Genomic DNA, 131,141 nt, shown 5'->3' on the forward strand with positions numbered 1-131,141 from the left:
TCTTAAGGATTTATGGACACCCTTGTAGGATTCGTGGTATCCATTCCCTCCAGCACTACTTCAGGAATTAGTCGAAAAAATTCCACGTCGCATTGCGGCACTTCTGTATGCTCAGTGGTCCCCTACACGACATTAGACAGTTGTACCAGTTTCTTTGGCTGCTCAGTGCATAAGGAGGGGCATTAAGCATCCATTCAACAGTTAATGTTTAGATGCAATGTCGAACACTGTTGCTGTCGTTGTGGTGGTCTTCAGTCAAAATACTGATTTTTATGCAGCTATCCATGCTACTTTATCCTGTGCAAGCCTCTTCATCTCCGAGCAAATATTGCTGTCTACATCCTTCTAAATCTGCATAGTGTATTCATCTTGTGGTCCACCTCTACGATTTTTACCCTCCACGCTTCCTTCCAGTGCTAAATTGGTACTCCCTTGGTGTCTCAGAACGTGTCCTACCAAACGAACCCTCCTTGTAGTTGTGCCACAAATCCCTCTTCTCCCCAGTTCTATTCAGACTTCCTCACTAATTACGTGATCTACCCATCTAATCTTCAGCATTCTTCTGTAGCAACACATTCTAAAACTTTTCTTCGTGTCTACAACGTTTATCGTCCAAGTTTCAGATCCATACTTTAGTAAACGGCTTCCTGATATTTGAATCTATACGCAATGTTAACAGATTTCTTTAGAAACTCTTTTCGTGCCATCGCCAGTCTATATTTTATATCCTCTCAACTTCGACAATCCTCAGTTATTTTGCTGCCCAAAAAGCAAAACTCATCTACTACTGAAAGTGTCCCATTTCTTAATCAAATTCCCTCAGCATCACCTGAACATTTCATTACCCTCGTTCTGCTTTTGTTGACGTTCACCTTATATCCTCCTTTCAAGACACGGTTCATTGCGTTCAACTGCGTCTCCAAATCTTTGCTGTCTCTGACAGATTTACAATGTCGTCGGCAAACCTCAAGGTTTTTATTTCTTCTCTCTGGATGTTAATTCCTACTACAAATTTTTCTTTGGTATCCTTTACTGCTTGTTAAATGTATAGATTGAATAACATCTAGGATAGGCTACAATCCTATCTCTCTCCCTTCTCAACCATTGCTTCCCTTTCGTGCCCCTCGACTCTTCTGATTTCTGTAAAAATACAAAAGACACTTCCGCTCCTTGCATTTTACCCCTGTCACCCTCAGAATTTAAAATCTGTTTTTGGAATATCTGTCTTACCATAATATTAGTCTGAAACCTTCCATTGTCTGCCAATCTCTTCCACGTATACAATTTTCTTTCACGAATCTTAGACCAAGTATTAGCGATGATTAAGTTACGCTCAGTGCAAAATTCTACCAGGCGGCTTCCTCTTTAATTTCTTACCCCCAGTCCATATTCACCTATTAATTTTTCTTGTCTTCCTTTTCCTACTATCGAATTCCAGTCCCCCATGAGTATTAAATTCGCCTCTCCGTTTGAATAATTTCTTTTAACTCATCACACATTTCTTCAATCTCTTCATCATCTGCGGAACTAGTTGTTATATAAATATGTACTATGTGGTAAGAGTGGGTTTTCTTGTCTATTTTGGCCCCAATAGTGTGTTCACTATGCTGTTCGTAGTAGCTTATCCGCGTTTCTACTTTTCATTATTAAACCTACTCCTGCATTACCAAAATTTGATTTTGTATTTATAACCCTGCATTCACCGGGCCAGAGCTCATGTTCCTCTTGCCACTGAACTTCACTAATTCCCACTACATCTAGCTTTAACCTATCCATTTCCCTTTTTAAGTTTTCTAACCTACTTGCCCCAAAAGGATCTGACATTCCACACTCCGATCAGTAGAACGCCAGTTTTGTTCCTCCTTAGGACGACATATTCCTGAGTAGTCCCTACAAGGAGATCCGAATGGGGGACTATTTTACCTCCTGAGTATTTTACCCAATAGGACGCCATCATCATTTAACCATACAGTAAAGCTCCATGTCCTTGGGAAAAATTACAGCTGTAGTATCACCTTGGTTTCGGCCTACGCAGTACCAGCACAGCAATGTAGATTTGGTTTATGTTACAAGGCCAGTTCAACCAATCATCCAGTCAGTTGCTGCTGCAACTACGGAAAAATTGCTGCTCCTTTACGGGAACCACACGTTTGTCTGGCCTCTGAACAGATACCCCTCTGTTGTGGGTGTCTGCATCAGTGGGACACGAAAGCCTTCCCACCAACATCAAGGTCCATGGTTTATGGTTCACGTGGTCCCATGGTTCACGTTATTTACGTACATTCTAACTTTAAAACACGATCGTCTTATTAGGTGCGAATTACTTTTCACCAATTGATTTAAGAGTTGGAGATATCACACTGATTGGACTGGAACGAGCAACACCATACCAAACACCACAGAGGCTAACCATAAACAACATTTGGAAATTTATCGTAAAAGCAAAATTGTGTAAAGTGAATCTGTTGCATACGATAGTGACGATTTAAACGAAGTGTTAAAACAGTCTGGAAATGGGATTAAGCTCTGAGGAAACATCAATACACATAAATGTCAAATGAGGACCGTCAATGCATCCATTGACTTTTAGCTTATAGGTTGTAGGCTCACTGCTGGATTTCCCAAAGAGACAGATTTTGAACACAGATCCTGTCAGTACAATCGTGGTTGAATTTAACTGTGCAACGAACTCATATCTCAATGATAAAATGACTCATTCAAACCACGCATACTTCCCATTAGCTGGAACAGGGTATAAGATTTTTGTGACTTCTACCAACGCTACGTAAGTTCCAGTGACAGCGCAGACATTCGACTAACTGCAGCTGCGTGTTGTGCACCAGAATAACCAACTGGTTGACTTTCGTGGTGAGGAAATCATTGGACGACTACATCTTAGACACAACGGGCGTAAGGTATAAAACCAGCGCACACTGCGCGCAGCACTGTACGTCACAGCAGAACCGCACGGTGATAACACGCGTGAACTACTAATTTCTTAAATCAGTAGACTTGAAACCTCCCAATGACGTCGTCGCCCAGTATAACTCACCCAGTGGAATATGATGAGCGAATGATACGAGAGGAATACTTCTCTCGTAAACCTTGTGCTACAATGAAATTTAACAAGAATGATGAAATTAAGATTTTCATCCAGCTCCGTGATGCTTTATATGTTACGTGTAAGAGTCTAAAGATTGGATGAATCGTAGAAGGAAAAGGATGGTAGCCATACTGTGGGATCAAAGCTTACCGGTAATGCCTTCGCCTTTCTGTTCGAGGAAATATGATGTGAACTGAATGTGGATCGTATTGATTGTACACGTAATGTGGGCATAGCATCAACCCTTAAAAATATGTCCCATCAACACCCTCGGACTTGAATTGTTCTGAAAATGCAGGTTGGTGTATAGCTGATCCTCTGGAAAGAGAGGCACAAGATTACCGCCGATTTACTGACACATACCTCTAAGAGTCGAGGGGCATGAAAGGGAACGAACGGTTGGGAAGGGAGTGAGACAGGGTTGTAGCCTATCCCCGATGTTACTCATTCTGTATATTGCACAAGCAGTATAGGAAACAAAAGAAAAATTTGGTGTAGGAATTAAAATCCATAGAGAAGAAATAAAAACTTTGAGGTTCGCCGATGACATTGTAATTCTGTCAGAGACAGCAAACGACCTGGAAGAGCAGTTAAACGGATTAGACAATGTCTTGAAAGGAGGATATAAGATGAACATCAACAAAAGCTAAACGAGGATAATGAAATGTAATCGAAGTAGGGTGATGCTGAGGGAATTAGATTAGAAAATGAGACACTCAGAGTAGTAAATCAGTTTTGCTATTTGAGGAGCAAAATAACTGATGATGGTAGAAGTAGAGAGGATATAAAATGTAGACTGGCAATGGCAAGGAAAGCGTTTCTGAAGAAGAGAAATTTGTTAACATCGGGTATAGATTTAAGGGTCAGGAAGTAGTTTCTGAAAGTATTTGTATGGAGTGTAGCCATGTAGAGAAGTGAAACGTGGACGATAAACAGTTTAGACAAGAAGAGAATAGAAGCTTTCGAAATGTGGTGCTACGGAAGAATGCTGAAGATTAGATGGGTAGATCACATATCTAATGAGAAGGTACTGAATAAAACTGGGGAGGAGGGAAATTTGTGGTACAACTTGACTAGAAGAAGGGATCGGTTGTTAGAACATGTTCTGAGGCCTCCATGAGTCACCAATTTAGTACGGTGTAGCCAGAAGATGTAGAGTTTGGAGACGCTCAGTATGAGCTTCCAAAAACAGATAGATTTTGTAACAACTACTGAAACCTTCGACATCGCCACACCAATGAAGTTCTCATTGAAAATAGTGACCCACCCAAAATATTGTCTGGCGATCCTCTCTCATACTCCCCAACAACCATCCCTTTCGGCCCTAATCCAAATATCGCGTTTACTTCTTACATTATACATGGTTTTACCGAAAATGTTATTATTCTTTCATTTATAAAAATCTTTATCGAATTCACTATTCATGTCCATCTTCTTTTCGGTATTTAATTCATCATACTCCTTCAACCAGGGAGACTGAAGGAGATAACCTGCTTAGTTCTATTTGTTCCAGGTGTCTAATTATGAGCCCTATCCAGCTGGCCTTCCTCTGAAGAATTGCATTCAGAGTAATTTTCTTCTCTTCTAGTCTCCTCAGTAGATGGTCGTCTGTCTACATGATCTTCTCTATTCTTCACCATCAGCACAATGCAAAACTTTCCAGGTATTTTTCTCCATTTTTCTTGCGGCCCACGTCTATGCTGTGTAGTGTGCAATGTCCAGATGTTACACCTAGCTAGTTTTTTCCTTAGTTACAAACTCACCTTGCTAGTCAGCAGAGATCTCTTGCTGCTTTGATCATGGCGATTCTTCCTCTAATTTCATTGTCTCGTTTTGATGTTCGCATCAGTAGTAGGGTAATGTCAGTGTGAGGACGACTTTGATTTGAAATTGATATCAAAATGATATATAAATTAATTAAATTGATAAATTAGTTACCCCCACCAACAACCCAGATTGCATCATGTGTTTTCCTCACGTTGTTGCCTGCACCACTTCCACTGTCTCCGCCTCCCTCTCATCCCAACCCTCACCGTCACCTGTCTACCCTATTGACGAAAATTTAAAATTCTGGCGGGAATTTCGAATTTCGGCAGGAATATTTTTATCCCATAGCTATGATGAAGTCTCATCCTGCCCCCCATCCTGGAATTAGAGGGAAACTGGAGATTGTGGTGCCCTTTTTGGGACACAAACCCTGGTCCATCTGGTCAGAAATCCCAAGTGCAGTCACCAACACATGGAAACTGTCCAGATGCAGTAGAGAAATGTAATGTTAGTGTATTTCTCTTTGTGGGAAACTGAAGTAAACAGCAGTCGTAATTACGTAATTAATCATAAAGATCTGTCCTAATAACGCAACTATATGAATAGTGCTACACAAGGAGTGCCTAAAATCACAGTACATCTCAAAAACTGACGATGCCATACAACTGGTGTTAACTTGATGGGAAAAACTTCATCACACAACTCGAAACTAGTGGCAGATGTACTCAAATTCAACCCTTAACTGGCAAGCTGGCTGGGAGTAAAGGGTAGAGTGTGAGGCACTGTATTAAATTTTTTGGTGGGACTTGAGTTCAATTGATGAGATGCTGGTGAGGAATTTAACAATTGTATTGTCTGTAAGCATACAGATCAGGACTGTATCTATTGCTGTTTGATGTCAAATACCTGCTCGACAATCACCCTGCAGCCCACGTAAGTGAAACCAATACACTCTACAGCAACTGATGGAAGATGCATCACTGCTGTACTTACACATCGTAATTCTCGTGAAAAATACAGCATTCACAATCTACAAGCAAAACAAGGATAATGGAATGTAGTCGAATTAAATCGGGTGATGCTGAGGAAATTAGATTAGGGAATGAAAGACTTAAAGTAGTAAAGGAGTTTTGCTATTTGGGAAGCAAAATAACTGATGATGGTCGAAGTAGAGAGGATATAAAATGTAGACTGGCAATGGCAAGCAAAGCATTTCTGAATAAGAGAAATTTGTTAACATCGAGAATAGGTTTAAGTGTCAGGAAGTCGTTTCTGAAAGTATTTGTATGGAGTATGGAAGTGAAACAAGGACGATAAATAGTTTGGACAAGAAGAGAATAGAAACTTTCGAAATGCGGTGCTACAGAAGAATGCTGAAGATTAGATGGGTAGATCACATAACTAATGAGGAAGTATTGAATATGATTGGGGAGAAGTGAAGTTTGTGGCACAACTTGACTAGAAGAAGGGATCGGTTGGTAGGGCATGTTCTGAGGCATCAAGGGATCACCAGTTTAGTGTTGGAGGGCAGCGTGGAGGGTAAAAATCGTAGAGGGAGACCAAGAGATGAATACACTAAGGAGATTCAGAAGGATGTAGGTTGCAGTAGGTACTGGGAGATGAAGAAGCTCGCACAGGATAGAGTAGTATGGAGAGCTGCATCAAACCAGTCTCAGGACTGAAGACCGCAACAACAACAACAATCTACGGGTCATAATGCAACATATGTTGTGGGGATAATTGTAATCCCAAAAGATTGCAGAGGGGCAGCAGTTGACCATGCATTCTTCTTGAAGTACAATCACAGACTGCAGAAATTAGTTGCCCTCTTGCCTCCCCTCATCCCTTCCCCACCACTTCCCCTCCACTTATGGTGGGGACACAGACCTTTACAAATGGTCAATTGCTCCAAGCGCCTTGAGGCGGCATTCTGCATCACAAAAGAATTTAATCCCAACTAAACAACATGAGATAAATTAGGCCAGGCCACCAAACATCCTGCACCCTGGTCGGTGCACAGATGCCTAGTGGAACCACACAGAAGCCCACACACTGGACCATCACCACATACCCCCCAGAAGTACCCATCTGGGAACAGAATTGTAACAATTATATTTAATGCCATCACACCTCCTACAATCGAGCAGCTATTGAAATAGAAAACACAATCGTGACGATAATAAATGTCCTCTTTCCACTAAAATAGGCACAGACCATTTTCTTTCAGTTTTATAAGCAAAATCGGTGTAGTATTCATGTTCGACTGCAGAATACAATTCGCATCTCATTATTTTGTGACATTTAACGAAGTGCACCACCACCGATTACAGATGACCAAAATTCAGATGTTGGAGTATAGAACCCTTATACATTTCCACCCTGTGTAAGATTGGAAAAAAACTTTCACTATTTTGCTGCAAAAGTTACCAATCACTGCAGAATGTTTTCACTCCACTGAAGCCATCATCGGAGTAAATAAAAAGATAGCTCCAAAGAAAAAAAATATGTTAAGCAATTTCTTTCAGCTTGCTGGGCAAATTACACGACCTGAGAGTGTCTCTCGTATTCAAATCAGTGTCTGTAAATCATCTGTCATGCACGTATGTGTTACAAGCATTTCAGATACTTGAAATAGCATTAGAGAATACAATCTTTCACGCCATTTACTCACATGTTGGCAAAATCATATTAAATTCGACAAAAACACGTTATAATTCCAGAGGATAATGCTCTTCTACATATTATGGCAAATACTGTTTTACCAAAGCAAAGGTGGGTCACACTGGCGTTCATGAAACAAATCGTGAGATCCTGTCTTGTAATAGAATATCCCATAAAAATTTTCGTGTCTTTCTCTTCTGATACATCGAAAGCAGCAGATTTTTGTGCTCAAGTGTTGTAAGCAATTGCTTCATCACAGCCTGATCACACACAATTTACTTACATGTCGGGAGAAACACTATCATTTTCAGGTTCCACAACAACCTATAATTCAAGCGATGTCTACTTTATAATTAGAGATTATGAACTATGAAATAACATAGGACTTTCAGTAATATTTTTAAACACACAATCGTGATGATAATAATAAAAACAGTAATGATTCCATGAGAATAGATACAGCTGATTTCTGTTAGTTTTAGGAGCAAAATCTGTTTAGTTTTGACAGAACTGGATGAATCCAAACTTTAACCAGTTATACCACTCCTTCTAATAGAACCTCCTATAAGATTTTCTTCTGCTGTATCAAAAAAAAAAAAAAAAATTACCGTCTGCAAGTTGACATCGAGCATATTACGTATATACCTATCACTCCAGTGGAGCTGTAGGCCAGTGGTCGAAGTTGTTTGCAAAGTCTGCACAAAATTTTGTCGACTGCACTGGAGGAAGACCATATCCAACAGATTAAGAATTACAAGACAGGGTTCCTGTATTGGTCCTTCATAAACAGGTTGATACATTGCGTTTTTGCCTTTAACATATCCAAGCAGTGTATGACTACAGTTTTGTATACCGCCATACACTTTGCTTCTCTATTATCACTGAATGTCACATGATGTAAACTAAGCACCTCCCACAACTCACAGGTTGCTAGAAATGAAACATAGAGATGATGTTTCTCACTGATAAAAGTGTATAAGACTTTACTACAAATAGAAACTAAGAGTTTGCGGCATTGGACAGCGTTTCAAATAACTACCTCCAGATGACAACCTATATACACTCCTGGAAATTGAAATAAGAACACCGTGAATTCATTGTCCCAGGAAGGGGAAACTTTATTGACACATTCCTGGGGTCAGATACATCACATGATCACACTGACAGAACCACAGGCACATAGACACAGGCAACAGAGCATGCACAATGTCGGCACTAGTACAGTGTATATCCACCTTTCGCAGCAATGCAGGCTGCTATTCTCCCATGGAGACGATCGTAGAGATGCTGGATGTAGTCCTGTGGAATGGCTTGCCATGCCATTTCCACCTGGCGCCTCAGTTGGACCAGCGTTCGTGCTGGACGTGCAGACCGCGTGAGACGACGCTTCATCCAGTCCCAAACATGCTCAATGGGGGACAGATCCGGAGATCTTGCTGGCCAGGGTAGTTGACTTACACCTTCTAGAGCACGTTGGGTGGCACGGGATACATGCGGACGTGCATTGTCCTGTTGTAACAGCAAGTTCCCTTGCCGGTCTAGGAATGGTAGAACGATGGGTTCGATGACGGTTTGGATGTACCGTGCACTATTCAGTGTCCCCTCGACGATCACCAGTGGTGTACGGCCAGTGTAGGAGATCGCTCCCCACACCATGATGCCGGGTGTTGGCCGTGTGTGCCTCGGTCGTATGCAGTCCTGATTGTGGCGCTCACCTGCACGGCGCCAAACACGCATACGACCATCATTGGCACCAAGGCAGAAGCGACTCTCATCGCTGAAGACGACACGTCTCCATTCGTCCCTCCATTAACGCCTGTCGCGACACCACTGGAGGCGGGCTGCACGATGTTGGGGCGTGAGCGGAAGACGGCCTAACGGTGTGCGGGACCGTAGCCCAGCTTCATGGACACGGTTGCGAATGGTCCTCGCCGATACCCCAGGAGCAACAGTGTCCCTAATTTGCTGGGAAGTGGCGGTGCGGTCCCCTACGGCACTGCGTAGGATCCTACGGTCTTGGCGTGCATCCGTGGGTCGCTGCGGTCCGGTCCCAGGTCGACGGGCACGTGCACCTTCCGCCGACCACTGGCGACAACATCGATGTACTGTGGAGACCTCACGCCCCACGTGTTGAGCAATTCGGCGGTACGTCCACCCGGCTTCCCGCATGCTCATTATACGCCCACGCTCAAAGTTCGTCAACTGCACATATGGTTCACGTCCACGCTGTCGCGGCATGCTACCAGTGTTAAAGACTGCGATGGAGCTCCGTATGCCACGGCAAACTGGCTGACACTGACGGCGGCGGTGCACAAATGCTGCGCAGCTAGCGCCATTCGACGGCCAACACCGCGGTTCCTGGTGTGTCCGCTGTGCCGTGCGTATGATCATTGCTTGTACAGCCCTCTCGCAGTGTCCGGAGCAAGTATGGTGGGTCTGACACACCGGTGTCAATGTGTTCTTTTTTCCATTTCCAGGAGTGTAGTTAATCGTATCTTCCACAGTGATAGGGTGGCAGATGTCTCAGTGTTCCGTTTCGTCATTTTGCAACCATGTAAATGATTATTGTTCCAGTGCTGACCATTGACAGAAGGATACTGAGGTAGTAGAAATAAAAAGTGATACTGGGTGAAGAAACACAGACATGTGAAGGGGGTTGCAGCATATGGCAATAGGACAAGTCGGCAGCATTGAGGAACACTTCTGAACAACTGTCTGAAGGCAGTGATCTCTACTTTTAACCCCATGTTCCACAGTGAGAAGCAGCAGATATCCATATTTCCACCTAGTATCTCTCCATCTCAACCAAGTGAAGTCAGTTAGTCATCATGTGGTTATCAACAGCTTACCATCGGATGGATGGGATGTGAAAGACACAATTGATATGGGACTGTATACTGCAATATACACTTCAGTTGTTAGGATGATCGTTTCATCAAATTTACCAGTTGTTTCGTAATTTCTGCACCAGCCATAACACAGCAGAATGCTTCCCAATTTCTGTGTCATCGCTAAATCACCCCTGCACTACTACTTTTCGAGTACCATATCCTAGATCGCAAATGTAGATAGATGACTGTGCAGTATGTCCATTCAGTTGTATACATCGAAGTATACCAGCGGTTTCGTAATTTCAACACCAGCCAATAACAAGTCAGAATACTTTCCAGATTCTAAATCATTCCTAAATCACCTATCCACTACCTTTCAAATACAACATACTAGATTGGGAACACACACAAAAGTGTACCAGAAAGCGTCCTATACCGATGCAATTATCTACATACTTCCAGAGCATCCGTCATAGTGAAGAATTAAGAAGTACGACTGGCCATCTTTCCCTGTGTGGATGGCCGTCACAGAGTACTCTCGCATTCCTATGATGAAGTCGGAGATTGACAGATCCCTCCCACATTGTCTTTGACCAGTCTCTCTTGCGACACCAATCTTACCTGCAGCATCCACTAAAATGCACAAGATTTATCCAGATGTGTGCAAGTCGAGTAGGATAGCACCACATGTTGGTGTATAGCAGACACGAGAGTATGTAACACCTATTTTGTATCTGTATCGATATTTCTGTGTCAGTTTGTAGTATTGCTTGTGTATGATGTTGTATCTATCATGGAAATTCTTTGACTATGTATACATGTTTCAGTTATGTGAAATTTTGAACGATTTTTTAAAATTATGCTTGTGAATTTAAATACCTATTGAAATGATTGCTGTTTAATGTACTACAAATGACTTGGTGCACAATTAGGAAATGTAGGATTAAATGTAAAAGATTTGGGAAGCCCCACAGCTAGGGAGGTAGCCTGGCGGAGTGGAAAAGTTGTGGTTGGCGCGCAAGTGACAACTCGTCCTTTGTGACGGGTAAGGAGTCTGGGCTGAGCAGTGCTGTGGTTAACGCCTAGCTAGCATCAGCGGATCATAGTGGCTCATATTCCTGGAGTTTTGAGACCAGAAGAGATTAAGGGAAATATTTATGGGCCTCGGATGCTGCATGTAGTGATATAATTATCATAGTATGGTTTTCGGCGCTATAATTATAATACCAACGCCAAGAGGATATGTAACAGGGCGAGGCCAACGGTATTGCTGTGATTGCATCGCCGCCAGGTTGATAGCCACTGCAAATTGCGCCACCAGTGCCACCAGCCTTCCACAAAATTTTTTTAATTTGGCACTCTGTAAACGGACCAGGTATTTGTGAAACTTGGTTGATTTTGTAACAATTATTGTGGTGTTGCTAAAGACTGTATCTTACACCTGTGATTATCCGAAATCAGAAACCTGGACAGGAATCCTATCCTAGTGAATTTAATCCCGAGTGTCCTAATTCATTATGAGAAAGTGGTTGAAATTGAATATAATATTGTGTTGTTATTCGCAAGACCAATTATAAGTTTGAGTAGTCAAAAGACTGCTTATGAAAGCACATTTGTTAATTGAAGAGTTATGGTTTGTTACGCTTTACTTAACTAATAATTAATGATACGAATACTTACCATTTCTCATACGTAGTGGCGTACTTCTGGCTAATGAGCACGGTTCTTCAAACCATGAAAGTTGAGGTGCCTCATCAACTAGGCTAATTAGTTAATGAAGCAATGCAAATACTCCTTCAGAGTCACAGTTGTTAGATTTACATTCTGCTTAGTTGCTTCAAAACAAGTTTAAGAAAGAACTATTTACTGTGTTATCTATTCTAATGCTAGTTGGTTAATGCACAGGCATAGAGTCCCTGTACGAAGCAATGAAGTAGCAGAGTATGATCAGTAGCAGACCCCTTGATTTAAATTCAGAATCATTTCAAGCTTTTTCCTGTTCAGTATTGCTACTAGTTTCATGTTTGTCGGTAATTGGTTTTATAAACTGTTGCAACTAGTTCACTTAAGATACGTGTTGTTGAGAGGCATATGTTACTGTTTCCCATATCACTGGCCATTTGTTCATCTGACTTACTAGTTCGTAGCATATTTATCTGCAAGGTTAGGTTACAGTGTTGTAGTGTGAACAGATACAAGGAAAGAGCCTAGTGTGTGTGTGTGTGTGTGTGTGTGTGTGTGTGTTTGTGTGTGTGTGTGTGTGTGTATCAAGAAAGGTTAGGTTAGCCTTAGCACTGCCTTCTGCTTTATCATGTTGCCTAATTAGGCTGGCGACCGATTCTAATATGTAATGTTAAAACTTGTTTTTGTGCTGGGAGTACGTCTGTTCCTGACCCACCTGGTTACTGTTAGTGATACTCTGCTGGAGTGTTTTGGAAACGAATCTCAATCTGATTGTTCTCTTTCCATTAGGTTATTTCACGGTCACAACTAACAAAAATTCTTCGCAGAAGTATAACGTTAGCCTGATTGCTGTTTATGGTGGTCGGTGGTACCGTTACAAGTGTTGCAGCGACATAACAAACGGTTAAGAAGAAATGTGTGGTTTATACCTGATGGTGCTCCAAACAGATGTAGTTTGAAACATTTTACGTAAATCCATAGTTCTATCAATTATGAAGCCCTATTCCATTGTCTGGATTAAGTGCCGGGAAGGTACCGGAATCACGGAAATTATCGTAGAGCATAAATACACACTCCTATGGTTACATGGTTCTGCACCTAAAAATGCTATGCTGTTAAAGCCATGTGGTTTCCGACGTACTGCATCGGTATAGGACACTGTCTGGTACGCTTTTGTGTGTATTCGCAATCTTGTATATTGTACTTGCAAAGTAGTGGACGGATGATTTTGCAATGATTCAGAAATTGGAAAGTATTCTGCTTTGTTACTGGCTGGCGTTAAAATTACGGAAACGCCAGTATACTTCGAGGTGTATGACTGAATGGACTGTATGGTACGTGAAAAGTAATAGTGGAGGGGTGACTTAGCGATGATACAGAAATTGGGGAGCATTCAGCTGTGTTACTGGCTGGGGTTGAAATTATGGAACAACTGGTAAAATTGCTGAAATTGATCATCGTAACAACTGAGACTGGTTCCTGCACGAACTGCCCAAAAATTGCAAAGATGGATTTTAATGTTGCCTCAATACCAGTACGAGATTGTGTATCGTCCGACAGCTCAATATGGTAATACGGACGCACTTTCACGTCTTCCGATTGGCCCTGATACAGACTTTGACGCTTCTGCTGCATCTTATTATCAAATGGTTCAAATAGCTCTGAGCACTATGGAACTTAACTTCTGAGGTCATCAGTCCCCTAGAACTTAGAACTACTTAAACCTAACTAACCTAAGGACAGCACACACATCCATGCCCGAGGCAGGATTCGAACCTAGAACCGCTCGACCACCCTGGCCGGCGCATCTTATTATCACATCGATTTTCAGGATTCTGAGTTTCTTTTGTCTTTTCCGATGAACTATAGGAAAATTACCACGGAAGCTGATTCAGATTTGAACATTTTGCTAAAATGCATTCGCACATCTTGGCCTGACTCATTGAATAGCGTAAAGAACTCTTTAGTGCACTAATACTTTGCCCTTCGGCATAACCTCGTTGTATAGAAAGGTGTAATTCTCATTCAAAATGACTGTGGACAGTCACTTGTGTTGATCCCTAAAGGTTTGCAAAAAGAAATGTTGCAGTTACTTCACCAAGGACACTGGGGGACTGTTCGTACGAAGCAGCGCGTCAACACTGTACTTGACAGGGTATGGACACCCGAATAGAGCAAATGCCTTCACAGTGTCACGCACGTGCGGAAAACTTGTTAGTTGATTGTGGTTGACTCGTATAGCAAATTTCCTTTCGCTGTGCGAATTAACTCGACAACGCCACGTAGCACAGTTCAGGTGTTGTCCTCCATTTTTTGCCTAGAAGGTATAAATGAGGTAATAGTGTCAGACAACTGCCCTCAGTTCACGTCAAATGAATCTGAAAAATTCTGTGAACGCAATGGCATACATATCTAACTAGCGCACCGTTCCATCCACAGTCAAATGGCGAAGTGGAACGTTTTGTCAGAACATTCAAGCAACAGATGGCCAAACTTCGCTCCACACACACCAGGGATCAAGCATTGCAACTGTAGCTCGCTTCCTGTCGTTCGCACCACCAAGGTGGAACATCGTCGGCGGAATTGTTTCACGGCCGCCGCCATCGGACACTGCTGCACCTTCTCCAACGTCCTCAGCATCCGGCGCCGAAGGAAGGCCGCAACTATCGCTTCTCGCCGCATGACATTCTCTTCCAGAAGGTTTTCAGCGGCAGCAGGCGGTGGGCGCGAGGCGAGATCGTCCGTTGACTTGGCGCTTACATGCATCTTATTTGAGGTCCAGATGGCCTGCAGTGCCGCCATCAAGACCAGCTTCGCCTCTGTCTAGTGCATGATGATCTTTCAGTGTCTCTTCCACTAGACTCACAGGTCCAGAGGGCAGCGCCGCGGCCACAGTAGCCGCCTGAGGGTCCTCACGACACCGCGGAAGGACCACATGGAGACGGAGCCTTCGCCTCCTCCTCCTCCTCCTCCCGTCTTATCGACGGAGCTGGACCCGCCCACACCGCAGCAGTCACCGCTTTCATCTGGTTCATGGCATCAGGAAGGGGTCGCGTACCCTTCTCGTTGTTTTCCGGAGGACGTTTCCGCCAGAGTGAAGTTCAGATGGCGGGGTACGACTGGAAACATGACGTCCCTTGTACCCACAGCTTCCGGTCCAGCGATGCGCCCAAAGTCCTGCCTCCCCCGCCGTGGTCGAACTCCCTACACGACGAATATAGAGAAATGCCGTTGATTATTTGGATGTTTCCCAACGCTTGCTACGCCATTGTATACCCAAGTTAAGTATTGTCAGTCTACTTTATTGTAATAAAAGCTATTAATGAGATCTGCTTGAACTGTTGTAAAGTCGATCGCTGTTGGCAAGCGGGGTGCACTCAGCCCTTCTGAGGCAAATTGAGGAGCTACTTGATTGAAAAGTAGCGTCTCCAGTCTCGTAAACTGACATAAGGCCGGGAGAGCGGTGTGATGACCACATGCCCCTCCATTTCCACATCCAGTGACGCCTGAGGGCTAAGGATGACATGGCGGCAGGTCGGTCCCTTTGGGCACTCATGGCCTGTTAGGGCGGAGTGTAGTTTTAGTTGAAAGTGGTGCAACTATGTACAACACCTGGAACGAACACTTACAAAGAATGAACTGTAGACTACCTCCTAAACTAGTTTTAACTTACGAACTAACATCAAGAAGATATGTTAGATGATCTAAGAAGAGAAGGACAGGCGATATGTGTAGACGGAATAGTCTCATGGTCCAATCCATGAGATGTATAAGAAGAAGAAAAATAAAACTACAGCAAAGATTAGATTACTATTTTGAGTATAGCCACCAGTAGACTTTCCTAAAAGTAATGACATTCATTTCCATAAGAGCTGTTACTACTTTTGGTGAGGGTGACAGCAAGTTATATACGGGGGGAAAGGAGGAGCAGCGTCACAACACAAGTCAAAATCTGTAGCCTCTCTCCCTACTCAGTACCGAACGCAGGAATCGACCCTGAGGCGGACTGCAGGTGGTAGAGCGACGTACAAAGCTGCATTAAACCAGTCTTATGACTGAAGATCACGGCAACATTGCCGTTGGGTCAACGAATGTGTGTGCAGACGATTCGACGTAATAAATGGTTGATCGTTTAAAAGAAAATGATATTGAATGTAACTTAACAACTTATCTGATAGAACGTCCAAAATGAGCAAACAGTGCGCTATTGTTTGTTGGCATCGACAAAGTCAACTGCTGAGTAAAATATTAGTAGTGCAGAAGCAGTAGAACAGAAGTAGTCCTCTGCTGTTACTACTGCTACAACCACTAGTACTGCTACTACTCCATTGTAGTAGGAGTTGTACTACCAGTAGTACAAGGAGGCTACTACTACTACTACACGTAAGTCTGAAGCGATTTTAGCAAAAGCACAACTGTTGACGACGTAACTCCTAATTAGTAGCATTTGTGATAATCTGGGGTACTGCTGGTCGTTCGTTGTCTTACTTGTATTTGCTTGCACTCAGTGGGCAGTGGGAAAGTCCTCGACTGTTCAAATTCCAAGAAATATGCTCGCTCTAATTTTCCAGATTTTTCTGTATGAAACTATTTCCTGAATAGCAATTAAACTGCTATCGTGACTTTGTCTGACAAAGTAAAAGGAAAATTAATTGTGACATTTATGGAAATGAATGTTATTGTAAGTCTATTATCACGGTTACGATGAGTTTAGAAAGAGATAGAACACTGGAATAGGATCTTTCTCGATGTATACTGTCTTTTCTTGCCTTCACTCAACACAGTAAAAATACTATACTCTAACGTGTCTCGCCATAAATAAATAGTTATCAATACCAGGGACAATAAAATAATATGATCAATGCACACCAGAATAATTGTCTTCAATCTTTGTACGCAAAATGCTGACCTGATTGCACAATATAATAATTCGTGTCTTGCTAGGAGAATGTCTGATGATAGAACGTCCATTCAATTAGTCTTCCTCTAAGAGACTGAAATCAGAGAGCAAAACTATATGTGATGGCAAAGATTTAAATTACCCACTGTGGGTCTCTGGTGAAGCACATACCTCATAATATATTTTATGTTAATTTAACGTATTTTCAGAAACATTTAATTTCGATGCAAAATCCGCGAATCAGCAGACATTTTGGAAAACGATTGCTGGCCGTAATAGATGGAGCAATTTACTTTCTGTTGCCTCCTTACCACGTAGCTTATGGGTAAGATATAAATACGGTAGTAGAAACAATGATACGTTATTTTCAGTTCTAAGCAAAAAGTCTGAATGGAAACATAAAAACTCGTAAACGTACTTCTTGACCAAATTCGTCAATGGCTGAGAGATGTTATACTGATGGACAAAAGTCTGTACAAGGAGCGAATGCTGTCAATGAAAGGAGTCGCTGTGAATTTTTGTAAATACAGGTATTCGTGTTACAGAAAAGAAAAGACTGGATTTAAAAATGTCCTGTACATGATAACAATTATTTTTTTTAACATTTCACGCCGAGTCCATTTCTACATTGGTCGTACAGCACCGGGACTTTCAATTGTCTTTCAAAACGCAAGGCCTCTCATGAAAACAACTCATGACGACCGAAAATTATGAATATAAAACTCCACTCAAATGCATCGCAACAGTGCACATAGCCGACGAAATTCTTAAAGAAAATGTATATGACTGCACCTGTAAACGAAACATATACGCAACAGCGCTTCATTAATCCCAGTGGCTACACTTCATCCGTACACTGCTATCTGCAAGGGAACATCTACACGATAACGCGATAACGGCATTTGCTATTAGCAATATCAGTTAGCTCGAAAAAGCTACACGATCCAAGTTAGCAAGAGAACGAATATTCATCTTCTGAGCACGTCCTAACTAATGTAGAAATGAAAGCGCGGCGGCAATATTGAACAGGCTTCTGCCAAAGACGAAAGATGTTATGAGAGCTGGAAAGTAAAGAGCATTTGAAAAATAGAGTTCATGAACATAAATTTTTTACTATTTCTCTTTTGTAGCTGTTGTGGAAGAACGTAAGTCAGGTACCAACCTTAGCTAAGAAGTAATTTTATTTGTATGGCACTTGGAAGCGATGCTGATGTGTTTGATTAGTCGGAAACCGCTTTTTTAGTGGTTTAGCGCCAACGCAAATTCATGTGAAACTGGTGAAAGTTTACGATAGATATGGTCCATCATCTTAACAATTAATGGATGACTGAATTTTAATTTAGCAGTTCGACCACTTACTTTTAAGGTGTTCATAGCAAGGACGTTTAAAACTGCAGCCGCAGGCGAAAACGTAAAGGAAGTTCGAATTGTGCTTCCACGTGATGGACGATCAAAGTTTGTGATATAGGTGATGGCACAGGATACCAAAACACAGATAACGGGATATTTTACTCGAATAATTAGTAGTGAGGAAGCTTCGAGAGCTACAGTTTGTTTAATGCAGAGAATGAGTAAATGTGGAAACTAATTTCTTCGAAACATTTGGAGCTGTTTAAAAACAATGCATCTTTTTTATTCACAGGTTTGCTGCCGTGGATGATAGAAACCAAACGGTAAAACAGTAGTCAGGCAGTGACGTCGCAGCTAACAAATTGGATTCCTTTCCATTATTTCCTTGGAAAGGGAAACCACAAGCAGCAAAAACTATGCATGTTTTTTATACTAAGTTCGAAAAAAATTAAATGATTAATCTCATTAGAAAAGTACAATACCAAATGAAAACCGAGGTATTTGAAGATAGTAGTTACTTATTTCTTTTCCCATCCAAGGAAACTGTGACTGAGAAATGTTTTCTATCTTGTGACGTAGTTACGACAGCCGTCGATGAGTATGTCGTCTTCCATACGCATATTTGAGGGATGGAATCTCCTCACAAGAATAACGCTGGACAAGTACATTCGCCTGAGAGTAGATCATGCTGAAAAATAATTTGTTCTTCTACACGAAATAATTATTATCGCTCTTCCACCTCGCCTAATTTTTTCTTTTCTTCGTACTGAAGACTGCAGGTTTCCAGAATTATCTGAATGTCTCATTTCTCTTGGAAATTGTAGCATCTGGACGTGGGAAGTGAAACTTATGCTGTAACATGATTCTGTGTTCCTATTGCTGCAAACGCTTGTTAGAGAACGATGCCACTCGAACTTGTTGCTGGATGTATTAGACATTAATCATATTCTGGGAATAACGATGTACTAAAAACGCTATACGTTCAGTGACTTTGATTGGTAATCATGAAAATTATAAACGACAAATTTGTCTCTGTTTCGCATACAACTTTCCTCATCATAAGTTTACTTTGTTGTGAAATTTAAAGCCGCTACGAAGCTGAACGTAAACGTAGTGTTAATCAAACTTCTAGAGTTGCTCTTGTGCCATGACGATACTCAGTTCTTCAGAACAGCCAGGTACTAGAGCAGTTTCGGTTATGGGTTTCTCAGGAGGTGTAAGTCTGTGCTTGCAACGAAGTAATCAGTAATCATGCTTTCTCATCATCACGGACAGTGCGTACTGCCGTGTACTCATACATATTGTCACATACCAGCAATTCCTTCGCATAGTGTTCTGTATTCCCTTTTGAACAAAATTGTTAAGTATTTTATTTTTTTACTTTTCGTTTTTGTGGAGATGTACATTAATTCAGCAGCTTTTTGTCTTCCACCTCGTAACATAAAACAGACGGAGATAAGTCTAACGGAATGAGGGACATGCAGTTTTTAAATATGTCGATTTATAGCTTTATAAATGCAGTAACTGATACCTGGGAACTCCTATTACTTATTGATACTGTCGTACTACGTCGGTTTGCATTATGCAACTGAGAAGAGGGTAAAAGTCGAAGAAATTAAATAATTCAGGTATAGATGCTATTGTGCTGCTGGATAATTTAAATCTCATCTCAAACTCAGTAATTTCTGGGACCCACCTGCCATGAATATCTATACACAGGCTACTTTCAATTCGACTGGTTTACGACAATGAGTGATCTGAAGTTTTCAACAGTATTTCACACTCCCCACTCCTCCGTCTAGCGTTGGGAAGGAAGCAGTTCAGTCGCTGGTCATTCACTACAAGGCTGGTACCGACCCCAAGCAAATACAAGAGGTAGTGGTAGCAGATCATACGGTTAATTCAATGGGCAGTGGACGACCAGCGGGTGAGCCACTCTCCTGGCCCTCCAGCGGACGATCGGTCCTCAAGCTCAACATACGTCACCTATGGCTCTTCGGAGTGTGGCCGTTAAGTAATTCCCGTCTTTTCGATCTGTACGTCGTCTTCGTTTTCGCTCTGGGCGTCTGGAACTTCGTGGAAGCTTCGCTGGCTGTCTTCTTCAGCTGGGGAGATTTCGAGGCCACAACGTTGGTGCTAACCAATACCTTTACCATGTGCAGCGGCACTTTCAAGTTGGTCTTCTTCACACGAGACCGACAGCGGTACAACAGTATGGCTCGTTCCGTCGATTCGCTGATGTTGGCCCAGAGGGAGCAGTACTCCAGCGATCCTGCGCTGGAGAATATCGTTCAGAGGTCCCGCAGGAGAGCGACTCGCCTCACGTTGGGCCTGCTGCTCTTCTTAGCTTCACAATGCCTCCTGTGGTTCCCAATGCCTCTAATCGCTCACCCCGGTGAGCGGCGCCTGCCCTTTGCGCAGCATCCCTGGGACAACACCACCAGCTACTACCAGCTGTCCTACGTCATCCAGTGCGTGACGGGCACGTGGATGGCCGATGTCAGCATCGGCGTGGACTGCCTGTTCGCGACCATCATGATACTGGTAGCTTCACAGCTAGAGGTGCTCGCGCTGAGGATCAAGAAGCTGAGGGTGGACGAGAGTGGAGCAGGCGAACTTCACCGAATGCAGAGCGCATCTGCCGTCGTTCACGACAAAATGTACAGCGACCTGTGCCTTTGCATCGAAAGTCATCAGGAAATACTCAGGTACGTTACACTCAAATGTATTCGACCTACGCGTGATGTGAACGCTTTCGTAGTTTCAATACTGTATGCTATGTCGGACTGTGCTAGGAACCATCTAAAGTGGAAACAGCCACTCTGTTTAGAATCAACAACAACAGAAAGCTGACTGGAATGGCAGGAAAAAGAGAGACATATAGTAGGTAATCTTAAAGTTCAGCTTCGATTATAAACCAGTCGATTTTTAAAAAGATGGAGAGATCACGTTAAACTTTCACGACCTGCTTCATATGAGCGCTTCCAAACCAAGAGCAATGTAAGTAGTAATTATGTTCGTGTCTGTGTACAAAAAGATTTTTGAAACTCACGGAGTATGTGTCTGCCACAGCTTCGTTGAACCTCCATTCTACATATTGTGCAAGGATTCGAATAATCTTCGAATCGGAATTTATATGCAGACTCTCATACGTACATACTACGCAAGTCTCGAGATAATAACAGAAAAAACTGAGCAGAAACAGATCTGTACGCCATAAACAGTCTATAAAATGGCGTGTAGAAGTTGTGTATTTGTAGTTACTAACACAAAACATCATTGATCACTAATTGTTCGGAGTAAACAACTTGATTATCTGAGTGATTTACTAGTTTCCTTTGTTGTGGTCGTAGAGGAAATGGAACAAACCCGAAGCATCTGGATATATGACACTGGACATGTAGTCGTAAAGTGGAAAGCTCAGATCCCAGTCATGCCGTTGTTATTTACGCATTCACATTTTCCACATCACTTAGAGCAGATGAAGCAATGTTTCCTTCGATCTCAGTGGCCTGTTCCTTCCCACATACCCATCCAACAGCGGTGGCGCTCTGTCTGTATAGAACTCAATGTCTAACCATACTGTTATGTCTAACTTTTTATTTTTAGCAAAAGAGCTGGCCATACATGCCTTCCCCTCGGCCCACCTCATCTTCCAGAGAAGCCAGATCGTGCAAAAGAGGAGGAGGGACTAGATATTGAACTATGGGGTGTAATTCGTATTACTCAGAAACTTAGAGTTTTTCACGTGCAAAAACCATTGAAACAAGTGACTGTAATTAGAAGACCCAGAAATATGTTCGCGAACAAAAAAGTAATAAAATTAGAAGCTTATGGATTTCTAATCTCCCAAGCAACCACCGCAGTTTTGCAGTCAATGTAACAGCTTTTTGTATGGCACACAGCGTCTCGTAATTAACCTACATCGAAACTGCAGACAAGAAAGCCTATATAATAATATTTCGCCAACATTTGTCTTATGCGTTTGTGACCTCTTCATCGTACAACAAACTTCATTGCGTATGCGGAGCCTGAGGGAAGAGTTTTCTCGCATCACCGTGAATTTGTTTTTCGCACCATATTAGTACGCAACTGCAGTCTGAATTTGAACTGTTTCAATGTGCTCGATCAACGCAGCGGCAGTGGGTATGAGGTTCACTGCATATGCGTTCTCATCGAAAGAGAAAGTCGGCGGAGCTACGGTGCAGCCTCACGGGAAACTGAGTACTAAAACATTTTCAGAAACGAGTGAAAAATTTTGTGAATTCAAATGTGCCCTACGTAATAGGCCACACCCACTAACTGAGCAAGTACATACATTTGCAGCATAAGTCTCAAATATTTTGTTTCAGGTCAAGTAGTCGATAATTTGAAACAAAGGTTATGAGCATTTACGTGGTAAACCACTGAGTTGATTGACTAGACCACTGTGTTACCACACGCTACAAGGACTTAAGACAAGTGGACAATAATTCTGTACGACAAATGATTCGTCTTGTAGGTAATCATTCACCTGAGGGCCGTACTACCTGAGGATTATTCATCTATTTATCTATTTATGTGGGTTTTCTCAGTTACCAATTAATGTGACGCAGTGATGTCACTGGACTCGCATTAGAGAGGACGTCCATTCTTATTGCTGTTCGGACATTCAGATTTAAGTTGTTCTGGTTTCCCTAAACCGCTTAAGCCGAATACTGGGAGGAAATCTTTGGGAAATACATGCCTCAGTCCCTTCTCTTCTTTTCCCGAACCAGTCTTGTGCTGTGACTCTAGTGGCTTCGTCATTAACAGGCCTTTACACGAAATGTTCCTTCTCTCAGTGTCCTGTACATTTTTTGTTCCAACCCTGGGTACTTACTGTTGCACACGAAGTCTTTGCTTATCAATTGACATTTTTGTGCCTTAGAAACACAAGCGCAATCTCCGGTGAAGCTGACGGGGAAGGAGATTAGGCGTGTTATTTTTTAAACTGAACAACCGCAGTATTTACTTTATGTAATGGGATGGGTGGGAAGGAAGTGATAAGGTGCTGGGCCAAAATTACCTTACACATTTTGCTGTGAATAATGTAATACACAGAAATTCAAATTCCGATATTAAAACCGAAGAACCTTGTTGTAAATGTCACAGAGTGAACAAAACTTTTATGATATCGTGCTACAAAAAGTAACAGTCTAACACAATGTGATGGTGATCCACAAGAAACTAGAAATTTTACAAATGACCTACAGATCAGGAAAAGAGGGTTTCAAAACAAGCATCAGTTTCGTAGAGTTTAGGTTCCATCTATATAAGTTAAAGCCTGAGTTAAAACATTTAGCTGCGCTTTCGTGACTAGACGTAACTCAATTGCCAAAGAATGAACTTGCAATTATCATACAAATTATTAAAATTTGTGAAGGTGTTACACCCAAGTTAATTGCAGTGAACAGACATTGAAAGGAACAACAATAATTACGTGACTTCAGCTAGTGAACCCTTTCAGTTATAAAAATTAAATGCACAAATGCCAAATGACGTAAATCGTAGGTTCAAGACGGTTCAGATGGCTCTGAGCACTATGGGCCTTGGCCATCTAAATCGTAGGCACACAGTCTTTTCAAGTAGTATCTACCTATAGGAACTAATGTATCTCATTAGAAACAGTGATAGTTCCAAAAAAACGGTAGTGAAAAGCTTATAAGGACATAACGATTCTTTGTAACTAACTGAAAGAAAAAATTATCATTTGCAGCATGACAAATTACAACACTGTCTAGATTACAATACGACAAAATAAAGCCCAGATTACTTAAGAGCCTGGTTTCCAATAACAACACTCAGGTACAAGCCTCACCGTCAATTGGTTGCTCCGTGTGCTTTTAAGAAAATATCAGTCATCAAGGTGGCCTTTGCAATGCATTAACAAAGAACAACATTTGGGTTCAAATGGCTCTGAGCACTATGGGACTCAACTGCTGAGGTCATTAGTCCCCTAGAACTTAGAACTAGTTAAACCTAACTAACCTAAGGACATCACAAACATCCATGCCTGAGGCAGGATTCGAACCTGCGATCGTAGCGGTCTTGTGGTTCCAGACTACAGCGCCTTTCACCGCACGGCCACTTCGGCCGGCAACAACATTTGGGTAGAACATAGATTTGTTACAACAAACAAACAACATAACTATACCACAAGGGGTAGCACTTATACACTTGTTACGGGCAGTAACAATTGATTTGAACGATAACAAAACACGACTGTCTTGAGGCCACGACACTGCTCAAACTTTGACGTCAGACTAAACATAGCTCGGCTCTAAGATGCAACCAGGACCCGGAAACGCAGTACAAAACTTCTCACCACATTCTGTAGGACTCTGTACAAGGAAATCACCGGCACAGAGCTTAGCACTGTAGATCATCTAGAATTATTATGGTGGCGACAGGATACCAGAGTAAGAACGACTGACAACGATCTCTGCAATAGTCTGCCAGAATCTCAGCAATTCATGCAGACTCCGTAAGAGACCACTAAACAGAATTCCAAAATAACACAGAGCCTCCTGATCTGCTCTTCAGGATAATAATGAGCCCTTCGAGACACACGTGGCTGTAGGAGTGGCAACGCAGACCGCCGTACTACACAAGTAGCAGCCGCCTTTGACGCACTATAGCCTGCTGTCCCTGCATCTGTGGTCGCACACCGCACACCGCGTCACTCGCGACACCTCGCTGAAGACAACCACACAACCCACGGCGTTCTTCTCGAAGAGAACCCATGGCAACTTGCTCGAACCCAGACTGCCTCGCACTCGCTGCACAAGACATCTGCCGAGAAAATTTGGAGAGAACAATCGAGTTATCCAAGAAATAGAAGACGCAGCCAAACCATCGCAAAAGAGTACGATAAAAGCAAGCCGGATGGCTCACTCTAAATGATTTACGATAACTATGGGAAACCTAAATCTGGATGATTGAATACGGATCTATGGTTTACTCCACTCCAGTCCTCTGTATAGTTCCTTAACCACTATCACTGCATCACTCGATTCCTGTCTCGAAGGCATGATGCAGAGTATGGAGGATTAAGCTCCATCTCAGCCTGCTTGTGGTACGAGATCCGATACAGAGTGGAGGACAAACTCGAGGTGTATCACAAAGTGATGTCTGCCGAAGCACTAGGGTTGTAAAAGTCTTTCGAAATAATACTAAAATCTTCTATGTCTTTACTTCATGTAAGTTCTTCTTCTGCTTCCTACACAAGTCAGTGTTTCAGTTCTTACGCTGGGATTATTTTCAGAAATACTTCACGAGGCTAACCCTTAAATTAGCAAAAATTAGGGGTAATTTATATGGTTTCTGTGAACCACCTCTCAAGACTGAGGATTAGCTTTGTTGTTGCTCTAGCATTCACCAAATTACTAACGCCGAAATATCCAAACACTTTCCGACATCAAAATTCAAGAGGGCGGAATCCTAGGAATTGGGAAAGTTAATAATGCGGGATGGCACTTATGGGAGATTTACAAATGAAAGAAGTTACTGGAAAGAAATTCTAAAAGTGTGCAACATTGTGAGCATTAAAAAAAAATCTTCAAAGTCAATGATGGCACAGGTTTGCTTTGGGCCCCTCCTCTGCCCTCTCTACTCTCCAGTCAGAACCTGGTATCCTACTTGTTATTGGTACATTGAAGAGCCAAAGAAATTGGTACACTTGCCTAATATCGCGTAGTGCCCTCGCGAGCATTCAGAACTGCAGAAACACGATGTGGAATGGACTCGACTAATGTCTGAAGTAGTGCTGGAGGGAACTGACACCATGAATCCTGCCAGGCGGTCCATAAATTCGTAAGATTAATAGGGTGTGGATTTTCCTTCTGAACAGCACGTTCCAAGGCTTTCCAGATATGCTCAATAATGTTCATGTCTGGGGAGTTTGGTCGACAGCGGAAGTGTTTAAACTCAGAAGAGTGTTCCTGGAGCCATTGTGCAGCAATGAAGGACGCGTGGGTTATCGCATGGCCCTCCTGGAATTGCCCAAGTCCGACGGAATGCACAATGGACATGAATGGATGCAGGTGATCAGACAGGATGCTTACGTACGTGTCACGATGGGTCCCGCATCATTACAACTGCACATGCCCCACACCATTACAGACCCTCCACCAACTTGAACATTCCCCTTCTGACATTCAGGGTCCACGTATTCATGATGTTGTCTCCATACCCATACATGTCCATCCACTCGATACAATTTGAAACGAGACTCGCCCGGTCAAGCAACATGTTTCCAGCTATGAACAGTCCAGTGTCGGTGTTGATGGGCCCAGGCGAGGCGTAAAGCTTTGCGTCCAGCAGTTATCAAGGGTACACGAGTGAGCTTTCGGCTCCGAAAGCCCATGTCGATGAAGTTTCTTTGAATTTTTCGTACGCTGACACTTGTTGATGGCGCAGCATTGAAATCAGCAGTTGTTTTCGGAAGGGTTGCACTACTGTCCCGTTGAACGATTCTTTTCAGTCGTCATTGGTCTCGTTCTTGCAGGATCTTTCTCCAGCCGCAGCAGTGTCGGAGATTTGATGTTTTACCTGATTCCTGATATTCATGGTACACTCGTGAAATGATCGTACCAGGAAATCCCCACTTCTTCGCAACCTTGGAGATACTGTGTCCCATCAGTCGTGTGCACCACGTTCAAACTCACTTAAATCATGGTGACTTGCCATTGTAACAATAATAAGCGATCTAACAACTCCGTCAGACAGTTGTCGTCTTATATAGACGTTGCCGGCAGGAGCGCCGTATTCTGCATGTTTACATATCTCTGTATTTTAATACACATGCCTATAGCAGTTCCTTTGGCGCTTCATTGTAGGAAAAAGCCACTTACAGTCAGGTAATTAGTACACATTAAAATGAAAACCATCTCTGTTGCTAATATGCTAGTACACAAGCTACCACTGTGGTATTAGATATATGCATGTTTTCTCATTTCATTTTGTCCCATTTAACTGGAATGATGCACAGCAACACATTGCTGACTTTTGCTAATTTTGTATAAAGTAATTGAGTGAATATTTTTTTTTAATTTTCGGTCATCCACAAGTAATGTAGCGAATCAATATACGAAATACAATATTCATTGCGCCTCTCACCATGACTTAGTGGAGATATACGAGTATTATTCTCAATTTCAAACTTTAATCCAGTTGTGCCTAGTGTTGCTTACAACTAATCCTGTCAGGAATTGTCAGAAGACGAGAAGATGCACTTCAGCTCCCCATCAAAATCAATGAATAAAAGTGTAAAACAATAATATATAGTTTCCTATCATTGCTTTATGCAGGTATTAATGAGACATTGTTCTCAGTTTCAGATGAAATTCAAGCTGTCGCTAATGTTTTGTACAAAAAAGACTCATCAGGCTTTGTCAGAGGAGAGATACATATGGTTCAAGAGGAATGTACTGTACATTAACTTGCAACAGACCCACTTCCCAGAGATTGTGACTACTTCTCCAAAAGAATACAAATGAATACATTAGAAACAACTTATTCATGAAAATAGGAGCTGGAGAAGAAGATGGTAATTATGATGAGGAATATGAAGAGTAGATAGAAGAAGGAGAAGATGGTGATGATGATGATGACAACGATGATGATATTGCTTTCAATGAAGAAGAAGAAGAAGAAGAAGAAGAAGAAGAAGAGGATTGCGTTCACGACTGGAAAATGGTCTCCAACAAACTGGTGACATAAATCAGCAGATGATTTCATTTCGAGTTTTCAGGTTTTGCAAGATAGTATTTAAAGTAAACTCATGCTTGGCAATAATGCAGTATTGATTACATATTACTAATTCCTTTATTAAATATTACAAGCGAATATTTGTTTTCAGTTGTTTCCTAATGAAAATTACCTGTGTGACAGGTGTGTCAGTCCATAAAAGTTTCTTTACAGACAGTAAAGCAAACATTGTTTATCATTTATTACGTAACTCAGATACTTTTATGTAGTGTTGATAAGTGTTTCAGGTATTTTTGAAGATGGAGCTACCCATAATTAACTTTTTCATTGTAATGGTTTTTAAAATAGTAGGCTCTGATTGGGCGATGTGAAAGGGAGATCTTTGAAAAAATAATCTATGTCGTTCAGATACTTATGAGCACAGCGTCGACGGAACCCAATTTCTATTTGCTCTTTTATTTTCTTTGTTTAAAATACTGGACTCTGAAGGGGAGGAGAGTGAGGTGTGACGGGGAGAGAAGAAAGAGATGGTACACTGTAAAGTTCGTGTGTGTGTAGCTTTATGTAACTTATCTTCTACGTTGGAAACATTTAAATATTACGCCAGTCATCTTTCATTTTCACAAACAATATCGTGTCTTCCACCATTATCATACACTAAAATAACAATATTTCAGTGATTAGATACAGAAATAGGAAAACACCTTTTAGAAGCAATGAATGTTATAAGTTATTGCATTCTCAGTTTAGTGTCAGGATCACAAAAAATATTTATAATCATTGATAACAAGTTGTGGCAAACCAACTAGCCTTCTTCAGATTGAATGAGACGAATGTTACTGTGTCTAGGTTGCTATGAGAACATTGTGATCGTTTTTATATTTTACGTGAAGATGACTCACTGTTTTGGCCAAAACTAGTTATCAATTATTGTAAGCAATTTTTGTGATTTTAACTAATATAGGAGTTTATAAGAGTCCAGTAACTTTTAATATTCATAGATAGATTAACTCTAGTATGACTATTTCAGGAAACAACAATAGGGAATATCTTTCAAGGTAAAAATGCAAGTCTTTGTCTTTCTAATTGAGGTTACGAACTATTTACTGCGTAGCCGAGGCATCATTTAAATACTGCATTATAAGTGAAGGGGAGAGGAAAGGGTGTGTGGCATAAAGCATCTATCATCTTGGATATTGTTTCACTGGTTGGTTCATTTTCATACTCCACTCTGATTTGTAGGAGACAGGTGAGAGGAGAGGGGAGGGTTTTTAATTTCCCAATGACACATGTGGAGTAGTGGCATCATCTTGAATTTTTCACTGATTGTTGCATTTTAATGTTGTGTTATGATTGGCTGAAGGCAGTGGATAGGGAGAGGTTTTCAATTTACCATTAGTACAATTCTCCTATTTACAGCATCTTCGGATTTTCATTGGTTATTTTATTTTGAATAGTCAAGTGCGATTAGTTGGCTATAGGGAGAGAAGAGAGGTAGCATGACTTCCTACTAACAAAGATGATATCATTAATTATTTCACTGGTGATATTACAGATTTGCTCACTGATAATATTGTGTCCTTATTGATCTTAGCTTATTCAAGGTCTGTCCTGATTCAGAAATTTCGTCACCTTTATATTCACTTCCTTTAAAGAATTCCTCTTTGGTCTATTTAGAGACCTCCTGCACCAAGCATCACACCTGAAGTGGTGTTGATACACTATGAGATCTTTCTCTGCCTCGTGATGACTGGGTGTTGTGTGATGTCCTTAGGTTAGTTAGGTTTAAGTAGTTCTAAGTTCAGTTGAGTCCCATAGCGCTCAGAGCCAATTTAGAGCTCAGCGACTTCGAACATGCAGGAGTCATTGGATATCATCTGATTAACCAGTACATTACAATCATTTCAGTCCCTGTAAGGTTTCCCAAACGATTGCTGGTGATGTGACTGTGAAGAGGAAATGCAGATTAACGACCACAGTTAAATCAAGATTCAGCAGATTTAATTCTTTGTTTTAAAATTGCACTTACCAACGATGGATGATCACCTTCATTAGTCAGGACCAATCTAGCATTACTGTGTGCTTTTAAAAATCGCAGTAAAGTAATAGAATAAATCACTCATGAGTTCCAAGTGCTACGAGCAATCCATCTAGCACAATGACTGTACATAGGAGCGGTTCCCCAGAATACACACACGTCTTTAGTCAATGCTAAACAACACTTTAGCTGGTTAAAGAGCAATGCCACTGGGCAGTGAATGACTCGACACGGATGGTTGGGAGTAATGAATCCCATGGAATAGTTTGGATTTATCGAAAGCCAGGAGAACGCTACTTGCCACGATGTGCAACGCTAATAGCGAAGCGTGAAAGAGATGGTGTAATGGAATGAAGTATTTTTCAAGGTTAGTGTGACGTCCCCTTATTGCACATAAGAAAACGCTAAATGAGAGGGTATGAACAGGTTTTACAGCATAGTGTACTGCGTACAGTCGAGAAACAGTTCAGAGATGATGACTGTTTCTATCAGAATGACCATGTAACCGTCACAAAGAAGTATCAGTGAGGTGATGGTCTGAGGACCACAGCAATCCTGAAGTGAAATGGCTGACCTGAACCCAATGTAACACCTTAGGAATGAGATTGAAAGTAGCCTTCACTCCAGTCTCAAACATCAGTATCTTTTCTGGTTTGGCCTTTTCAAGATGAAACGTCTGTCATTCCTCCAAAGACATTCAAACAACACATTGAAAATGTCGTGAGCTGTGACCAAGACGACATAGACGAACGGAGACACACACCTCATATCAATGTCCACTAATAGGCGTCTACATACTTTTGATCACGTAATGTATGCGTCAGGTAATCCACATTTTGTCCAACACGGAGCACTACAGTGAACTGCATTTAGCCTTTTACACAACCTCAAAAGCCTAGAGCTAGTAGGTATACACTCATGTCAAGTCTTATAAAGTTGCTGTCGCTAATGTCCAGAGTCCATCGTGAAATTTTAGTTCTTTATTTGCTGTGTACTTTTTGATGAGGCAATGACATTTCACTTCAAAACCATGACAGTTAAACTCCTCAATATACAAATACCTTTTCTGGGTTTTTTTTTTGTTCCGTCGTTACAACTACAAGAAAATGCGTTTGCTTTTCCCACCAGACGTGTTTCGCTTTACTGAAGTATAGTATCATCAGTCGTCGGTTATTAGAGGTATTTGCAATTTGATTTATTTTCTAGCTCTAAATCAGTTCATTAATAAATATTTGGTCTTTACGTGCGGTAATTTCTACTTCGTTTTTCGCCTACATTAGGTAGTGCCGTCTGCTAGCAAATTTTTGCTTCCTTTCTTCGTTGGGTACTGACAATTGAGGTCTAATTTTACGTTTCTTAGCGAAACTATGCATTTTTTAATTTTAATAGAGCACAATTTCGTACACCATTGTTCACTGTTTATTCGTATACTTCTAAGTGTATACCACGTTTTCTAATGTTGCCGACATTTCCACTAATTACTCTTTGATCTATTTTATTCTCTCTCTCTGTTTTTCATTATAAATGTGTTATCCAATTTAATTATTTTACAGTGTGTTTTTATACAGTGTAAGATGAATGAAGAAGTAGTGACGAAATTTAAATGTTGTATACTGAATTGCTGGGGCAAAGGGGACGAGCAAAGATGAGTTGGTAGTGAGTGTACCGTAGTGTGATGGACAAGGGGTTTTATGAGTCAGTTTTCAGCTTCCTGCTTTTCTTGAATCAAACCTACATGCGGCATGATTCTTTGTGTAGCACGTGAGGATATCTGCCATAAACAGTCAACGACAAAGAATTGCGGCAATGGTTCTCAACAATGCATCACAGTGGGTACTGCGCTTCATAAGAGGTGTTCCGTAAAACGACCTAAACATGTACATCTAGCACGGAATTTTTATTCTTTTTATTTGTGCCACCTCAGCCACCGCCGGTACATACTGAATCACTCTCTCTCTCTCTCTCTCTCTCTCTCTCTCTCTCTCTCTCTCACACACACACACGCACGCACACGCACACGCATACACGCATACACATACGCGCACAATAACACACACACACACACACTCGTTTCGCAAATATTGTTTATATTGGTCGTAAATCTATTTCTTACACCACGATGTGGTTCCATCATTGCCATTAGATGTTACTCCAAATGCCAGTTCTACACTGAAGCGCCAAAGAAACTCGTATGAGCATGCGTATTCAAATACAGAGATATGTATACTGGTAGAACACGGTACTGCGGCCGGCAGCGCCTATGGAAGACAATAAGTGTCTAGTGCAGTTGCCAGATCGTTTACAGCTGCTACAGTGACACGTTATAATTTTTAAGTGAGTTTGAACGTGTTGTTATTGTCGGCGCACAAGCGATGGGACACGGCATCTCCGAGGTAGCGATGAAGTGGGGATTTTCCCGTACGATCATTTCACGAGTGTACCAAACAAAAAAAATACAAAAAAAAATGTTCGAATGTGTGTGAAATCTTATGGGACTTAACTGCTAAGGTCATCAGTCCCTAAGCTTACACACTACTTAACCTAAATTATCCTAAGGACAAACACACACACCCATGCCCTAGGGAGGACTCGAACCTCTGCCGGGACCAGCCACACGGTCTCTGACTGCAGCGCCTGAGACCGCTAGGCTAATCCCGCGCGGCACGAGTGTACCGTGATATCAGGAATTAGGTAAAACATCAAATCTCCGACATCGCTGAGGCAGGAAAAAGAATATAATTGAAGATTGAAGTGTCAACGATCGAACCATTCAACAGAACATCATCGACATGGGCTTTTGGAGCCGAAGGCCCACTCGTTTACCCTTGATGACTGCACGAAACAATGCCTTACGCCTCGCCTGGACCCTTCAGCACTGACATTGGCCTGTTGATGACTGGAGACATGTTGGCTGGTCGGACGAGTCTCGTTTCATATTGCATCAAGCGAATGTACGTGGAGACAACATCATGAGTCCATGGACCCTGCATGTCATCAGGGGACTGTTCAAGCTAGTGGAGGACCTGTAACGGTCTTTGTGTGCAGTTGAAGTGATATGGGACCTCTGATGCATCTAGATACGACTCTGATAGGTAACACGTTTGTAAGCATCCTGTCTGACCATCTGCATCCATTTTTGTCCATTGTGCATTCCGAGGGACTTGGGCAATTCCAGCAGGACAGTGTGACACCCACATATGAAGAATTGCCACAGAATGGCACCAGGAACACTCTTCTGAGTGTAAACACTTCCGTTGGTCACCAAATTCTCCAAACATGAACATTACTGAACATATCTGCGATGCCTTGCAACGTGCTGTATAGAAGAGACCTTCGTCCCCTCGTAGTCCTACTGATTTATGGAGATCCCTGCGGGACTCATGGTGTCAGTTCCGTCCAGCACTACGACAGACATTACTAGAGACCATGCCACGTCGTGTTGCGGCCTTCTACGTGCTCGCAGGGGTCCTACACTGCATTAAGCTGGTGTGCTAGTTTCTTTGGCTTTCTAAGTGTATGTAGAACACATAACATTCATGCCTCTGCAACTTATTTGTCGTGCAATGTTTACATCGATTAAGCTGTATAAAAGTGTTGATATTCGCTTACTTATTTCGAATTTCATTTTTGGCCACAGTACGGTTGCCATCCATTCCGATATATCAGGACCATCCCCGTTATGCGCTTTCTTGTCCCAACATCCATACAAGATTCCGATTTTGCAAATACCGTTTCGACCTTCGCTCAAGTAGTGGGATCCATCTAAGTGCAGTCTCATTTAGTTTTAGTCATGGCAACCAGTTTATGTTGATATGATGGAGTCACAAGTGGCACTGCATATTGCATATCCTTTATCGATGGTGCAAGCACCTTCTTGATCTAGAGCCATCATTCGAGAAAATACCAGACTTCTCCAGTATTACGCGGCTGGGACTATTTAAGCAGCGCCATGCGGAAGAGTCGGGCGGTTCTCATTTGACGAGCGAGCTGATAAGACGATTCTTTCTAAACGTAATACAAACAACGAGAGCAAGTTAATAATGACGAAAGTCTTTACTGCCGGTATATAGGGCATGAAGTGCATAGAGACACGTACTTCGATGCCTAAGGTGTTATTGTTGACTATTTACGTTCCAATAAACTTATTATAAGTTACTAAACTGCCGAAGAACGGAAAATGTGACGTTTCGGATGATTACACAAGAGAGTCGTCATTTGTAAAGAAAGGACGTAAGGATCAGGAAGTGTTATGTAAGATTTGTACTGTTTCTTCTCAGTATGCTAGGGACGGTGTAATCAGTCTTACAGTGCCATTTTAAATAGGAGATGACTTTTAAAAAGGAGAAAAGACTTGCTGAAAAAGGCAAATTCTTCCGAAAGATGTGGGTATCAACTACTTCTGCCGTAATAAGTTCCACGTAGTTGTGTTCTAAATAAAATGTAATTACATCAAATAAAGTTTTTACTTCATTTCTACACCCCCACCTCAAAGTGTCCCGATGATGTCCCAGCTAGGGATGGCAACCCAACGCGCAATCAAAGTACGCTACGCCAGTCAAGTAGTCTGGCCGTACATACTGCTACCCGTCCGAAGTTGGGCCGGTTCGCTAATATGGACACAAATATAAAATTTCCATCATGTTTAGACTTATCTTATTTCTTATAACTATTGCAAAAGCGAGAAATACTAATGCAATGCTCCAGATTTGCACTTTTTTAGCACCGTAAACATAAATACGACAACTGACCATCCTGTAAGTAGCCGACAGCCTTCGAAGATTTTACAGAAAACTGGGTTACAGCTAGGCGTGAGGTCTTCCTAATATTGGTATGTTTTGAAGAGACCTCCGCTTATTTAATCAGATTTTCAATGCGAGAGGAGGATCAACACAGTGTACTCGTGATTGACACTTAAGAATACTGTCACGGTGGCAGACCTAAATCTGCAATAATCTTTCCATAATAAAGTTTCTTTATTCATGTTCCGTAAAACGCTTTCGACTCACGGAAAATATTTTCGCCCTACGGAATGGATTACAATCTTAAGTATTTGTACATATCAATCGATGTGTAATCGAAATACAGCTGATAACGATTCAGAATTTTTGTAACTGATCCCAGAAAGTGGAAAGAGAAGACATTTGCTATTACTAAGTGGAAGAAAAGCTTAGAGGGTACAATTTTTTCAGAATCTGGTGTACCTACGCAGGAGCTTCTGTACAGAACATGGTCCTTTTCACACGTTCTGCCAAAGTTTCCAGTCGATTCTTGAAGAAACAGAAATAAAATAGGCAGCAATGAACTACCGTCACCGACCATGGGCTTTATTTTCTATGGATGTGTGGGTGGAGACGTGGTCCCCGAAGTCCTGTTTGTATGCTTTAAACATTTGAGTGAAAGTGTTGTTTTACGCTTTCATTCATTTTTAACATTACACTGCTCTGCAATGTACAATTCACTAAAACCAGCGATCTTATTCTTTGTATCTGTAACAACCACCTTAATTCATCTGCCGGCCGTAGTGGCCGTGCGGTTCTAGGCGCTACAGTCTGGAACCGCGTAACCGCTACGGTCTCAGATTCGAATCCAGCCTCGGGCATGGATGTGTGCGATGTCCTTAGGTTAGTTAGGTTTAAGTAGTTCTAAGTTCTAGGGGACTGATGACCACAGCAGTTAAGTCCCAGAGTGCTCAGAGCCATTTGAACCATTTGAACCTTAATTCATCTAACACCCAACCACTTTATCTTTCGTCTAATATAGTAATTTTACTTTCCGACTTAAGTTGGGAGATAACCGTTAATCAAATGTGGCAATACCACTCACAAGTTCTTCAGAAATGTAACTATAGATTCTTCACACCCAGTAAATTTTTAGTCTATAACAGTGAGTGCTTCACAGTTCTTAACGATATTTCTACATTATTTAAACGTTCGTCTACAGTTGTAAGCACCATTTCACAAATCACCTTATAAAACGGCTCTGCGCTAATAATAAGATGGCAGAATTTATTTGATCATGCGCAGAAAACGCTGTAACAACAGCTAGCGACATCCAGGGGTACCCATATCTTAATTGTAAGTGCCAGAAAATATCGGTTTTCGCGGATGTTTGTAAATAACCTGCCCTGTATCGGCGGTTGATGCTTGGGTTGTGCTCTTCAAGTGGCTTTAAGTGATAGTGGTTCAAATGGCTCTGAGCACTATGCGACTTAACATCTGTGGTCATCAGTCCCCTAGAACTTAGAACTACTTAAACCTAACTAACCTAAGGACATCACACACATCCATGCCCGAGGCAGGCTGCGAACCTGCGACCGTAGCATAACTGATAGTGGCAAAAAAGTTGTTTGTTAGGTAAAGTGCTAATGAAAGTTAATTTGAGGCTTGTACGTCTATTCTGAATGAACTGACGTAGCTTTTTAAACTTATCAAAACTGTGAAACTCATTATTTCGGACAGGTTAAGAGTGTCCCCGTGCTTAAAAGTTCAAGTGTTTCACATGAAGGTCTGTATCTGATGACGATGCTACTATTGCAGCTCACTGTTTCACTGTTCTCATGTTGCAGGTTCGTCAGGCACTTAAATGTTACCATGAGCCCAATGGTAATGACGCAGTTTGTCTCCAGCGTCCTCGTCGCCTGTCTGTCGTTGTTCCAGGCAACATACGTAAGGCTTTTCATGAACTTGGTTTATGTATATTATATATAAAGCTACATTCATGAGCAACTGACCCAGGGTTATTTATAGCAAGTAGCGCCCCCTTTCTCCCTGATGACGGCTGTGGCACGTTGTGCGACGTGCTCCAAGGGACGCCGTAATCCTTGGAGAGTCACTCTGACCTACGACAGCCCAACCCATCACACCACACACGCGTACAATTTACAGAGTATATTGCCAGCCGGAGTGGTCGAGCGGTTCTAGGCGCTATAGTCTGAAACCGAGCGACCGCTGCGTGGTGTAGCAATTTTAATGGCCAGTACTGTACATCTTAGGCGATGGCATTGTAAGTGTGTAGTAGGAGCGTTAATAGGAGACCTGAGGTAATGCTCATGCCTACTACATATTGCTGCAGCCATCGCCTATGAGGTAGGGCAAAGCTTCATAAATTGTCCCACTTTCAAATGTTTTCTGATTTTAATGAAATTTAATGAACGTTATCTAAATGTAATACTATTAACGTGCAGCTCATTATGCCAAACACGTAAGTCCAAAGTTTCGTACATAAATTTTCTACGATTTGAAAGATGCAACACAGTATACTGAGGTGACAAAAGTCATCGGATGCCTCCCGTATCGCGTTTATTTCACGCAGTGTTGCTTGCCCGTTAGCACTGTCAACTCTACGCAAACGCCGCAAATCACGGTCGTTAAGTGAAGGTGTCGGCCCCTGCGTTGTCCGTGGTGAGAGGGAATGCCAGAAATTTGGTATTCTCAGCACACTCTTGACACTGTGGACCACGGCATACAGAAGTCCCAAACGATTTCCGAAATGGAATACCCCATGCGTCTAGCTCCATCTACCATATGCGTTCAAAGCCTGTTAATTTCCTTCGTGCGATCATAATTACGTCGGAAACCTTTTCATATGAATCATCGGAGTGCAGATGGCAGCTCCATCAGTGCACCCCCCTTTCATACATTCTGCACGCAATAACACCCTCATTGTTATAAGTGCTTATCGTTATCCCATGACATGTGCCACCGCAGTCTAAGAGGAGAGGGACGAAGTGGTACAATTTACAAGCAGGTCTTCAAAAACAGTGTCACTGGTATTATAAGGTGTACGACTATTTTTTTTAAATATAGCAAGAAGGAAAGAAATTGGGTGAGTATGACCAATATGTATTTTAATTTCGAAGACATTAGCAAACTAATCTGAGCCGTTACTTAAAATATTAGACTACTTTTGTACTTACACCAAACAGTTTTAGATACTCGTTCCGGTGTCCAACTGCACAATAAATTAATTTGTTCTTTACAAGAAAAATGGTTCAAATGGCTCTGAGCACTATGGGACTAACATCTGAGGTCATCAGTCCCCTAGAACTTAGAACTACTTAAACCTAACTAATCTAAGGACATCGCACACATCCATGCCCGAGGCAGGATTCGAACCTGAGACCGTAGCGCTCGCGCGGGTCCAGACTGAAGCGCCTAGAACCGCTCGGCCACATCGGCCGGCTATTCTTTACATTTATTATCGCACAACTGGTATGGATCGACACTCAGCGTTTGAGAACTTAATCATTTTTTGGTCCTGGTAAACTTCACAGATCTTGCAGTATCAGTTTGAAGACGTATTAGCACGTTTGGTATAGCCACTCTACTTTTGCTTTTATCAGATTCTTTTTCAGTGAGGTTCCTCTTGTAAGTACTACCTGCTACCTCAACAGCAAAAGACGTTGCTGTGCTTCTTATTCTTCTTCGTAGAGTTGGGATAGTGGATATATATTCTGGACCTACTCAAACTCTCCCATTAGAGTTCTTTTTGTTTGTTTTTTTTCTCTTTTTGTGGGAGTTGAAGGATTCCGGGATCCACTGTTTCAATTAGTTTGTCCTGATTTGCCTGAGAGTTCCTGACTTGTGTTACCGTGTTATCACTCATTTCTATTTTCTGAGAACCCGCCTTTCCTTCCATGCCAGGGCTCCTGTCCTCGCCATCAACGACATCCTAAGGTTTGGTTCGGAATCTGTCCCACATCAGACGCCCAGTTCCTCCCACATAAAAGGCCCAAGAACCTACAAATCCTGTAATACCGCAGCTGGATAAACACATCAGTTGTTATTTTCCTCCATATAAATACATCCTACAGTAAAAAAATAACCCTTTTATCCTTTACCAATTCAGCGTCATTCGTCTTTCATCTTCGTTAAAACACTCACTTTTTAATGCCACTTGCAATATTTTAATAAGTTTGGAATTTTTCAATTGGTTTGTCAGAAGAGCGATGATATTGTATCCACTAAAAGCCCAACACCACCCATGTGGGGACATATAGACAAATAGTCGGAGCTAGGTCTAAAACAAACACATCTCTCTCAGTACAGTTTCTGATAAGCTTTCTATGATTGAGGTGAAGTGGCATGGACGATCAAAAAATCACTTGTAAGTTTATGGAGTTTTCTACAAACTCTTCTGGCATAATTCCAGAGCACATGGAGTGGTGTATACTCTTATTGAAGGTACTGGTTGACAGTGTATTGTTGTAGGTGAACAAATAGACCAACACATTTCTGCGGTATGTTAAAGCACAATGCGCCGGGATGAAACGACGGTACACGTATCCGGGACCCAGTTTCTATTACATGTGACCATCCTTCACACGAGCACACATCCATCACCTTCTTGAACGGTCCACATCCAGCATGTGAGATGAAACACACTGCGTGATTTTTGATGGAGTAGTACTACGCCGAAAGTGTGTATCAACATCTATTCTGACTCACCAATCGAAACTAAAGTTTTTCCGTGCATCGTTCTTTCAATATCTCTGTTCCTGCGCTCATATAAACCTCTGGGCCACGTTAGGTGTGGCGCACAGAAGTACACATGCCGATCATGAAGAAGGGAAGACTATTGTTCGACATCCCGTGCATGACAAGATGCTTACAGACAGAGCACAAGCTCTGTTTTGGGAAGGATGGGGAAGAATATCGACCGACCCTTTGCCAAGAAACCATCCCAGCATTCGCCTTTAGTGATTTAGTAAAAAAAGTGCGAAACCTGAATCTCTGGGCAGGGTTTGATCCGCTCTCCTCTCGAACACGAGTCCAGTGTATTACCCCTGTAACTCGTTGCTCATTGACATGTAGAGCAGTGAGTTCTGTCACCCACAGCGAAGATGTATCACTGAATTGTTATGTCCTCCTTGGTGTTGTCCATCATTGGACTCGTGATTAATTTGAATACATAAAATATAAAATAATAAGAACCAATATGTGAGCTGTGGTTCGTCTATCCACTGACACACTTGTTAGCTGTTGACGGTGCCTTCTCGTCACCAATACGTTACTTCACAAGGAAGTTAACTCATGCAGCGTCAGTTTTCCCCAATTCGAGGTACTTGTGGCACATCACACCATAGATACGGTGGCAGGTTAAATCCCAGTCCGCAGCTTGTGGTCGTGCGGTAGCGTTCTCGCTTCCCGCGCCAGGGTTCCCAAGTTCGATTCCCGGCGGGGTCATGGGTTTTCTCTGCCTCGTGCTGACTGGGTGTTGTGTGATGTCCATAGGTTAGTTAGGTTTAAGTAGTTCTAAGTTCTAGGGGACTGATGACCATAGATGTTAAGTCTCATAGTGCTCAGAGCCATTTGAACCATTTTGTTAAATCCCGGCTCTTACGTAACCTGGGAAGTGGAGTGTTTCATGATTCAGGTGCCAACAATCAGCTTCTAGAATCTTAAAGCTAGAATGTATACCCCTCGGCCTCAAACAACTTAGGTGAATGCAGCCAGGTGAAGTCTTCAACAATCGCCAGTAATTCGACATGTGAACATCTCCTCATTTTCAGTGCGTAAGTACAATGAGAGAGCTTCATGCAAGAAAATTTAAACCCTCAGTAGGTGGCTACTAAGAACCATAATACAGCGTATGCACACAGGCAATACATACGGTGGAAGCATCTAACGCCACTGCACATCCAAAGATGACTATCACTGCGCAACCAAAGATGACCGACGTCATACGTTATAGTTAGCCAATATTGTTTACCAGTGGGTGAGCAAACGAAAGGGATTTCTTTATAAAACTCTTGCTCATTTTTCTTACAGTGTTTCTGCCTCTTGGTGACATGTGCTGCAAATCATTGCCTTTTTCCTTTTTTGTGGCGGACGTTGAAATCGAAAGAAACTTTATTCTACATGTACACTTAGCAGTTTCTTTTCCTTTTTCTTTTTGTTTTTTGCCTTTTTGCTTTTTCTGTTATGCTGCACTGGCGTTGTTTCCACTTAATATCACTTTTGCAAGTAGAACTGCAGTTATATGTGCAGTCTTACGGTGTTTATATTTGTTAGTTTTTCTTGTAGGTTGTGAGCGTTTCCAACTTGTCATATACATTTTTTAATAACACATAATTCATATATGAGTGTGTGTAAGGGAAGAGAAAGAAAGAAAGCGACAGAAAGATTAGACTGCGGGGAGACTAGAGGGAGAATGTGAGTGTGTCTGTGTGTGCGTGTGTGTGTTTGTGAGTATGGATGGAGGTGTGTGACCTGATGCAAATTAGTGAAGATGTCTTAAGATGACTTATATGTTCAGCACAGTTTAAGTGGCGGAGGGGAGGTTGGGAGTTATTTTTCTAATTTTGGGGGGAAAGTGCTTAAGCCCGCATCTCGTGGTCGTGCGGTAGCGTTCTCACTTCCCACACCCGGGTTCCCGGGTTCGATTCCCGGCGGGGTCAGGGATTTTCTCTGCCTCGTGATGGCTGGGTGTTGTGTGATGTCCTTAGGTTAGTTAGGTTTAAGTAGTTCTAAGTTCTAGGGGACTGATGACCATAGATGTTAAGTCCCATAGTGCTCAGAGCCATTTGAACCATTTTTTTGGAAAGTGCTTATAGGAAGGAAACAGGGAGGATGTAGTTGTCGTGATTGGGATCTGTGCTCATATTTATAAATTTAATATTTTTTCTTAAGTGGACTATGGAGTCTGTACTGTTTTTGTTTCCCATGTTTTCTTTCACTAGTGTTATTACGTTTTTGAGTTCACTGCTTACTAATCCTCTCGTCAGACCAACGTTTACCTCAATTATTTCGTTTGTATTTTCCTGTAAGAGAATGCTTTCTCACACAATTATGAATTTTTTAATGTATTTTCGTCTATTTACTTACTGACTTTATGTTTCAGACGTTTTTATTGCAGTTTGATTTCTTTTGTATCCAACATAGTGTCAGTGAGATTTACCATCCCCGAATAAAAGTAATGTTTTTCGTTAGCCTTTACGCTGTTTGCGCCGATGTTAGCTGTTTCTTTAACTCTTAAATTTGAAATCTTTCTTCTATGCGTTTTTTCATTTCTTGTATCATTGTACATGTACGATTTTCAATCTTGCTTGCAAACTCGGAGAAAACAATGTTTTTTTTTCAGAACTTTCGAAATATTTAGATGTGCTTTAAATATTTCGCCGTTTAGGGATAGCCTTCTGGCGTAAACAGACTGTATTAGATTCTTTTGATCTACTTGTTTTCTGTGTACTGGCGGAACTCGTTTCGGCCTGTAGATTAATACATTTACGGATAACATTATTTGATCTTCAGATGTTATGAAGCTTTATATATTAGACAGTTCTGCGTGGGTTGAGATGTGGCCTTCTAAGCTTCACCTGTTTCATTAATTGCAGTGAGTTTAAGACGGAGAGCCGGCCGGATTGGCCGTGCGGCTCTAGGCGCTGCAGTCTGGAGACGTGCGACCGCTACGGTCGCAGGTTCGAATCCTGCCTCGGGCATGGATGTGTGTGATGTCCTTAGGTTAGTTAGGTTTAATTAGTTCTAAGTTTTAGGCGACTGATGACCTCAGAAATTTAGTCGCATAGTGCTCAGAGCCATTTGAACCATTTTTTTTTTTTTTTTTTTAAGACGGAGAAACCAATAGTAATTGCCCATGATGTGTCGAACATACAGTGTTGTCACTGCTGCTGTAGACTCTTCACCTTTCTGTTCCTGAATAACATCGCCCAGAGTGCACCATCTTGGTGTTTATCTACACGTCATAGTGATAATACTCCCAACGATCTATGGAGTTACCACAAAATAGCAGTACTGAGCATCAAATTTCTGGAACTACTCATATACAAACACATCTACAAGGCTATAGATAACGTGACGCCATCGTTCCAAGCAGACATTCGCTTTGAGTTTGTACATAGAAGCGGGTTATTTATTTTCTTAACGTCGCAAGAACATCAAAGACGTCAGAAAACACTATTGCCATTCGCAGAACTAACAGCCGACTACAGTACTGTTTGGTTCTAAGGACGTTTTCTAAAACTGAAGAAAGTGATTCTACGTCTTCAACTTACGATCCCTACAGAAGATGTCTTTAACTGCAATTTTAAAGTGGATAATGGAATGAGTTTCACTCAGTATCAATATTGGACCACTCCAAGGTTCAGTTCTTGAATTATTATTCTACCTACACATTAGGGGTATACCTTAAAAAGTGAGAAAAAATTCGGATACGCTGATTATCTGACCATAGTGGCGCATATTGAATGTGTTGAGGAAGGGGCAAGGAGTCTGGGTAGCGATCAAGAAACCCTTAACAGATACTACAGATTGTGACGTTTGCATCAAAATCCATCTGATCTCAAAATAAGGCGCCAATAAACAGCTGAAGATGTCACTTAACCAGAAGAAGGTGAAATGCAACTTCCAGCGTATTACGCTGGATAAGTCCTTGACCTCTTAAAAATATCTTAAAAATGTTGGTCTGAAACTAAAGACGGATACTATTCCTAGAAAACTGGTTTTCTGTTCTTGGGAAGCAGATGCCTCTACACTGTGAACAGCAGTAACTTCAATAGTCTTCACCACTGCGTAATGCTGTGCCCCAGTCTGGCAAGGAAGTCACCAACTGGCAAGGTGGACGTGCAGCTCCACGAAACCTTGAGTAAAATCGCCAGTGTTCTCTATCGTAAGTAAGATAGCTCCTTCAAAGCTAAGACGATAAAAAATAACCGTTAAAGAATACGGCAGACAGGGCATGTAAAAAATTTATCTATTCAATAGGTAGCAAAGAACTTATCAAATACATGCTACACATGACGGAAGCCAACATGGAGCAACAGCAGTGTAAGGGATAGAAAACCTTCACCCTGCTGCCTACGTAGATAAACGACTGGGAGAAATCAGTTAGCAATCACCAACTTACAACCGATGCCTCAAAATCACTGCATGGGTTCAACTTCCTAAAAAAAGAATGGACTACATTCAGCCGTGTCCAAGGTGACCGCACAAGGATCAAAGCCATGCTTCTTAAATGGGGATTCGTGGGCAACCCAACTTGTGATTGTGGAGGGACTAAGCAGGCTCTGCATCATGTAATAAAATATGACCTATAAGGAAATATTATGAATCGCCTGAGCTCTTTGTAAAAGTCACACCTCATGCCACAAAATGGATACAAGATCTCTATATGGATGTGTAGTCAGCAACTAGTCTTATAGGCTATACGTCATAAGCGTGGTTGGTTATTTTGTGACACTATTTATGTCCTTTATATTGTGTTATTTGTGTTGCACACTTATATTCTTGTCTGGTGTTGTACTTATGTCTATACATGTGCTGCTTTCATGTGTCATACTATAGATAAATAAAATAAAACAAAAGTGGTATTTTGCAATAACAGATCTGCGCAATTGTGCTAAACGTGTGTGACACGTGTGCTCCATACATCGCTCTTTATAATCCTGATCATCCAACCAACGTATGACATGCCACAACTGCATGGGATACGGCATATACCCATCTTACGTAAACCACATACAGACCCTAACTCACCCCTAATCTTAGATGGTGTATGAAATACACATTTTACTCCGTGTTGACGTAGAATACGACCAATCCTATTGGAAGCTTCACTTTTTAGTATGTACTCAAAACCAAATATTATCTACGTTTTGCAATTAAAATTGTGTATTGGTTTTACAAGCGTGTTTCACAAAATCTTATAATTGATCTTTAAGAGATAAAAGAGATGTGCACACAAAAGGAATAGGACGCAAATCCCTAGCTTGTTTTTGCATATTGTTCAGAAACTGAGATAAGCTAAAATTTCTGCCGGGAAACACTCTGTACCTCACAACAGTTTATTGGAATTTAACAGTTATCTATTTTATCCCTTTTTAGATTCCTGAAAGCTCCTAATCTGATTAGGTGAAACATACCTGGAAAAAATCAAGTTGCAAAAGACAGGTAACAGTTATTATTATCTACATGATAAACATAGCAGATACATTTGTAGCTTTAAAATTCTAGAATTGTCTAACAACCCCAAATTTATGATCAAAGTGTTAATGACAGTTATAGTTACCAAGTGTGATTAATGAAAAAACTATTGCTGTCATACCAGGCGTGTTTTAAAACTTCGCTTATCAAACCATCACCATAACCATTCGCATAGGGTCCTGTTTGTCACAGAGCCATATCATCTGAGTATTTATTTCATGTGATTCAAGAAATGAAAATCGTAATGTGAAAGTTATATCCTGCTCAATGGCAACTAAAGGTGTCCATCAGTATCCTCTCTCATGTAAATGGCCCACACACTAAATGTGACCTTAACGAGAGCTGGTCTGTTACGTAATTCAACACGTGTACTACAGATCAGAATTTTCAGTTTGTTACTCCAGGACTCCACATTTTAATACCTGTGAACACCGTTATGCAGTTAATGTGGGCTTACAAATCCGTTTAAGGGGGGTACGACGTCAAGCGGCCCGACTTGGAGCAAGACAGGCTCCACATGACATTTTAATTCCCACTGTCTATAATTTTACAAATAAATTCGTAAAACTTTGTCAACATGACCAGGAAGGATTCCGGATTCACACTCATAACAGTGAAAGTTCAAACACATAACATAATTTTTTATTTTTTTTTTTGCTTGTGAAATTTTAGCATTTTTTCACTTACTATTGGCTGCATTTGTTGCTATAGGTACACTTTTCGTCATAAATAAGAGAGATTGTTCGATGAATTTTGAACAGCATACAAACCATACCTACAGGTGTATGAAACTCTAGAATTTTCAAAATGTATTAAAAACTGTGGTACAAATTGAGGTAATTAACTATAAGAATTGAGTTTTTTTTTTCTAAACATGAAGTTTAAAATGCAACAGCTCATTCATTTTTCCATAAATTAAATAAATTCTAGAGTTTCATGTACCTGTAAGTATGGTTTGTGTGCTGTGCAAACTTCATCGAAGAATCTCTCTTACTTACGAAGAAATGTGTACCTATGGCAACAAATGCAGCCAATAGTAAATGAAAAAATGATGAAATTTCACATGTAAAAAAATAATTATTTTGTTATATTTTTGAACATCCACTACTATGAGTGTCAATCCTGAATCCCTGCTGGTCATGGTGACAAAGTTTTACGAATTTATTTGTAAACGTATAGACAGTGGGAATTAAAATGTCATGTGGTGCCTGTATTGCTCCAAGTCAGGCCGCTCGACGTCCTACCCCCCCCCCCCCCCCTTAAGTTGTGATTACTTCAGGAGCCTAAAGGCTGACGTGATGGGCGCTGAAATCCACAGTGCAACGCAAGCTATTTTTATTCCAAATGTTAGGTAAAGTACCCTTTAGAATTCTCTTCACATACGAGATATGAAAAGACCTCTGAGTGTATGAACTCAAGTTATCGAATCAATATTTTCGTCTATTGATAGTGTGGGGCGGATATTTTGCTATGCCGAAAATAAATCTGATTTTTTAATGGAGTGGTGTACTTCTTTCAAACAGTTCTTTAAACTGCAAAAAAGGAGCATGGCTATGGGCATTCCAGAGAACAGAGTTTAAATCGCTGTTCAGAGCGGCCTTCATGTGACTTCATCAAAATGTCGCTCGTGGGAAATTCAGAAATCCGAGAATGCAAACTCCAGGACCGTTACCAATTAAAAATGGTGGATAGCAGAATATTTAAGAAGTGCAAGACGGCACTACTGGCCATTAAAATTGCTACACCAAGAATAAAAGCACATGATAAACGGATATTGATTGGACAAATACATTATACTAGAACTGACATGTGATTACATTTTCAAGCAATTTGGGTGCATAGATTCTGAGAAATCAGTTCCCAGAACAACCTCCTCTGGCCATAATAACGGCCTTCTTACGCCTGGGCATTGAGTCAAACAGAGCTTGGATGGCGTGTACAGGTACAGCTGCCCATGCAGCTTCAACACGATACTACAGTTCATCAAAAGTAGTGATTGGCGTATTTTGACGAGCCAGTTGCTCGGCTCCATTGACCAGACGTTTTCAGTTGGTGACAGATCTGGAGAATGTGCTGGCCTGGGCAGCAGTCGAACATTTTCTGTATCCAGAGAAGCCCGTACAGGACCTGCAACATGTGGTCGTGCATCTGAAATGTAACGTCCACTGTTCAAAGTGTCGTCATTGCGAACAAGAGGTGACCTGAGACGTGTAACCAATGGCACCCCATACCATCACGCCGGGTGATACGCCAGTATGGCGATAACGAGTACACGCTTCCAATGTGAGTTCACCGTGATGTCGCCAAACACGGATGCGACCGTCATGATCCTATAAACAGAACCTGGACTCATCCGAAATAATGACGTTTTGCCATTAATGCACCCAGGTTCGTCGATGAGTACACCATCGCAGACACTCCTGTCTGTGATGGAGCGTCAAGGGTAACCGCAGCCGTGGTCTCCGAGCTGATAGTCCATGCTGCTGCAAACATCGCCGAACTGTACGTGCAGATGGTTGTTGTCTTGCAAACGTCCTCATCCGTTGATTCAAGGATCGAGATGTGGCTGCACGATCCGTTACAGCTATGCGAATAAGATGCCTGTCATCTCGACTGCTTGTGATACGAGGCCGTTGAGATCCAGCACGGTGTTCCGTATTATCCTCCTGAACCCACCGCTCAAAATTTATTATTTGAGCCAATTCCAAAAGTATTTATCCAAGAACTTACACAAACGTTGTACCTTGCAGTATTCAGAGAATGCACATGTTTTTGAACCATTGAACGTTGCACTATTTCAGATGAGAAAGCTTGTGTGTGTGTGTGTGTGTGTGTGTGTGTGTGTGTGTGTGTGTGTGTGTGTGTGTGTGAGTTTTGAGAGAGAGAGAGAGAGACCTTACAAAATTTTTAAGTAAATATCGGTGTGGGAAGTTATTGTAGTAGAACTAGATACATCTGACTGTGGCAGGATTTGCCAAAAAAATATACAGCACTCTGCACTGCTGCAGAAGTTTTCTTGTCAGCAGTATCTTGCTTTGTAAATGGCTGAAAAAAATATTTTCTGTCATCACAACATGGCATTTTTTAAAATTACCGCCTTGGATATCCTTTAATTTTAACTTCCGCGCCTTCTGGCATCTTTAATTTTTAAATTTCTCACCATCCACCATATTAAAATTTTTAATTTGCCCTCATTGGCCATCTTTTCACAGGGGCGTCCGAAAAAGTAATGTCCCAAATTATTATTGTGAAAGCTCTGAAAAACTTTTTAAATAACACAACCGTAATCAACATTCTACATCTTTGATCTATGTCTACAGAGTTATATCTCAACATCGTAACCCTGCCGACGAACATGTTTCACCGAACGAAAAACCAGTCCGTTGATATCGTCACTGTAGAACGTTTGGTTTCGTCGGCGGTGCCAAAAAACTCGCCTCTCTTTGCACTACTTCTCTACTATCAAAATGAAATCCTAGACCCACGCCCGGGCTCCCGGGTTCGATTCCCGGCGGGTCAGGGATTTTTCTCTGCCTCGTGATGACTGGGTGTTGTGTGATGTCCTTAGGTTAGTTAGGTTTAAGTAGTTCTAAGTTCTAGGGGACTGATGACCATAGATGTTACGTCCCATAGTGCTCAGAACCATTTGAACCATTTTTTTGAAATCCTAGGAAATGTTCTTTAATGTTTGCAAACAGATGACAATTGGATGGGACCACGTAGGGAGTGTATGGAGTATGATCGATGACAGCGAACCCATGGCGTCGGATTGTTGCAGATGTTGGCCGGCCGGTGTGGCCGTGCGGTTCTAGGCGCTTCAGTCTGGAACCGCCGGACCTCTACGGTCGCAGGTTTGAATCCAGGCCTCGGGCATGGATGTGTGTGACGTCCTTAGACTAGTTAGGTTTAAGTAGTTCTAAGTTCTAGGGGACTGATGACCTCAGACGTTAAGTCCCATAGTGCTCAAAGCCATTTGAACCATTTGTTGCAGATGTTGTAGCGCTCATGCGTGTTCTGGCATTGTTAGGCCGTAGGAGGGAGTGCACCATGTGTGGACAAACGCTTCGAATTCTAAACTCCATTATAGCCCACTGTATCTCATGCACCGACGTAGTTACATTACATGCCGCCATGTTACACAGTTGAATTCGGAGCGGACGACTGCAAATATGTTGACATGTAGGATGAAGGTGTAGAATGTTAATAACTTCTGTTTTATTTAAAAAGCTTTCAGAGTTGTCACATAAAATATTAGGAGGTAAAAATTTCCCACCGTCTGCGACCTTTAATTTTTCAATTTCCATCCATCCCCAAACAACAAATTTTATGTTTCTCACCGTCCTCCATCTCTGATTTTAGAATTTCCTGCCAACACGGTATTGAATGTTCGTGACTGCAGCACTGACTGGGAGTGGAAAACTGAACTGTGCATTGGAATGCATATAGTTACGTACTAACACAATACTAATTTTGTAAAGTTACTGTAACAAATGGACCAGAGAAATTAAGCGCAGCATTTTGTTACCTCGTCTCTCAATACGCATGGCGTACGGAAGTTGAACTTTTCTGCTAGTACCACTGCCATTCACTTAGTGCACATCATTAAGTTATTTCACCGATACTATTTTCTATTTTCTCCAGACATTGAAAGGTGAAATTTTCCTTCCTTCCTTGCAGGAGTTACGAAATCTCATTGAAGTTTACAGAACTGTATCTCGTTAAACTTTCAAAACATAAAAACAATAAAACAATAAAAGTTATGGCCGATAACTTCCCTTCTTATTGCCACTTTCAGAAAATTTCTTTTTGGTATAGTGCTACAAACACGTTATGTTAATGGTATTCACCTTACTTGGGATCTTGTGTATGCTGAAAGTTTCTGCTTTAATAGCCCTAAAAGAATTCCCATGCTAACTGTTGGCACCTCGAGATCGCTTTCTCTAACATCTTGGACTCTTTCGTGTGTGTACGTACTCTTACTACGGAGTCACGTTTTTGACTGAACCGCATCTGGGTCTAGTAGCTGGCAAAACTATGGATTTTTTTTCTGATTCGAAATTCTCGTGATTTCTTTTCACAGAGCACTGATGTCACTGCAGTTATTAAATGTGTCGCGTTTCTCCCCATTCCCGGAGGCCAGGTGTATCTCTATTGTTGGGCTGCTCACCATATAGCAGAACAGGTGAGTATTACGCATTTTATTGATAAATTTCACAAATGCCAAACTGTAGTAATTTCGTAACTCACCCACTAGCTCAAGAAACATACTGCTAAGAAAGGCATAGTATGAGAGATGCGAGCCGGCCAAAGTGGCCGTGCGGTTAAAGGCGCTGCAGTCTGGAACCGCAAGACCGCTACGGTAGCAGGTTCGAATCCTGCCTCGGGCATGGATGTTTGTGATGTCCTTAGGTTAGTTAGGTTTAACTAGTTCTAAGTTCTAGGGGACTAATGACCTCAGCAGTTGAGTCCCATAGTGCTCAGAGCCATTTCAACCATTTTTGAGAGATGCGATTAGGCTGATGCATAAGTAGTTTTATTTACTGGAACCCCGCTCGCACATCCCTGGGTTAAATATCTACATTTATAACACAATAGTAATCGTAAAGCCTGAATAAATACTACTGCATTTCTCACAGGTATATTTGGATCAATAAAATCATACAGAGAGTTTGGAGCTACAATTACGTCACGCATTGTCAGGAAGCGTTTCCACAAGCCAACAAGCTAAACAAATGATTTTCTTTTTGTAAACATTCAACAAAAGGATAAAATGGATAAGTATACATACAAGTTATCATCAGTATTTACTTACCACATGTGATCAAAATTATCCGTACACCTGGCTGAAAATGACTTACAAATTCGTGGCGTCCTCTACCGGTCATGCTAGAATTCAGTATGGTGTTGGCCCGCCGTTAGCCTTGATGGCAGCTTCCACTTTCGCAATAATACATTCAGTCAGATGCTGGAAGGTTTCTCGGGGAATGGTAGGCCATACTTCACGGAGTGCTGCAATGAGGACAGGTATCAATGTCGGTCTGTGAGGCCTGGCACGAAGTCGGCGTTCCAAAACATCCCAAACGTGTTCTATAGCATTCAGGTCAAGATCGTGTGCAGGTCAGTCCATTACAGGAAGTTATTGTCGCGTAATCACTCCGCCACATGCCGTGCATTATGAACAGCTGCTCTATCGTGTTGAAAGATGCAATCGCCATCCCCGAATTCTCGTCGACAGTGAGAAGCAAAAACGTGCTTAAGACATCAACGTAGGCACCTGCTGTGACAGTGCCACGCAAAACAACAAGGGGTGCAAGCCCCCTGCACGAGAAACACGACCACACCGTAACACCACCGCCACCGAATTTTGCTGTTGGCACTGTACACGATTGCAGATGACGTTCACCGGGCATTCACCACACTCACACCCTGCCATCGGATCGCTGCACAACATTTTCCCAGCGTTCAATCATCCAACGTTTACGCTTCTTACACTAAGCGAGGCGTCGTGTGGCATTTACAGACGTGATGTGTGGCTTATGAGCAGCCGCTCGACCATGAAAGCCACGTTTCCTCACCTGCCGCCTAACTGTCATAGTACTTGCAGTTTGTAATTCCTGTGTGATGGTCTGAATAGATGTCTGCCTATTAAGCATTAAGACTCTCTTCAACTGTCGGCGGTCTCTGTCAATCTACAGACGAGGTCGGCCTGTACGCTTTTGTGCTGTACGTGACCCTTCACGTTTCACTTTACTATCACATCGGGAGCGGTGGACCTAACGACGTTTAGCAGTGTGGAAATTTCGCGTACAGATGTATGACACAAGTGACACCCAATCACCTGACAACATTCGCAGTCCGTGAGTTCCTCAGAGTGCTCTCTCGCGATGTCTAAAGACTACTGAAGTCGCTGATATGGAGTACCTGGCAGTAGGTGGGAGCAAAATGCACCTAATATGAAAAACGTGTGTTTTTGGGGGTGTCCAGATACTTTTGATCACTTAGTGTATGTTTGATAGCAAAATGAAGGGAAATCGTCTGACAATTGTGTGAGAGAAGTGAAACGTGTATGAGTGTCGAGAGAAAAAGAGAATTTATGCTTTCTCAAAGCACAATCTTTAGAACGAATCTTCTGTTCAAGTAGGGGAGAGCTGGAAAAAGTTGCCAGACAAAGATATGCCTATTTTTTATGTTCAGCAGCCACACTCGGAAACGCATAAAAATGAGTTATAACATTCTGCTGTTACTGAAGTTTAATATCGAACAATTTAATTATATCAGGGCCAAATTAAGTACTTCAAACAATTCCATTTTCATAAAGTGGCAAGATAGCCCGACAAGAGCGTGCAGAGCGGCCACTTAGATTTAAATTAAAAAATAGGCATTGAAAACCTGTTAAAACAAGAAAGTAAATATATTTCGTTATAAAACATGATTCGAATTAAATTATTTAGATTTACACAGTTAAATGTTAAATTTTCTTCAACTTCTGTACAGAGTTCGTAGGCACAGTGGGAACAGAACTGGCTACAAAATTCACTGCTCTTCTGGCCCCGGATCTCAAAATTTTTCTTTTCAATACTTGCACTTACTCTCTGCATCGTTGTCGTCATGACGAGCCCTTGGTAGGGTTTGGTTTCCTGCTCTTGGCATACTTCTTTTTAAGACTGGTTTGAGTTTCTCCATATTCTTACTTTCCTTATCTCCTCTTCCTTTATTTGTTGCTTCTAGGTCATGTTATAAGTACTGGCTGTAAGTATCGCTCTTCTTTCGGCAGTTGCTGTTACGTTTCTCCTCTACACAAAGTGGCCACAAGCCACCACCGAGGTGGCTACTTTCCAGCACTGACGCATGACATAAAAGCTACATACCCTGCAACTGCAATTACATATTTCAATATCTAAAGCAGGATTCTGGAATCCAGATATCACACTTTCCACACAACGTCATTAAAACGACGTAAGTCAGTTTCCCTCACCACAGTAAATGCACAAAGTAACCGTTTACCTTCCATCCGGATAACTAAAATTTAAAAAAATAAGTTATAGCTTTGATGAGAGGTACAGCAAACAGGTTAGACTTCATGGGGTGACTGGGCACTCAAGGGAGAATCAGTTTAATCATTTCCCGCACCATGCGAGCACCTTATACCCAAACAATCTCTAAGGCCAACATACTCGGCTCTCTCCTAGACACAGACGAATAGTGAGCTTTCCTAAACAAGACTCACTCAAGATATGGCTATTTAACCTGAAGAGAAGTACACTCCGTATCTCCAGAGTTGATAAAGTTCACTGCTGATCGCCGTCTATCGCACGATGAAAGAAACTTTTCCTAACAGTGCAACTAGCGTGGAACATAAAATTTTCAGTTTTCCGATGTCGACAGGCGGAGGCGGTCTCGACTGCAGCGTACTGCTGTTCTTGGGTGGACGCGAGTGCTCGCTTCAAGCGTGCCCTAAGGATCCTCATCTGCCGCGCCCAGAAACCGCTCATTCTCACAGCGGGATACATCTACCCGATCAACAGGGGCTCCTTTCTTTCGGTCAGTACCTATACACGCATCTGATCCCTTGCACAACTGCCTCTTGTAACAACTGAGTTTACCCGCATGAGTTTCCGTTTATTTGGTTATTATTATTGGCCAAAAGTCTATACATCTCATACAATTAGCAGACTTCTGTCTAAATGCCAATTTCAAGTTATCGGTATAACCCAATATCTCTGGATATTGCAAGTAGTGTCCAAATTCTGTCTGTATCTGTACACAAATGCACCATACATATCTTGGCATTCACTTGGTAGTTAACAGTACGTTCTGATACTCAATAGTACTGCATTAACAATATCTGTATATTGAGTGACTGAGTATGGCAATGCTTTGTTCGCACTTAAATCAGTTTCAGAATAGAGCAACTACATTTTGTACTTATGTAGTTTGCATAAAACGTTTAGATAGATGTCTATTAATCTAGCCAAATAAAGGAAAATTGACTTCTCTTCATTATTTTTGGAACCCCTGTTAAATAATTTGAAATATAACTTACTGGCAATTTAAAAATAAATTTCATCATTGTTTTACTCTAGACATATCGATAATATTTACTATAGTGTTCGGTTGTGTGTGTGTGTGTGTGTTTGTGTGTGTCTTTCCATTTCCATGACTGGATACGAGGACAAAGTAAAAAGGTTTCAGCTTACTGGTGAATGACTACATCTTTATTTCGAAACCATTTATTTTTCAACATAATTCCTTTTTAGATTAATGGATTTTGGCGGTCATTTTATTTCAATAGATATGTTTTGTCGTTGATGTGCTATTGTAAAATGTCTGTAAAATGCACGACTGCGGTCTTCATAACATATTCGGTGGATAGTTACCCAGACATAAATTTGTTTAGATTTGGAAGTAATTGATTGTATTACGGTGAGGTTGAGAAACCTAAGAAATATGGTTGATAACCCGTAAGTCCTATTTAAAAACCTCAGTTTCGCTATTGTATACGTACTGAAAAGGCACAGAGATTTTGAAAACACATAAACTTTAAAATATATGCTCTCTTGATGCCGGATGTGATAATGTTAGGTAAGATGCGGCTTTGTAAACCTATGTTTAACACGGCATTTTTTCGTCTTGGTTTTGAACAACTTCTGTCTGAGGTATTCGTTGGGCTACTGGCGCCGTTGGGGCGCAGCAACCGACGTTACGGTTCAGAGCAGGTGCAGCAGGGAGGCCTCATCGCCAGCCGTAGATCCAAGGAATACGCGAGGCGGATTTCATGAACACAAAATGAACAATCGAGAAGAAGAGAATACCAGACACGGCTGTTAATTATAGGCAGTCTCTTATCTGAAGCCTCTGAACAGATCTCTTAACGATAGCGCCTTCTGTATCATACTGTGTATATCCAAGTCTGGGAATCAAGTAATTTGTCGGCGGCCGCGGTGGTCTGGCGGTTCAGGCGCTCAGTCCGGAACTGCGCGACTGCTACGGTCGCAGGTTCGAATCCTGCCTCGGGCATGGATGTGTGTGATGTCCTTAGGTTAGTTAGGTTTAAGTAGTTCTAAGTTCTAGGGGACTGATGACCACAGATGTTAAGTCCCATAGTGCTCAGAGCCATTTGAACCAAGTAATTTGTCAACATGAACTCCAGTCTAGTGATTTAAGTAGACTGAGTAAACAACTCTTTCGTGGTGTATTAAAATTCAAGAACTGTACGGAAGTATTGCTCGATCAGCACGGTCACAGTACAACGCAGTATAACTAACACGAATTCGTGGTGCACACCGAAATATATATTGTGAAAAGGTGTACATTCTTGCTAAAAAACATACTTCTTTTTTCTGTCAAGTTTGTTTCTGTGACTTTATTTTTCATCCCGCTGTACGAGAAAATGATCATAGTATTATCCAGATAACATTTTCTCTTACGTAAATTCACTAATGTAAAAAAGCCCTTTTGCAAAATTGAAAAGAATGGTCGATGCCTCAACGGTAGATGGATTGGACAAGGTTCCCATTTGACACTGAGTATCTTGCGTGAAGTGATTGATCAATGTCTAATCCACAATAAGATATCAATTAATAAGGTCAGCTGGATTCCTATTACAATGACCCAACAAATATTTTCCCGCATATACAAAAATGTGGCAACCATCACGGCCAGTTCTACACGTAAAATGTATCTTACACTTAATTACCATGCCAACAGCCTCTAAATTTTCAAGCACTTTCAATCACTTAGCACATAATAAAATGCTGTACAATTTATCGATGCATAGGTTGAGTTTCGGGACGTGTTCCACGTTCATCTTCTTCTAGAGTACAAACGCGTTTGCACTGAAGCATCCATTACTTAACAGTCGCTATGAAGAACCAGAGTCATCAACGTTCAGCAACTGGCAGACACTTCTTTTGGCGATAAAAAGTCCACAACACACATACACTCTAAGACTAATTAAAAAAAAGGAACAGCATACCGCGAAGGAATCATCCAAATGGAACGGAAATCGGTAAATGTGATGTGCGTGTACAAACAAACAAACGGAAAAATTAGATGATTCTTTCAACAGTAGCAGTTTCATAGTAATGAGTGTGTCCACGTGTGGCCCATATGCAAGTAGTTATTCGGCTAGGCACAGACTGACAGAGTCGTTGGATGTATTCCTGAGGTATGCAGTGCCAAATTCTGTTCAACTGGTGTGTTAACTCGTAAAAATTCCGAGCTGGTTGGAGGGCCTTGGGCATAACGCTTCAAAACTATATCCATTAGGAAGAGATCCACCTGCCTTGCAGGCCAATGCTGGGTTTGACAAGTACAAGGACAAGCATAAAAACTCTCGAAATGTAAGCCCAGTGTGGCTTTCGACGTACTGCACTGTCACAAGGCTGCCTCGGACGACAACCAAAGTGGTCCTGCCATGAAAAGAAATGGCACCCCAGACCGTCACTCCTCGTTGTCGGGCAATTGGCAGGCTACAGTCAGGTTGGTATCTCACCGACGTCCAGGGCATCTCCAGACATGTCTTTGATGGTCATCGGAGCTCAGAAAATGATCTGTTTCTCGTTTCTTTTCGTTTTAGAAGTGACTCTTCACGCAATTTTTCGTCAGTAGTTAGTATGTTTTCGTCAAGTCGAAGTGAGTAACTGAGCTGCAGTGAAATTTACTGTCGTTACTTGATTTCTTACGCTAAATGTATGTGATAAACTGTGAGAATACATCGCACTTAATGCTCTATAGCAACGCAAGTACATCGGTCATTTGGAAGTCCACGTATGGATACTGATCAAAATTGACATTTAAGATATTGCATTAGATCCAAACCAACAAAAATCACTGATTTCTTAAGCTAAACAGAGTGGAAACTGCCGATGCTGGTGTCAGCAAAGCCTACAGTGGTGCCTAATTGATATTACACAGATTTAGCACAAAGGAACAATAATCACTTCAAAACTATTCCTTGGCACATAGGTCCTATGTGACGAACAAAATCAAATTGGTTTCCATGACGTTTGCGTAGTCAAGTAGATTGATATTCGTACAGCATATGTCTATGATCGTTAATACAGATTACTGAATTGAGCTTATGAGGAGAGCTAATGTATAAACGCTTTCCGCAGATTTTGTCAAGGAATTTCTTCTAACGATTTGTAATTTCATTAAATAAAACGTACTGTTCTCCACCGCCATGAGAACTAAGGACTCGCGCAGCCATTGCATCACAAGAAATGTGTGGAACCACTTTTTTATTCAACATTTTCGATGGAACCTCCCTGTCGTCCAAAAGATGTGTGGATGCAAAGCGGGAAGGGGTCGGAACAAGAGCCCTGGCCACTACATCCCCTTTCCTGCCCCTGAAAGCAAGGAAAACGTAGGGGGCCTGGAGAAGAGGTTCAAAGCACATCAGTGAGACAACCTTATTTTATTATTATTAGTTCGCCAACCTCCGTCCTGGGGAGGAGGGAGAGGCAGTTCGTCACCTCGGTTGGACTACCGAACGCATAGATAGCCGGCGAAGAACTTTCCCACGAGCAGAGAATAACCGGTACTACTAGCGAAAAGTACTTGGATCAGATATTCATTGCAGTAATACCCCAACTCCGAGGTGCGTTAGAGAAGACACAACAGAAAAAATTAGAGAAAAATAGTCTTTATTTGCAATTGTAGACAACTGGACAGTGTCGCTCATTAAGTGTCAAAAATCAAGGATATTTTTCTCGGCCTCAGCTAACAAGCAGCGAGCTTTGTGTCCAAAAGTCAAATTTACGGAGTTAGACTTCGTTTGTGGGATGTGTGGACGTCGGGAAGAGGAGCAGGTAATTAAGGCCAGCATCTGTCCCACCAGGATCTAGACAATTGTCGCCGATCCGCACACCAGGCGATGCTCGCCTGTGTCCAGAACATCGCAGGCGACACACCACGAAGTATCTACAAACTGAATCCCATCAAGGCATGAGTGGCATACTTGCTTCCAGTTAACCGTTAAAGTACCATGCAGACTGGAAATCAGAGACAAGATAAAGAGTACACACCGATCACCAGAAGGCATGCCAGTGACGTGGGGGTGCGAGCGCTTCTATGCGCTTCAGTCTGGAACTGCGCGACTGCTACAGTCGCAGGTTCGAATCCTGCCTCGGGCATGGATGTGTGTGATGTCCTTAGGTTAGTTAAGTTTAAGTAATTCTAAGTTGTAGGGGACTGATGACCTCAGAAGTTAAGTCCCATAGAGCTCAGAACCACTTGAACCATTTTGAACGTGGGGGTGCTTCCCCTCAACCACACTCGGTGCCCTGTTTTGCTGAAGAGAGCCAGAGATTGCCTTCGTGGGCATCTAGCTAATGTCGAAGTATGGAAATACCTCAGTTCAAGGAAAAATGGCTTAAGTAAATGAAGGATGGAGGGATGTCCGAAAGCTAGATAGCGGCTGAGAGAGAGAGCTTGGTGCAGGGGTCTCCAGCTGTATGCTGGTAACATACCTGGAACAATTGCGCTACAGCACCATTTGAGAGCCGATGCAGAGTACTGTCGCTCCAAAGGGACATGATAGAGCGCACTGACTGCCTCTGCACCGTTTAAGGTTGAGACTCTCGCACATCAAACAGCAAACGGTGGCAAGTATAACAAGCCGTGCCATGCAGCGGGCCATGGAAGTATCTCTGTCACATGAAGGCTACGTGACGCCAAATATACATTTACATGTTGTGTGCTGTGCTGTAGATCGAGGGCCCCTAAACATTGATCTAGGAGCTCATCTGGGAGAGTAGATGCCGGCAGCTGACGACAGTTCCGAGACGAAAGCATACAATAGTGCTAAGAGTGGGCAGCCTTGACCCACCAAACGATGTGTCATCCATCCCATCTTGGAGCTGTGAGAAGGCCATTGCAACGTACACGGGAGATCGCTCCACGAAAGAAGCGTATTATGATGTCGATGGCAGTATCAGGGTATCCCATATAATGGAGCACCTCTTCCAGGTAGTCGTGATCGTCTTGATCATGCACCTGACTGAAGTCAATAGCTGCCGAAGTCCAGCCACACGATGAGTGTGAGCAATAGTGATTATGCTCTGACCGCAACAGAGGGCAGTGCGGATGTGACTGAGAACTTCCAAGAGATTTCATAAGGGGATACCACGTACTGGACCATCTGTTTAACATCTACATCTACATCTACATTGATACTCCGCAAGCCACCCAACGGTGTGTGGCGGAGGGCATTTTACGTGCCACTGTCATTACCTCCCTTTCCTGTTCCAGTCGCGTATGGTTCGCGGGAAGAACGACTGTCTGAAAGCCTCCGTGCGCGCTCTAATCTCTCTAATTTTACATTCGTGATCTCCTCGGGAGGTATAAGTAGGGGGAAGCAATATATTCGATACCTCATCCAGAAACGCACCCTCTCGAAACCTGGACAGCAAGCTACACCGCGATGCAGAGCGCCTCTCTTGCAGAGTCTGCCACTTGAGTTTATTAAACATCTCCGTAACGCTATCACGGTTACCAAATAACCCGGTGACGAAACGCGCCGCTCTTCTTTGGATCTTTTCTATCTCCTCCGTCAACCCGACCTGGTACGGATCCCACACTGATGAGCAATACTCAAGTATAGGTCGAACGAGTGTTTTGTAAGCCACCTCCTTTGTTGATGGACTACATTTTCTAAGCACTCTCCCAATGAATCTCAACCTGGTACCCGCCTTACCAACAATTAATTTTATATGATCATTCCACTTCAAATCGTTCCGTACGCATACTCCCAGATATTTTACAGAAGTAACTGCTACCAGTGTTTGTTTCGCTATCATATAATCATACAATAAAGGATCCTTCTTTCTATGTATTCGCAATACATTACATTTGTCTATGTTAAGGGTCAGTTGCCACTCCCTGCACCAAGTGCCTATCCGCTGCAGATCTTCCTGTATTTCGCTACAATTTTCTAATGCAGCAACTTCTCTGTATACTACAGCATCATCCGCGAAAAGCCGCATGGAACTTCCGACACTATCTACTAAGTCATTTATATATATTGTGAAAAGCAATGGTCCCATAACACTCCCCTGTGGCACGCCAGAGATTACTTTAACGTCTGTAGACGTCTCTCCATTGATAACAACATGCTGTGTTCTGTTTGCTAAAAACTCTTCAATCCAGTCACACAGCTGGTCTGATATTCCGTAGGCTCTTACTTTGTTTATCAGGCGACAGTGCGGAACTGTATCGAACGCCTTCCGGAAGTCAAGAAAAATAGCATCTACCTGGGAGCCTGTATCTAATATTTTCTGGGTCTCATGAACAAATAAGGCGAGTTGGGTCTCACACGATCGCTGTTTCCGGAATCCATGTTGATTCCTACATAGTAGATTCTGGGTTTCCAGAAATGACATGATACGCGAGCAAAAAACATGTTCTAAAATTCTACAAGAGATCGACGTAAGAGATATAGGTCTATAGTTTTGCGCATCTGCTCGACGACCCTTCTTGAAGACTGGGACTATCTGTGCTCTTTTCCAATCCTTTGGAACCCTCCGTTCCTCTAGAGACTTGCGGTACACGGCTGTTAGAAGGGGGGCAAGTTCTTTCGCGTACTCTGTGTAGAATCGAATTGGTATCCCGTCAGGTCCAGTGGACTTTCCTCTATTGAGTGATTCCAGTTGCTTTTCTATTCCTTGGACACTTATTTCGATGTCAGCCATTTTTTCGTTTGTGCGAGGATTTAGAGAAGGAACTGCAGTGCGGTCTTCCTCTGTGAAACAGCTTTGGAAAAAGGTGTTTAGTATTTCAGCTTTACGCGTGTCATCCTCTGTTTCAATGCCATCATCATCCCGTAGTGTCTGGATATGCTGTTTCGAGCCACTTACTGATTTAACGTAAGACCAGAACTTCCTAGGATTTTCTGTCAAGTCGGTACATAGAATTTTACTTTCGAATTCAATTAACGCTTCACGCATAGCCCTCCTTACGCTAACTTTGACATCGTTTAGCTTCTGTTTGTCTGAGAGGTTTTGGCTGCGTTTAAACTTGGAGTGGAGCTCTCTTTGCTTTCGCAGTAGTTTCCTAACTTTGTTGTTGTACCACGGTGGGTTTTTCCCGTCCCTCACAGTTTTACTCGGCACGTACCTGTCTAAAACGCATTTTACGATTGCCTTGAACTTTTTCCATAAACACTCAACATTGTCAGTGTCGGAACAGAAATTTTCGTTTTGATCTGTTAGGTAGTCTGAAATCTGCCTTCTATTACTCTTGCTAAACAGATAAACCTTCCTCCCTTTTTTTATATTCCTATTAACTTCCATATTCAGGGATGCTGCAACGGCCTTATGATCACTGATTCCCTGTTCTGTACATACAGAGTCGAAAAGTTCGGGTCTGTTTGTTATCAGTAGGTCCAAGATGTTATCTCCACGAGTCGGTTCTCTGTTTAATTGCTCGAGGTAATTTTCGGATAGTGCACTCAGTATAATGTCACTCGATGCTCTGTCCGTACCACCCGTCCTAAACATCTGAGTGTCCCAGTCTATATCTGGTAAATTGAAATCTCCACCTAAGACTATAACATGCTGAGAAAATTTATGTGAAATGTATTCCAAATTTTCTCTCAGTTGTTCTGCCACTAATGCTGCTGAGTCGGGAGGTCGGTGAAAGGAGCCAATTATTAACCTAGTTCGGTTGTTTAGTGTAACCTCCACCCATAATAATTCACAGGAACTATCCACTTCTACTTCACTACAGGATAAACTACTACTAACAGCGACGAACACTCCACCACCGGTTGCATGCAATCTATCCTTTCTAAACACCGTCTGTACCTCTGTAAAAATTTCGGCAGAATTTATCTCTGGCTTAAGCCAGCTTTCTGTACCTATAACGATTTCAGCTTCGGTGCTTTCTATCAGCGCTTGAAGCTCCGGTACTTTACCAACGCAGCTTCGACAGTTGACAATTACAATACCGATTGCTGCTTGGTCCCCGCATGTCCTGACTTTGCCCCACACCCGTTGAGGCTGTTGCCCTTTCTGTACTTGCCCAAGGCCATCTAACCTAAAAAACCGCCCAGCCCACGCCACACAACCCCTGCTACCCGTGTAGCCGCTTGTTGCGTGTAGTGGACTCCTGACCTATCCAGCGGAACCCGAAACCCCACCACCCTATGGCGCAAGTCGAGGAATCTGCAGCCCACACGGTTGCAGAACCGTCTCAGCCTCTGATTCAGACAATCCACTCGGCTCTGTACCAAAGGTCCGCAGTCAGTCCTGTCGACGATGCTGCAGATGGTGAGCTCTGCTTTCATCCCGCTAGCGAGACTGGCAGTCTTCACCAAATCAGATAGCCGCCGGAAGCCAGAGAGGATTTCCTCCGATCCATAGCGACACACATCATTGGTGCCGACATGAGCGACCACCTGCAGATGGGTGCACCCTGTACCCTCCATGGCATCCGGAAGGACCCTTTCCACATCTGGAATGACTCCCCCCGGTATGCACACGGAGTGCACATTGGTTTTCTTCCCCTCTCTTGCTGCCATTTCCCTAAGGGGCCCCATTACGCGCCTGACGTTGGAGCTCCCAACTACCAGTAAGCCCACCCTCTGCGACTGCCCGGATCTTGCAGACTGAGGGGCAACCTCTGGAACAGGACAAGCAGCCATGTCAGGCCGAAGATCAGTATCAGCCTGAGACAGAGCCTGAAACCGGTCGATGTGAGAAGTCAAGTGACGATACTCGCATATCCGTGATTCACTCCTAAGTATGTGGATGGGAATGAAGAGACTGTCGAGGACACTGTCTGGAATCTACACGACAGGTGACATAAGGACTCAACAAATTTCGTTTCATACCGGCTCCAGCAGACGACGAAACATCCGATAAAACTCCAGCTGGAGGCCGTCAGGGCCTGGTAATTTGCCTTTAGAGTCTGACTGGGTAACATCCGCTCTGACGTCAGCAAGCAGATTCATTGTTGCATCCACAAGAACAGAGCGAAAGATGAGTAGGGGGATCGTCATAACGTTGGTAAAATAGAGTTCATGCATGGTAGATCCTGTATCTCAATAGGTATCTACACTGTAGAGCCAAAGAAACTGGTACACCTACCTAATATTGTGTAGGGCAGAAGTGCTGCAACACGAGGTGGCATGGATTAGACTAGTGCCGGAGGGAATTGACACCACGAATCCTGCACGGCTGTTCATAAATTCATAAGTACGAGTGGGTGGAGATCTGAACAGCACGTTGCAAGGCATCCCAGATATGCTCAGTAATGTTCCTCTCTGGAGGAGTTTGGTGGCCAGCGGAGGTGTTTAGACTCAGAAGAGTGTTCCTTTAACCACTCTGTAGCAATTCTGGACGTGTGGGGTGTCGAATCGTCCTGCTGGAATTGCTGAAGTCCATCGGAATGCACAATGGACCTGAATGGATGCAGATGATCAGACAGAATGCTTACGTACGTGTCACCTGTCAGAATCGTATTTAGACGTATCAGGGGCACCATACCACTCCAAATGCACATGCCGCACACCATTACAGGGCTTCCACGAGCTTGAACAGTCCCCTGCTAACATGCAGAGTCCATGGATTCATGAAGTGTCTCCCTACCTGAACATGTCCATCCGCTCGATACAATTTGAAACGAGACTCGTCGACCAAGCAACATGTTTCCAGTTATCAACAGCCCAGTGTCGTTATTGACAAGCACATGTGAGACGTAAAGCTTTGTGTAGTGTACTCATCAAGGGTACACGAGTGGGCATTCGGCACGGAAAGCCCATATCGATGATGCTTCGTAGAATGGTTCGCACACTGACACTTGTTTATAGCCCAGCATTGAAATCGGCAGCAATTTGCGGAAGGGTTGCACTTCTGTCACATTGAATGATTCTCTTTAGCCGTCGTTGGTCTCGTTCTTTCAGGATCTTTTTCAAACCGCATGAATGTCGCAGATTTGATGTTTTACCTCCTGATATTCACGGTACACCTATGAAATGGTGGTACGGGAAAAACCCCACTTCATCGGTACCTCGGGGATGCTGTGTCTCATCGCTCGTGCGCCGACTATAACACCGCTTTCAAACTCACTTAAATCTTGATAATGTGCATTGTAACCGCAGTCACCGATATAACAACTGCGCCAGACAGTCATTATCTTATATAAGCATTGCCGACCGCAGAACCGTCCTCTGTCTCTTTACAAAGCTCTGCATTTGAATACGCATGCCTAAACCAGTTTCTTTGGCGCTGCAATGTAAGTAACACCCTTCAGCAGTTGTAAGAACATTAATCAAAGTTCTCTGACAATGGTGCTGTTTGCTATCAGGTGGTACATAGATGGACACTCCTGCGCTAACCCCTCGTGCGTGCGTGCTCTGACCATAGCTCCTTCAGGGTGACCCCCAGGGTGGGCAGTGATCTGTACCTTCATACAGTTTACTACAACATGTCGCTCTTAACTGCGTTCATCATGGCCACACTGTGATATCCCTTCCGTAACCAATCAAGGCATTTCAGTGGACACGCTTTGTACAGAGGACCCACCATGATAGCGCAGACTGATCTGCATCGTTGTGCGAACGAAATGCTGTCCAAGTGGCTCAAGGAGCTACCGACAGTCAAGTGAAGAAAGACGTATCGTGTTCAGCTTCCATAGTCCCCAGCTGCGTCACACCTCTCCACGGTAGAGATCGACGACTCTGATATAGGCGTCACGATCTGAGAAAGCAGGAGATAAATACGACTGAGGCGACAAGAACAATGGCTAGCGAAATGCGTAAACCCAGGACGCTCACCATGAACATTCTCCCAAGAGTCAACAAGGTTTAAGTGCTGCGCAGTTGCAGGTAGTGCCACGAATGGAGATTGATGTGACAGATGGTCGAATGGAGAGTGATGTGACAGATGGTCTTTGGGCATCTGCGTTTAGTGAAAGTCTCCTCTCATTATCAAGGGATCCTGCTGACTTCCATTGCCCCCTTACGCAACAGAGTCGAACTAGTACGGCAGCAAGAAGAATGAACCACATGGCGAATATACTTTGATGATCCTGAAAACATTAAACGTTAGAGGGGGGGGGGGGGGGGGGAAGCTGCAAACTGCACCTCTCGGAGTAGGGCAACGTCAACGTCCGCAGCATACAGCATCTCATGGAGTAATGTCAATTTATGGCATCCATCTTCAGCATTGACGTCCTCTACCCAGCAGACAGAAATCTCACAGGGCCGGTTCAGTGGAGGATTATCATAAGTGTGCCTATAGGTAGTGTCAGACACGGAAAGGGGGGAAACCGCATCAGATGCAGGCGGGTGAAGGTCGGTGTCCGTAGGTGGATGCTGACCGGAGATGGGGCAAGGAGAAACATCACATCATCAGGTGCCATGTCATTGGATAACAGGGCATCATCAATTGAAAAGTCGTCGTCCTGGGCACATATCCGATGGAGGTTCTCATCAGAAGAGGTAAAGCGCTGTCTCTTGCGATTCCTTGGTGACCGTTGCTTCCAAAGAAGCTTTTTTTTTTTTTTTGGGTCGTTAACGGCTGTCGTCTACCACGCAAAACGGCTGAATAGTGGAGGATGGTACAGCTCCGTGATAAACTACCAAGGGATCGGGACAGACGTCTTGTCGCTGCTGACGGCCATCGTCCTTTGGTTTTGATTGTATGGACAGTGTAGAAGATGTAGGCAAAACGTCGACTGCATCATCAAGAGAAGTCGACCATAGTGAAGAGTGATTCATACTGGGTGGAGCTGAAGGCAGCCTCGCCATGAATGGGTAAGATTGAGGTAACACAGCGAGAGCGACGTCTCCGACCGGCGTGTGCGCAAGTGTATTTTGGGCGTTCAGGAGGGACAAAGGCCTCCTGGCCACAGTCTGAAAAAGTATGCGGATGGCCATCATACATGACAACACTTCAGCCATCAATAACCAAGTTATAGGGCATGTGTTTCCACAGTTCAGTTTTTATCTGATGAATACCATTGAGGACACAGCAGGTTTGAACGTCTTCAGCGTTTCAACAACGTGACTGACAAGTTTGCCGTAAAGTGCAAAGGTGGCCACCACAACGTCCGACGGCACCTCAAACGGGAGTTCGATAACCCTCAATATTCGGAGGCCAAAATCAGGGTGATCGACGACAATAGCACTGATTGGCAGTCAGATTACCGGAACTTGAGATCGTTAGTATGGCGCTGCACAACGTTGGCGCACAGCTCTTCATTTCCCAGTGCTGCACACAGTGGTACTAAGAATCGAAAAATGAATCCCGAGAACATCATGCAGGGGGAGATGCATTTCGTCCAGTATAAACCGCTCTACTTCATACGCTTTTGGTCGTTGATGATGATCCAAAGAAAAATTTAATTTAATCGTGCCTTGGGGATGGGGAAACGCCATGATGGTTGATGAATACGGACGCTCGCAAGCAGCACAACAGGGAGACGAAACTCTGCAGCGGAGTGTGCGCTGATATGAAACATCCTGGCAGATTAAAACTGTGTGCCCGACCGAGACTCGAACTCGGGACCTTTGCCTTTCGCGGGCAAGTGCTCTACCAACTAAGCTACCGAAGCACGACTCACACCCGGTACCCACAGCTTGGTAGAGCACTTGCCCGCGGAAGGCAAAGGTCCCGAGTTCGAGTCTCGGTCGGGCACACAGTTTTAATCTGCCAGGAAGTTTCATATCAGCGCACACTCCGCTGCAGAGTGAAAATCTCATTCTGGAAACATCCCCCAGGCTGTGGCTAAGCCATGTCTCCACTATATCCTTTCTTCCAGGAGTGCTAGTTCTGCAAGGTTCGCAGGAGAGCTTCTGTAAAGTTTGGAAGGTTGGAGACGAGATACTGGCAGAAGTAAAGCTGTGGGTACCGGGCGTGAGTCGTGCTTCGGTAGCTCAGTTGGTAGAGCACTTGCCCGCGAAAGGCAAATGTCCCGAGTTCGAGTCTCGGTCGGGCACACAGTTTTAATCTGCCAGGAAGTTTCAAGATGTGATATGCTTGCCTCACAACTGCCGAAGGCAGACTGCCACTGAGCTAACGAGGCGCTGCTGGGAGATGAGCTCTCTCGCCACAGTATCGTCTTTCAGCCTCAAAACGCAAGGCTATACATAACAGTTTTACTGATGTGAAGTATGCCATTTCTAGAGTCCAAAAATTAGATCATCTTACTTGAGGATAACGTGGCATAAGTGATCTAATTCGAAAGGAAATGCCAACGGATTGACAGGAACAGTTCAAGACCACATGAATGAGTAAACGCACTGTCACAGGGTTGCCAGCTATGTAGCGAATAACTTGTCGTCCTCGTCTTATACGAGCTCACACAGAGCAGGTGCGAGCGTGTTTGATTCTTATACAGCGTTTTCTCCTGAATTTTTTCTAACGTCGCTTTCCAGGCTACGTATATTTATGGGATTTAATAGACTTCCTCACTTTTTAAGCTTTCCTACTTGATAAGGGGTCTGCTAACGCTGTCTGTTATATAATATGAGTACAGATATAGCAAAATTAGTGATACTACTATCCACTCATGCAGCATGCGGTATGTGACATATTGAGATATATAATTTTGCATCGCAATTACAAAAAAATGGTTCAAATGGCTCTGAGCACTATGAGACTTAACATCTATGGTCATCAGTCCCCTAGAACTTAGAACTACTTAAACTTAGCCAACCTAAGGACATCACACACATCCATGCCCGAGGCAGGATTCGAATCTGCGACCGTAGCGGTCACGCGGTCCCAGACTGAAGCGCCCAGAACCTCGCAATTACAATGTACCCAAAGTTCAAACGAATGAAACATTTACTTTGATAATTTTCAACGAAAACTTATATCGGTGGAATAAAAAGTAATTGAAAATCTACCTAGTTGTATATGTAATTAAAGAGAGGTTGGCTAATGATCCCTTCAGTGCCGATGCAAACCAAGCTCGCACTCTTACAGGAATCGGCGAAAAGCCACGTGTAACGGAGGTAATGGACAGGAGAACTTCGTCTGTAGTGTGTGAATAAGTGGAGAATTTGAATCTGAACTGAATCGTGCTTGCGTAATTTGTGAAGTTGCGATGACCACTGTTTGTCTGGATGGCTTAGCCGTCATAGCATATGCCTAATGAGTTAGTGAGCCGGGTTCATTACCATATAATCTGATGCCACGGAGTAATGAAATCTTTTGAGGATTCAGAAGAGAAGAAACTGAAAATTACCTTCCTTAACACAGAAACTAAGTTGTAAAAGCGAGCGCTGTGCAATTCTACACCTTCGTGTGTTTTTGTCAGTGTGATCTATACATGTAATGAATACTAACTAGCCTGTTCATTGGTTTCGTAATGTTCCCTTCTTGTTTGGTTCCTAAATGCAGAGAAGAATCCAAATCCGTGTGACTGATCTTTCCTTCGACCCTTTCCAGCGACTTTTTGTGTAATTTTGCTTGATAATCGTAAAACAGACCATTATGACTGCTCTCAGAATGGGTTGATATTCTCACAAAGCTTAAGAATTGTATTAAAAATCGAATGTCACAAGTAAAATATGCACTTCATTACCCGGAATTTCATTTCAGGTTGCGTAACTGTGTAAATTAAAGCAGCAGGAAACCGTGATTTACCCATTGGCTTAACTCATTCGAGCAGCAGCACAACAAAATTATCAAACAGCATTTCCCGTTAATAGCTGTCACAATACAACCAGCAGCTGAGCCAATGGAAACCAGTGGCAGCGGTCGAAAATTCGTAGCTATCTGTGGCTGTGTCAAAGTCCATATAACGCGACCACCACTCCACGCTCAAGTCCCCTTCCGCAGGATACCAGGCCGTACTCAGCTGCAATACACTGCGCCACCAAAACATTGCTATATATGGTGCGTGAATGAGCAGCGCCAGCGGCGACGGTGCGGCTATGTAAACACGGCAGTGGCACTACACGCCTGTCATCCACTTGACGATGAAAGAGGGTATCTCTGCCGAAAGCTCGTGCGCAGTTAATCGAGGCGGCTTGAAACCCGATAATACACCATTAACGAATACTGTCACTGGATCATGCAGTCGTACGTATCGTACCTCTACAGGAAACAGATGTAGTGCAGCATCGACCACCTGGGGAAGCTGCGCCTGAACAAGGCTAATTTATTAAGTTCGCTAGCCTTTCTATTACGTTGTTGTGATGAGAAGACAACGCCACGATATGCCATTATTAAAGGTCACGTGGACACTGTAACAACGAAAATAATATTTAGCCATACCAGGTTTGCGACGCTGGAGGAGGGGATTCACGTCAAAAGAAAACAGCTGGACGCAGACGGCCGTGAGCTTTCGGCCGTTCAGCTGCTGATGAAGTCGTCACTTTTGCACTGATATTGGGACCGGATCTACCCAGCGATGGTGGAACATGTAACGTTATCAAGGCGGAGAGCCGCTTAGTAGCAGTAAGGGAAATTCAGTCGTCTTTCACCACAACAACATGGAGTAGAAGGAAAAACTGCGTCTCTTGCTGTGATCAACATGGCATCAAGAAATTTCTATACGCTGCCACCTCTGCACTTAAGGAGGAACATGTTCCCTCGCCACGAAGTATCCCTTTCGCTGACTATTAAAGGTGCTGAACAAGCAGTTCGTAAGTTTACCAGTGGAATGGTAGGAGTAATTCTTCGAGGAACTAACAGCATTCTTTTACAGTCCAAGCTGCCAGCACCAAACACATCTAGAGCTGAACGCGATGGCTTCCATGCTCTCCGCAACGATCTTCATACCATCGTCCTGTCAGTTGACAAGCGCAAGCTGTCATCCCAATGTTAGGAGCCGACTATGGCGCGAACATCCGACGGATGCAGGAGGAAGATACGTACCAAAACCTGCCTTGGCACCCAACAATCAGAATAGTGAGGAAGACCTCTGAGCTTCTACAACCGGTCATCGCTAGAAGAGAGTGTTATTACGAACCTCCTCTGTCAGGCACGCAGACCACATACGTTCTGCGGTCTGTCGAAGGTACATAAGAATAGGTACACCTTTGAGGCCTGTAGTGAACACCAGCGGATCGCCGACATGTAGACTTGCCAAACATTTGGACAGCTTTCTCTCGACGCATTTAGGACACTGTGTGCTCCATATAAAAAAATACTGCGGACTTCGTAGACCTAATTAAACGTCTACGCATTGGCGAAGGAGATATTACAGTTAGTTTTGAATATAATATTGCCAAGGAAACGGTTCCAACAGATAAATTTCGGAAGGAGTTTCATCTATGCCACGAAAGCAGAAGAACTCCAAAGAAGGCACGAAGAGTTTAGCGTTTTTATTGTTATGTGGTTCGATGACAGGAAAGATCATCCAGCTCCTGAAGAGACGTAAAATCCACACAGTCATCAGATCGCCTGCAAAGACCGATAACTAATGAAGCCTGTGAAAGACGATGTAGAATATGTAAAACACAGCACTCTCAATAAAGACGATAAAATACAGATGAGTGCAGCCTGAGATCCTCTGATTGTGGAGTTAAAGCGGGCACAGCAGCCGCACCACCGAAACATTACCATATATGCTGCAAGACTGGGCATCAATGACGTCACTGGCGATGGCGTGACTATTTAACCGTGGCAGCGGCAACTACATGACTATGACTACTTGACCGAGGATATCTCTACTTAAAGCTCGTGGGTCGTTAACCACCTGCTAGGGCTTGAAACCAGAAAATGTTTTATAAATGTGTACATTCTGCATGGGGAAACATCCAAAATTCCATTCTTCCAGATTCACCAAAAAGGGACAGGAGATCTATTACAAATAAAGAAATAATTGCAATAACACTGTAGTAAGAATAAGAAATTAATATTACAGAAGAAAATTAATGGTTAAAAATTAAATTAAATAAAAATAAGCTGACTGTTCAGTTGTTGCAATGCAAAGGTCTTTTGAGTGTTTTATTACTGAATTGCTTTCTGGCTATTTGCAGAGAAAATAGTAGTCCAACGACATCTTGACCAACAACTACTCTTACCTGAGATCACGATACGGAGGAAACATGACATTGCTTCATTCATCTTTCTGCCATTGTTGTAGTGGTAGTTAATGCAGATAGTTCACAAAATGAAATACAAAACTAGTTGAAAAATGAACGTGGAATTACCGTCCTAGGCTCGAGCAATTAAATTTATGATCTCGATGTCATACAGACGTGACGACTATTCAGGCTACTTCAGCAATACTAAAAGAGAATATTGATTGAATTTACCAGACTTACTCATCACCGACCTCGCAAATGAGCGAACGATCGCGAAGTGTCAGACATCGTCCGCAATTTCGCCAAGTGTCAACTGCACTACTAACATGCGTAATTAGACTGAACTCTTAAATTGTTATTCCGGATGCGTCAGAAAGTGAAACAGATTGTAGATGTCCTACCATTCCACTCAGGACCTCAGCATTCACACTAAAGGAGCTATAAAGGTTTAGGCAACGATCAGTTTCGACCGCGAGTCCTTATATTAACGCGACTCGCTGTTCACCGCTTTTTTTTGTTTTTTCATTTTGTTTTTTATTGTTGTCCGCATTTGGTCTGGGGAGATGTCACTTGACACTCCTTCAAGCTCAGCGTTGAATACTTCACTTAGTTTTTACAAAGGCAGCCAGCCCTCTGAACGAACATGCTGAGCTACAGTACCAGCTCCGATAGGCCACATTTTAAGACGTAGCACAACACCTCGAACTCAAGACTATACTTCCCACAGGAACTACGCAATCCACAGTGTTGCCACATTGCGCAGATAGGCGGACTCTAAGAATTCTCAATGTGGCCACGTTATTTGTACCACGTCGCCATCGGCGCAGACTTATATTCTGCGGCTGCCGATCGCCAGTCACATTTTGCGTTATAGAGAACACTTAAGTGAGGTGTACATTTATTACAAATTTTAGCGTACATATCCCTCACATAAATTTCTAGTCAGTACGTTAAGAGCCAAAGCGATTTTCAGTCTGACGCTCGAGATATACATTGGTGTGCAGAACTTCACGGCAGAAGTTACTTTTTCATGGTGAGTCACTGCCAAATAACACAGCCCAATTAAACTTCGAGCGTACACTGACAGAACTACAACAGTGTCTTAAAGAAGATAACTGAAATGAATGTGCATTGAGACGAACAGACCACTTGACTTTACGAATCGCGGGCAAAGGTTCTTACAAGGGAACCTCCCCATCGCACCCCCCTCAGATTTAGTTATAAGTTGGCACAGTGGATAGGCCTTGAAAAACTGAACACAGATCAATCGAGAAAACAGGAAGAAGTTGTGTGGAACTATGAAAAAATAAGCAAAATATACAAACTAAGTAGTCCATGTGCAAGATAGGCAACACCAAGGCTAATCTTACTTGTTAGCTCAGGAGCCGTGGTCCCGTGGTTAGCGTGAGCAGCTGCGGAACGTGAGGTCCTTGTTTCAAGTCCCCCTTGTAGCGAAAAGTTTACTTTCTTTATTTTCGCAAAGTTATAATCTGTCCGTTCGTGCATTGACGTCTCTGTTCACTGTAATAAGTTTAGTGTCTGTGTTTTGCGACCGCACCGCAAAACCGTGCCATTAGTAGACGAAAGGACGCGCCTCTCCAATGGGAACCGAAAACATTTGATCGCAAGGTCATAGATCAACCGTTTCCTCCACAGAAAAACACGTCTGATATATTCTATACGACACTGGTGACGGCATGTGCGTCACATGACAGGAATATGTTGTCCACCCACCTAACTTGTACACTTGGCGAATGGGTAAAAAGATTCTTCTACTCTGCCCGATTTAGGTTTTCTCGCGGATGTGATAATCACTCCCAAAAAAGTGATGAAAACATGAGTTTGTCACATAAACTGAAAATAAAAAATTAAAATTTTCACACGAGGGAATATTTGAACCAAGGACCTCTCGTGCCGCAGCTGCTCACGCTAACCACGGGACCAGGGCTCTCCGGAGCTCATCTTATCCTTGTGTTGCATATGATTCGCATGGACTACTCAGTTTGTATATTTTGCTTATTTTTTCATAGTTCCACACAACTTTTTCCTGTTTTCTCGATTGATCTGTGTTCAGTTTTTCAAGGTCTATCCACTGTGCCAACTTATAATTAAATCTGAGGGGGGTGCGATGGGGAGGTTCCCTTGTTAGTGGCTTGTGTTGCCACGGACGGGGAGGTGATTTCATTCGCTGAATTCCCTTTCGTCGCAAGAGCTCTTCGACCTCCACTGTCAGATGTGGGCGTGCACTGGCATCCACAAAAACGAAGTCAGGTACGAATGCACCCCCGAAAACATGCACATGGGAAGGAGCACAAAGTCACAATAACGTTTATGTGTACCGTGTGCAAAGATTTGGAGGTCAGTGAGCCCATGCGACATCAAGTCCTCAGACACCATAACACCTGGACGACCAAGACGATCACGTTCCACAAATTTGGGGTACTGTTGTGTGACGAAAAATGTGAGCTCTTAATGGTTCCAGGTACGTTATCTATCGCGATGTTTTTGGTGGACAAGGTGTTACAGTGTCAGAAGGCACGATGTTGCGTGGGCGTACTGATGTCCCAGTGTTTGAACACAGCACACACGTCCATCAAAGTAATCGTGGCACTGCACTGCCTCTCCACGTGCGTTTTCTCTGGGGTACATTCACCTTGATTTCACTTTTATGGATGACAATCCGCGAACGCATCGAACAACGCAGAGGGAGTTCCAGGAACGATAGGATATTCAGTGAATGGACTAGCCCGCAAGTTCTCCCGACCTAAATCCCATCGAGCACTTGTGGAACGCATTGGGCAGAGACACTGTAGCACGTCCACATCCACCGACTATCACCCAGCAGTTGTGAAGCATGCTGGTGGGGAAATGTAACGTCCTACCACAACAACTCCACACCAATCTTGCGGCCAGCATGCGGTCATGTTGCACAGCACACTTTCCCGTCCGCGGTGATCTCACAACCTACTAAGAACCATGGCCCGTCTCTTGTAATGTACGGGGAACCAATTTAAATCGTGCTGACAGCTATGTAGTTATTGTGTTTCAATAAAAGTGTTGTTCCTGTTCGTCCCATTACGTATTTCTTCCTTTTAGCTTTTGTGCCGTAGAGTGGTAATTCGTTCTATGTATGCTCCGAGATTTGAGGAGGTATGTCACTTGGCTGTGAAACATCTTGCAATAGCGAGTTTCGTCCCTAAATTTTGCACCTCATCGTATTTCCGGTTAAAAATGTCACATATTAACGGCGGGGTACAGTGGACTGCGGTAGTCGCCATGGGGTTGTGGACCACTGCGGCTGCGTCGGGGACGGAGCCTCTCCGTCGTTTCTAGGCCCCAGTTAACACTACAACACAAATTCTGAGTTAATAACGAGCATCAAAACGGATACAGGGATTAGTGAACTCAGGGTTGTCGTAGCGAGACTGACTATTGTAACCCACAAATCCTCCAATAATAAATGAAAAATATACCTGTTCAAAAAGCAGATAAAAATTCACTTGACGCCTTCCTGAGAGACAATCTCCACTTCTTCCAGGTTAATAACATAACTGTAGACCAGATGTGGCTTAAATTCAAAGAAACACTATACAGTAGAGCGTCGATTATCCGAACGTCGGTCAGCCGAACGACCGCTTAACCGAACTGTTTACTCGCTCGCCCCTGTTACTCTCCCACCCTATCGTCCATCATCCCCCTCACTCCCAAACCAAGTTTCCCACAGTAGTCGCAGCACTGGGCCATCGCTGGCGGAACATCGCTTCTAATGGGACCTTCTCAAGGCGCTGCTGACAGGCCTAGCCACCAGTCGCTGTGTTTCAACAATCTGCACCCTTATGTCGGCTTGGCACTGGCAGTAGAAGTAGCGGCAGTATCAAAGCTGTTCACAACACAGCTCGTAAGCGTGTAGGCTTGCTTAGACAGACCTAAATAAAGGATATTTTTAAACGTTAATTTTGTATACTGTGTGTATTGTTCATGCAAAATGCGTATGTAATATGTATATATTTTTGTTTAATAATCTGTGCCACATACTATGTATTCCTACTGAAGTTGCCTTTGTAGCTTACTTTGCAATACTAAAAGAGATGCCTGTTTTTATGAATAAATTTACTGTACAGTACTTCTTTTTGGCAAATAAACATGTACAGTTCGATTATCCGAACAAACCAGTTTTCCGAACACCCATGTACCCATGTACTTCGGATAAATCGACGCTCTACTGTATGTTGAAATTGAGAGATTTATGCCAAATAAATTAACGAACGACGGAGCTGATCCTCCTTAGTACACAAAACGGGTTATAACACTGTTGCAGAAACAAAGAAAAAAACATGCCAAATGTAAACAGACACAAAATCCCCAATATTGATTTTCTTTTACAGAAGCTCGAAATTTAGTGCGGACTTCTATGCTAGATGCTTGTAACACTTTCCACAACAAAACTTTGTCTCGAAACATGGGAGAAAATCCGAAGAGATTCTGGTCGTATGTGAAGTATGTTAGCGGCAAGAAACAATAAATGCCTTCTCTGCACGATAGCAATGGACATAGTATCGACGACAGTGCTGCCAAAGTAGAATTACTAAACACAGTCTTCCGAAATCCCTTCACAAAAGAATACGAAGTAAATATTCCAGAATTAGAAACACGAACAGATGCCAACTTGAGTAACGTAGAAGTAAATGTCCTCGGTGAAGTGGAGCAACTTAAAGCACTCAATAAAAGCAAGTCTTCTGGTCCAGACAGTATACCAATTAGGTTCCTTTCTGAGTATGCTGATGCATTAGCTTCATACTTAACAATCATATACAACAGTTCGCTCGACGAAAGATCCGTACCAAAAGACTGAGAAGTTGCGCAGGTCACACCAATATTCAAAAAGGATAGTAGGAGTAATCCACTACATTAGAGGCCCATACCATAAACGTCGATATACAGCAGGATTATGGAACAGATATTGTGTTCGAACATTACGAATAACGTCGAAGAGAACTGTCTATTGACACACAGTCTACATGGGTTTAGAAAATATCGTTCTTGTGAAGTGCTGAGTGCTATTGACAAGGGGTTTCATGTATATTCCGTATTTTTGCATTTCCGCAAGGCTTTTGACACTGTAGCACACAAGCGGCTTGTAGTGAAACTGCGGGCTTATGAAATATTGTCTCAGTTATGTGACTAGATATCTGACTTCCTGTCAGGGAGGTCACAGTTCGTAGTAAGTGACGGAAAGGCATCGAGTAAAAATGAAGTGATTTCTAGCGTTCCCCAAGGTAGTGTCATGAGCCTTTTGCTGTTTCTTATCTATACAAACAATTTGGGAGTCAATCTGAGCAGCGGTCTTAGGTTGTTTTCAGATGACGCTGTCGCTTATCGACTAATAAAGTCGTCAGGAGATCAAAATAAATTGCAAAACGTTTTAGAAAATATGTGTGAATGGTGCGAAATTTAGCAGTGGACCCTAAATAACGAAAAGTGTGAAGTGATCCACATGAGTGCTGAAAGGAATTCGTTAAACTTCCGTTACGTGATAAATCAGTCTAATCTAAAGGCTCTAAATTCAACAAAATACCTAGGTATTACAATTACAAACAATTTAAATAGGAACACATAGAAAATTTTGTAGGAAGGGTTAACCAAAGACTGCGTTTTATTGGCAGGACACTTAGAAAATGTAACAGACCTACTAAGGAGAGTGCCTACAGTACGCTTGTCCGTCCTCTTTTAGAATACTTCTTCGCTGTGTGAGATCCTTACCTGGTAGGACTGACGGAGTACATCGAAAAAGTTCAAAGAAGGGCAGCACGTTTTGTATTATCACGAAATCTGGGAGAGAGTGTCACTGAAATGATACAGGATTTCGGCTGGACATCGTTGAAGGAAAGACGTTTTTCGTTGCGACGGAATCTTCACACGAAATTCCAATCACCACCTTTCTCCTCCATATGTCAAAATATTTTGTATCAGAGCTCGTACGGAAAGATATAGATGTTAGTTCTTTCCGCGCGCTTTACAAGGTTGGAATAATAGAGATTAGTGAAGGTGGTTCGATGAACCCTCTTCCAGCCACATAAATGTGATTTGCAGAATATCCGTGTAGATGTAGATGTAGATGCACCAGTGAAGGGAACTGACGGGACGTGTGGGCGGGCAGGGACAGGCAGCACATTGGCGAGGTCGCGAAGTCCTCTATGCGCGGACTGCATGACGCAGCCGCCTTCTTATTTGCACACCACTATAAGTGCAGTCTAACGCGGGATCATCACAAGAGTATGAAATATTATTTTTACTTGCAGTATGCAGAACATATAATTCATTTCACAGTTTCGCAAGTATCGTTGATTCGTCACAGTAATATTGAAACCAAATGTTCTAAACTGATTAAAAGAAGTCTTCTCTCACCCTCATAAGTTTCACAACCTTCCTTTTCCCCAACATTTTACGAAACATATATAATGGAAGTATAAGCACAGATGAATTCTCAGATATGTTCAATAGACAGGACTGTGTCTCTTATCGTTAATTTATCAGTGAGGCTTGCTTACACTATTCCATCTGTTAACATACATAGAAGGGGAATTTCATTCACAGACCACGCTCATTGCGTTGGTTGTTTGCTATTGCCCGTAAACAAGACTTTAGTATACCGTTACGCATTACGTAGCACGTAATGCCCATAGATTTGTTCTGACGACCTGATGGCCCATTTGCGGAGGCTGGTGTTTTGCACTGTAATCGATTTGTAATACTGCAAGATGATGAGATTATATTTAGAGTACATGTATCATACTCTAAAGAAATGGCTCGTTGACTTAATTTTTAACAGTAGATTATGTGCTACAAGAGACCTACACTCACTCTACTTGTAATTTTGCTACCTGCATCTGAAATGGTCCTGTATCGGCCCCTTTCATGTAACTGTGGTCAGGAGTACTCAGTTCGCATTCAGTTTGTCTAGGAGATTACCCTTCTACTGTTTATGTTGTATACGAGTAAATAATAGCTGGGAGAAGGATTGTGCAGGGAATCATCGTTTACTGATTTCATTTTTCTGTATTTCGCATCAGCAAACTATGTTATCCTCCATTCCTAGTCCCCACCAAGGATATTATCTATAATGTGTGGATGTGCGAGTACTTGGAATGCTCTTGTAACTGAAGGATCAAGCTACTTTTGTCTAATTGTCTCCTTGCAGAGGCTGCTTTACTTACTTGAATCTTTTTTCAAAACCTGGTTTGAGACCTGAGGTTGCCATTGGCTGTTTGCGTCCCTCTGTTTATAAGTGCCAACGGCTTTGGCACAGTGGTAACACAGGCTGCCATCACGTCACCGTTGTTATGCGCTGTCAGGCTTGACTAGCACTTAGATGAGTGACAGACCAGGCCTGCTGAGCGCTGTCGGCATGGGGGGGGGGGGGGCGAGGGGGAGGGGGAGGGGGCGGAGATCCTCAGCGCTTGTGAACTGCTTGACTGAGATGCAGCTGCTCTGGTCACGAAAACTGACAACGGCCGGAAGAGCGGTCTGCTGACCACCCGTCCCTCCATATCGGTATCCAGTGGCGCCTGTCGGTTGAGGATGAAACGACGGTCTGTACCGTTGGGCCTTCCGAGGCCAGTACGGACGCAGAGTAGTCTTTAGAGGATAGTTTACAAGATAATAAATGTTTATTTCACGGAACGTAATCGATTTTCGTTTGCCCCCATGTGCACATCCTTCATATCACGTTGCATCAGCCGGCCGAAGTGGCCGTGCGGTTAAAGGCGCTGCAGTCTGGAACCGCAAGACCGCTACGGTCGCAGGTTCGAATCCTGCCTCGGGCATGGATGTTTGTGATGTCCTTAGGTTAGTTAGGTTTAATTAGTTCTAAGTTCTAGGGGACTAATGACCTCAGCAGTTGAGTCCCATAGTGCTCAGAGCCATTTTGAACGTTGCATCATTGACAACAACACTCCCAGCTTGTCAGTTGATTACTGAAGGTCTGATGTATTCTGATCACATTACTGTTGTGTTGAAATCAAGGTATAAAATTCCGTCACGCACTTGATACAATTTAATGGGCCAATTTCTTTAATGATTTCATACGACAGTGGACTCATTGGAATCAGGATACAGTGAGTCTTTGCTTACTCTTAACAGCTCAAAATTAATAACTGTTCACCTTTTACATCTGTTAACCATAAGAGAAGTAAATCCTACTAGAATCAAAATGAAAAAATTAAATTAATTAGGTGACCACATATTCTTTCTGAAACACCCGAAAACCAAAAATCTTAGAAACCAAGATTTATGAAATTATTATTCTCTGGTAGTAAATTTGGTTACTCAATGATTTTTTGCCCCATTACTGATAAATAAAATGATTTCATGCCCCTACAAGTTCATTAGATTACGAGAAAAAAATGGTTGTGTAAGAATAAACAGGTTGTAAAAAACCTAAATATAAAAAACAAAACACAGCTTACTAGTTGTGAACTCTGAATATTGCATTGGCTGCACTTCTTGGCCACTGAGGGTCAAATTAGAGTTTCGGTATGTCACCACACGTTCAGTAATAACTAAAAGAATGTTTTGTCACTTTCAATTTACAAATAATACTACATGGAAAACTACAATCTGAAAGTTTTGGAAACTGTATTACATGATTTATTGCTGCTGTCTACATGCTATTTATATTAATGTCATTGACGCTTTGTTTCTTCTGCAAGTTAGCATTTTTGTCTAAAGCAATAACGAAACTGTCTTTGGTTTTTTTTTCAATTTCACAGTTCACCGACTACTTATCGTTAGTCCTTGTCAACCTGCTGATCGTATTGGTCCAATTGGCACAGGCAGATACTATATTTTCTCCGAAACAAAGCACTCATAAAACATCAGAAGCTACACACCTACCGTCACGCCAGCCGGGTAAACTCCAACTTCCCGCTATCGATTGTCCATCTTAACGCACCAGAAGCTCTCATTACAAAGGATACATACCCACATGTCAAAACTCTATGGTTTATACATATATTAGCTCGTAATAAGAAACAATGTTCAAATAGCTAAACATTATAAAACAACAGACTGGGAACTGTGACACACGAATGATATGACCGACGTCCAACACTCGAGATCAATGGAAGGTGTTGGAAATTTCTAAAACGGAGTTCATTCAGCCTCGTGAGGTCAGAAGTCTTTCAAATAAAATAAACGCTGACTTTGAAACCTGAGAAACTGAAGTGGCACAAAAACGGAGGGCTTGCACTAAAATGACAGTGAGACACATCGCATGTATTTTCATCGCACAACAGATCCGGTGACATTCGTACACCACATGAATAATATGTATCATGACGCTCGTCTCCTCTTCATCGTATATCCTTGAGATTGATTTGCGCAACGTTCTGACTCCTAGACAAGGAAGCTTTAACACATGATAATTGGGGATGGGGAAAAGAGAGCAAACTTTCCTGTTTTAAATTTCACTGGTATTGAGGGGACCTCGAACACCCGAACACTGAAGCCTATGTAAGGTCTACGATCATAGCTCTTTCTCCTTTTCGCTGTTTCCTCTCTGTTTTGCTCCCATAGCTACTAACTCCATCCATCCCTTATTGTTTTTACTGCCACTGTCTGTCACTGATCGTCGCTATCTCCTCTCTCTTTAGCTCTCACTGCTATCATCTTCATCCACCTATCTTTCTCTTTCACTGCCACTCCCTCTCTCCCACCATCGCTGTCCCCTCTCTCTTTCTCTCCCACTGGCACTCTCTCCTGTCTTTTCTACTGTCACTGTCTCTCTCCTAATCTGTTTCACTACAAAAAGTGCTAATATGTTCGCATGCCTAAATTTTTGGCGAGTAAGGCAGAATGAGAGTTGAGGCAGCTGGTTTCTCACTTTTCTGTCAGAGTCTTTTCAAGATGTGTGCTGCATTTATAAAACGAAATCTATAGATCAATAAAGATTGTACTCATGTAAACAATCAGTCTGCATAATATAAGGTTAACAGAAAATTGTCTACCATGCAACTCAAGTTCACTATGCATTACTTATGTAAAAATGCACAATATTTATAGCTATATCTGCAGTTTACCAAACAATGCGGTATTTGATTTGCAAGTACAAACAATTTCGTGTGACAAAACAACATTTTAGAAGGTGATTATGCCACCAGATGGCACCGTCGAATATTTTCAAGACAACATGTATAGGAGTGAAGTGCCCATTACATCTTCATCCACATCCACACTCCGCAATCCATCTCACGGTATGTGGCGGACGGTACATCTGGTAGCGCTAATTAATCTCGCCTACCCTGTTCTATTCACGAACGACCAGTGGGAAGTATGATTGTCGATAAGCCTCTGTTTTAACGTCAGTTACACGAATTTTTTCATTGGGGTCGCTTTACGAGATGTTTGTGTGAAGGAAGTAATATGCTGTCCGAATTTTCCCAGAACGCACTCTCTCGAAATTTCAGTAGTAAAACACTCTGTGATGCGCAACGAATCTCTTGGAGGGTACGTAACTAGAGGTTGTTGGCAATCTCTGCGACGTTCTGGCACCGTGACGAAACGCACCACTCTACGCTGAATTTTCTCGAACTCCTACCTCTTAAGGTTTCCAGAGTGACGGACAATATAGAAGAATCTACGAGACAAGCGCCTTGTAAACGATTTATTTCGTCGATGAATTAAATTTCCTTAAGATTCTTCCTATGAATGTCAGTCTAGCGTCTGCATATTCTATAATTTGTTTTATGTTGTCATTTCATTTATGGTCACAAGGGATAGTTGATCCATAATATTTTATTGTATGTATGATATCCAGATATGGCCGCTAAATTAACCAGTTTTCCACGCACGGGTTTCTTAGAATATATTTGTACAGATGCTGACTGATAAGTTAAAACATTTACAATGCTATGATAAGCTAATCATATTAAATTCTATGTTCCGGGGACACATTATGGCTCAAATTTATCTATGGTAAAGAATACAGGCAAAAGAAAACGAATTAAAATTAGTATAATTGCTGGAATTTGAACCCAGGTCTCCTTCTCGTCAGACAGTTATGCTAATCACCGCACTGCTCTGACACAGCACCTAACACAGCAGCACAGCTGTGTAGATTATCCTACTAAATCTCCATCCCTAACACAAACCCCAACTCATGCCTCAATCCATCTTAATGTTTCCTTTCTTAATTCATGTTAGTGGGCCTTGTGAGCAGGAGACTTTAGTTCCAATCGTAGCTTTGGTACAAACTTAAGTTATTGCTTCAGCCTTTATTCATTATCATAGTGATGATAAACATTAATGGGCGCAAAAGCATGCATGTAATACTGCTTATTATACAACAAGTGCACAACATGAGTTCCATATACACCAAAATACCACTGATATATACAAACTGCACCGCAAATCTGGGTTAATGTTCTGTAAGCGATTTATTAATACGTGTCTGGTAATCTTATTTATGATTACAAGAATTTCTTAAACTCAAACAATGATTTCCATAAATTTTATATATAGCTGGAAAAAGTTTAAAAATTACTATATCCTGTTAGAGGTTTCGAGTGCTCTCAAGATTTATAGTTGTCACAGTGCGTATGAAGTACATGAAATGACTGCGCCTCCTCGACCTGTTCATGTACTTCTGCAACAGTAGTTGATTGACAAGTCGCATGAGTATTTTCTGATCCCATTATACCCCACATGTGCTCAACTGGAGACAAGTCAGGAGAATATGTTGGCCAGGTACATTTTTGAACGTCTTGCAGAGCATGTTGAGTTTCACAGGCAGTTTGTGGGCGAGTGTTATCCTGCTGGAGCAACACATCAGCTTTCTGTTGCAAAAATAGCAAAAGAACGTCTCTAACAACTTTGTGGATGTACCGAACACTGGTTAGCATCCGCTCCTGAAAGACCAAAGGCGTACAAGAGTTGTAGCTTATCACATCCCAGATCACAAGGTCTAGTGTGGGGCCAGTGTTTTTTGCATAAATGCACGCATGCAATAAGACTGCACTCGCCAAGTCTACATCATATTGGCAGATGACGACCAGTTGCACGCAGACAGAATCTGCTTCCATCACTGAACACGACAGTGCACAATTCAACCGTCCAAGTGATCATCTGAAGGCACAAGTCGAGCCGTGCACATCGATCCTGTGGCGTGTGTGAAAGAAAGGTTAGAGGAGTGTGTGTCCATAGTCCCACTGCTAATAAAATGTTTGCAAGCAGTTCATGTTGACACGTCTGGGCTCACAAGCACTCTTATCTGTGTTGTGGTTGCTGTACAATCTGCCACTGCTGCCTTGCAATATGATAGCTATCATGCTTGTATGTCTAAGAGTTGTATCATCGCTGTATGTTGTGACATACAGCGATGATACAACTCTTAGAAAAGTATTCCATGTGGCCTCCAAAGACTTCTATGGATGAAGTGACTAATACACATCTTCGAATGTTGCAATGAGTAATTGAAAGGCGACATTGTCAGCATGATTGCCTGCTTCCAGTGTCTGCACATCCGGAATGGCCTCTGCGTACACGACTTCTCTGAAGTGACTCAACAAGTACATATCTAAAAGAAAAGGCCTGGTGACCAAATGGACCATGCAAGTGGGCCAGGTCATCTAATCCATTGGCTGGGATAGATGTGGTTGAGAGGTTCCTGCACAGAAATGCAGACTGATAGCTACTTTACCGTTCTTACCAACTATGTGACATCAACCAACAGTGGAGGGAGAGTCAACTTCACAAAGTACAGATATGCCTTGCTGTGAGACGTTGTGGAAGGAAGTCTTGGTATGCCAGGCAGTTTTCTATAACCCCCATATACAGTTTTTGATGGAAATGATGATGATGAATTGCTGCCACGATACCACAGTAATTCTCTCCAGCCCACAGGGGGTGTTATGAAGAGTGATGTTACGATGCCATGTGAAGGTAGCCTCTCCTGTAAACAGGACAGATGACAGACATCGCAACACTCCAGCGATAAAATAGTTGCTGTAGAGGCAAGTCTGTAGGTTGTAATTGATATGGACAGTAGCAGTTGTCCTGGAGAAAGTACCCCACACTCGTGAACCACCTGCCTTTTGATGAGATTGGGACCATATACTACACTCTTCAACACCTATTCCTCCAAGGCCAGTAGATATATTGGAACATTAGCCTTTTATGACTACCCTTTCTTGTAGACTAGCCTGTCTCACAAAAATGATGGAACACTAACGATAGGAGAGTATGGTGGGGCTACTTTCGGCAAGGATACTTTTTGAGGTACAGTCTTGCTGCCATTTGCCCACTTCTATTTGCCTCCTTCCGGTTAGCACATGAAGCTATCATCTCTCAGCACTGCACTACACACCATGAGTCGACCATGAGCGAGTCCACAGCAGCACTGAAGCAGATGCCCCCTAGTATTTATGAATGATTGCACGTCTGTCATGGACATTAGCTGCGTGGTCAGCGTGGTGAACTGACATGTGCAGGACACAGGCTCGAGTCCCAGTACTGGCAGGGAGTTTTCGTTAGTTGGAGGTCTCAAACGATATGCACTTGGCCTCATGATGTCACTTGCGGAGCTATTTGACCGAAGAGGAGCGGCTCCAGGTCACGAAAACTGACAACAGTATACTGACTCCACTGTCCTCCACAATGCATCTTGTGATACCATTGGTTTTATGTCAGTACCGATGCACCCAATGGGAGCTGAAATACTAGTATGGATAGTAAATTACCACTTGCCTGGAGTGTACTCATTGAAATCTGCACTGATAAGCCAGAATATTATGACCACCGACCTACTACCGACATAAACAAATCCGGTCAATAACAGTGTCATCTCGCAGGAAATGACTGCTAGTCAGATATACAGGCATGGAGAATGTAGTACCAGTGAGTGTGCTGTCCAAGTGTAGAATGAGAAAGGAACATGATCTATCTGAGTTTGATCGATGGCAGATTAAGATGGACTGGAGGCTTGGCACGATCTTTTCTGAGACTTCACGACTTGTTGGCAGTTCAAGGAGTACTGTTGTGAGTGTCTTCAATATGCGGCAAATTCAAGATGAAACCATGTCCAGAGTTCAGGGGTTGGGCAGCCACCCCTCATTACAGATGTCAGATGTAACAGGAAAGACAGCTAAGTGTGGCGTAACTAACATGAGACTTTAATGCTACGCAGAGTACAAGTGGGTCTCAACACACAGTGCTCCAAACACTCCTAATGATGGGCCTCTGCAGCTGACGACCCACGCATGTGCCAATGTTAACAGCACAACATCGGCAACTAAGACTGTAACGGGCACATGGCCATTGGCACTGGATATTGGCGCAGTGGCCGAGCGTTGCATGGCCTGATGAATACCGATACTTCCTTCATCATACCGATGGGAGGACTCGAATCCGTCGTCTTCAAGGAAACAGCTGTTTAACACTTGCACTGGGGGATGGAGACAAGCTGGCGGCAGTTCCATTATGTTGTGGGAACATCGAAGTGAGCATCCAAGAGTCCAATGGCCCTCGTGCTAGGAACCATGATGGCCAAGGAGTGGTTGCAGACCACATACAATCATTCATGGTGATTATGTTTCTTGATGGCAGTGGTATTTTCCAGTAAGATAATGCCTCATGCCACAAGGCCTGGAGTGTGATGGAGTGTTTCGAGGAACGTAGTGGCGAGTTCCAATTGATGTGCCCCCCCCCCCCCCCCCGCCCCTAGCTTGCCATATTTGACCCCAATCAAACAAATCTGGGATGTGATTGAACTTGGTGTCTGAGCTAATAGACCCTCTCCCCAGAATATACAGGAATTAGGTGACTTGTATTTGCTGGTGTGGTGCCAATTCCTGCCAGAGACCTACCAAGGCCTCATTGCTTTCATGTCATGATGCGTCACTACTGCTGTCCACGCCAAAGGTGGGCTTTCCGACTATTATGTAGGTGATCATAATGTTTTGGTTGATTGATGTACACTGTCAAATATCTTTTATCTCCGCCTTCAAGTGGATTTACCTCCCTCGGAAAGCATTTCTGGTCATACTTCCAGTGACTTTTTTTGCTCCTTATCCACTGAGCGATTGTTTTCTACAGTTTGTACACGTTTTACAAAATCATCATTTATACAAGGTGTTACAAAAAGGTACGGCCAAACTTTCAGGAAACATTCCTCACACACAAAGAAAGAAAATATGTTATGTCGACATGTGTCCGGAAACGCTTACTTTCCATGTTAGAGCTCATTTTGTTACTTCTCTTCAAATCACATTAATCATGGAATGGAAACGCACAGCAACAGATCGTACGAGCGTGACTTCAAACACTTTGTTACAGGAAATGTTTAAAATGTCTTCCGTTAGCGAGCATACATGCATCCACCCTCCATCGCATGGAATCCCTGATGCGCTGATGCAGCCCTGGAGAATGGCGTATTGTATCACAGTCGTCCACAATAGGATCACGAAGAGTCTCTACATTTGGTACCGGGGTTGCGTAGACAAGAGCTTTAAAATGCCCCCATAAATGAAAGTCAAGAGGGTTGAGGTCAGGAGAGCATGGAGGCCATGGAATTGGTCCGCCTCTACCAATCCACCGGTCACCGAATCTGTTGTTGAGAAGCGTACGAACACTTCGACTGAAATGTGCAGGAGCTCCATCGTGCATGAACCATATGTTGTGTCATACTTGTAAAGGCACATGTTCTAGCAGCACAGGTAGAGTATCCCGTATGAAATTATGATAACGTGCTCCATTGAGCGTAGGTGGAAGAACATGGGGCCCAATCAAGACATCACCAACAATGCCTGCCCAAACGTTCACAGAAAATCTGTGTCGATGACGTGATTGCACAATTGCGTGCGGATTCTCGTCAGCCCACACATGTTGATTGTGAAAATTTACAATTTGATCACGTTGGAATGAAGCCTCATGTGTATAGTGGCTGCTACGCTATACATGGTACGGAAACAACTGGTTCTCCCGTAGCACTCTCCATACAGTGACGTGGTCAACGTTAACTTGTACAGCAGCAACTTCTCTGACGCTGACATTAGGGTTATCGTCAACTGCACGAAGAATTGCCTCGTCCATTGCAGGTGTCCTCGTCATTCTAGGTCTTCCCCAGTCGCGAGTCATAGGCTGAAATGTTCCGTGCTCCCTAACACGCCGCTCAATTGCTTCGAACGTCTTCCTGTCGGGAGACCTTCTTTCTGGAAATCTGTCTCGATACAAACGTACCGCGCATGGCTATTGCCCCGTGCTAATCCATACATCAAATGGGCATCTGCCAACTCCGCATTTGTAAACATTGCACTGACTACAAAACCACGTTCGTGATGAACGCTAACCTGTTGATGCTACGTACTGATGTGCTTGATGCTACTACTGCAGGGCAATGAGTCGCATGTCAACACAAGCACCGAAGTCATCATTACCTTCCTTCAATTGGGCCAACTGGCGGTGAATCGAGGAAGTTCAGTACATACTGACGAAACTATAATGAGCTCTAACATGGAAATTAAGCGTTTCCGCACACATGTCCACATAACATCTTTTCTTTATATGTGTGTGAGGAATTTTTCCTGAAAGTTTGGCCGTACCTTTTTGTAACACCCTGTATATATTGTGTAGTAATAACAGTAGTTTCCTTGTGTTCTCCGATTTTGTGAAATCAATGATTTAGGTATATAAGGCACGTTAACTATATGAGAATCATTTTAAGATTATTACTGATTATCTTTGAAAGTTTTCTCATTTCTTGCCTCTTTCCTTGCAGCTGGTGAATGCCTCCTACTCTTACTATGCGCTACTGGGTCAAATAAACAACCGCTCTGCAAACTGAAGAGCATTGGGCAATAATATGAAGTTTATTAGCACTGTTACAAATATTATGGACCGGTTTTTTGATACAGGTTATTTACAAAAAATGCAGTGACAAAATAAAACGCTTACGTTACTGTAATTAATAAATGTGGAGAATCTGTGCATAAAGTAGGATAAACACAAAATAATTTTAGCTAGTGCAATGTAACAAAAGAATTTGATTGTATGTGTAGTGTTCATAATGTGTTCTGAAGTATCAAACAGCTCTGATACTACAGATTCATACACTAAACCATTTTCGATGATAAACATTAGTTATGATACATTAACGGTTAATTTTCAAATAATTCTGTACTTACATGTTTCCATAGGCTTAAGATGGAGAATTACATACACTTAGAAATCAATACAGATATTTTATGAGGTTATTGTACATCAAAAATGAATATGTATTTTGCTGCCTAGAGAAAAGCTCAAGTTCCTTCTTCTGAGTTCTTTTATATTTCTTACTTTTTTAGTGCTGGCTCTGTTAGCATTACTTTATAACATGTTCACACTTAGACAGTATCATGTGAATCAGTTTATTTCAAACTGAGTTGCATATTGATCATTTCACTAGCTTTAATTTGTTATTCTCAATAAAATGCTCTCAACGTTACACTTAAATTTTATTGTTGAGTCGAGGTTTAAGTGCTGTGCTGATCACAGACTTTGTACTCAACCATGATAGTGCTGCATCTCTGTAGAAAATATTTGCCTGGAAATAATAGTTCCACAGTTACACTTTAAATTTTTATTTATATTTCTTTCCTTCCACATACACAAAATAAAAAATAAAGTGTAACGATGGATCTGTTATTTCTAGATAATACTTAATTTGCTTTGAACCCACATTTAAAATTATTTTCCTATGACAATGGAAGAATCATGAAAATGTGGCATATTGGGATTGATTGAGTCTGGCTCTGTAAGCTGAAACTATAAGCAAATAAATATGTAAATAAAATCTTGCTGTGGAACTGATATTTCCTGGAAAAATTGTTTTCAGGTCTTTGTAGATATGTAATAATTTTCAGAAACGAAAGCTGTAAGAGCATTGTAACTGTTCAATATTGTCAAATATCGATGAATGATCAGAAAAGAAAGGCAGTGACTACATAGATTGCTGTGAATAATTTGGGATAGTTTTCTGCTCAAAATGTGTAGCCCTACACAAATTGTTTTATTTTTTAATACGAAACTAGCTAGTACCTTTCAAAATACAAATGATATCAGTATGAGTCTAAGAAACATCAAATACATATTTGCATAAATGTTAAGCTGACCCTTTGTCATCTGTTTAATGCAGACTTTTCATCATTTGCATCTATAGGTACTTCAGTCCTACTGTATTCAGTAACGTTCTCAGTTCCTGTGCAGCAGGATACATGCATGGCAGGATACATGTATGCTTGTTACAAAATATTAAAATCAGGCAACACACATATACATGGAGATATTTTTGTATTTTGCTCTTTAACACAATTTTCGCATGTCTCTGGTAATAAATAATGGAAATACACTGTGGTCTGCTGCCAAAATTTTGAAATTTTTAAGTTGATTTGTGAGGATGATAACAATTTTCTACATTACACACCACATGTCAACCGAAAACTATTTTCAAGTGCATTTGAGGTTCATATAACGGCCGAATTATAACTAGACGTAATTTTGACCAAACAAACCAAAACTAACTATCCACAGCTTCTTTATATAATTTTTATTGCCAAAAAGCTTATTGGAAAAATGAAACTTTACGAAACGTTTAAGTCTCGTCACATTTTTATGGCTTGGACTTGATAGAAATACATTAAAATTATTACAACACTTGTTACAAAAACTGTTTCCTGCAAAACTCCGTTTCATAGTAAAACGAAATTTTAGTAATGAAAAAAACTTACTTCACTGTAACCATGAGAAGACTTTTAGAACATTACGTAATCTTCACTACGTATGGGTAGTATGGATGGCGTCTCTCTTTTAATTATGTACGCTTTTTCAGAAACTTCTCATAAAAAGCACTATTGTTGGCGTCCTTGTCCTGTTTGCCAATAGTGTCAAGAGGGAACCGTTTCCTATCTTTAATATTTTTTTTCTTACAGTTCTTAGCGTCTACAAAAATTTTACATTTTCAGCACCAACTTCCTGATGAAATACCATGGGGACTCCATCTCACATTTATTCTTACATCAGTTCCACATGAGGGTACTACAAAAACATCAACGTCTACTCATCTTTCGGGTATAGGTGAGTCTCGTACCCTGTTTCCACAATGAGCGTGCCTGCAAAACACAATACTTCTATACCAAACAATCATTACTTCGATTCTTGCAAAGATGAATATTATTGATATTTTTTCCACTTATGTACACTATTTGTTTCTAGTCATTTACAAAGAGAATTTTCAGGATTTCCCTGACTTAATATATCCATTAATAATATTCCTCCACTAAAGTATAAATTGACATACATTCTTCTTCAGAGCAATACTTTTTTCAGTTAGCAGTGAACTAACCTTTACTGATCAAAAGTAAATGGTACTCTAATTGTCCCTATCTTACCCAACTCAAATTCTAAAACAGCAGTCTTAAAAAGGCACTTCAGACTCCAATTCACTCAAACGAGTTACTACTGAAAAACGTAATGTCTTTTCTATGCAGGTTCTAGGCTTCTGGTCAGAACTTTTTTCAACTTTGCTCTCAAATACTAGTAAACACATTTTATAACTTCCAGAAAATCTTTATATATAAATGCTAACATCTGCGGTTTCATAAGCTTTAAATAATATATATAATACATAATGAATTAAAAATTACAATAAGAGCCTCAGTTGGCCATAGTCACACAAGGAACTTGTTCGCCTTCATTTCTGTACAAAAACTCTTGACTTTGTATTTTGTTAATCATAACAGTAATGCCTCTGTTGTGGAGCTCTTACATAAACAGGTGCAGTTACATTTCATCACACTTACATTTTACATTATCTTATTGTAACAAATATTTGCATATTCTCCCCATACTCATTCCTCTTCCATTATACAGTATGTTAGTCTCCTACAAAGCCCAGTGTAAACTATACACACAAGATATTGAGTAAAAAACAGAAAATAGCAAAAGTTCTGAATGAAGAATATCTAACATTATGCACGGTTTCTGTTTGTTCTATATCGTGTCTCCCTACCACTTTCGCGCAACGACGCTCTGAGCATGTTTTTTAGGGAATTGAGTAGTTTGAACCTGGGACCTGTTGCTGGTAAGGAGACGCCAGACCACACATGACATGTAGAATTCAGAAGAGTTCTGTGAGACTAGCGATGATATAACCAAATACTTAATGATTTCAGCGTCAGCTCCACTGCACTCCCTGTAAAAGAATCTTAATACTAACTAAATTTACTGGAAGGGGTTCAAGGCTTTCCTATTTTTAGTTACCTGGTAAAATAACGTCGAAAAAGCAGTTAAGTTTACCATTGGAAATTTTATTCTACACACAAAACATTGTTTATAAATTGCACTATTGATAAAAGGAAATGTTTTAATACAGGATGGTAAAAACCAACTGCGTTCAACAAAAATGTGAACGAATATTCCCTGAATGGGTTTCCAAGTTCTACAGTGGATATAAGGATGACCTATGCCATATCACATCCATAATCTAGGTTTAAATTAAGTTTCACAAAATATCAAAATGATCTACAGTGACCCTCTATTATCTTTAATTACTTATCTAACTTGTCGTAAATTACAGTGGCCGATGTGGCTTCTCAATAACTATATAACAGAAAAATCATCACATTTCAGATTTTTACAAGTGGCAAATGTGAACACCATGAGCTTTAATTGACGATCAACACTAGTATTACGCAAAAAGGCGGTGTAACAGTTGAGACTTTTACAGTTCTGAGTGAAGCTTTATGCGCTGTTATGCGGCATCGCGTTCGTTCATTACCTTGTCGGTGTTTGTCAGGGGGCGGCGGGTAGCACCGCTCCGCTCACCTCGCCGTCACGGAAGCAACTCTCTCCTAACTTCTCCTTACTACAATTTACAGAAGTTGGTTTAAAAAAACTATCTGGCTGTGTTTTCATCTGACCAATCAGGGTTTCAATGTTAACCTTAAGCTCTGCCTACAAAACTTCTGTCCATCCAATGAGAAATGTTATACTATTCATGGTGGGGTAATGATTTTAAAGTTTGCAACGTAACAGAGACGCGAAAAAGTCTCACGCTAAAACTTGCAGCTGGTGTGGTCCTTTTAGTGTTATCTTAAGATCTATACTGTTTTTCTGGAGGGCTCGATCTTTTAACATGGGCTGGGGGGTGGTCCTGACGTAACAGAGATGCGAAAATGTCTCACGCTAAAACTTGCGGGTGGTGTGGCCCTTTTTGTGTTATCGTAAGATCTATACCTTTCTTCTGGAGGGCTCTAGCTTTTAACATAGGCTGGGGGTGGTCCTAGCGGTTAGCTGGCGACGTGGGTGTCCGTCCCTTATCGTAGGGCCTTCCAGCTTAACACAGTTCTGCTCTCAGCTTCTGTTCCCGTTTCTCCCCTCGGAACTGCGTCTGTCTCATGGTGGGAAGGTATGACATGCATTTAGGCATTCTTGTGTTAGTCTGTGGTATTCCATTTGCTCACTCGTTACTCGTATTACTTTGGTTAATTTAATGTCACGATTTATTCGGAGCTATGTGACATACTACTGGATTTGCTTATCATGTCAGGGTTTTCATGGAAGGTGTTGGATATGCCTGACAACTTACATATCACCACCCTTCGAACTTAATTTTTGCACTGAAGTTAGGCAATGATTGAATCGTTGTCCAAGCCAGTCAAAAATTCTGTTCTATGCTAGTTTGTATTACTAATTTATATTTTTATATTCTTCCACATTATTATCAAAATATGTTTATATTGACAAGGGAAGAATATTTTTACTCTATTATAATTAGTATTTTTTAATTATTTTCTTTCTTTATTTAATTGTGAAGTTTGGTTTTTAAGAAGTTTGTTATCGAAAGTGAGGAGTCTTTCACATCAATTTTCTTAGAAATATTGTTTTTGTAAATGTAGTAATTAAGTAAAATCTATTCCTAACACATTTTCTAAATATCATGTACAAGGAAAATGTTTTTGTTTCTAGACACTCATTTCAACATTGTTACACTAACAAATAAGAATTATTTCCAAGAATTGATTTGACAAAGAAAAATACATACATAAGTATTGAGATATTATCCTAACAAATGGTACAAATGTTAAAAAAAGGGAAAGCATCCAACAAGATAGTTTTATATTCTTTGTTTTTATAAGGAGAAAATAAGTAAAATATATTTATTCTTTTATTTTTATGAGAAGAAAATAAGTGGCATATAGTTTTTTTGTTTATTATGCCTTACTTTTGTTCTTTATATACTGTCCATTTCAGAACTAATTGCTTATTTTTATCGATAGTCTATTTTTTACTTAAGTCCATAGTCGATGACTGTTATTTTGTAGTTTATTAGCTGTCTGGTGAGCTTAACTTATTTAGTTTTTCACACATTTCTTTTGCATAATTCCTACATCACATAATTTGATTTCACACATTCACACAATCCTATGAATGTTTAAGCACGAGGTTGGCGAATGTTCTTTTTTTTTATTTTTTTTTTTTTGTATGAAGGTGATGGACTTGAGCGAGATGGATGTGGGCAAGTATTTGATGTACAGCTTTCTTCGTCATTCATTGTTGGCTTTGCAAGTGTGTGTTGCTGTTGTGGATGTCCCATAATGGAATGGAGCTGTGAGTGCAGAATCTCGTTGTTTACTGGTTTTGTATGCGTGAAAGTCATCGTTATGTGTCGCTGAAAGCGGTCGTTTTTCGTTGTAATACTTTGCAGACGACTAATTTACAATAGGATAGGGATTTGGGAAGGTATGTCGTCTATTCTTCACCCATCTTCTTTCTTGGTCTCAATCTTGTGAATCTTCAACTTCTGTTCTTCCTGCTTTTTCTCTGCTTCTTACTTGCTTCTTGGTTCTTCTCTGGGCAGGATATGGAAATATTTATTGATAACTAGTCGCTTTGAAGTTCTCCTCTTAGAAACAGTTTGATAAATTTTTTGAGCATGTCATTTTTACTTTGTGGAAGTTTTCTTCAATTTCGTGCATCAGCGTGCTGTTTAATAGAGTAGTGTGACTTTTACACACATTTGTTTTTTCTTTAGCCAGAGGTGGCTTGCCCAAGCGGTCTTCTCATCGGGCCATTTTTTGCTCGCTCCACTGAGTCGGGGCATTCCGGGGTTTACGAGCAGTGAAAGTCTGGTGTTTGCTTGTCAGTCCCAGCACCGGTCCCTTCTGGCGTTTGGTGTCCTGTCATGGCTCTGCAGGGATCCGCCACTGTGTGGTTCCGTGTTCTGTCCCAGCAGGGTTCCACTTAGCGGGCAGATTTACGGCCCACTTCCGCTACAAGAGCCTTCTGTTGGTCTTGCTCTCCTTTCCTTTCTCTCGACACTTCTGCCTTGTAGGAATCATGTCTTGCTAATTACGTCTTTTTCTTTCTTGATACTTCTCTCGTTGCAACTAGTGGGTCGTTGCATCTTGTCCTTGCTGGAGTTTTTACAATGGTTCTTACAAAAAGTTTTACTTATAATCATCTAACATATGTCTAGTACCTACATTGTTTTACGCCTTCTTAAAAGCTTTACAAATTTCGGTGCCCTTTCGATGTTACAATTCTAGGATATTTTGAGTCATAACTTCTAAAAGAATCCTCAAATTCGTTTTTTATTTTTGTGTAGTGTCGTGGTGTATAGCATTTTAGTATTTCATGCTGTTAGACTATCTACGCTTTATCCTTTCACTTTCATCTATGGTACTATTGGTGTTATTTTTGTTTTTGTTTTTATTGAAACTACTTTCTTTTTCCCACCTTCCTCTCTCTTCATTCTTCTTTCTCCTGACGATCTTATCTGCAACATAATCTTGAAATATTGTGCTGATTATTTACCAGTAATAAAATGAATCTTCAAACTTGTACTGAAAGTGTTTAATACTGCCAGTCTTAGGTAAAAATACCTCTGCTTTATCTCGTAAAATACCCTCTAATTCTCTTTTACTGTGTTCCAAAATACATTGAACTTCTGCAATTTTTCGTCGATTTCTTTATGGACTTCTAACATGAGTTGAGACGATTCCCCCTTTTGTGCATACCATTCTAATTCTTCATCCTCTTTATCTCGCATCATTCTTAATTGTTTGTTTATAACTGGTATTTCTTCTAATTTTAGCTTTTGCTCAAAGAGAAGTGTGACATTCCTGACTGTTACGCTACCTTTCCCCACATCTATTATTGCTCGTCTCTCATTTAAAAAATATGCACCTCTAATCAAATCTACAGTTAGTTTGGATATAATCACAAAGTTGGCTTCGATCTTTTGACCTTGGCATGAAAGAGTTAACCTTGTTTGTCTCGTAACTTCCGCAGCATTTTTTCTAATAGGACCTCTTACTTTAATCTTACGTGTTTTCAGAACTGGCAATTCCTCATTGGCATTACACTGCATGAATAAATTTTCTGAGTTCACAGTCAGTTCACTTCTGCTATCAGTTACAATATTGACTGGGATATGCCTTACCATGGCCTTCACAATTGGTTGAATTTGAAAGGGTTGGTTCTGTTCTTCTTCTTCTTGCATCAACGAATGCTCCACTGAATCATACATGAGTCTTTTTAGGAATTTCCCTTGTGAATTCGAACTTTCTGTAGGATAAGCTTCGACTGCTACTTCTCTCTCTTTTATTTCCTCTTCTCTATTTCTTCCTTCATTTACGCTTTCTTCAACATCCTCTACTTTTTCCCCATCCTCGTCTATCTTCTCCTTCTTCGTCGCTACTTCCACATAATCGCATCTAAATGCTCTAATTATCGCTTCATAGCTTCCTTCATTATATACATTGGGTTGTGTGCCCACTCGTAACTTATTTTCAACTTCTGTCGACTGCGCATTATCCTCATTGAATTTGCATTCCCTGGTTTCCATCTCAAATAGCTCTGCAAAACTCATTACTTCGTCCTTCCCTCCTACATTCGTTGTGCATGCCTCTGGTAATTCACCTTCCTCGTCAGTAAGCTCCGAATTAATTTCGTCCCAACACGATATTGTTATTTTCTTGTCTTCGTTTTCATCTGGTCCCTGCGATTTTGTTTCTTCCTTTTTTTTTCGTGATAAGGTATTTACTTCTCTGTGCAAGGTGCTGCAATTGTCCTGGGTCGGTGCGTCATTCTCTTTGGCATGGCCTCTTAGCTGTCAATTCGAACGTTTAACGGGGTTTGGTGGTCTTACCTCCACCTCTTCTATCTGTATTCTCTTTTCTTGCGCCGCTTGTTGATATTGGTTTCTTTGTTGATAATGTAACGTCCCCTTAGAATAATTATACATGACTGTGTTTAAACTGACACACAATATTTTTAGCGCAACGCAATCTGGCTTTCAAAAATCCCTACAAAAGAATGGCCCTGACTAACATTAACCTGAACGTTTCACAAATCACTTACCTCACAAAAATCTTGGTTACTGGAACTACTGCAATACAGCGAGCGCCACTACTGCCAGCTAAATAAAAGACTCAAACTACGGAAGGCACTAACTACTGATAGGCATAGTTAGCAAATGAAAGATTTTAATAGAGAACAAACAATGTATTTACCTTAATAGTGTTGAAAAATCATAATATACATAGCAGTTCATGACATCCAGTCTTACAAATTCAAAACTCTGCCATTTCTCTCCCCAAATCTACCACTACTGGCGGCACACCTCCAACTGCCCAATGATACGCGCTTTTCACATCCAGCTGCCCAACACTACAATGGCAAACAACAACGCAAGCTAGCCACAGACTACACACAGCACAGCCAGTGATTTTCATACAGAGCGCTACGTAACGTTGCCAATAAGAAAACATAAACAGCCTACTTACATAGCTAACTTACAATAATTTGTCGGTCTATTGGTTCTCCAGTACCCGTTCCGGTTGTCGTTATTCTCTCTGTAATAGTTGTTGCCGTTCCTGGGTGAATTATAGTTATTGCCATATTCTCTTCTAAATCCATAACCGGTTCTTTGTTGAAATCTATTGTCGTTTCTTGGTGCGAAGTTATCACATGGTTCGTAATTATTGTTTCTTCGTACTGTGTCTTGTGGATTTCACTGCATTTTGCTTTCGTTTTCACATGCGCTTCGTCTTTTTCTTGCGTCATCTTCCGAAAATATGAACTCTAGTTCCCTTAGAATACCTTTAACGGCTTCGACGGCATTGCCTCCGCGACCTACTAATGATTGCTGGTATTTCAATGGTAGCTTCATCGCGCATAATTTAATCAACTCTCCGCCACTGTATGGTACATCTAAGCATTGATTTTTCTTTGACATTAATTCGAAAAATTTCACGGGACTCTTCCCTCCTGAATTTTCAAAATATGGGATCTGTAATAATTCTTACTTCACTCTGTTCTGTGCTTCGCTGGACCAATATCGTGAGAGAAACTTCTCTCTGAAATCTTCGTACGATCGGCATGTCGCTGCAACATTCTGCGTGGTTTCTGCGACTGTTCCTGACATGTGTGCACATATAAAGCCTAATTTGTGTGCTAGCGTCCAGTGTTCTGGTAACCCTACTCGGAATTGATCAATAAAAGTTCGTGGATATAATGAGTTTCCTTCTCGAAAGTGTTGAAATTTTCTGACTGTGAGGAAATGATCGTTTTCGTACTTCGTCATAGTTTCATATGAAATTCGCGATTCTTCGCCACTTTTGTTTCTGATCATTTCTCCCGTCGTTCTTTCCGGTTGTGGTAGATCCATTGGATATTGTCCACTGTAACTTTCGCCTACCCCTGCGTAGTATCGTTGGAGTGGTACGCAATAATTTTCTTCCATCGGTTGTGAACGTGTAGCTGAATGGATTGCACTGTACGCTTCGCGATCTGGCTTTCCATTGTCAGGTATTGGTTCGGTATCTTGTCTGGCTAACCCTGCTGCTTCATTGCACGATCCAAACTGTCTTGAAACAAACATTTGTGGTTCAGCGTGTGTTTGTGATGACGTTTGTTCATCAAGAATTTCGAAACGTGTTTGTTGCTGTGCAGACTGTCTGATTTCACGTATGTTACTTTCTGCCTGTGACTGGAATCGCAAATGCGTAATATCTTCGTTAATTGCTTGTTTTTCCGGTGCTGCTACAGATACGGATGTGGTTGCAGACTCTGTGCTTGTTCGATCCTGTTCACTACGCTCTTCAATGGTTTGCAACAACTCTGTTCGCAATTTCTGAAATTGTCGCTTCGTTTGCGCTTCTATTTTGACTATGCGGTTATTATATCATTTCAGCGCTGCTTTTGTGATACGTTTGTGTAACACACTGTTTTTAACAACTTCACGCGCTGTATCTGCTGCTTGTCTAGTAATTTCGTTTATCTGTTTCTCTAGTTTCTTGACTTCTCCCTGGGTGTTGTTACGTAATGTTTTGATCTCGTCCTGAATGTCATTACGCAATGTTTGTACGTCCGCTTGTATCATGTCAATGTCTGTTCACAATTGATTGTGACCTTTTACTAAGTTTCCTATAACTTCTCGAAATTCTTTTGCCTCGTCTTAAATATAACTTAGGTGTAACTGAATTTTTTTGTTTTGTTCTTTAATCTCACGCATTTGTCTCGTGGTTTCTGCATTCTGAATTTGAATTTGGTTCGCTATGTCTTTATTTTGCCTTGTCATGGTTTCCGTAATTTGTTGTAATAATTCTGCCGGATTGGTGGGTCCTATTGCGTTTTCTTCCGACGTCCTGCCCTCTGTGTTTTCGCCCAAGTGTTGGTTCGCAACCGATTGCATTGAACTGTGCTGTGACACGTTTCTGCTCACATTCCTTGTACTCTGTGGTGAGGGAGCTCTGATTACTTGTACTATGGGTTCTACGTATTCAAGACGCAAGTTAGAATCCTCATCGACTATCTCTCTACTTCCCTGCTCCTCTGTCGTATGCTGATTTACGTTTTCTACGCCTTGACGTACATTATCCTCGTTATGGTGCATTATATGTCCTATTTCTCGTGATACTGCATCGTCTGTTGTACTGTCCTCTTTTCACTGTCCATTTTCATGCTCGGTCTCTACCTCAATTCGGTCAAGGTCTCGATCTGCCGTTGCTAATCTTTCCGAATCCCTTATTTTCTGTTTTAAAAGCAATTCACGCGCCCTACTTCACGTCAACATGCGATCATACGATCTCACGCGTTTCATAAACTTTTTGCACACACGACTTGACAATCCATTCACTTACTTATTGGGTCAGAACCAACTTGTCAACGATGTATCCACCACCTGTGCGCTTGCATTGAGGAGAAAACTTAATTCTAACAATTTTTAAAATTCATAACTTAATTATGCTATTGTCTCTGCTAGAATGTCTCACTATCTATCGCTGCAGCTACTGTTTTCAACTATTTAGGCCTTTCAAAAAAAAATTTTTATTACGAAAAATTTTTAACAGGATATTTTTCTGACCTAGTTAGGCATGTGGTCGATCTTCAATCATGGTATTTTACCATCCTGTCAGGGTAGCCATTTTCTAACATTCTGCATTGTGTCTGTTTGTTCTAAATCGTGTCTCCCTACCACTTTCGCGCAACAACGCTCTGAGCATGTTTTTTAGGGAATTGACTAGTTTGAACCTGGGACCTGTTGCTGGTAAGGAGACTCCAGACCACACATGACATGTAGAATTCAGAAGAGTTCAGTGAGACTAGCGATGATATAACCAAATACTTAATGATTTCAGCGTCAGCTCCACTGCACTTCCTGTAAAAGAATCTTAATACTAACTAAATTTACTGGAAGGGGTTCAAGGCTTTCCTATTTTTAGTTACCTGGTAAAATAACGTCGAAAAAGCAGTTAAGTTTACCATTGGAAATTTTATTCTACGCACAAAACATTGTTTATAAATTGCACTATTGATAAAAGGAAATGTTTTAATACAGGATGGTAAAAACCAACTGCGTTCAACAAAAATGTGAACGAATATTCCCTGAATGGGTTTCCAAGTTCTACAATGGATCGAAGGATGACCTATGCCATATCACATCTATAATCCAGGTTTAAATTAAGTTTCACAAAAGAGAAAACTATCAAAATGGTCTACAGTGACCCTCAGCTATTTTTAATTACTTATCTAACTTGTCGTAAATTACAGTGGCTGATGTGGCTTCTCAATAACTATATAACAGAAAAATCATCACATTTCAGATTTTTACAAGTGGCAAATGTGAGTACCATGAGCTTTGATTGACGATCGACACTAGTATTACGCAAAAAGGGGGTGTAACAGATGAGACATCTACAATTCTGAGTGAAGCTTTATGCGCTGTTATGCGAACATTGCGTGCATTCATTACCTTGTCGGTGTTCGTCAGGGGGCGGCGGGTAGCACCGCTCCGCTCACTTCGCCGTCTCGGAAGCAACTCTCTCCTAATTTCTCCTTACTACAATTTACCGAAGTTGGTTTAAAAAAAACTATCTGGCTGTGTTTTCATCTGACCAATCAGGGTTTCAATGTTAACCTTAAGCTCCACCTACAAAAATTCTGTCCATCCAATGAGAAACATTATACTTTTCCTGGTGGGCAATGTTTTTAAGGTTTGCAACGTAACAGAGACGCGAAAAAGTCTCACGCTAAAACTTGCAGCTGGTGTGGTCCTTTTAGTGTTATCGTAAGATCTATACTGTTTTTCTGGAGGGCTCTATCTTTTAACATGGGCTAGGGGGTGGTCCTGACGTAACAGAGATGCGAAAAAGTCTCACGCTAAAACTTGCGGGTGGTGTGGCCCTTTTTGTGTTATCGTAAGATCTATACTTTTCTTCTGGAGGGCTCTAGATTTAACATGGGCTGGGGGTGGTCCTAGCGGTTAGCTGGCGACGTGGGTGTCCGTCCCTTATCGTAGGGCCTTCCAGCTTAACACAGTTCTGTTCTCGGCTTCTGTTCTCGTTTCTCCCCTCGGAACTGCGTCTGTCTCACGGTGGGAAGGTATGACATGCATTTAGGCATTCTTGTGTTAGTCTGTGGTATTCCATTTGCTCACTCGTTACTCATATTACTTTGGTTAATTTAATGTCACGATTTATTCGGAGCTATGTGACATACTACTGGATTTGCTTATCATGTCAGGGTTTTCATGGAAGGTGTTGGATTTCCCTGACACCTTACAAGTAGGTAGGTTCACAAAACGGAAACAAAAATAAAATAACATTGCCAACAACTAGGGATGCCTGGTGTTGGCCAAACAGCTGACAATGCAAACATGCGCCTCCCCTGAGGCCAGTTAGTTAGTACCGCCTCCATCCTCTTTCTGTACATACTTATTTAGGTCAACAATGTTGGGTAGTCCTAACAGTTTGTGGGATTATAATACTCTATCCTAGATGACAACTATTTTAAAGAGACCCACATATTCATCTATGAATTTCTTGGTTTCTGCGAACAGTTTTTTGTTTTTGTTTTACTTTTCCTTGGTTTTAAAGTGTAGCAAGTCTCCAATCTGAAAACTTGCGGGATGGGCCCTATCATCGTGTCTTCCCTTTCTTTCCAAGGCCTTCCTCCTAATATTTGCCCTTACTATTTTCTTTTTTCGCTCCATAGCCAACCTGTTAGTTTAGGAAATTCTACTACCTCGAATAATAAATTATTAGGTCTTATCGCACACATCAGTTCTACACACCCAAACTTTAAATGATTAATCATTTCTTTAAAATATCCAAGATAATTGGCCCAAGCTGAGTGTTTCTTATGACAATATGTCCTCCAAAGTCGATTCAGTTCTTTCATTATTCGTTCACACATATTGCTTTGTGGGTATTACGCAGAAATCTTTATATGTTCAGTATTTCTATTTCTCAGACACTCTTCAAACCTCTTAGATACAAACTGTAACCCATTATTTGACAGTATTGTCTTTGGTACACCTGTGGTCACAAAATAGTCCTTTCCGAGCTTACTGACTGTTACTCTGGAATTTGTCTTTTCAATGTGGTAAAATCTAACATACTTTGTGAATCCATCGACTGGTACAAATACAGACTGACAACCCTTCTTGAAGCAGGCAGCAAGCCAAACACGTAGACTGCCACTAAATCTAGTCTTTTCTAAGGTTCTACTGAAAACATCTGCCCCTGTACTATTCTGTTGTTGGCTCTAATCTTTTGCCATCTATCACAGAACCCTAAACGCTTTTGAACTCTTCTCCACATGTTGTTAAAAATTACACTTTCACTCAATTTCTGAATGCATTTTCTGGCCGCGTGATGTCCATATTGTTGATGCATATAGGCTATTAGTAAATCAATATGTGGTTATGTACAGCAAAGTCACCAGTCCTACCTAACCAGCTTCCTTCGTCTGAACAGTACACCTTGATGTAATCTATAATATGACGCTAATTTTGGAATATGTGGATGACCTAATATGCTTCTTAACTAATTTCATCTTATCAACTTGATTTTACTCTCTCCTAATGTCTTTACAAATTCTTTTCAGTGGTCTCTTCTCTCCAAAGTGGGTATTTATATTATAAATGTAGACTTCTTCTGGATCTAATCTTCGTTCTATTTTCTCTTGGATTCCTATAGACTGCACAACAATGCATCAGCTACCACATTCTCAGAGCTCTCAATATATTTAATTTCGTTATCAAACTGCTGTAAATACAACAGCCACCTTGTTAGTCTTGGGTGCTTTAACTTACAAGTTTGCAAGAAGGTCAAAACACAGTAGACATTTTTATGGCCTAGTAGGTAATGTTGAAATTTCTGTAGCCCAAATAAAATTGCGAGGGGTTCTAGTTCGGATATACCATAGTTATTCTCAGTCTGTTGCAAATATATAAGAAATGCTATTTTTTGTAGACTTGCTCTTCTCCTTCGTTTTCAATTTGAAACAATTCCACCCGAGACCATATTTACATGAATCTGATGCTTGGCAGAAACGTTTGGAGAAATCAGGATGATTTAAAATTGTACTGTTTATCAAAGCTACCTTAATTTCTTCAAAGACCCTCTGGCACTCTTCTGCCCGCCTACACGGTCCATGCTTTTTCAATAAATGTCTTAAACAAGGCGCACTGAATAATTATCCTCACACGAATTTTCGATAAAAGCAAAATAGCCCGAACATTCCTTTCAAGTCTTTCCTATTTGTAGGCGCTGCCAATTCTTTAACAGCTTTTACCTTGTCATGATCTGGCATTATCCCCTCTCCACTGACAATACATCCCAAGAATTTTATTTCTTTCTTCACAAGCTGGGTATTACTTAATTTCAACTTCATTCCGCCCTTCTTATGACTTCTAAAACTCTATCCAGTATCATGCAATGTTCTTCCCAAATAGGAGTTGCCGTTAACGCATCGTCGACATACACAGTTATTCGCTTCAACAACTTGTCACCTAATAGTTGGGACATCGCCTGACGAAAGCATAAACACTGGTAGTCAAACCCAAAGGAAATACTTTGTACTGATGACAACGTCCCTCAAATAGGAAAGCTATGTACTTCCGTGATTCTTTTGCTAACGGAAGATCTCAGTAACCACAAGTAACACCCATAGAGGTGACAAATTTCACGCCTTTAAATTTCTGTAGAAAATCTTCTGTATTTTCAGGCCTGTTACTTTCTGACAAGATTATTTTGTTCAAAGCCCTTACGTCCAACACGAGCCTGATCTATCCGTCTTTCTAGGGGGCCACAATTAAAGGAGTATTAAATACACAAATGCCCTTTTGTATTATGTTCCATTTAATCATTTTCTGAATCATTTTCCTTACCGCTCTTTATGCACCTCTGCAATCACAAACGCTTTTTTTTAAATTGTGCATCATGTTTTACCGTTAGATAACATTCGTAATCCTTGACTAGTCCTGGCTGGTCCGAAAATACGTCCTGTGTTTATTTAAAATCCGTTTTATCAAATTTTTCTGGGTTTCTGTCAAATCCGGTGATTCCTCCATTTTTTTTTCACCTCTGATGCTCACGTTTTCTATGTCATCGGGACGTATTTCCTTCCTTTCTCCATATTCGTCGTACCCTACGATATCCTCTTTTTTTTGTGCAGCAACGTATAGGTACATCACAATTCTCACCTGCCGGAAGCCGCTTCTTCCTGCAAAGGGCACTATGAAGCACTTCCCATCTGCGGTAATGACAGCCTCGTTGTTCGAAAATCGACATTCGCTTTTTACTTTTTTGCAGAAAATCTTCATACTTAACCCGAAAATTATTAGGAAGTTCTGGAACAGTTGTTCTACATCTACATCTACATTTATACTCCGCAAGCCACCCAACGGTGTGTGGCGGAGGGCACTTTACGTGCCACTGTCATTACCTCCCTTTCCTGTTCCAGTCGCATATGGTTCGCGGGAAGAACGACTGTCTGAAAGCCTCCGTGCGCGCTCTAATCTCTCTAATTTTTCATTCGTGATCTCCTCGGGAGGTATAAGTAGGGGGAAGCAATATATTCGATACCTCATCCAGAAACGCACCCTCTCGAAACCTGGCGAGCAAGCTACACCGCGATGCAGAGCGCCTCTCTTGCAGAGTCTGCCACTTGAGTTTGTTAAACATCTCCGTAACGCTATCACGGTTACCAAATAACCCTGTGACGAAACGCGCCGCTCTTCTTTGGATCTTCTCTATCTCCTCCGTCAACCCGATCTGGTACGGATCCCACACTGATGAGCAATACTCAAGTATAGGTCGAACGAGTGTTCTGTAAGTCACCTCCTTTGTTGATGGACTACATTTTCTAAGGACTCTCCCAATGAATCTCAACCTGGTACCCGCCTTACCAACAATTAATTTTATATGATCGTTCCACTTCAAATCGTTCCGCACGCATACTCCCAGATATTTTCCAGAACTAACTGCTACCAGTGTTTGTTCCGCTATCATATAATCATACAATACAGGATCCTTTTTTCTATGTATTCGCAATACATTACATTTGTCTATGTTAAGGGTCAGTTGCCACTCCCTGCACCAAGTGCCTATCCGCTGCAGATCTTCCTGCATTTCGCTACAATTTTCTAATGCTGCAACTTCTCTGTATACTACAGCATCATCCGCGAAAAGCCGCATGGGACTTCCGACACTATCTACTAGGTCATTTATATATATTGTGAAAAGCAATGGTCCCATAACACTCCCCTGTGGCACGCCAGAGGTTACTTTAACGTCTGTAGACGTCTCTCCATTGATAACAACATGCTGTGTTCTGTTTGCTAAAAACTCTTCAGTCCAGCCACATAGCTGGTCTGATATTCCGTAGGCTCTTACTTTGTTCATCAGGCGACAGTGCGGAACTGTATCGAACGCCTTCCGGAAGTCGAGAAAAATAGCATCTACCTGGGAGCCTGTATCTAATATTTTCCGGGTCTCATGAACAAATAAAGCGAGTTGGATCTCACATTATCGCTGTTTCCGGAATCCATGTTGATTCCTACATAGTAGATTCTGGGTTTCCAAAAACGACATGATACTCGAGCAAAAAACATGTTCTAAAATTCTCGTTCACCGTGAATCTTTACAGTTAACATGACGAGTTACTTCTTTCTTACTTTTACCTGTGGCTACTCTAATGTTTAATCTTGAGACTGGCATAATGACTATTTCTTTCCGATTGGAATATCATCTACAAAATTCTTTGACACTGCACATACATCTGAACCACTATCAAGTAAACAAGGAACTTTTTCACCAAAAACTACAACCTCTATTGTCGGGTCCGCAGCTCATGGTCTAGTGGTTAGCATTACTACCTCTGGATCACGGGGTCCTGGGTTCGATTCCCAGCCAGGTTGGAGATTTCCTCTGTCCGAGGACTGGGTGTTTGTGTTGTCCTCATCATTCCATCATCATTCATAAAAGTGATTAGATTGGATTGTGTACAGACTGGGAATGTGTATGGACGCTGATGACCGCGCAGTTGAGCGGCCCACAAACCAAACGTCATCATCATCTATTATCGATTGCACTCTGATGATTTTTCAATTGTTTCAGAAACTGGTTTTTGAAACAAAATTCCACCAGTGGAGTTTGAAGCTTTGGCAATAACAGACAGACGTGCTGGCGAAACGTCAGATAAATCATCAAATAAACAATGATCAACAGCCAGTTTGTCAACAAGTAGCCATGAAACCCTTAACAATATGTAAAATGTAATTAAATTACCGAATTGGTGAGCAATTGGGTCGACAATAGAGAAAAAATTGATCACTTAATTTTGAAGAATGAATTTAATACAGTATTCAATGAGCAGAGTATGGGACTTATGATTACCACACGTAGACTTACTCTGGTTTACAAATTAACTTTGAAAAGACTTCAGAAATTCAAATCAGTTCATCGTCTACAGCCAGTGATTCTTAGAAGACAGTTTTGAAATGCTTTCCCTAACATACGTCCAGAAAGTCAGAAAATTGACACATGTGTTAGCTACGTTAAAAATGAAGCTCACTTGTGGAAAGGTGAAACTTTTAAAGAATTTGAAACAGCTTTTCCGAAAAATATTAGTCATACTAGCCACCAAAATATTACACATGGAATGAGGGTATCTTGCAAGAATATTTGCAAAAACTGTCGTATAGAAACGCATATTTGTATGATCCAATAAAATATTACTAATTAACTGAAATTTTCATTCAAAGGCTATCTTTTGAGGTGCGAAAACAAGTGGTTTTGTCTTTGCACCTTGAAATAGAAATATATGTCACATTAGATCGTATGTTGAATATTGATAAAGAAAGGAGAAAATGTGACGAAAAAATTTTGACGGAAGCAATTGCGAGGCACATTTTTCACCACATGAAGATACGTTTCCCATAGTTACGGGTCACCAAATCGCTTTGATAGAGAGGAAGACGAACAGCACAGAAACATAGATTGCAGACAGCCTAGGCACGATTGTAATCGTTATGAAGAGGTTTATCGGCTGGACAGTGATGCCCGAACTCAAAATAGGTTGGTACATAGAGAAAGAAATGTTCAACGCACGCCAGCACGTCCTTCACAGTTAAATTAAATGAAGTTTCCTATCGGGCTCAAAAACCGTTCAGATCAAGAGTAAACATTCACAATTAATAATAATCAGTTTGATATACGTCAAGGCGTAAGAGGTGACTTTATGCGACAGCAGGTGGTGAATACTGAAGATATGTTGATGCTCATTATCGGCATTTATGTTTGCAGGATTAATATTGAGGGGCTACTGGACATCGGTAAACATGGCCGCGTACCATCGAATAAAGTGTATCTTCAGTGAAGTGAGATTGCACAGATCCACTTTGTTCCTTTGGGTAGTGTACGTATTATCATGTCTTTGGAAAGTAGAGGAAAGCTGGTTGAGAGTCATGTATTGCTAAAGCTTAAACCTAAGGCAAGGAATACGAGCAGAGCTTCTTGGTAGCTCAGTCACTATCTTTTGAGTATACTTTAGGCACAGAATGGGTGATGTAGAGTAAATTCAGAGAGGACGGATTATATGGTGTATGCAAAAGAGCAGTACGGAAATAAAAGATGCATTTAGAGGACATGTCAATAAGGAGGATATGTGCGCTGCATGCGTTAATTTACTGTATATTAATGTGGCTAAGGAGACAGCTGTGTCCCTCGTAAAGTTATTGATAATGTTACTAACGAAGTGACCACAAAGAAAAAAAAAATGAAAAAGCTTTTCTCTGCCAAATCCGTGAAAAAAATCAGGAAATGTCTGATTTCTCGGAAGATACGAAATGAAAATTAAAGCACTTTTTCACTACAATACGACACTTTCTAAGAGGGGAAGATTAATTAGAGGGTGTAAAAGTAAACTGAAAGCAAAAGAGTGTGACGCGTTCCACAGCAAAAATTATTCTGTACGATCTGAAAGGGCGACTCTGTAGAGCTTGAAATCAATGACTTCTCATGTATTGATGACTTACTGATTTACCCTTTGTTAAGCTTGAAGCTGTTCATAATCAGCGACGGCACTCCAAGGAAGGAACCCAGAAACATAACGCATGTGGTCGACGTAGATGGTAGTGTTACGTTACACGAAGAGCATAGTAAAGGAGGAAGCTTATGAACTGCTGACACTATAGGCAGCTGTCCCGGGTATAAGCTTTAGTTCGGGAACTATCTGTACCTCCACACACCGTCTGGACATTGTTGTAAGGGACCACATTATATGGCAGACACAAGCAGTCACTTCTTAGCACAAGTAACAAACATGTTCCTTGCTGTGGAAAACCACAACACCAGTGCATTCACAAAGGGTAGAGTTAGATAGGTAATGAGTAAAACTGCTGAAACGGAAGTCTCGTAAAACACTAGTGTTCCTAGCCATACTTGGAAGGGCAGCGACGTATAGCTTTCAACTGCAAGTGTTCGTACGAGACAAGGAGTTTGTTAACGTAAGGGCCAGGAACATCCCGCATACAGAGTAGCAGACGGGGAAGGACTCGAACGTGATTGGCTGGAGACAGCAAAGCTCCACGTCAGATTAGCCGTTGACTGCAAAGTGACAGTAGGATTGGTGGGGCGACTGCAGAGTGGGAGAAGAGCTCTACCGTCGGGATCCTCAAGAAACAGTGGATTCCCGTCGTCAAAGGGGTCGTGAGACAGAACGTTTGGACGCCAAGTCGCTCCATGCTAGCCTTTGGTAAGCTTCTGTTCAGTCTATTTTCTCACTTGGAGTTCTGTTCTCACATGTTAACATTTTAAGATACTGCCAGTCATTGCTATTTCTGTTAGCTCTCGTACCTAGGAATCAGAGAATCAGACACTTACGTCTGTCGTAACAACGGTGAACCCTTTGATTTTTCTTAGATTTAGAAATAGCTTTCAGTGTAGCAGTGTAGTCTCAATGCAATAAATAGACCCTTGACGTCCTTGAGTCTCGTCCAAGTAGTCTTAACTAGACCCAAGATACACACTACTAGTAGGTGTCCGTTTGGCAGCATGTAGCAATATACCAAGCAACCACTTGCCGTCAGTGGAAGTTTATCTTCCTGACCTCGGAATTTGCAAATCCAGACGAACCCCCTTAAGTTCTCATACCCTTCCCATAGCCTTTGTCACAACACGACAGAATGCTGCTACATAATATTATTGAAAGAACAGATAGTGATTATTTAACTCAAAAGATGTGCTTAATAAACGAGATGTATCTGTCAAATTGGAGTTAGGGGCAAAAGCAATCAACAGAATTATTTTACCATGAAGGGACCGACAGAAACTTTAGAGTAGTTGTTACAGCGTTTTAAAAGTGGCAAGTAACACACGAACTGCCTACAAGCACTACCTGGCATGTGGGGTTCATGAATAGGGCAGGAAATTTATCACTTTTTCGTATAACGGAAGAAGTTATCAGTTTAAAGTAATAGCATATGGACTGAGCGTGTCTGCGGCTGCTGTCTTGTGCATTCCGAACGACGTTTTTGAAGACATATGATGAAAGATGGTCGTTGTCTACAATGATGATACATTAGTCGGTTTAGGGAAGTTAGGGAACAACATTTGGTGACCATTTATAAAATTCTGCAAGCGGTCAGACATTTGGGAAGAACAATTAATTTGGAGAAGACAAAATCTGAAAAGAATCGCATGAAGGTTTTAGGACACATAATCACACAATGAGAAATCGAACATGATGTTGACAAAATGGATGCTTCAGGAAATTCTCTATACCAAAGAGTTCTAAAATGTTGAAGTCATAAATTGGATTCTACAGTTTCTACTAATAAATCATTGATGGTTATTATTTACCACTGTTGCTACTACTGAACTTGTTAAAAAGGAATACTCGTACATTAACTCTGTAAAATCATATAGACAGTAGCATATCCAAAATGTAAAGATATATCACAAATGTGACTGACTTTACTGTGCCAGTGTTATGTATAATTTCACTGTGTTATAAATAGTTTGCGGAATTGTGAAACATGGGGTTAAGAAGTGTATTGTATGTTAACTGAACTGTATTTGAACAGCATCTAAGTGGGTGCTCCATCTGTTAGACACAGGTTATGGGATTATTTTGAAGTTTATGTGCAACTCTTACACCACTATCTGCGAAACCGGTGTCCATAGCCTGTGACCAAACGAGCAGTAGGTTGTCGCCGATTTCCTTTCAGAACTGCTGTAAATGGGCCATGCTCACATGAAATAATTCTCCATCCTGGCATTAGAGTGAGTTTGGATGCCATATATGTACCATCACTGTCTGCTGCAGGGGCTGGAACACTGTCGACTCACCTTATGATGGCCAGGCCGCAGCAGTAGTGAATTTCATTACGCCATGCCCAGGCCTGGTGCTGCTCGAGTTCCATGGCCTACGTAATCAAAAACTGTTTCCTGTCACAACAGGGCCCGGTCTAACGGCCACAAATATCGCCATCTCCAGCTGTGCAGAATCTGTCATCGTCCGCAACCAGCAAGCCCGCTGACAAGTACTCCAAGCCCATCGAAACGTGATAGGAGTCGTCCAGCTTCAACTAAAACAATGCATTTCTTCTATTAACTGCGGAGCTCTAGGTTGCGACTAGTCTCTACGCTGCTAGCAGCTGAATTGGTGCTTTCTAGCGTGGAGCCAGCTGATGGCTGACATCTGAAAACTTCATGACCCTTACCTGGAGCTCCTCTGCTTGTAGTCAGTTCTCAAGCGCCCTAAGCTCTGAACCCACAACAGACTGATAGCTGGTCGCACACCTGAATCTCGTGGAGGCTACTTGAGGTTTTCTCCATTACGACCCTGAGTCAAACTCGCCCTCCTGCTTAAGGCCACTGAACAGACCGTCGCAGCTAATTATGTACATAGACACGACATAATTTCATGGAGAGATACTCGTAATCAAACAGTCGACAATTTGATGCGTTGGTGCGAAATTTGATTTCTTAAATGTGAACTACATAGCGGAAAAAAAATGCCGGACGCTTTAACTGAAGTCGAACTGTTGTTGTTGCGGTCTTCAGTCCTGAGACTGGTTTGATGCAGCTCTCCATGCTAATCTATCCTGTGCAAGCTCCTTCATCTCCCAGTACCTACTGCAACCTCCATCCTTCTGAATCTGCTTAGTGTATTCATCTCTTGGTCTCCCTCTACGACTTTTACCTTCCACTCTGCCCTCTAATGCTAAATTTGTGATCCCTTGATGCCTCAGGACATGTCCTACCAACCGATCCCTTCTTCTAGTCAAGTTGTGCCACAAACTTCTCTTCTCCCCAATCATATTCAATACCTCCTCATTAGTTACGTGATCTACCCACCTAATCTTCAGCATTCTTCTGTAACATCACATTTCGAAAGCTTCTATTCTCTTCTTGTCCAAACTATTTATGGTCCATGTTTCACTTCCATACATGGCTACACTCCATACAAATACTTTCATGAACGACTTCCTGACATTTAAATCAATACTCGATGTTAACAAATTTCTCTTCTTCAGAAACGCTTTCCTTGCCATTGCCAGTCTACATTTTATATCCTCTCTACTTCGACCATCATCAGTTATTTTGCTCGCCAAATAGCAAAACTCCTTTACTACTTTAAGTGTCTCATTTCCTAATCTAGTTCCCTCAGCATCACCAGACTTAATTCGACTACATTCCATTATCCTCGTTTTGCTTTTGTTGATGTTCATCTTACACCCTCCTTTCAAGACACTGTCCATTCCGTTCAACTGCTCTTCCAAGTCCCTTGCTGTCTCTGACAGAATTACAATGTCATCTGCGAACCTAAAAGTTTTTATTTCTTCTCCCTGGATTTTAATACCAACTCGAAATTTTTCTTCTGTTTTCTTTACTGCTTGCTCAATATACAGATTGAATAACACCGGGGAGAGGCTACAACCCTGTCTCACTCCCTTCCCAACCGCTGCTTCCCTTTCATGCCCATCGACTCTTATAACTGCCATCTGGTTTCTGTACAAATTATAAATAGCCTTTCGCTCCCTGTATTTTACCCCAGCCACCTTAAGAATTTGAAAGAGAGTATTCCAGTCAACATTGTCAAAAGCTTTCTCTAAGTCTACAAATGCTAGAAACGTAGGTTTGCGTTTCCTTAATCTTTCTTCTAAGGTAAGTCGTAGGTCAGTATTGCCTCACGTGTCCCAACATTTCTACGGAATCCAAACTGATCTTCCTCGAGGTCGGCTTCTACCAGTTTTTCCACTCGTCTGTAAATAATTCGCGTTAGTATTTTGCAGCTGTGACTCATTAAACTGATAGTTCGGTAATTTTCGCATCTGTCAACACCTGCTTTCTTTGGGATTGGAATTATTATATTCTTCTTGAAGTCTGAGGGTATTTCGGCTGTCTCGTCCATCTTGCTCACCAGATGGGAGAGTTTTGTCAGGACCGGCTCTCCCAAGGCTGTCAGTAGTTCTAATGGAATGTTGTCTACTCCCGGGGCCTTGTTTCGACTCAGGTCTTTCAGTGCTTTTACAAACTCTTCACGCAGTATCGTATCTCCCATTTCATCTTCATCTACATCCTCTTCCATTTCCGTAATATTGTCCTCAAGTACAAAGTACGTCGCCCCTGTATAGACCCTCTATATACTCCTTCCACCTTTCTGCTTTCCCCTCTTTGCTTAGAACTGGGTTTCCATCTGAGCTCTTCATATTAATACAAGTGGCTCTCTTTTCTCCAAAGGTCTCTTTAATTTTCCTGTAGGCTGTATCTATCTTACCCCAAGTGAAATAAGCCTCTACATCCTTACATTTGTCCTCTAGCCATGCCTGTTTAGCCATTTTGCACTTCCTGTCGATATCATTTTTGAGACGTTTGTATTCCTTTTTGCCTGCTTCATTTACTGCATTTTTATATTTTCTCCTTTCGTCAATTAAATTCAATATTTCTTCTGTTACCCAAGGATTTCTACTTTCTACTAGCCCTCGACTTTTTACCTACTTGATCCTCTGCTGCCTTCACTACTTCAACCCTCAGAGCTACCCATTCTTCTTCTACAGTATTTCTTTCCCCCATTCCTGTCAATTGTTCCCTTGTGCTCTCCCTGAAACTCTGTACAACCTCTGGTTTAGTCAGTTTATCCAGGTCCCATCTCCTTAAATTCCCACCTTTTTGCAATTTCTTCAGCTTTAATCTACAGTTCATAACCAATAGATTGTGGTCAGAGTCCACATCTGCCCCTGGAAATGTCCTACAATTTAAAACCTGGTTCCTAAATCTCTGTCTTCCCATTATATAATCTATCTGATACCTTTTAGTATCTCCAGGATTCTTCCATGTATACAACCTTCTTTTATGATTCTTGAACCAAGTGTTAGCTATGATTAAGTTATGCTCTGTGAAAAATTCTAACAGACGGCCTCCTCTTTCATTTCTTAGCCCCAATCCATATTCATATACTATGTTCCCTTCTCTCTCTTTTCCTACTGTCGAATTCCAGTCGCCCATGACTATTAAATTTTCGTCTCCCTTCACTACCTGAATAATTTCTTTTATCTCATCATACATTTCTTCAATTTCTTCGCCATCTGCAGAGCTAGTTGGCGAACTATCACCTGTAATGCGAGGGCTGTAAACAAAACAACGTTTGCGCATACGATCCATGCACCTGTCTCGCAGCAAACGCTCATTGGTTTCTGGTGTTCACTGTGATGCAAACAGTAGCTGCATGCGGCTGTAATTCGGACCTTGCCATGGCTATGCCAATTGCGAATCCCGTCGACTTTGAGGTGCGAGGTGTTATTCGTTTTCTTCAGACGAAAAATGTTAGACCCTGTGACATCAGCGCAGACTTATTACAATTTATGGCAATGATTTAATGAATGCAGCTAGTGGATGAAAGTGGTTCATAATGCTTAAAAAAGAGAAAATGGATGTTCATGACGAAGAGAGATCAGAGCGATCCTCCATGTCCACAGATGTGTTGGAGCAAAATGTGGATCGCATCATGAGAGAGAATTGACGATTCATGGTTAGCGAAATGCATGAACAATGTCAGTAAGTGTCCCATTCAATTGCGCACCAAACTGTCACTCAGCACTTACTGTACCACACAAGCTCTGCACTTGGGGTACCACGCACGCTCACGGATGATCAAGAAGCAGCGAGAAGGAATGCTTCATTATTGCTCTTGGAGCGTTACGAAAGTTATGGTGTGACGTTCATTGACCACATTACAGAAGATGAAACGTGGTTTTCTTAAAGCACGTCCACATGAAGCGACACTCTAGGAAATGGCGTCATCCTCAGCCGCGCAACAGAAGTCAGTATTCATTCATAGTGTGCTACCGTTGAACGTCTTCGTCGGGCTATCCAGAACCCAAAAAACGCCAGCTTTGGCGTGGAATTGTTCTGTTGCACTATCGTGCTCGTCCCTATAGTGACTGGCAGACAGTCATTTTTGCATGAGAAGTTACGGTGGGTCATCTTCGAGCATCCTACCTACAGCTCGGACGCGGGACCGTCGGACCTTCTCCAGAAATCAAGGAGCACCTTGCTGGTAACGGCTTCGCAAATGATGAAGGCCTGAAGGATGATGTCGTGACATGGTTAAAAATCCAGGCGGCCACACGTGATGAAGAAAGTGTTACCGCGATGGCGTGGTTCTGACTGTGTCTAAAACTAAAATACGTATATTCATTAAAAACACTAATGTCAAAGGCGACTGGAGGAAAATTGCGCAGAGTATAGTCCAAACATGAAAATTTAGTTTCTGTATTGTTATTAAAAGATATTTTGGTATATTTTTTATTAAAAATGAAACTGCTCTAGCTGTAGTTAAGATTTCATATTTATTTGGCTATTAGTTTCGACGTTGCGTCAACGCCATCTTCAGGCCCGTACACTTTGATGATATCAGTTGTGTGTGGCTGAGTACTAGAAGTCCGCATTGAGACCAGTACGTGTTCCACATGGATGGCAGGCAGTAACTCCACGCAGTTACTGCCCGCCATCCATGTGGAACAAGTACTGTTCTCATCAGACCAGTTTACTCCAACAGCCGCTGCGGCGCTGCCCGCCGCCTTCTCTGTCTACATTCTCACTCCCTTCAGAATTTCTCTGGCCTCAGCCGGGCACTAAAGACCTTGGCAGCCTGTAACCAGGAGTATACCGATACCTAAGAAACAATCGATTTATGTACTGCACTGTACAAAATGCTTTAGCTAAAATAATAGTTATGGTTTAAATATGGACTATTCCTTTCGATTTATTCACTTACTGGCTTATAACTTGTATGTTTACAATATGTAGGTTCACGAACGACACAAGGCAAGCTTTGTGAATCAGGGGATCGTGACAAAAAGAAGTGCACCGGTGAAATGGCTCAGTTTGAGAGCACTTCACCGTCATGCATTACCAACAAAGCCTTGAAGTATTTCGTATTGCATATGCTAAATACTGCACGTTAGTTGCGCTACAACATCTTTCACGATTGATTGTAACGTCTCGGTATATGATATTTACTTGACAGAATTTGATGTCAACCCTTTTTTTTCCTGTTGGTAGTTGGTGACACAGCACATCTCCATACATTGTATACTCTACTTGAATTTTTACGTTTCAGATAATCGAAATTTGGAAGTCTGACTAGGCAACTAATTATTCTTTTAAATTTAACAACATAATAATTCTTGCTGAAAGATTTTTCTTTATTTTTGCTACTGGTAACAGAATGTAGTAGTAATTTCTGCTCATAAAAAAACTGGCATGTAATGTTAATTTTGTTATTTACTGTATCAATTTGTATTCTAATGTGCCCAAAAGACGTTCTTCTCAGGTTATACATTGTTATTTATGTCAAGTGCGAGTTGTACAGTGTGTGTGAAGTAAATGTACAGTACAGAAAGGGAGAAATCAGGCTAGCTGTCGCCCCAAGTAGCGAAACAGTCATCTGCATTGGGAAAAAGGCATTGCAGGAGATAACTGCGGAGATGATGGAGAGTATTTCGGCGCTTAACGCAGTATGTGGTGGAAATAAAGAATGGACCTGGTTGACTTATGATAATAAAATTCTGAAGTGGAATTATAGGCTGATGAAACTAATTTGTTACTTCCCAAGCACCATCATGCGTTCACACAAGGGCATATTAGTTTAACGGCTTAACTACTGGTCTAGGGTCCTATTTGTTCACTGTAGCATTGTGCCCTGAAGAATTCTTTCAAAACATAAAACCATGCAATAGGGGACTATCAATGAATAAATTGCAAAATACAAATAAACGTGAAATATTAACAAATGTGTCACAGGAACAGTCTGATAGGACAAGGATGTACCCTGACAGTGCTATAATCTTCAGTATCAGTTTTATTTAGCACAATGAAACAAGTTATTAACATGGTGTCCTTGTAGAGCCTAATATTTTTTTTACAGTGAAAGAAATGTAATCTGAAATAGTAGCGAATTTATAGCAAGCAGAGCATTCATAGGCAACGTTTTACTCGTTCCAGTCGGATTGTGCAATGCACCACAAGGTTAATTTTGAAGAAATTCCCCGAATTTCGTAATTCACTCAGGTCTACCTGAATACCTATTGGCCAAAGTCAACATTATCTAAAGTATGTATTAACACACAATACAAATTATGAAGTTGCAAACTATTGCGTTGAAATTACTATGTCGGCACAGACTGGAGGCATGCGTAGTTCTGTTAGTTCCGACAGAACCTGGATCAAGTCCAGGCTACTCATTGCTGCCCTTGGGAAACTGCAAGCCGTATGAAAAGCTCGCTTTCGGCAATACATAAGTGTCAGGCCTGTGTGTTTCTATCGACTTCCCATTCACTACCGATGTCACAACAGTGAGGATTGCCTAGTGTAAGTGCGTCTGACACTGTGGGCACTGTGCCACTGTACCTTGAGTGTGTATGGTCAGATATTCTGAGACAAGATATGTGCAAGTTGTGCTCATTAACAAGTGACATTTGTTTAATATGATCCGAAGGCGCATGAGTCGCATATCAGTACTAGGTTTATGGACATGTTGTTTGCGTGAGGTTTGTTGATGATCAGACACGCTAGCAGCGACTGTATTAGCGCAGTACCATGTCCACTGATGTCAGTACTTCGTGCTAAGGATACTGTATTCTGTGTAATGTACTGTGTACTTCCATTTACGGTGAAATGAACAGTTCTAACTTAACAAGGGCCAGTAGAGCCAAGGCGACAGTTGGTCTTTGGTTCAGTTCAGATTTTTGTATCGCCTCCGCGATTTTGCCTTGTAGTGCAACGTGTTACCTAATCACTGGTAGTGATAACTGTATTTAACGTCCTTGTCTTGAGGCTCGGGACCAGCTGACCTGGTGAATAATTTAACTCCTTGAGTAGCATTATCTTGAGGATTTATTATCTTGTTTTAAGGCTAATTAATAGGCCCTATACCACTTCAGTTAGAACCTACGCCTTAATCAAAGACTGTTCTGATGTTCGATTACGCCAATGCGATAATTGACTCTAAGCCCTAAATATTACTGGTTCTGTGTGGAATGGTGTTTATTCCTAAATGTTGACAAACTGCTTTAATAGTTTCCTTCTATTTAACATCTGGCGTTGCGAATCTCACAGACATGTTTCTCATTCTATCCCACTGAGGCACAGTTGGTGTTATGTTTTCCACGCCTGACTTGGTATAAATGATTGAGATAAGACTAAGAAAAGAAGACTTACTTTCTTAAACGCGCCGCACCTCATGCCCAGTTAATGTATAATTTCAGATGATTTTAATGTCCGCACCAGGTAGCTGAGTAGTCAGCGCGTCAGAATGTCAATCCTAGGGGCCCGGGTACGATTCCCGGCTGGGTTGAGGGTTTTCTCCGCTCAGGGACCGGGTGTTGTATTGACCTAACCATCATCATTTCTTCCCCATCGACGCGCAAGTCGCTGAAGTGGCGTCAGATCGAAAGACTTGCACCTGGCCAACGATCTACCCGACGGGAGGCCCTAGTGACGACAGACGACTTTAATGAAGGGGGCAGTATTTCCTTAAACCCTGGGGTGACGCAGGTCACGTCTAAACTATGTTATATCTTTTGCCTGTTTAAGTCAATATCTGTGACATGCATCACGCTTAGCCAAGTTGTCTCTCTTGGCTCTTTTTAGGCAATACCTGTTTCTCAACAGTGACGTCCTTCACGTTTGGTTATTTGGTATCTTTGATTTAGTTTAAGTAAAATCTTGTCTTTCTACAAGGTGACAAACATCACATATTGCTGGGAGCATATCTTCCAAAACAAGTAGAATTTAAAAAAATTAATATTAAAACTGTATTCTGTCCGCCTGCTGAGACGAGAGTCCTGTTGGGCTCAGTTAAGGATGATTTAGGTTTGAGAAAGCCCGGAGTCTACAAGGTTCCCTGCCATTGCGGGATAGTCTATATTGGACAAACGATCCGTGCGGTCCAGGATTGTTGCATGGAGCATCATCGTCATGCGAGTTTATTTCAGCCAGAAAAATCAGTAGTGGTGGAACCTTGTCTTACGGAAGGACGTAAAATGTTGTACGATGAGACGCAAGTGGTTGCCCCTGCGTCGCGGAATAGGGACTGTGTAGAGAAAGAAGCCACGGAAATCCTGCTATCTGACAATATTACAGAGATAAGGGGTATCCTTTAAGTAAGAGTGGGAACCTTGTTCTGTTTCACATTAAGAACAACGGTCCTAGTGTCGATCTTCAAAAACTGTCAATAGTGTTTAATATCGATTTATCATTTCCGCGAGCTTTCGCCAACTGTGCGCTGTTGTGGCTGTCGCTAAAGGGCAGTTATATTCACGCACGCGTGGTAGGTCCACGATCGGTGTATAAAGGAGCCGATGTGGTGTGTTTGGTTTCAGTTCCGGCGACGGCCTACTCACAAGAAGATGGCGGCGTGATGGACCTCCGAAATATTGTGTCTAGATGACGAGATGTTCATGCTGGAGACCCGATATTGATACAACTTATTATTACGCCGGGAAACCTTACGGACCCGACGCTGTTGTTTGGCTTCATATCATCAACGAAAAGACTCCGCTTTTCAGACAGTTGGTAAATGATAACGTGATGAAAGAAGCACCTCAAGCTTATTGAGCCTGGTACATTATCAAGGACAATTTCTTAAGGGCGATTACTTCCAGTACTGAACACTTCTTTCAAGCTTTTCAAATAATAGATTAGATATTATGTTTTCTTTCCTTGTTCACACCAGTATTCTGTAAAAAAAGCTTTTATTTGTCAAATAATATGCTATACCCACTGTGCTTTCGGTGCGGCACTTGTCAATCAGATTTGCATATTTATTTCTCGTTCTGGTGTCCCACTAAATGTCTCAACAGACAGTTCTGCAATGCAAAACCTCCAGAACTAAAAACCAACAGAATAATATGCTATTTTATCAAATAATGACGTTATTGCAGAAGTATTCTCGTTATATGACAAGGAATGTTTGCAGTGTACAACAGTAACCGACCACAGTTTGATTTGGTTCTTTCTACTGAGTAAAGAAAACAACGATACCAGATTCGAATTTATGCATACACCCTCAGACGGATTACATGTTTGTATCATATCTTATGGTACAACGATTAAAAGCAAGGGCGCCCATACTATCTCTCAAGGAAAGAAGCGAGGTGTTTTTCTTCTAAGAACTGGAATTGATTTATGGTTACTTATAACTCATCATTCGTCTTCATAGATGTTAAAATACTGAGTACTCTCAGGGTTTGGTCCCCGTACAAACTATCCAATGGGCGCTCTTGTCTACCCCCCCTCCCCCCTCTTGGCCCCCTCCCTCCCTAGTGGCGTCCTTCATTAACAGGTAAGTTGCCGTGAAATGTTCTCAGCAACTGACCTGTAAACCCCGAAGTAAATAGTGCGTTCCGCCTATTCGCAAACTATAACGGTGCATTTTCAGTAAAGTGAATTAACACCAAACTGTGAGTGGTTACTGCAGTATACTCTCATAATTATGTATTCAACACGACAGAGACCGCCTGCTTATCTTGAACAAGCAGTTTGGGAAATATTTATAAGACATATTGAAAATGAAATTCATGGTTGGCAGAATTTTTCTTATAAAATGTTTTCGGCACGTGAACAGTTACGAACAGGACACAGCAGAAATAGATGTGCAAGGGAATGATCGAGGGGTTCAACACAACAAAGAAGTTTATTGCCAGCAGTGAGAACGATAACATCAGTTAAAAGCAGAAGAACAAGACGGTGGACTTGATGAAGTTGACTACATTACAATGGAGGAGGTTGAAAATCCTCTAAGAGAAATTAAAAACAGAAAAGCAGCTGGAACAGATATCATAAGCGTAAATGATGAGGATGACATATAGAGGTGGTCACACATATTTAACCTGTATTGGCAGGAAAGTAAAACACATCAATCACCGGAAATAGACGAAGTACTCTCCCTCTTGAAGAAAAATGACTAGGAAAGTTCTACATATTATTGAATTTCATGAATGTATGTCCCGTCTATACAACTAAATGAAAGACAGTTTCTTTTTGCCATACGCTTTTAGCTTCTTTTACTTATGAAGCATCTCCAATGGTGTTCAATACATATGTCTTTTTATATATAGAATACACATACTACATTTTGTCATGTTTTTCCATTGTTTTTCTCATCAGGAAGAGCTTTTGTAGCACAAATATCGTGACTTTAAATTATCGTTTGGTGTCACGATTTACAGTGTCCTTAGTCGATATGCGTGGTCCTGGAGATGTGTTCATTCGTTTCCCATATTCCAGTTGGCCGATTTATGATGCATTTTCACCCATATTTATCACAACACATCTCACATACACTTAATTCTCTAATTACAAGTGTGTGTTTACAGTTTGTCTTGTAGGGAACTATCGCTGTTTGTTTATCTTTCGTCTTTTATTTGTGCTGCGTGTTTGTGATTTGATATTTTTCATTTTGTGTGTGTACTTTGATATGTGTTAATGTGTCGCTTCTAGCCAGAGAAGTTTCTTTAAAGTGGATTAGTGTGCGCGCGCGTGTGTGTGTGTGTGTGTGTGTGTGTGTGTGTGTGTGAGAGAGAGAGAGAGAGAGAGAGAGAGAGAGAGAGAGAGAGAGAGAGAGAGAGGGAGAGAGAGAGAGAGAGAGAGAGAGAGAGAGAGAGGGAGAGTGAACGGGAGGGGGGCAGGAAGATCCAGTAATTATTTACTCTGGTTATATTTCAGATTTGTGTTTGTTATTGTTTCAGTAGCTAACATGATCAGTGAATTATTGCTTATATTAATTTGGTCATTAATTACTTCCTTTTTCAATGCAAGTGCTCTTTGTATGTGAAAGTTCTGTTACTGTGTCAGGGGTTTCTTTAATGTGTTTGATGTGTTTGTTCACTATAACGATTTTTGTACCTTGTTCCATGTTGGATGGTTCACGTCCGTGTTTTATCAAGTATTCAGCAAAGGCAGAATGGCTGTTTTCTTACTTCCAGCGTCTCAAATGCTCTCTATACTTACTTCTGAATTTCCTCCCTCTCTTCGCCAGACATACCAATTTACATTCTTGGCATTCTAATTGTAATATACCTGCTATTTGATGTTTATCTGGTTACACTTTTTTTGTTTGTAAATGTGACTGGAGTGTGTTTATTTTTCTGTAAACAATGTGTAATCCCTTTTTCTGTAACATATTTGCTATCCTGTGTGTTCGTATGTTAAAGTATACCAACCTTTCTGTTAGTCATGTCTTGAATGCTGTGTTTCCATGTGTGCTGTAGCGTCTGCGTGGTTCTTTGGTGTTTCTGTTCTCTGCTTGTATTCATTTTTGTTTGGTTGAGTTTGGATTTTTTGGTTGAGCCTTTGTACTTCATGAATGTTGTAACCGTTGTTTGCGACTATGAGTTATATTGTTTGTAATTAGAGTTCATAGTTTTCTTTGCTGAGTGAGATATTATTGATTCTGTGTAATATGTGTAGTGGAGTCGCTAATTTTTGATTATCGGATGATTGGATGAGACATGTACAACTGTGTCTGTGGCTGTTCGCTTTCTGAAGATGTGAAATGTGTCCTTCATGTTGCCTCTCTTTTTTTGTTGTATCCGAGAAATGTATTTGCTTTTGCTTTTCTTTTTACATGAATTGAGTACTTTTATGTATATTATTCATGTCTGTATGAAGATTACCTATTTCCGTTTTGGTTCGTCTACCCTACAGGTTATGTCGTCCACGTATCTGTACCAGTAAACGATTTTGTACCCCTTCTTTGTGATGAATTTATCGAAGATTGTGTTTTCTGCGTGGTTGATGAATATGTTTTCCAATGTTCCTGATATTGGAGATCTCATTGGGAACCCATCTGTTTTTACGTAAAGTTCCATTTGAAACTTGACTTAATTTTATAATACAATTGCTTAGAGGGTCTTGGTTGTTTCATTACTTCTCTCTGCAGAGAGTTAGTTTCATGTTAGTAACTGTTCTTCAGTTAGTTTTAATCTGTCTGCAGTGGGAATCTAGATGTACATGTCCCTTATGTCGAAAGAGATGAGTGATGCTGTTTCGTGGAATGTTTAAGTCTTTTATTTGTGTTATGATTTCATGTGTATTTTTGCTGTTCTTTACTTCTGGGTTCTCTGATCCAACTGAAACGACGATTCACTGGAAATGGTTATTTTCGGCTAATTGGACACAATTTGCAGCCATTCATGGAATTCTTGTTCCCAGGCAACGACGGAATTTTTATGGAAGGCAATGTGCCAAGTCACAGGGCCACAACTGTTCGTGATTGTATTGAAGAACATTCTGGACAATTCGAGCGAATGATTTGGTCACCCCGATCGCCTGGCATGACTCTCGTGGAACATCTATGGGAAATAATAGAGAGGTCAATTCATGCTCAAAATCTTGCACCGGCAACACTTTTGCGATTATGGACGCCTGTAGACGCAGCATGACTCAATATTTACTCAGGGGACTTCTAGCAACATGTTGAGACTATGGCACGTCGATTTGCTGTACTAAGCCGGGCAAAACGAGGTCCTACACGATATTACTAGATTTCGGATAACTTTTGTCGCCACAGTGTATGCAACAATAATAAAAAGCAGACTTACACAATTTCCGGGACTATCAGTAGTGAAGAACGGGCAAGGTTTAAAATAGGAAGATCATTTACAAACAGAGTGTATAACAGGTAACGGAGAAAAGGCGAGAATATAACCTACAAACACACACAGCTTTTACAGGTGTGGTTAGAGCATCTGACAATACATTGAAGAGCCAAAGGAACTAATACACCTGCCTAATATCGTGCAGGCTCCAGCGAGCACGCAGAAGAACGCAACACAACGTGGCATAGACTCGACTAATGTCTGAAGTAGTGCTGGAGGGAAATGACACCATGAATCCTGCAGGGTTGTCCATAAATCCGTAAGAGTACAAGGGGATGGAGATCTCTTCTGAACAGCATGGTGCAAGGCATCCCAGATATGCTCAATAACGTTCATGGTTGGGGAGTTTGATGGTGAGCGGAAGTGTTTAAACTCTAAAGAGTGTTCATGGAGCCATCGGTAGCAATTCTGGACGTGTGGGGCGTCACATTGTCCTGCTGGAATTGCCCAAGCCCGTAGGAATCCACAATGGACATGAATGGATGCAGGTGTCATAGCTAGACGTATCAGGGATACCATATCACTGCAACTGCATTACAGAGCTTCCACCAGCTTGAACTGTCCCCTGCTGACATGCAGCGTCTATGGATTCATTAGGTTGTCTCCATATCCGTTCAAGTCCATCTGTTCGATACAATTTAAAACGAGGCAACATGTTTTCAGTCATCAACAGTCCAATGTCGGTGTGACGGGCCCAGGCGAGGCGTAAAGCTTTGTGTCGTGCAATGATCAACGGCATATGAGCGGACCTTCGGCTCTGAAAGCCCATATCGATGGTTTTGTTGAATGGTCCACATGCTGACACTTGTTGATGGGCCAACACTGAAATCTCTAGCAAATTGTGGAAGGGTTGCACTTCTGTCACGTCGAACGATTCTCTTTAGTCGTTATTGGTCCCGTTATTACAGTATCTTTTTCCGGCCGCAGCGATCTTGGAGATTAGATGTTTTACCGCATTCCTAATATTCACTGTACACTCCTGAAATGATCGTACAGGATAATCTTCGCTTCATCGTTACCTCGGAGATGCTATGTCCTATCGCTCTTGCTCCGAGTGTAACGCTATATTCAAGCTCACTTAAATATTGATAACCTGCCAATGTAGCAGTAGTAACCGATCTAACAACTGCGCCAGACACTTGTTCTCTTATATGGGCGTTGCCGACCATAGCGCCCTATTCTGGATGTTTACATATCTCTGCATTTGAATACGAATGCCTATACCAGTTTGTTTTACACTTCAGTGTAAGAACAGAAACAGTATATAGAATCTAATTAAAAGCGGTGGATATCCCAGCAAATTATTAAAGGCCATAAGAATCGTATACAAACAATTCAAAATTGTAGTAAATGCGGTACAAGTAAAATTAGAAAAGTGATTCTTCCGTGCAGATTAAAAGTGTGTGCCGGACCGAGTCTGGAACTCAGGACCTTTGCCTTTCGCGGGCAAGTGCTCTACCGACTGAGATACTCTACCCACTGAGCTCCTCAAGTACGACTCAGGACTGGCCAGTGAAAATTTTGTTCTAGGAACAAACGAAATTTTAATAAATAATGCGACGGTGGTGCCGAATATCACCCATTCTTCTTAACATCTGCATTAGTGGTATTATCGTAAGTAGGAGACGACACATTCAGTGTGTAACGGATATAAGTAAAGATATTTTTATTTGTGACTTAGGACAGTGTACTGCATGACACTACATTGGTATTTACTTCATTGGCAGGGTAATAATTATAGTTGTGAAGATGGATAGGCCTTTAGGTTGGTTAGCACCTCCAAGTACACGTCGCGCAAGAGCAAGCCATTAACGCTTATTTTCCCTTGGGCAGGAGGTCAGTTTTTGAAGCGCGGCCGCGTGGGGGCAAAACAATTAGTCTATAGTGATAGCCATAACCGTGCAGAAAGCATCTGCTCTTATAGTTCCTAACGTGTTTGTGTTATGTTGTAGCGGTCTGTGTGTGAGCAGAAGGCGGTCTGGTAAGTGATGCCTACAAATGAGTACTCAACTGGCCACTATCGAGCTCAACGATGGCGTACATGAACAACACAAATACTGTTGAAAGGGTAATGGCTCTTGTCTTTTCTTCAGTTTAATGATTCTGAATACGTTTATCGTGACTTTAGAGAGAGTACTGTTTTTAATAGGTCGCAAGTAAGATTACATAACTTCATGTTGAATGGCCAGGAGAGCTAACCGCTCTTTGGAGAATCGAGCGAATTACTTCACGTTGGGTAAGTAAGAAGTTTGATCTGACATTTGGCACTATAGGCGAGAGGATTCAGTTAGGCCCTAGTTCTTGTTAAATGAGTGCACATGACTCTACAGACAGTTTTGTGAGTGTTCGAAACTCACTATATTGCGACGACAGTACATCTTGTCCAGAGCAGTTTTACGCCAGTGAATATCTGAGGTTGAGTTGTCAATGAGCACGGATATTTTGTGTTTGTAATAGTTCTGAATATCCATTTTGGTGCAGGACTTTGGTAGTAGGGCAGAGTTTGGATACTATTTCGTAAGAGAGAAATTATAGAACTGAGCACAATCCTGTGTTGAGCTGAGCGGCTTCTGTTTTTTTTTTTTTTTTTTTCCTTATGTGCTTGAAAGTAGCCGTGAGAACACTACGTGTTTAGCAGCCTACATACTTAGCAATTGCGAAATCTGATAGTGGTAAGAAGACTGGGTAATTACGAAATAATGAAAAAGATTCTGAACTCTGTAGGAAAGGGACAAAAGTAGTGAGCCCAAGATGGGAACAATCAACAGGAAGATGATAGCGTCAACTTTTTCTTCAAGCAGATTCTGTGTTCAGAGGCCAAACTTTAATGACATCTTAGCGGGATTCAATTAAAATGGAGGCAACGCTTAAAGAAGTCAAGTTTTGGTTGCAATATGTTCAGATAGAAAATACTGACGTTGGTAGTAACTCTGTATTTTCGAAGAGGTGAGATTGTCAACAATACTTGCTGGCAAACACTGGGGGTCACGCACCTTCCCCGTATTTATAGTTTGTGTTTCGTGAATAAAGATTTTTGATATTGTTCAAAATTACAATAAGACCCGATTGCTAATTTTAGCCCTAGTTAACTTAAATAAAAAGAGAAAAACAAAATCAGATAAAGAAAAAAAGATCGCCTATCTTTAAAGAAAAAATATAAGAAAACAAATTTGTAGTGAAGAAAAGGTAATATTTTATTCGTGATCAATTTACCGTTAAATATTATGCACATAAGCTAGTATTTAAAGGTTCAAATTATCTTTGATAAGGAAAACGCATTCCAAAGAGTGGTAAAAGTGCGTCACTAATTTGATGATGAGATATGTGAAGCAAGATAACTGTGACTATTTAGCTGATGTTAATCAACGTTCGGTAAATAAAAGAAACTAGAAAGTTCATAACAAAAAGCAAAAGAAAGAAAATATCGTAAATGAAGAAATGTCTAAATATGATAAGTCAACTATGTTATTAACGGTTATATCGACGACACTAGCCGTGTAGAATCTCTGTTAGACTGACGTACTAGATAACTTCGCATACGTTTAACAAAGACTAGGAAATAATATTTCACAAGGATAAAAACATAGCAGATTATTACGGGGAATAGGTAATATAGTAATTAATGTGTCTTACGAATACGTTCCGTATCAGGGCGCAGTGAGAGTGAAATTATAAGTTGTTTTCCTTAAGCCAGTCAGCGATATTATCGTTCTCTGTGTCTTCATGGAAGCGTAATACGAAGGCGGTGCAATCTAAAAACGCGCTTTATGTAATACCAAGCAGTGCATTCCTTTTTGTGTTTCATTTTATTTTTAAGTAGGACGCAACGGAACAAGAAGAAATCTCTCGAGAGTAAACAATATTTATCCGATCATAAAATTAGGCGATTGAGTCTGCGGTAATAGGCGATCGACTAATCCCTTCAGTCATATCACTCTAAGTAAGCATTGGGATGTTGAGATTTCCAAGTACAAGCTTAAAGCTCTTGGGCAAAGATCTGGTCCGATCCAAAATCATCGGTAGGCCCTAATAAAGTGATTTTAGAACAAATGTCGTGCTTCACTTACTTGAGTTATCTAACTGATACAAATAGTAATAAAAATCTAGATGTAAGATTGGTTAGATTTGGAAAGACAGATGGTACCATTCATGACGTATTTAAAAATGAGATCAGATAAGGAACGAGAGTAAAATCTTATGACATTTTGGCTCCTCCAGCACCTTGTCATTGGAGTGATTGCTAGGTACCTACAAACCCAATTCTGGGTAAAAAAGAAAGAGCAGAAATGAAATTTCTAAGAAGACCAGAGGTCTATCAGGAACACATTACATAAAAAACGAAAAGGTGGGACAAGAGCTAGTAAATGTAGAGCCAGTTGAAAGTGGAATAACTACTTACCCCAACACCTGTAACGAACACGTACAAAGAATGAACTGTAAACGACCTCCAAACTAATCTTTACTTACGAACCGACAACAAGAAGACGAGTTAGAAGACCTAAGACGAGAAGGACAGACAGTTTGTGTAGAGCCACCAGCAGATTTTTCTAAAAAGAATAACATTCGTTTCATAAGAGCTATTACTACTGTTAGTGAGAGTGACAGCAAGTTATATTCGGCGTGGCAGGGAGAATGAGGGCCACAGCAGCAGTCACGATCTGTAACCTCTCGCCCACTCAGTACCGAACCCAGGAATCGACCTGAAATGGTCTACAGGTGGTAAAGTAGCGCAGAGAACTGCAGCAAACCAGTCTTACGACTGAAGACCACAACAACAACCTAATAAACGATTGATTATTTAGGAGAAAATAATAATGAATGTAATGTAACTTGTCTGATAGAACGTCCCAAATCAGCAAACACTGCGCTAATGTTTGTTGACATCGACAGAGTGCAACTGTGGAGTAGAGTATTGGTAGTGTAGAAGCAGTAGAACTAGAGGCAAAAGTAGGCCTCTACTGTTACTATTGCTACAATCACTAGTACCACTACCACTGCATTGTAGTAGAAGTAGTAACAGCAGTAGTGGAAGGAGGCTATTACTAGTACTACTAATACAACTACTATTACACAGACAGTAGTCTCCTTTCACTATTAGGGTAGAGTAGAGGAATAGTGGTAATTATCATAGTCTACTATTAGTGTTATTAGAGCTTTCACTGGTGCGACTGCTAATGCTACTACTGCAACTACTACTACTACCACTACTAGTACGACACGTACGTCTGAAGAGATTTCAGCAATCCTGAACTGTTGACGATGTCACTCCTAATCAGCAGCGTTGTGATAATCTGGTTCATTGTCCATCACTCGTTGTCTTATTTGTATTTGTTTGTACGTTCACTCCTATTTTGCTACGTTTTTCTACATGGAACTATTTCCTGAATACCAACTGAATTCTTATCATAGCTTTTTTTGACAAAGTAAAAGGAAAAATTAATTGTGACATCTATAGAAATGAATATTGTTGTTAAGTTTATTACGAACGGTTACGATCAGTTCAGCAAGAGATAGAATACTAGAATGAGAACTTTTCTCGGTGTATACTGTCCTTGCATGTCTTCATTTTACGCAGTAAAAATACTACACGGTAACGAAACTCACCACAAATAAGTAACTGGCAATGACGGGGACAATAAAATAATATGATCGGTGCTTTTTGTAAAGCTCGCCAGAATTATAGCCTTCAATATTTGTTTTCAAAATTCTGACCTGACTGCGCAAAACAGCAATTTGTGTCTTGCCAGGTGAATGTCTCAAAATACAAAGCCAGTTCATTTCGTCTTCCACGATGAGGTCAAAGTGAGAGAGCAAAACTATATGTAATGGCAGAGATTTTAATTATCTGCCCTGGGCGTCTACAGTAGTACACAGCAGTGTTAACTTGTGAACTTTATCTTAATGTATCGTTTTTAGATATCATTTAATTGGGACACTACATCCACCAGTCAGCAGATGTTTTGGAAAACGATTGGTAGCCATAATAGACATAGCAATTTATTTTCGGTTACTTCCTTATCATATTGCTAACCGGTAAGATGTAAGCTAGGGAAACTTAAATTACCATCTGGAAGAAAAATTCGTGAACTAGTGACTGATCTACAGAGCTCCTTGGAAACACAAAAACGTCGTAAGGAAAAGTATTTCTTTTCAAAAGTCGTCGAAGGATGAGATATGTAATACTGATCGACAAGAAATTGTATCAGAGGTGTATGTTATAAATGAAAGGAGTCACTGCGAAAACATTGTTTTTTAAATTGCAAATTCAAGTAATCGTTTTACAGGGAAGAAAGGTTCGGATTTTAAAATACCCTCAATATGAAAATAGAAATTTTGTGGAACATTTTATACAGAGTCTACTGCAACACACTCGTACGGCAGCGGCACTTTTCAACCGTCTTCCACAATGCTAGGCGTCTCGTGACAACAATACATCTAAACCAAAAATTATCAATAAGAAAGCTCCACTCAAACTTGTCGCAACAGTGCACGTGGCCGACGACATGTAATACATAGCAGAAAATATGTGACTGAACCTATAAATAAAACACATACGCAATATCGTTTGATTAAGCCTAGTGATTAAGCCCCATCCGTACACTGCTATCTACAAAATCTGCAAGAAAACATATACGAGTACTCGGTAACGGGATCCAGTAAGTCAACAAACGACAGAAAAAGAATCTTTATACTGCGGGTACCTACTAACTAATGTAGAAATAAAAGTGCAGCGGAAATGTTGAACAGTCTTTCGACAGAGATGAAGGCTATTAGGAGAGCTGGAAAGTAATTTCTTGACCTTGACGAATAGATGGCTTTGATAAATATCAAATATTTTACTATTTCTCTCTTGTAGTTGTTGAGAAATAATGTAAGTTATGAATGAACTAGGTCGTAGGTTTATCTGTATGGCTTTTTAAAGCGGTGTTGGTATGTGTGATTAGTCGCAAACCCTTTCTTTTAATGGATTTATCGTGAACGTCGATTAATGTGAAACTTGTGAGAGTTTACAAAAGTACAGTCCTTCATTCTAACAATTAATACATGACTCAATTCGAACTTGTATGTTGTTTTTAAAATGTAGCAGCTAGGATGTTAAAAACTGCAACTACAGGTGAAAACATAAAGAACGTTCAAACTGCGCTTCTGCATGCTGAACGATTAAAGGCGTGTGATATAGCTGACGGTACAGGATACCAGAAGAGAGGTACGGCACATTTTACAATAAGAACTGATCATGAGATAGCTTTGTGAGCAACATTTTGTTAAATGCGAAGAAACTAATTTCTCCGCAACTGTGGGAGCTTTTCAAACATAATACGGCATGTTTTAGTCAGCGGTTTGTTGCTGTGGATGAGGCCTGGATGCACAATATAATAATACAAATCAATCATTAAGCAGAGTGGGCGGTAATAGGCGGTGATGTCGAAAGTAACAAAATGGATTCCTTTTTATGATTTCCTTGGAAAGGGTAAACCTCAACCAGCAAACTATTTACACGGCTTCTGGACTAACTTCTGAAAAAACATAAAAAGATTCATCTGTACAAAAAGGGCATTTCAAAATGAAAAGCGGGGTATTTTAAGATATTAAGCACAGTTATTAACACAGCCTTCCGAAATCTCTTCACCAAAGAAGACGACGGTGATATTCCGCATTTCGAATCAAGAACAGCTGCCAACATGAGTAACTTAGAAGTAAATATCCTCGGGGTAGCGAGGAAACTTAGACCACTTAATTAATGGAAGTTTTCCGACACTGAACACCAATTAGCTGTCATTCAGAGCGTGCTGATTCAATAGTTCCATACTTAACCATCTCATACGCCAATCGCCCGACGAAAGATCCGTACCCAAAGACTGGGAAGTTGCACAGGTCACACCAATATTCAAGAATGGCAGTATGAGTAATACACTAAATTACAGAGCCATCTCATTACCGTCGATATGCACCAGGATTTTGGAAGATATTATGCGTTCGAACATTACGAATTACCGCGATGAGTACGGTCTATTGACACATAGTCAACAAGGATTTAGAAAACATTGTTCGTATGAAACACAATTAGGTCTTTACTAAAACAAAGTTTTCAGTGCTATTGACAAGGAATTTCAATTTTTTCCGTGTTTCTAGATTTCCAAAAGGGTTTTGACAATGTACCTAGCCTT

The 131,141-nt window shown here is 41.6% G+C and overlaps 1 protein-coding gene across 1 annotated transcript; it reads left to right on the top strand.

Annotated features, from left to right (window-relative positions):
* The first annotated feature begins 20,200 nt into the window (after positions 1-20,200).
* Positions 20,201-87,822, top strand: LOC126419488 (odorant receptor Or2-like). Its single transcript, XM_050086677.1, has 5 exons — positions 20,201-21,003; positions 36,628-36,727; positions 50,082-50,183; positions 53,387-53,542; positions 87,757-87,822. The coding sequence occupies exons 1-5, from the start codon at positions 20,201-20,203 to the stop codon at positions 87,820-87,822; spliced, it is 1,227 nt and encodes a 408-aa protein (XP_049942634.1).
* The last annotated feature ends 43,319 nt before the right edge of the window (positions 87,823-131,141 follow it).

Source organism: Schistocerca serialis, chromosome 9, assembly GCF_023864345.2.
Source record: "Schistocerca serialis cubense isolate TAMUIC-IGC-003099 chromosome 9, iqSchSeri2.2, whole genome shotgun sequence".
In the NCBI taxonomy this organism is placed as follows: Eukaryota; Metazoa; Arthropoda; class Insecta; order Orthoptera; family Acrididae; genus Schistocerca; species Schistocerca serialis.

Coding starts and splice junctions, on each gene's coding strand:
- LOC126419488 (XM_050086677.1), top strand. CDS start 20,201: ATGGGCAGTGGACGACCAGCGGGTGAGCCACTCTCCTGGCCCTCCAGC. Junction 36,728..50,081: donor CGTTGTTCCAGGCAACATAC/GTAAGGCTTTTC, acceptor TTCTTTTCACAG/AGCACTGATGTCACTGCAGT. Junction 53,543..87,756: donor ACAGGGGCTCCTTTCTTTCG/GTCAGTACCTAT, acceptor CTTTCCTTGCAG/CTGGTGAATGCCTCCTACTC.